General features: G+C 43.3%; 1 protein-coding gene and 2 long non-coding RNA genes across 4 annotated transcripts; 2 read left to right on the top strand and 1 right to left on the bottom strand.

Annotated features, from left to right (window-relative positions):
- Positions 1 to 65,506: 65,506 nt before the first annotated feature.
- Papolg (poly(A) polymerase gamma) lies at positions 65,507 to 98,641 on the top strand. Of its 2 annotated transcripts, NM_001107244.1 has the most exon segments (22): positions 65,507 to 65,756; positions 68,904 to 69,065; positions 73,257 to 73,323; positions 76,584 to 76,665; positions 76,891 to 77,000; positions 78,165 to 78,218; positions 79,987 to 80,098; positions 82,477 to 82,566; positions 84,963 to 85,101; positions 86,946 to 87,018; positions 87,578 to 87,698; positions 88,026 to 88,110; positions 88,956 to 89,009; positions 90,940 to 91,059; positions 91,462 to 91,571; positions 93,396 to 93,517; positions 93,739 to 93,908; positions 94,281 to 94,369; positions 94,446 to 94,666; positions 95,176 to 95,241; positions 95,403 to 95,459; positions 97,272 to 98,641. In NM_001107244.1, coding segments are annotated over 22 exon segments (2,220 nt in total). In that variant the 5' UTR covers positions 65,507 to 65,739; the 3' UTR covers positions 97,371 to 98,641.
- LOC148001491 (uncharacterized) lies at positions 97,936 to 100,024 on the bottom strand. The gene is made up of 2 exons (XR_015637203.1): positions 99,851 to 100,024; positions 97,936 to 99,616 (listed from the first exon to the last, which is right to left on the bottom strand). It is a non-coding gene; the product is annotated as an uncharacterized LOC148001491 (long non-coding RNA).
- Positions 100,025 to 114,049: 14,025 nt separating this feature from the next.
- LOC148001490 (uncharacterized) lies at positions 114,050 to 119,232 on the top strand. Its single transcript, XR_015637648.1, has 3 exons — positions 114,050 to 114,321; positions 114,851 to 115,034; positions 118,499 to 119,232. It is a non-coding gene; the product is annotated as an uncharacterized LOC148001490 (long non-coding RNA).
- Positions 119,233 to 125,477: the final 6,245 nt, after the last annotated feature.

Here is a 125,477-nt window from a genome sequence, read left to right as displayed (position 1 = left end):
GTCTCCATAAGATCACACCTGAGAGCAGAGGTACTCTAAGCAACCCGCCTGGAGGCCTCAGGACACACAAACCCAGGAGCAGTCTGGGAGAGGACCCTTCCGTTTCCTGCCTGCTCCCAAAGTTGACCCAGTCCCACAGCTCTCTGTACCCGGATCTGACTATAAGAAAACAGGTCTACAGGAGAGCTGACCCACAGGCTGACAGGAGGGTCAAGCCACAGTCAGAAACAGCAAGAAAAGCTAACACCAGAGAGGCAATTGCAGGAACCTAAGCAACAGAAACCAAGACTACATGGCATCATCAGAGTCCAGTTCTCCCACCAATGAAAATACTGGATATCCTAACACACCAGAAAAGCAATATTTGGATTTAAAATCACATCTCATGATGATGATAGAGGACTTTAAGAAGGACATAAATAACTCTCTTAAAGAAATACAGGACAGCACAGGTAAACAAGTAGAAACCCTTAAAGAGGAAGCACAAAAAATCCCTTAAAGAATTACAGGAAACCATAATCAAACAGGTGAAAGAATTGATCAAATTCCAGGATTTAAAAGAAATCACTAAGGGAGACAACCCTGGAGATAGAAAACCTAGGAAAGAGATCAGGAGTCATAGATGCAAACATCACCAACAGAACACAAGAGATAGAAGAGAGAATCTCAGGGGCAGAAGATAACATAGAAAATATTGACACAACCATCAAAGATATTGTAAAACACAAAAAGTTCTTAACCCAAAACATCCAGGGAATCCAGGACACAATGAGACGAACAAACCTAAGGATAATAGGTAAAGAAGAGAGCAAAGATTCCCAACTGTAGATATCTTCAACAAAGTCTTAGAAGAAAACTTCCCTAACCTAAAGAAAGAGATGCCTATAAACATACAAGAAGCATACAGAATTCCAAATTGATTGGACCAGAAAAGAAATTCCTCCCGTCATATAATAGTCAAAACACAAAATGCACAAAACAAAGAAAGCATATTAAAAGCAGTAAGGGAAAAGGGTCAAGTGACATATAAAGGCAGACCTATCAGAATTACACCAGACTTCGCACCAAAGACTATGAAAGTCAGAAGATCCTAGGCAGATGTCATATAGACCCTAAGAGAACACAGAATAGCCAGCCCAGGATACTATATCCGGCAAAACTCTTAATTAACAGAGATGGAGAAACCAAGATATTCTATGACAAAACCAAATTTACACAATATTTTTCCACAAAACCAGTCCTACAAAGGATAGTAGATGGAAAACTCCAACACAAGGAGGGAAACTACACCCCAGAAAAAGCAAGAAATCTTCTTGCAACAAACCCAAAAGAAGAGAGACACACAAACATAATTCTACCTCTAACAATAAAAATAACAGGAAACAACAATCACTATTCCTTAATATCTGTTAACATCAATGGACTCAATTCCCCGATAAAAAAAGTCACAGACTAACAGACTGGATATGTAAAGAGGACCCAGCATTTTGCTGCATATAGGAAACACACCTCAGTGGCAAAGACAGACACTAACTCAGAGTAAAAGACTGGAAAATAATTTTCCAAGCAAATGGTCCTAAGAAACGAGCTGGACTAGCCATTCTAATGTCGAATAAATTGACTTTCATCCAAGAGTTATCAAAAAAAGATAAGGAAGGACACTTTATATTCATCAAAAGAAAAATCCACCAAGATAAACTCTCAATCCTGAACATCTATGATCCAAATGCAAGGACACCTCGTTCATAAAAGAAACCTTACTAAAACTCAAAGCATACATAGCACCTCACACAATAATATTGGGAGATTTCAACACCCCACTCTCATCAATGGGCAGATCATGGAAACAGAAACTAAACAGAGACAGACAAACTAACAGAAGTTATGAACCAAGGATTTAACAGATATTTATAGAACATTCCATCCTAAAACAAAAGATTATACCTTCATCTCAGCACCTCATGATACCTTCTCCAAAATTGACCATATAATTGGTCACAAAACAGGCCTCAACAGATACAAGAAGACTGAAATAATCCCATGTGTCCTATCAGATCACCATGGACTAAGGCTGGTCTTCAATAACAACAAAAATGACAGAAAGCCGACATATACATGGAAGTTGAACAAGGCTCTCCTCAATGATAACTTGGTCAAGGAAGAAATAAAGAAAGAAATTAAAGACTTTTTTAGAATTTATTGTCAATGAAGACACAACATACCCAAACTTATGGGACACAATGCTAAGAGAAAAAGAGCTCTGAGTGCTTCCAAAAAGAAACAGGAGAGAACATACATTAGCAGCTTGACAGCACACCTAAAAGGTCAAGAACAAAAAGAAGCAAATACACCCAAGAGGAGTAGAAGGCAGGAAATAATCAAACTCAGGGCTGAAATCAACCAAGTAGAAACAAAAAGGACTATACAAAGAATCAACAAGACCAGGAACTGATTCTCTGAGAAAATCAACAAGATAGATGAACCCTTAGCCAGACTAACCAGAGGGCACAGAAAGTGTATCCAAATTAACAAAATCAGAAATGAAATGAGAGACATAACAACAGAATCTGAGGAAATTTTAAAAAAATCATCAGATCGTACTACAAAAACCTATATTCAACAAAACTGGAAAATCTGGATGAAATGGACAATTTTCTAGACAGGTACCAGTTCCAAAGTGAAATCAGGATCAGATAAACCATCTAAACAATCCCATAACTCCTAAAGAAATTGGAGCAGTCATTAAAAGTCTCCCAACCAAAAGAAAAAAAAAAGCCCAGGACCAGATGGGTTTAGTGCAGAATTCTATCAGACCTTCATAGAAGACTCATACCAATACTGTCCAAACTATTCCACAAAATTGAAACAGATGGAGCACTACCGAATACCTTCTATGAAGCCACAATTACTCTTATACCTAAACCACACAAAGACCCAACAAAGAAAGAGAACTTCAGACCAATTTCCCTTATGAATATCGATGCAAAAATACTCAATAAGATTCTTGCAAATGGGATCCAAGAACACATCAAAACAATCATTCATCATGATCAAGTAGGCTTCATCCCAGGCATGCAGGGATGGTTCAATATACAGAAATCCATCACCGTAATCCACTATATAAACAAACTCAAAGGAAAAAAAAAAACCCCACATGATCAACTCATTAGATGCTGAGAAAGCATTTGACAAAATTTAACACCCCTTCATGTTAAAAGTCTTGGAAACAGCAGGAATTCAAGGCCCATACCTAAACATAATAAAAGCCATATACAGCAAACCAGTAGCCAACATCAAACTAAATGGAAACAAACTTGAAGCAATCCCACTAAAATCAGGGACTAGACAAGGCTGCCCACTTTCTTCCTACTTATTCAATATAGTACTCGAAGTCCTAGCTATAGCAATCAGACAACCAAAGAAGGTCAAAGGGATACAAATTATAAAGGAAGAAGTCAAAGTATCACTATTTGAGATGATATGATAGTGACCCCATACATTCCACCAGAGAACTACTAAGCCTGATAAACAAGTTGAGCAAAAAGACTGGATATAAAATCAACTCAAACAAAAAAAATTAACTCAAACAAATCAGTAACCTTCCTCTACTCAAAGAATAAACAGGCTGAGAAAGAAATTAGGGAAATGACACCCTTCACAATAGTCACAAGTAACATAAAATACCTTGGTGACTCTAACCAAGCAAGTGAAAGACCTGTATGACAAGAATTTCAAGTCTCTTAAGAAAGAAATTGAAGAAGATTACAGAAGATGGGAAGATCTCCCATGCTCATGGATTGACAGGATTCATATAGTAAAAATGACCATTTCGCCAAAAGCAATCTACAGATTCAATGCAATCCCCATCAAAATTCCAGCTCAATTCTTCATAGAGTTAGAAAAGGCAATTTGCAAATTCATCTGGAATAACAAACAAAACAAAACAAAACAAACAAACAAACAAAAAACCCAGGAGAGTGAAAACTATCCTCAACAATAAAAGAACTTCTGAGGGACTCACCATCCTGACCTCAAGCTGTATTACAGAGCAATAGTCATAAAAACTGCATGGTATTTGTACAGAGATAGGCAGGTAGATCAATGGAATAGAATTGAAGACTCAGAAATGAACCCACACACCTATGGTCACTTGATTTTTGACAAAGGAGCTAAAACCATCCAATGGAAAAATGACAGCATTTTCAACAAACGGTGCTCATTCAACTGGAGGTCAGCATGTAGAAGAATGCAGATCAATCCATTCTTATCACCCTGTATAAAGCTTAAGTCCAAGTGGATCTAGGACCTCCACATAAAGCCACTTAAACTAAAAGAAGAAAAAGTGGGGAAGAGTCTTGAACACATGGGCCCTGGGGAAATTTTCCTGAACAGAACACCAATAGTTTATGCTCTAAGATCAAGAATTGACAAATGGGACCTCATAAAATTGCAAGGCTTCTGTAAGGCAAAGGACACTGTCAGGACAAAATGGCAACCAACAGATTGGCAAAATGTCTTCATCAATCCCACATCCAATAGAGAACTAATATCCAATATATACAAAGAACTCAAGAAGTTAGACTCCACGGTGCCAAATAACCCTATTAAAAATGGGGTACAGAGCAAAACAAAGAATTCTCAGCTGAGGAATATCGAATGGCTAAGAACTAACTAAAGAAATGTTCAACATCCTTAGTCATCAGGGAAATGCAAACCAAAACAACCCTGAGATTCCACCTCACACCAGTCAGAATGGCTAAGATCAAAAATTCAGGTGACAACAGATGCTGGTGAGGATGCAGAGAAAGAGGAACACTACTCCATTGTTTGTGGGATTGCAGACTGGTACAACCACTCTGGAAATCAGTCTGGAGGTTCCTCAGAAAACTGGACATAGAACTACCTGAGGACCCAGCTATACCACTCCTGGGCATATACCCAAATGATGCTTCAATGTATAACAAGGATACATGCTCCACTATGTTCATAGCAGCCTTATTTATAATAGCGAGAATCTGGAAAGAACCCAGATGTCCTTCAACAAAGGAATGGATACAGAAAATGTGGTACATCTACACAATGGAGTACTATTCAGCTACCAAAAACAATGACTTCATGAAATTCATAGGCAAATGGATGGAACTAGAAAATGTCATCCTGAGTGAGACAACCAAATCACAAAAGACCACACATGGTACGCACTCACTTTTAAGTGGATATTAGCCTAAAAGCTCGAATTACCCAAGATACAATCAACAGACCACATGAAGTTCAAGAAGAAGGACGACCAAAGTGCAGATGCTTCAGCCCTTCCCAAAAGGAGAAATAAAAATATTCATAGGAGGAGATATGGAAACAAAGTTTGGAGCAGAGACTGAAGGAATGGCCACTCAGAGCCTGCCCCACATGAGTTTCCAGCCCATATATATACAGCCACCAAAACTAGGTAAGATTGATGAAGTCAAGAAGTGAATGCTGACAGGAGCCTGATATAGCTGTCTCCTGAGAGGCTCAGCCAGAGCCTGACAAATACAGAGACAAATGCTAGCAGCCAACCACTGAACTGAGAATGGGGTCCTCATTGGAGGAGTTAGAGAAAGGTTTGAAGGAGCTGAAGGAGCTTGCAACCCCATAAAAACAGAGCTCCCAGGGACTAAACCACTACACAAAGAGTACACATGGAGGGACCCATGGCTCCAGCTGCATATGTAGCAGGGGATGGACTTGTTGGGCACCAATGGGAGGAGAAGCCCTTAGTCCTGCCAAGGTTGGACCCCCTCAGTGTAGCAGAATATCAGGGTGAAAAGGGGGGTTGGTGGGGGAGGGGGAACACCCTCATAGAAGAAGGGGGATGGGGATGGGATGGGGGGCTTATGGACAGGAAACCGGGAAAGGGAATAACATTTGAAATGTAAAATAAAAATATCAAATAAAAAGAGACATTTTTCTCAAGAAGTGATCAACAGGGAAGGGCCCAACGCATGGTGGGTGGAGCCATCTCTGGGCTCCAGGTCCTGGGTTCTGTAAGAAAGCAGAGTAAGCAAGCCATGAGCAAGTCAGCAACATCCCTCCATGGCCTCTGCATCAGCTCCTGCCTCAGAGTCCTGCTGTATTTGAGTTCCTGTCCTGAAGGGAATAAAGTCGAGCTATACCATGCTAAATGAAATAAAATGGACACACTATATGATTGTGCCTATATGAAGTATTGTCATCGTTTAGGGTTTTACTGTTATGAACAGACACCATGACCAAACCAAGACTTATAAAGGACAACATTTAATTGGGGCTGCCTTACAAGTCACAGGCTTAGTTCATTACCATCAAGACAGGAACAAGGCAGCTTCCAGCCAGACATGGTGCAGAAGGAGCTAAAAGATCTGAAGGCTGCTAGTGGAAGTCTGACTTCCAGGCAGCTAGGATGAGGGTCTTAAGCCCACACCCACAGTGACACACCCACTCCAACAAAGCCACACCTCCTAATAGTGCTAGTCTCTGGGCCAAGCATATACAAACCACCACAAGTACCCAGATTAGACAAAGGCATGGAGATAGAAAACAGAACAGATGTTAGCAGGAGCTGGGGGAGGAGCAGGAGGGAGGACGGAGAGCTGTACTTAATGAGAACTGAGTTTCTATTGGTGGTGAGGGGCACATTCTAGAGACAGGTGGTGGTTGTAGCTGCCCGACAGGGTGAGTGTATGCAATGCCATTCAGTGGCACGTTCAAACATGGCTAAAGTGGTGTGCTCTGGTCATACGTGCTTTACTACAATAAATGAATCACACAGCTATGCTAGCACACACCTGTAGTCCAAGTACTGGAAAGGCTGAGGCAGGAGGATGGAGAGTTTAAGGCAAGCCTAGGCTCCACAGAAACTTCAAAAACAGCCTGGACTACAGTGTGAGACTCAATTTCAAGCAAAACAAAAACATTAAGTTCATTTTCTACTGAATAGATTTCAAGTTGGAATTTTCTACCCTCTATTCTGCTTAAAACTCAGTGAGTCGGCGGCTCTCACCCTTCCTAATGCTGCAACCCTTCAGCAGATCCCCGTGCTGTGGTGACCCCCCCCTCCCCGACCATAAAATTATCTTTCTGCTACTTCACAGCTGTAATTCTGCTGCCATTATGAATCGTAAAGTAAATACCTGACATTCGGAATCTCTGATATGCGACCCCAAAGGGGTCACGGCCCCCTGGTTGAGGACTGCTGCCCTACGTAGAGCTCTAACTCATGGTGGAAGGTGCTTTGAACGTGGGTCGCTTATTGCTGGAGAGATGGTTCAGTGGTTAGGAGAGAATATTGCTGTTACAGAGGACCCAGTCAGTACCCACTGACTGAAGAGCCCCATGATTCCCTAAACCCTAAAGCCTTGGGAAACAGAAAGACTCTGAGAGGAGGGGAGGGAAACTGAGCCCTGTCCCACCTGGTGCTCATGAAGCAGAGTCTGACAGGCAGCGCACATCCACACAGGCGAGCAAGAGAGAGAGGTGCTCATTCCAGAAGTGCAAGAGGATCCTCCAAGTGAAGTTATCTTACCGCAAGATCATATCTGCCCAGGTGGGAAATAAATTGATGAGGGATGATGTAAGCCCAAAGACTGGCCAGACAGTATGGTCTGAACTTCACACAGAGGCTTATCCTGCCCAATCTCACTTTTGTTTCTTTGGACTCTTTGTTCCTGCTTAGCAATAACTCTTACTTGGTAACACCATCGTCACCTCCACCATCACTACCACCATCAACACCAGCACCATCATCACCATCACCACCATCAACACCACCATCACCATCACCACCAATCACCACCACCACCACCATCATCATCATTATCATAATCATCACCATCACTGTCTCAGTTAGGGTTTCGTTGCTGTGGACAGACACCATGATCAAGGCAACTCTGATAAGGACAACATTTAATTGGGGCTGGCTTACAGGTTCAGAGGTTTTATCCATTATCATCAAAGGCAGGAGCATGGCAGTGCCCAGGCAGGGATGACGCAGAAGAACCTGAGAGTTCAACATCTTGTTCCAAAGGCAAACAAGAGAAGTCTGGCTTACAGGCAGCTAGGATGAGGGTCTTAAAGCCCACCCCCACAGTGACACACCTACTCCAACAGGGCCACACCTTCTAATAGTGCCATTCCCTGGGCCAAGCATACACAAACCACCACAATCACCACCATCATCTAGCATGTAATAGAGTGCTTACTTTGCCAGACATTGCTGTTAGCATTTGACCTTTAGAATGCCACTTGAATCACACAAGATTCCTATGGGATATACATTATTATTTCCTTTCCACTGAAGAGGCCTAAAATAGTTTGGTTAGCTTATCTAAGGCTGAAAATAAAAAGCAACAGTGAGAACTCCATCCCAAACAGTCTGACCCCAGATCCCTCCTGCTCAGGTCCTGCTTTCTGCTGTTTATGGTCCCATGATAATGTTTTCTTCTAGTACTAACTCAGCCTCTGGTTGTTTTTAAACTCGAAAATGTTTAGCTGGTGCCCTCTCGACCAACACCACAGCTGTTGGTAGAGAAACACAACAATGTGTATATAATTAAACAAGAATGGCTGTCTACTTCAAAATTACGCTAATCTAAATAATGTTTTCTGCAGTTATGAACACAAACCAAGATCTCCTTTGTTGATCACGTAGATGATTAAAAGTACAAATTAAGTACTTTTAATCAGCCATGGTGACCTGATATCCACGCTCCCATCTGTGGCTCTGCCTTCTTTAGAAGTTAGAGCTCTTATATCAAGTACTACTGAATTAACCAGGAAAGAGAAAGACCGTGGTGGCCCTTGTCCCTTATTGTGAACCAGGCCTGAAAAGTTGCACATCACGACGCCTCATGTGTCACATGTCACAGGAGAGCTCAGTCACTTGGGCCACAGCCAGCGCCAAAGTTGCTGGTAAACATGGCCATTCGTGCGCCTGGAAACACGAGCAAATGGATTTTGGGTGACACGGGACAGTCTACCTAACTCAGAAATCCATCTGCTTTGACAAAGGCATCCTAGCTCTCCTAAGCCAAAGGTCTGAGCCATTGCCAAATGTCCTGAGTAGGCAGACTGGGCCACCAACAGACGGAGCTTCTCCCCAGGATTATTCTCAACGGCATCCATCGTTTCCTTCTACACAGCATTTGTAACCTTCTAGATCACAAACCCACATGCAACGTGAGGCAGTTCGAGACTTTGGTTAACTTTTGCCCAGGAGAGGTACCAGTGAAGCAATATCAAACAATTACCACGCTCAGGTCCCTGGCTCTCTCTACACCTTTGTAGATACAGTTCTGGACGAACGATGGTGGATGACAGATCTGAACAACAGCACAAGCAAAAGCAACAGGGAGTGGGGCCACTTTCAGCCAGCACCTTGTAATGCCTAGCTAGCGCTGTCCCCCGAACCGCACAGACACTGTGCGTGGTTTGTATTTTAATAGTGTAAGAGCTCTTAGCTAATCGACCGAGGGCTTACGTTCTATGCCAAAGAGGAGATGAGAATAGATCCTGATATTCTGTACCCGAACGAGGAATGACCCCAAAAGCCAGTGACCACAACCAAAGAAAGTGTATTTCTTCTGAGGAAGTAAGACGAAGGGTAAGCTTTCAGAAACGCACTGGCAATGTGTCGTGTTGCTACAGCGTCTTAAGAGAAACCATGCCCCTTAAAAGCCTACCATAGCATGAAACACTCATAAACAGCTGATCACTGCTACACCATGTCTAGCAAAAGGACGTTCTGATTTACATGCTGAAAAAGGAGAGTCGGTAAGGACCTGTCACCCAACACACAGGAGGCTGAGGCAGGAGAATTGCAAGTTTAAGGTCAGCCTGGGCAGCAGAGCGAGGCTCTGACTCCGTGGGGAAGTGGGAGGAAGAGTAACTGTTGTAGCCAGTCGCCGTGAGACGGTTTGGGGATAGCTTGTTTGCTGGTTCTTTTTCTTTTTTCGGTTCTTTTTTTTTTTTTTTTTTTTTTTTTTTCCGGAGCTGGGGACCGAACCCAGGGCCTTGCGCTTCCTAGGTAAGCGCTCTACCACTGAGCTAAATCCCCAGCCCCTTGTTTGCTGGTTCTAACGTGTGCCTTTAGTACTTTTGCATCATGAGGTCAGTCTCTTTCCTGATTTATTGCAAAGACAAAGAGAAGGGAGAACCTCGTCAGTCCTCCGTGTTGCTGTGGGAAGCCATCTTTTCTCCAGTACGAGCACTGCTGTCTCTGTGTAGACGCTGCAGTGGAGTGCGGGCTTTTAAAAATTACATTTCTGCGAGGAGATGAATTTTTAGTGGAGATCGAAGCACCTGGTCAGTGCTCCTCACCCTGAGACGCCAGGGCCCGCACTCTGACCACGATTTCCATTATTGAGAAGCCGGAAGTGAGCAGCCTTAGCGAAGAGAATGTTATTGGCAGAGGTTCCAAAGAGGTTCTTTCTTTAAATATTCACCGCGCTCAGCCCAGCTACCTTGGGATTTACTGAGAACTCTGAGAAAACCTGTTTTGCATCCTTAGGCAAAGGTTAGCCACTTCAGTGGGGTTGGTGTGTGTGATTCGGTTTCTTATGGACACCGAGACTCTGTCCCCAAAGATCTCTTTATTCACCAGGTTTTCAACCCACCTCTGCTTCAGGAAGGTTCTGAAGCTCGCGACTGAGCACTTTAACACACCTGCACTCAAGCCGGTGATTGCCCACGTTCGTTAGACTGCTTGCCTTCCTCACTGTCTCAGCCCAGGGCCCTCCTGTCTCACACGCTTGCCTGTTAACTGAAAAATCCAAGAATGCTCCGGGATATTTGAAGCTTCATCCTTGAAGGGCCAAGTCACGAATCCTGGGCTCTCCTTATTTTATTCTGATGACCTGACCTAAGATATATGCAAAGTTATTCTAGTTTTTCATACCCTATATTCATAAAGCAGTGTTATTTCCTTTCCATACAATCCTTTCTATACAAGAGGATCACCGACTAGCAGGATGTGATAAACAGGGTGCAGAGGTGAATCTTGGGTGCAGAAAATAGAGTGGAAGGAGAAACGGGAATTCAGACCTGACCATGAGTTCAAAAGATGCCCCTAGTGTTTATTAAAGGCAGCTGCTCACGTGTCCCCTGCATTTCTGTGTGTACTGCGACAGCTCTCACAGGTTCTGGCTGGCCGACTGAACAGCATTAGAGGGTGAAGTCTTCCCTGGGTAACTGTTTGCCATCCACGATAATATTATTTTCTACAGAGCAACGTTTAGCCAAGTGACACCTTCCTAACAGTGGTTGTTTCCTAAGCCCATGGTTCCCCAGGATTGCCACAAACCCACGATGCACACAATATTCACAGGGCTTTTCCCCCCTCCCCCCCAATACTGTCCCTTGGAACCTGGAGGAGAAATTGAAAAAAAAAAAAAAAAAAGTAAGAACACAAAATTTATGTTGTCTCTCCTACTGTTCCTGAAAAATTCCTCTGTCTGGTATCCAGGTAGCCTCGACAGGAACCCTTCATACTCCCTCCCTCTTCTTAGCTACTGTTACTTCTGCTGTGGTCAAGCACCATAACGCAAAGCAGGCTGGGGAGGAAAGGGTTTATTTGGCGTGCACTTCCTCCCTGCTGCTGACCAGCAAAGGAAGGCAGGAGCTGATGCAGAGGCCTTGGAGGAGTGCAGCTTACTGGCCTGCTTCCTATGGCGCCATCAGCCAGCTCTCTTACAGCACCTATGACCAGGGGTGGTACCACCCACGGTGGGCGGGGCCCTCACACGTCAATCACCGAGTAAAAGGATGCCTTCCTTGAGACCCCTGCAGCCTGATCTCTCGTGAGGTTTCGCCTCTCAGAAAACTCCATCTTAGGTCAAGCTGATATACTTGCGAAGCCAGAACACTTCTAATAAGAGGGAGCTTGCTAGAGGAACAAGGACAACTCCCACGACCTCGCAGACCTTACCTCAGAGAAGGGATTTTTGACTCCGGAAACACAGGTGCACACGTATAACAGCTAAGTGTGTCATTCCCATGCATTCGTCTCTGATCACCAACTGTAACAAAACATCCCTCTACTTGCCAAAGGATAAAAAAAAATCAATTTCACACTCACCTGTTAGCGGTGGCCCTGAATGACTTTACAGACGTAATACAAACACCAGCCACACAGCCAGTTTACACACATTGGACAAGAGCATCTCCAGGAACGTTCTGGTCAGTGAAATCTGAGATGATGAAAAACTCTCTCTGATTGAAATTATCCTCAACTAGAAACAGCGACCTACCTAAAATCCACGTGCAGCTGTCTCTATTAACACTGAAGCAGCCACACCTAATGGCATCTCATTTAAATCACTTCCCCCATTCATTTACATCCTGACCAAAGATTCACCTCCCTCCTCTCCTCCCAGTTCCTCCCTCTCACTTACCATACACCCATCCACCCCTTCTCCCCTTCTCAGAAGAGGAGAGGCCTCCCATGGATATGCTAGCCTTGGCATATCAAGCTACAGTAAGACTAAGCGCCATCTTCTACTGAGGCCAGACAACGCAGCCCAGGTAGAGGAAAGGGATCCAAAGGCAGGCATCAGAGTCAGAGACAGCCCTGCTCCTGCTTTAGGAGTCCCACGGGGAGACCCAGCTGCACAACTGTTACATGTGTGCAGAGGGCCTAGGTCCGTCCCATGATGCTCTCTGGTTGGCGGTTCAGTCACTGTGAGTTCCTATGGGCTCAGGGTTGTTTATTCTGTAGGTTTTCATGTGGTGTCTGTCCTTGAACCATCTGACTCCTTCAATCCTTCCTCCCTCGCCTCCACAGGATTCCCCAAGCTCCGCTTAATGTGTGGCTGTGGGTCTCTGTATCAGTTTCATCAGTCGCTGGGGGAAGCTTCTCTGATGACATTTACGCTAGGCTCCTATCCGCAAGTACAGATACAGTATCATCAACAGTGTCGGGGGTGGGCTCTCCCATGGCCTGGGTCTCCAGCTGGGCTAGCCACTGGTTAGCCTTTCCCTCAAATTCTGTTTCACTCCCCCCCCCCCCCCCCCCCCCGTGGACAAGACAAATTGTAAGTCTGAGATTTTGGGTCTGGGTCCCCATCTCTCCATTGGAAATCTTGCCTGGTTACAGGAGATAACTGGTTTAGGCTTAATATCCCCCCATTGCTAGGAGTCTTAGCTAAGGTGATCCTCATAGATCCCTGGGGATTTTCATCGTCCTATGTCTAGCTTGTCCCAGAGACAACCCTACAGAATCCAATTGTCTCTTCCAGTACTCCCTCCCTCTGCCCTCCCCACACCTCATCCCTCCTGTTCCCATCCCCACCCCTTCCCCAACTCAAATCTTCCCTCCATCTACCTCCCTCACTAATGTCTAATCTATTTCCCCTTCTCAGTGAGATTCAAATGTCCCCTCGCGGGCCCTCCTTGCTCCCTAGCTTCTCTGGGGTCTGGTTTTCTAGCATGGTTATGTAGACTAATATCTACTTATAGGTGAGTGCATACCATGTTTGTCTTTCTGGGCCTTTACCTTGCTCAGGATGATCTTTTCTAGTTCTATCCATTTGCCTGCAAATTTCATGGTGTCCTTGTTTTTAATGGCTGTGTAATACTCCATTGTGTAAACGTACCGTATTTCCGTTATCCATTCTTCAGTTGAGAGACACCTAGATTGTTTCCAGCTTCTGGCTACTAGGAAGAAAACTGCTATGAACATAGTGGAACAAGTGTCCTTGTGGTATGGTGCAGCGTCTTTTGGTTATATGCACAGGAGTGGTATAGCTGTGTCTTGTTTTCTGAGAAACTGCCAGACTGATTTCCAAAGCGGTTGTACAAGTTTGCACTCCCACCAGCAAATGAGGAGTGTTTCTCTTGCTCCACATCCTTGCCAGCATGAGCTGATTCTTGAGGTTTTCTTTTTTTAGCCATTCTGACAGATGTAAGATAGAATCTCAGAGTCATTTTGATTTGCATTTCCCTGATGACCAAGGATGTCGGACAGTCCTTTAGCTGCTTCTCAGCCACTACAGATTCCACTGTTGAGAATTCTCTTTAGACCTATTCTCCATTTTTAATTGGGTTATGCGGTTTGTGGGTGTCTAGTTTCTTGAGTGTATTATGTATTTTTGGATATCAACTCTCTGTCAGATGTAGGGTTGATGAAGATCTCCCAATCTAAAGGCTGCCATTTTGTCCTACTGACAATATCCTTCGCCTTATAGAAGCTTTTCGGTTTCATGAGGTCCCATTAGTTAATTGTTGATCTTAGTGCCTGAGTTATTGATGTTCTGTTCAGGGATTTGTCTCCTGTGCCAGTGAATTGATCCCCACTTTTGCTTCTGTTAGTTTCAGTGTATCTGATTTTGTGTTGAGGTCCTTGATCCACTTGGACTTGAGTTTTGTGCAGAGTGATGAATATGGATCTATTTGCATTCTTCTACATGAAGACATTCCATTACTGAAGATACTTTCTTTTTTCCATTGTACGGTTTTGGCTTCTTTGTCAAAAATCAAGTGCCCAGAGGTATGTGGATTTACTTCTGGGTAATTCCACTCCATTGATCAACCCATCTGTTTCTATGCCAGTACCGTGTGGTTTTCTTTATTACTATTGCTCTATAGTTCAGCTCAGAATCAGGGATGGTGATACCTCCAAATGTTCTTTTATTGTACAGGATCGTTTTAGCTATCCTGTTTGTTCGTTCTTCCATATGCAGTTGAGTATTGTTCTTTAAGGGTCTGTTGACTAAACCAGCTCAGTCAGTCAACAGGGTCTTGAGGGAGTGAGGATTAAAGAGAAGAAGACAATTAGGCAACACTATGACATGACTCCAGCCAATGCTGAAGCTAGAGCTGAAACAGGTTTGTTTTTCTCCAATCTGCTTTTATATCATTCTAGGTACACGAAGAATAGGGTCAGTTCTAGAACAAAGACAAAGTACTCAAGGTACAAACAAAGCATGAACAAAGGGCCCATGATTATTTTCAGGGTCTTAAAAAGACCCATCAAGACACGAAGAATGCATTCCTCTGCTGTGTTCATCTTGAGCCTACTTCCTTGTCCCAGCCCAACGACAAAGTCCTGCCAAATTCCTAGAAGGCAGCACCAGGAGCTCTTCAGTCTGTTAAGAATTGTGTTGAAATTTCGATGGGAATTGTGCTATATCTGTAGATTGCTTTCGGTAAGATGGCTGTGTTTACTATGGTAACCCTACCAACCCATGAGCATGGGAGACATTTCCATGTTCTGAGATCGTCCTCAGTCTCTTTCTTCAGAGACTTGAAGTTCTTGTCATACAGGTCTTCCACTTGCTTGGTTAGAGTTATGGCAAGGTATTTTAATTATCTGTGGCTATTGTGAAGGCTGTTGTTTCCCTGATTTCTTTCTCAGCCTATCATTTGTGTATAGGAGAGCAACTGTTCAACTGTTTTTTTTTTTGTTTGTTTGTTTTTTGTTTTTTTTTTTTGAGTTAATTTTTTGTGAAGTCACTTTGCTGAAGATGTTTATCAAGTGGAGGAGTTCTCTGGTAGAATGTTTGTAGTCTAGCCCTAATAGAATCTAAATGACTTAACTCCAAAAGTAACAGATTCATGCTACCAACTCATAAGTCCTTTATATAACTTGGATCTAAACAAAACACCTAGAATTATACATCTTTGCTGTTATGCTTGGAGGGCTCTCTAGTGGGCTCGAACATGGCAAACATAGAATCAGAAGGTCTGGCTCCCCCCTTCCCTCTCCCTTGCTAAACGACAAGAATACATTACTAAAGACAGCCTGCATTTGGTCACTGACGCATTCCTGAAACTAAACACACCAAGACCCAGCAACCGAAATTCATTATTTGGCTAACTGTCACATCAGGACTTACCAACATAACCTAGCATAGACGTCCCTGTTTCTCCTTAAAAACCCATTGCAAAAAAATACTTGCTGCTGCTGCCAGCTGTCTGCCTTTGTCTGATCCAGAGCAGCCCCACTTCCTGCTTGCCTTTCCAGAATAATAAATGTTTTTCATGCCGAGGATCTGCCGTCTGAGTGTGTCCTGTACTGACTCCAAGGGACTCCCCCAGCTCCCCAACCCCTTCAATGTACTAATGAAATAAGCTGGGAGGCAAATTTGATTTCACTATCTATGCCTTGTTTTTCTGACTAATACAAACTCAAATTGTTCTAAAGATATTGTCTTAGAGTTCTCTGGAGTCACACAGTTTATAGAATCTCTCTATATGTATTAAGGGAATTTATTGTAATGACTTACAGTCTGTAGTCCAACTGACCCAACAATGGGCAGCTGTGGATGGGAAGTCCAAGAATCTAGCAGTTGCTCAGTCCCACGAGGCTGGTTGTTTAAGCTGCTCTTCTGCAGAAGTGGATTCCAACAGATGTGCTGGCAAGTAAGTGCAAGCAGATGAAGAGGAGAGAATCTTCCTTCTCCCAGTGTTCTTATGAAGGTGTAGCTCAGGTTAAAGGTGTACACCACCACGCCTGAATCTAAAACTTGCTTTGTCACAGGCTGACCTTAAACTTGGAGATCTGCTTGCTTCGGTTTCCTGGGCCTAAGATTTTCATGGCCACTATGCCTCAAGATCTCCATGTCAAGATCCAGGTCAGGAACCCATCTTCCAGACTCAAGATCTGAATCTCAGACGTGCCCTCCATTTCTGGATTGCATTGAGCCGGGTGTTTGGAAGACATTATTTTCACTTCACGGAGGAGCAAGCTCGACAAGTTCTAGTGTGAACATCGTTGTTTTGTTTTGTTTTTTTAGTAGAATGATGGATCCTGTCAATTTCACCTGTCATAATTATTACCATCTGTTACTAGAGAGAGGCTCTCACAACATGAAATACGTTTTAGAAGCCAACGGAATGTTGAATTCAATCAAAGTCGAAAACTCCAAACTTCTTTCTTTCTTTTCTTTTCCCTGAAATATTTCCTAAGGATCAAACTTGTACACGATAATAAAAAACGCAAATTGCAGTCACACTGCCATGCTGAAATACATTGCTTCGCCTATAATGTTTACCGAGATAAACAAGTCTGTTATGTTACTAAGTTATAAGAATATGAGAAAACAGGCGTGTCATATTTTTATTAATAGGATAGAAAATTGATATAATATCTGTAAAGAGCAACTAGACAATAGATCAGAATTTTAACTCAGAGACCAGCTGAGGGAGTTAATAGACAGGTGTGTTTGCACATAAGAAAGGCAAATGGGAAGCATTCTTCCTGTAGCATTGTATGAAATAGCAAAGGTTGTAAGAACTCAAACACAGTGTGATATTGTGCTGTCATTAAAAAGAACACATGTGTACATAATGGTAGGACCGTCCCTAGATAGTATGACACTGGCTGTGTGACAACCATAGCAATGAACACAGTGGAGCGTGTGTCCTTGTGGGATAGTGGAGCATCTTTGGGTGTGCACCCAGGAGCTTATAGCTGGGACTTGAGGTAGAACTATTCCCAGTTTTCTGAGAAACCACCAGATTGATGTCAAAGTTGTAGTACTCCCACCAACGATGACGCGTGTTCCCTTTGTTCCACAGCCTTGGCACCATGAGCTGTCCCTTGAGTTTTTTTTATCATAGCCACTCTGATGGGTGTAAGGTAGAGTCTCAGAGTCATTTTGATTTGCATTTCCCTGATGACTAAGGACATTAAACATTTCCTTCAGTGCTTCCAAGCCACCGTTGAAGAATCCTCTGCTGAGAATTCTGTTTAGCTCTGTACCTCACTTTTAATTGGGTTATTTTGGTTTGTTGGTGTTTAATTTCTTGAGTTCTTTATTTATTTCCTAGCCTTCTGTCAGAGGTGAGGTTAGTGAAGATCTTTTCCCTTCCTTTAAACTGTTATTTAGTTGCCTGTAGGATATTTAGGGATAATGATGGAGCAGAGATTGAAGGAATGGCCAACCAATGACTGGTCCAATTTGAGACCCACGCCTTCAGAGAGAGTCAACCCCTGCCACTATTAATGATATTCTGCTATACTTACAGACAGGAGCCTAGCATAGCTGTCTCCTGAAAGGCTTTGCCCATCAGCTGTTGGAAACAGATGCAGAGACCCACAGCTAAACATCAGGCAGAGCTCAGGGAGTTCTGTGGAAGAGTCAGGGGAAGAATTAAGGGAACCAAGAGGAATCAAGGACACTACAAGAAGACCTAGAGAGTCAACTAACCTGGACCTGTGGGGGCTCACCGAGACTGAACCACCAACCAAAGAGCATGCATGGACTAGACCTAGACCCCCTACACATACGTGGCAGATGTGCAACTTGATCTTCATGCGGGTCCCCTAACAATTGGAGCAGGGGCAATCTCTGGCTCAGACATTGTTGCCTGACTTTGGATCCCTTTCCCCTAGCAGGGCTGCCTTGTCTGGTCTCAGTGGGAAAGGATGTGCTTCGTCCCGATGACTTGATGTGCTAGCGTGAGCAATGCAGCGTCTTCCTGGCTGCCTTCAGATCAAGATGTAGAACTCTCAGCTCCAGCACCATGTCTGTCTGGATGCTGCCATGCTTCCCGCCATGATGACGATGGACTGAACCTCTGAACCTGTAAGCCAGCCCCCAATTAAATGCTGTCCTTTATAAGAGTTGCCTCGGTCCTGGTGTCTGTTCACAGCGACGAAACCCTAACTATGACACGGCCTAAGAAAGAAGTGTACTGCTGCTGACAAAGCCAAGAGGAGTTAGAGATCTGGAGTGCTTTGATATAGACATGGAGATTTCAGAGTTTGGAGTTTCCCCAGATGGGTTACACAGCACCCCAAAGCAGTGCCACCAGATGGGAAACAACTGTTCAAATACGCTGTGCTCTGGTGGACATTCCACATTCAAATCACCACACACAAGTCAAGCAGGGAGGCCGAAGCCTGAACCCCAGCGTTTCAGACACTGAGGCCTGAGTACTGCTGTAAGTTCAAGACCAGTTTAGGGTATAAAGTGAGGTCCAGACCAGCCCGAGCTACAGGGTGAGAGTCTGTCTCCATCCACCCTCCCCCCCCCCCAAGGCAAATAAACTAAGATCACCACGTGTTTGAAGCTCAGTTTTATAAATTGACCTAACTGTCTCAGGGATACACGGATGGCTTGTAAAACATTATTTCGGGTGTGCCTGTAAGGGAGTTTAGGTCTGAATGGTCTAAATGATCAATTCCATCCACCTGCAGGGTATGATTGACCAGTTGCCACTGGAGGGACAAAGCGCATTTGGAGGAGCATAAGGAGTCCTGACTCTGTAACTCACTTTCTAGTTTGCTTAGATCCTGCTTATCCTGACGTGCAAACATGAATTCCAGAAGTAAACCTCAGCGCTTCCTAATCCCAAGTAACTCCTTCCTTCCTGTTTTGGGGTGCTGGTGTCGGGTTGGGGGTTGTTCATACATAATGCTGTTATGTCCTAGCATCTTGACAGGATTTGCGGAAGCAGGGAGATTACCAGAATCTTTCCTCAGTTTCCCTCCGAATGATCATTGTGGCAGTTCTCAGATCCGACCTCTCCTCCTTCAGGCCTTGCCTTCTGACAGTGTCTCATCGGAGACGGTCTCAGCCCGGAGAGGATGCTTCCGGCAGTCTGAGCACCCGGGAAAGAATACTTCCTTCCAGGCGTCCCTCTTAGTGCAGCTTCTGCATTCGTGTCCTTTTTTAATTAATTAATTAATTAATTAATTAATTTATTTATTCACTTTACATCCTAATATCAGCCCCCTCTCCTCTCAGTCGCCCCCCTCTCGCTGCTTCTCCCCTCGTTCCTCCCTCCCCACGTCCCCAACCCCCGCCTGCACTGCACGGAATCCCCTTCTCATCCCCTTCACACACACAAACTGCATTCCTAGCTTCAAAAAAGCGTGCGTGCATGCGTGCGTGCGTGCGTGCGTCTCTTGCCTTGCACCTGTTGAAGCAGGGTTACTCTCGTTCCCCCACTGTCCTTCAGGTTCCAGGTTACCTGGCCCAAACTCTCCCTCCTTCTCTGCGTTGTTTTCCTTGAGTATCTGTTATAGCAGCGAAAAAGTCTGATTAACATACACCGATAAAAAAACAAAGCTAGTGAGATAAATTCACATACTGAGGAATAAGAAACCTCTGATGGTTTTACTTATTTAATGAATGAGCTACAGACGGTCAAATTGAATAAGGTTGATTAAGATTCAAGAAATCATAACCAATCAAAAACCAGAGATTAAACCCAGTAAATTTTGCCGAAATTAAGAACTTGTTTTCATTGAAAGTCAGCCTAAGAAAGACTAGAGAGAAAGAGGAAAGGCTGGGAAAAGCTACCTGCGGTACACGCATCCAGAACATATAAAGAGAATTCATGCGCCCCCAACAGGAAGAGACGATCAAACTTCAAGACATTTGAGGACAGAACCAAGAATGGTGAGTTCGTATATGAAAAAGTTCTAACTCTGGGGACCCAGAAAACCATAGGTCCTACCTCACACTCCGTAATAGCGACTGATGGAGCAAAGATAAGTTACACCTCACGGCAGGGTAAAACGGCAAGGAGCTAACAGTGCAACAGGCAGCATGGTGTTAGCTGGACACCATCAGTGACAACATGTGCATATAAAATATACTTTAAGGAATATAATCCCATAAACAAATATACTCTTTTTTTAAAGATAGGGTCTCTACATGTAGCCTGAAACTTGCTGCGTAGACCAGGATGGCCCTGAATCTACAGAAACCCACCTGCCTCTGCTTTTAAAGTACATTAAAGGTGTGTGCCACCACAGCCTGCACACAAGCATTGTTTTTTATATATATTTATATATATTATATGTATTATATATAAATATAAATTTATATAAATATATGAACATATATTTATATATTATATATAAATGAATTAAAATCATGTGGTAAACTTCACTTACAAATGTGTCATGTAGATAAGCCTATTATGCCGAGCTGTGTTTGTTTACTTTTTTTCCTGGCCACTTGTTTGTTTGTTTGTTTGTTTAAGATTGCTCTCCTTCTGTAAACCATGCAGCCTTGGGCTTGAGGTGACTCTTCTGCTAACCCTGAGAGTACAGGTTCAAGCCACCACTACTGCTCTCTAAACCATATTTATACGATTACTCTAGAATATGAATTAGTTTCCAGCATAAAATGTTGGCTCCTGGGGAAACGTGAAGATTCACCTCTCCAGAGTTATCTCTACCCGTCAGCAGATACAGGTGGAATAGACTTGGACACCCCTTAGGAGCCCTCTGCCCCCACATTTGTGCCACAGTCTCACAGACACTCCTGCTCCTTCTCCCTCCTTCTCACCAAGCACCACTGATCTGTGAGTATCCTTCTCTTCTTCGATTTCTTAAAAATTGTGTGTGTGTGTGCGTGTCTGTATGTGTTTGTCTCTCTGTGGTGTGTGTGTGTGTGTGTGTGTGTGTGTGTGTGTGTGTGTGTGTGTGTCTGTGTGTCTGTGTGTCCAGAAAAGCTCACTGGATCCCCTGGAAGTGCAATTACAGGCAGTTATGATGAGGCATTGGGAATTAAACTGGGCTCTCTGCAAGATTACCATGTGCAGTGACAGCTGGGACACCTCCCCAGCCCACAGATGCACTTCATGTCATCTCCACTAGGGGGGACACATCCTTGACTCAGATGCCACCCCATCACCGCACAGGGCTACCAGCCGGATGCCTGCCATTGGCCAGCCATCAGGTTACACTATTTTTTGCCCCCGTGAGCCTAACAGTGTTGACTTCGGTAGTGCTTTCCGCCTTGTTTCTCACAGTGTTTCTTCTAGGTAAGGCGCATGTGGACAAACTCTCCGGGGAACTTTGCATTTGAGACTCCCGTCTAGAACTCCGGGACATAACAAAGCTGTGTATGCAGAAGAGCTGTCATACTTGGGGGTGCGGCTAAACCAAATATTTGCAGAAGATTCAGTTCAGTTTCAGAATCATCTTCCTTAGAAGCGAAAGCCATTTCCAGTTCCTCCTCGGGAAGATATCAGTCCCCCGATAAGACATTTGCTTCAAGAAGACAATGTCTTACATAAGGAGAAATGTTTGTAACATGAGCCTGCTGCTTCTGACTTGAATATCCTGCGTGGACTCCCTACACCAAATGCTGGCTGATCTGATGAGCCAACAGATTAAATTGAATTTGGGTTTTGAAATATTTCTTCCATTTGTTTAGAGGCAAAGCTGATCATTTCAAGAGAGTGGTCCTTAAATAAAATCTGTTAAGACAGGATGAAAATTGTGCATGAACTCCTATGGCTCTGGGGTTCCCCACACTGACAGTCCTGGTGGAGTCTGGCCCTCATGTGGCCTCTGCTCATGACTTACGTCACCTGCTCTCTCTCTTCCAGTCATGGCGGGTGCACCCTGTAAGCTCACAGAGCTCCTCCTTGAACATCTTCAGAGAAGCTGTCCTGGGCCACCTCGGTCCTTGCTCTCTGCTTTCGAGCTCTTGCTTTCTCCCTGAGATGTGCAAACCAGAGTATCCTCTTTCTTGTTTCTTGTTAGTTACCGATGGTCCATCCTCTGTGATAGAATATAAGCACCCACAGGACAGGATTCTAACCCATCAGCCCTATGGGCCTGGTTCAATGATCTCTCAGCCATCAAAAACTGATCCACCAGTGTAATTCACAAAGTAAATTCTGAGATACCCAGCTACGTCTCAGACCACAAACTAGACCTGGCTGCATATCAGAATCCAGGTCAGTCCCTCAACGCTGCGAACTCTAAATCTGAAAATTTGAATTCATTTCCGAAATATTTAGATTCTGGTTAATTCTACACAATGGCCACTAGAGGGGGCCATAGCCAAATATTAGAAAATCTAAATTCTGTTCTGTTTTTTTCCCCTCAGAACTAAAAATCTTAATCTTGCTACCCAATCCTCCTCTCGGCTACTTTAACAGATTAAAGCAAACGTGATAAATTGCAATGGACGGCAGGCTCTACACAGCAAGGCACCGCTGGCATTTAGAACGTCTCCTTGGTTGTCCCAGCTGTAGGGTTCCTCCCCTGGCCTTAAAGCCATCAAGAAGTTGACACAACCTTGGCTTCACATCTAAGCCTGTTGTCTTTAATATTGTCTGAAATCTTTCCACCAGCCTCACACCGCACTCACCCTTGGCCATTGTGGCCGACAGAAAGTCCCCGTGTCCACCCCGGGTGTAGAAGGCCGGGAGCCCTCTTGTTCCACTGTTCACACCGTGCTACTCTGGGTGACTTCAGCAACAGCACGAAAGCGGGTTCATTCCGCATGACCCGTAACTATACACACACCCAAGCCTCTGTCGATCCTCACACGTACCCTCATAAATGTCTGCCCATCTCCCATGGGACCCGCCTCCCCACTATTGCCCGCTCTTACGCTGTCTACCTCATTTGATTCCAAGCTTAGACTTGTCACCTATGTTTCCTGTCAAGTCTACAGTCCCACTTTTTTTCTAACATCCTTGCTTTTTGTCCATTAATAATATAACAATATGGGGTTGGGGATTTAGCTCAGTGGTAGAGCGCTTGCCTAGCAAGCGCAAGGCCCTGGGTTCAGTCCCCAGCTCCGGAAAAAAAAAAAAAAGGAAAGAAAAACAAAATAATATAACAATATAATATAACAAATAACATATAAAATCCATTTTATAGCTTCCTTAACTTAGGAGGACCAACATCCCCACCGTGGCTAAATCCAACCGTTGTCCTCCCCCACCCCCACACCAGTCCCCGCCCCAAACACTGACAGCAAAGATAGCAAACAGTATTTCTTGATACATAATACAGTTAAGATTAAGCCTAGGAAAAAGTCCAGGAGTCTTCAGTCTTCACAAAGAAGTAAACTAAAGGCTTCTTTAAAAGTGGGAGAAATAGTTTTCCCCAAGGAAAAGCACAGCAACTGGTTATCCCATACCAAGTGGCCAGCCTTGAAAACATGCATGCAAGAAACACTACCCAGATCAAGCAGTAGGAGATCGTCTCCCACTGAAGTTTCTAAGGGAAATTCTCTCTTGCTGATTCCAGAATCTTCTTGGCCGGATCAGTGCCTTCCTCTTCCCAAACCTTCTCCTCTGTGTCTGACTCAAATCTCCCTTTGCCTATCTTTGGAAATAACATCTGTCACTGGACGTAGGAATCACCCGCACTATCCTTGATGATCTTCTCGAGATTCCTAAAGGCTCTCAAAGACCCTTTCCACACGAGCTGACAGCCACAGATCCTAGGAGTCAGAATGTAGACTTCTTTTTTGGAAGGTTACCAGTCAGTCCATTTCCTTTCTATTATAGCTGAGATCTAAAATATTTCCCAAAATCGGATGCGTTGACTGCTTGGTACCCAGTGCCACAATGATCAGAGATGGGGCTTCCAGGAACCTGTAGAAGCTATTGATTACATATCAAAATAATGAAGTACTATTTCAATTGCTTTCTAAGTTAACTGTGGATGCTTCCCTCTGATCCCACACCAAAGTTCAACAATGTTTTAAAGTAAATGAAGTAAGTGAGCTTAGGATAGGCTGAATTCACCCAGCTTAGACTATACACACACTCCTTTTTCTAACAATGAACCCAGTACCAGAACCCTCTGCACCTCAATGTAAACGCTGAAATAAACACCTTAGTAACCTCAGTCAGCACTCCCTTTCTGTGGTCTCTGCTCTCAAAAGTATTCTAGAATACATTCATAACAAACTCACCGGTCTTGTAGTAAATTCTGTGGCAGGCCGCATTCGTTCACTTTCTCTAGAGCACTAGGAGGTGGTGAGGAACCTCCCACAGGACAAAGCTGCCCTGGAGCCTTCACCTGGGATGGAGCAGCCATGAGTGAGAAAGGGGGAGAGGTGATGAGCCCTACCGTAGCCTAGGTGTGGTACAGTAACCATCTGGTGTAGGAGTCTTAGCCACACCACTGGTGTGTTCCTGGTGTGTTCTGGGTTCCTGAGTGAGAGACGTATGTGCACACGCGCGCGCGCACACACACACACACACCAACTTAGTCTTAAAATGTCTTGGCTAGCTCAATGACTGGGCACTTCTAATCCTCCGCCTGTTACCCTAGGCCCAATAGGGGAAGTGGCCAGTGTCCACTCACCCCAAATCTCACCTGACTCATTAGTGTCGTCCCCTGCAGCGCCTACAGTCAGCCATCCCCGCTGCTCCATGGCGATTCTGCACCTCCCTCCTGCATCTTTGCCCTTGAACATCTAAGGGTCCCACCCTGTCTCCTTTTGCCCAGCCATTGGCCTCTGACATCTTTATTGACTGATCAAAAACCAATTAGGGACAAAGACTTTCAGCGTCTGAACACGAAGGACTGTCAAACATTTGAATATTCAAAACATTAGAACTAATCTCCCAACACCTCACCCTTTCTGTCCAAATTTTAAAAAACACCAAACAAACGGAAAACAAACAAAACCTCTCGTCTCAGACAAACTCTTGGAAACTGAACAACTCACTACTCAATGATCCGTGGGGTCAGGAAAGAAGGGAATCAAAGACTCTCGAATTCAGTGAAAATGAAGGCACAACATATCTAAACTTATGGGACACAATTAAAGCTGTACTAAAAGGAAAGTTCATAGCACTGAGTGCCTTTGTAAAGAAATTATGTAGGGAGTTATCATACTAGCAATGTAAACGTACCCTTGAAAGCTCTAGAACAAAAAGAAGCAAACGTACCCAAAAGGAGATGTCAGGAAATAATCAAACTCAACCAGTTAGAAACAAAGGAAACAATACAAACAATAAATGAAGCCAAGAGCTGGTTCTTTGAGAAAGATTTCCCATATAAACATTGGTGCAAAATTTACTGGCAAACCAAAACAAGAACATATTAAAAAAAACATTGTTCACGATGATCAATCAAGTAGGCTTTATCCATCACCATAATCCACCATATAAACAAAAGAAACTGAAAGAAAATAAACACATGATTATCTCATTAGATGCTGAAAAAGCCTTTGACAAAATCCAACACCCCTTTATGTTAAATGTCTTGGAGAGATCAGGGATACAAGGTGCATAGCTAAACATAATAAAAGCAATGGACAGCAAGCCAATAGTCACCATTAAATTAAATAGAAAGAAACTTTCAGCAATTCCACTAAAATCAGTGACACGACAAGGCTGTTCACTCTCTCCCTATCTAGTCAACATTGTATTTGAAGTTCTAGCTAGAGCAACAAGACAGCTAACAGAGATCAAGGGGATAGAAATTGGAAAGGAAGAAGACAAAGTATCACTATTCACAGATGATATGATAGTATACATAAGTGACCTCAAAGATTCTACCAGAGAACTCCTACAGCTGATAAACACTTTTAGAAAAGTGGACACAAAACTAACTCAAAGGAAAAAAAAAACCCAGCGGCCCTCTTTTTACACAAATGATATTATGGCTGAGAAAGAAATTAGGGAAGCAACACCCTTACATAAAACAGAGATGATAGAAAACATCTTGGTGTACCCGTTACCCAAGCAAGCGAAAGATCTGTATGACAAGAACTTCAAGTCCTGAAGAAAGAAATTGAGGAAGATCTCAGAAGATGGAAAGACCTCCCTTGCTCATGGACAGTAGGATCAACACAGTAAAAGTAGCCACTTTACCAAAGCCAAATCATAGATTAATACAGGTCCTATCAAAATCCCACCACTGTTCCTTACAGACCTTAAAAGAGCAATTCTCAGCTTTATATGGAAAATTAAAAAAACCCGGGATAGCCAAGATGATACTATACAATAAAGAACTTCTGGAGGTGTCATCGCCTCTAACATCAAGTGGTACTACGGAGGTGTAGTAATAAGAATTGGAGTATTAATATTTTAATAAATTCCATCTCGGGGTTGCTACCTGCTTCAATGGTTTATGTTCCTGAGTGAAAGACGCAGTCTTTATATTTTAATATGCCCTAAGCAGCAATTAGCTGCTTAGCCTCCATGCTGTTAGAATCTACCTCCCACCAATAACTCCAAGTTGCTACTTACTAATTTCTACGTTTCATCTTGGCTGCTATTGACCCAACTGAGCAGCCCTCTGGGCTGTGTTCTCCCAGCTCCTTTATATGAAGGCTTTGGTTCTCCCTCCTGCACTCTCCTATCCTTCCATGGGGACTACCTTCTCTGCTTTCCCCCTGCTCACCCTCCTAACGCATGGTAGCAACCTCAACTTTCTACTTCCCTGGGGTCGCAAGTCCGGGGTAACTTAAAACCCTGCCTGTGTCACTCTTCACCAGAGACGTTGGCTGCTGGCATCTTACGAGTGAAAATTAACTGGGAGTAGGTTCCATGCTGCTATAATCCGCAGACTGAAAGAAAGCGGGTAACAAGGAGGGCCCAAGAGAAGATGTGTGAATCTCACTCAGAGCAAGAAACGAAACAGTCATCAGAGGTGGATGGAGAGTGGGAACTGGGTGGGAGAGATGATAAGGAAGGGTTGAGGGATGGGGATCAGGTCAGGGTGGATGGAGCAGGAGAGGGCTGGGAGTGAGAATGAAAATAGGAGGGAGCACCTCTGGGACTAGATGGATACCTGGTGTGGTGGTTTGCATATGCTTGGCCCAGGGAGCTGCACTATTAGAGGGTGTGGCCTTGTGGGAGGAAGTGTGTCACTGTGGAGTGGGCTTGGAGACCCTCCAACTCGCTGCCTGAGGATGCTCAGTCTGCTCCTGGCTTCCTTCGGGTGAAGATGTAGAACTCAGCTCCTCCTGCACCATGCCTGCCTGGATGCTGCCATGTTCCTGCCTTGATGATAATGGACTGAACCTCTGAACCTGTAATTCTAGCCCCAATTAAATGTTGTTCTTTATAAAACTTACGTCAGTGTCTGTTCACAGCAATAAGAGCCTAAGACACCTGGGATGGGGGAGTCTACGCAGAGTCTATGAGTGGGACCTTCGCTGAGATTCCTACCAGCAGGGGGATGTACAGTCTGAAGTGCCCCCCCAATTTCAGATAACCCCAAGGGGCTGATTAATCTCTTTGAGACTGTTTTATTTACTCATCAGCCCACCTGGGATGATAGACAACAACTCATGAGAGTGCTTTTCACGACTGAAGAGTGAGAGAGGATAATGCAGGAAGCCAGAGAGAATGTCCCCTCAGACACGGGGGCACCATCGATTGGTCAATCTGTCATTGACAGAGGGTTTCCCCCGACTAGACCTGGCTGGGTCTTTAATACAGAAGGAAGTAAGGAGCACCTGAAGGTCTCCCACCAGGCTCTGTTAGTAGGTCTTAAGGAGGTCGCATGACAACTCACCAATTTGACCAAGGAATGTGAGGTTAAGCAGGGACCAGATGAGTGGCCCTCAGCCTTTATAGAGTGGCTCATGAAGGCATTCCACTAATGTACACCCTATAACTCCAGCAGCATGGAGCACAAAGCTACTGTGACTTTGGCTTTTGTAGACCAGGCCAGTAGAGACATCAGGAAAAAGCTTCTTCAGAGGTTAGAGGGACTACAGGATAAGTCATTGAGGGATTTGGTGCAGGTTGCTGAGAAGGTCTATTATAACAGCAAGACAGAGGAGAAGGAACAGAGAAAGAGAAAGGAAGAAGATGAAAGGGAGATGAAAAAAAGAAGTGACAGGAAAGGAATTTACAGAGAATTTTGGCTACAACAGTTAGGAAAAGCAGAGAAGAGAGACTCCAACCAAAGAAAGACAGAAAACCCCTTGAAAAGGACCAGTGTGCATATTGTGAGGAGAGGGGCCACTGGGCCCGAGAGCGCCCCAACAAATGGAATCCCAGGCCTTGGGAAAAGCACCCCCAAATGGTGAAAGTGTTAGCCCTGGGGGAAGACAGAGACTAGGAAGGATGGGGTTTGGACCCTGACACCAGGGTAACCTTGAAAGTGGAGGGGAAACCCACCCAATTCTTGGTGGATACTGGGGCCCAACACTTGGTCATCCTTCAAGCTGGTGTGCCATCTCTAGCAAAAAATCATGCATCCAAGGGGCCACTGGGACTAAATATTCATGGACTACCAAATAGTGGACCTTGGGATGGGCCAGGTACCCCATTCATTTATAGTCATCCCGGACTGTCCCTACCCTCTCTTGGGGTGAGACTTACTCTCCAACATGGAGGCCCAGATACACTTCCTGCCCAATGGGCCACAACTAACTGGCCCAAAAGTAGAACCCATACATATTCCGACTACCAGACTTGACTTGATGGTTGGAAACATTCCCATCAGCCTGGGCAGAAGTGGCAGAGATGAGCAAAGCAAAAATGTCATCTCCCTGTGGTGGTAGAACTCAAGGTATCCCTCAGACAATACCCTATGTCTCGGGAGGCACAACAAGGAGTTAAGCCACACATCTCCAGGCTCCTCAAGCTTGGGGTGTTGTCTAAGTGCCATTTGGCCTGGAACAAACTGCTTCTGCCATTTAAAAAGCCAGGGAACTAACGATTAACACCCAGCCCAGGACTTACAAGAGGTAAACTGTTGACATCCACCCTACTGTGCCTAACCCCTACACTCTGTTGAGTTCTTTGTCACCTTCCAGAATTTGATACACAGTCTTAGACTTGAAAGATTCTTTCTTCTGCCTACCCTTGGCATCCCAAAGTCAAGATTACTTCACTTTTGAATAGAAAGACCCAGAGGATGGAACCACCAGTCAGCTGACATAGATTAGATTCTTCACTGGTTGGGCTCAATCCGGCCACCTTGCTGCCCAACTCCGACCTTTGAGCCACCACAGCACCAGTGTCAAGAAATATTGGCAAAAGCCCATGGGTGGAGGAAAGACCTCTCCACCTCTGCTGGGAGCTGAGGCTCCCTAGTTTACAAATGGGAGCAGTTTTCTCCAGGTAGGTCAGAGATGAGCAGGTGTTGCCATGGTGGAAGGCACAAATGTCATCTGGGTGGAACCTCTACGCCCTCCACCACCGCCCTCCACACATCGGCGCAGAAAGTAGAACTAATGCCTTCACCAAAGCCTTGGAACTTGGGGCCCATAAGAAAGTTAACATCTACACATACAGCAGGTACGCCTTTGCCACAGCTCACATCCACACGGCTATGTACCAAGAGAAAGGACTGCTCATATCAGAGGGAAAAGAAATAAAAACCAACAGGAAATCTTGGATATCTTGGATGCCCTGATGAAGCCAGCAACTGTGAGTATTATTCATTGCCCAGGACATCAGATGGGAAGAGACTCAGTGACTGAGGGCAATAACCAGGCAGATCAAGTGGCTTGAAAAGTGGTTATGCAAGGGCCTACCGGTTATGGGCCTGCAGGAGACATCCACTGGGAACTGGGACTAAGGAATGGCCTCACTTAGAGTATACTGAAGAAGAAAGGACTCAGATTGCTAGCCACCCCACCAACTACAACCTAGAGAAGAAAGGGCAGTGGCGCACACAAGAAGGAAAACTATACTCCCCAGAAAACAAGCTGAGGACTCATTGTACCAAATTCCTAGATGGACTCATTTAGGGGATAAGAAGCTCATCCAAGCAGTCAAGGTTTATGTCATAGACCTTAGGTTTTTAGCCAGAGAGACAGTAGAACAGTGTAAGGTATGTTAGGAAGTAAATGCTTATGCAGCCAAGAGCAAACAGGGCAAGAGACCCAGGGAAAGGCAGCCTGGGGTTTATTGGGAGGTCGATTTTACAGAAGTTAAGCCAGGAAAATAGAGTTATAAATACCTTCTAGTGTTTGTAGATACTTTCTCTGGATGGGTTGAGGCTTTTCCCACCAAGCAGGAAACAGCTACCATGGTAGTCAAGAAAATATTAGAAGAAATCTTCACAAGGTTTGGGGTCCCCAAGGTAATTAGATTGGACAATGGTTTTGCTTTTGTTTCTAAGTCAAGTCATGGATTGGCAAAGATATTAGGGACTAATTGGAAGCTCCATTGTGCATACCATCCCCAGAACTCAGGGCAGGTGGAAAGAATGAGCAGAACCCTAAAAGAGACCTTAACTAAATTGACCTTGGAGACTGGTGGTGCTCCTTCTCCTGGTTCTGTTCCAAGCCCAGAAAACTCCCTACCATTTTAACCTGACTCCTTTTGAGATCCTGTTTGATATCCCTATTCCCTTGGTGTCTGCTGGGCCTTCCCTAGAAGTATCCCAACTCACTGATAGGAACCTCTTCTTGAGGTTCTAAGCCCTTCAATCAATACAACATAAGATTTGGCCCAAACTGTCTGCCTAATGCTCCAGGAACGCCAGAGACCCCCTCACCGTTTCCATACTGATGACTGGGTCTACATCCAGAGGCATCAGAAAATGAAGAAAACAAGATATTCCATGAAGATATCAATTTTTAAGATTTATTTATTTCATGTATGTGGGTATGCTGTTTTCAAATACACCAAAAGAGGGCATCAGATGCCCATTACAGATGGTTGTGAGCCACCATGTGGTTGCTGGGAATTGACAGCTGAGCCATCTCTCCATCCAACAAAATCGAATTTAAACAACATCTATCCATAAATCCAGTTCTAGAAAAGTACTAGAAGGAAAACTCCAACCCAAAGAGGTTACACCCATTAAAAACACAGGCAATAAATAAAACAATCTCACACCAGCATAATCTAAAGATCTAAAGAAGGAACACACACACACACACACACACACACACACTACAACCACCACCAACAATAGCAAAATGACAGGAATTAATAATCATTGGTCATTGATATCTTTCAATATTAATGGACTCAATTCTCCAACAAAAAGACACAGGCTAGCAGAATGGATGCAAAAACGGATCCATCTTTATGATGCATACAAGAAACACACCTCAATATCAAATATAGAAATTACATCAAAGTAAAGGGCTGGAAAAAAAGTTTTCTGAGCAAACAGACCAAAGAAGCAAACTGGAGTAGCCATTCTAATATTTAATAAAATAGATTTCAAATCAAAATTAATCAAAAAAGATATGGAAGGACACTTCATACCCATCAAAAGAAAAATCTACCAAGATGACATTTCAATTCTCAGTATCTATAACCCAAATGCAAGGGTTTATAAAAGGAAACATTGCTAAAGCTTAAATCACATATCAACCCATATATATATATATATATATATATATATATATATATATATATATATATATCCCACTCTCACCAATGGACAGGTCATCCAAAACTAAACTAAACAAAAATTAGAGAAATAATGAAAGTAAAAGAAGTTATGAACCAAAAGGACCTAACCTATCTACAGAGGAATATATCTTCTTCTCACTCCCTCATGAAACATTCACCAAAATTGACTACATACATACTACTCAAACTACCACATTCTATTCTCTGTTCCCCATAATGTAGAATTACATTCAATCCAACTTCAAAAATCCCTGTAGTCTGCAACAGTCTCAAACTTGTTTAAAAGTCCAAACAAAGTTCAAAGTCTCTTCTGAGATTTATACAATCTCTTAACTGTAATCCTCTGTAAAAATCAAGCTGAAAAAAGCAGATCACATACTTATAGCATATAATGGCACAGGATATACATAACTGTTCCAAAACGTAGAGAAGGGAGCATTGTGAGGAAATATTGAACCAAAGCAAGACTGAAAACCAGCTAGGGAAATTTGAAACTCTGCATCTTCATGTTTGATGTCAAAATGCTCTTCAGAACTCCAACTCCTTTCAGCTTTGTTGACTGCAACACAGCTCTTTCTCTTGGCCTGCTTCCACTCCCCGTTAGCAGCTTTTCTTGGCAGGTATCCCACAGCTCTGGCGTCTCCAACATCTTGGGGTCTCTAAGACAATCCAGGTTTCACATTCACACCTTTACACAATGGCCTCTCTAGGCCTCCATGCCGGGACACCGCTGACACATTCCTGGACTCAGCCACTTCCTTAGTTGTGAAGGGAAATTCCATAATCCCCCTTTTTTTTTCTATCCTTGATTCTTAAGCCAGAACTATGTGGCTGATGCTGCCAAGTTCTGTTGCTTGCTGGGGCTGGAATATGGCCTCCTCATTCAATTACACCTTCACCAGCTTTCTGCATTCCATGGTTTCCTTCACTGTCTAAACTTGGCCGACCTGAACTGTAGACCTAGCTAACTTTGAACTCGGAAATTTGCATGCCCTTGTCTTGTGAGTGTGGGACTAAAGGCACGAACCACCATGCCTGGGCCTAAACTGTTCCTTAATTCCTTTCCACAAGATGGAAGGTTAGCTGTGTGGAATTTGCCCTGAGGTCACCAATCCCTTTATTTCATTTAATGTCTTTAATATTAAATCTCCTTGAATGCAGATTTAGTTGCATTCCACTTCCTGGTGCCCCTTTAATACACTTTGTATTTTTTCTTGCTCAGCTTGTTCCTTTTCATCGAAACACTGTCCATAAGCATGAACTCTAGAAACCGCACAACAGAGTGTATCCTGGACAGGTTTGAGATTTTTTTCTTTGTCAATACGATGAAATCTAAATATTTTCACAGGCAGACTCTTTGGACACGGGCAAAAAGCAGTCACATTCTTTACCAAAACATCACAAGAATGATCTGTAGACAACATACTAAAATTCTTCTCCTCTGAAACCTCTTGAGCCAGGACCCCACAGTTCAAATCACCATCTACACCACTATCTTCCATGTTTCTACTACTATAACCCATTAAATACCCTTAAAGCATTCACTGCTTTCCTAAACGAAAGTCCCCAAATCCACATTTCTCCAAAGAAAAGCATGGTCATGTCTATCACCGTAATACCCAACTCCTGGTACCAACTTCTGTTTTGGTTCAGGTTTCCATTGCTATGAAGGGACACCATGATCAAAGCAACTTTTATAAAGAAAAACATTTAATAGGGGCTGGCTTATACTTTCAAAGGTTTTAGTCCATTATCATCATGGCAGTATGCAGGTAGGCATAGTGCTGGAGGAACCAAGAATTCTACATCTTTTTTTTTTTTTTCGGCGCTGGGGACCAAACCTTGCGCTTCCTAGGTAAGCGCTCTACCACTAAGCCAAATCCCCAACCCCAGAATTCAACATCTTGATCCAGAGGTATCAGAGTATCAGGAGACAGTGTGCCATATTGGGTGTGGCTTGATCATAGGAGACCTCAAAGACCATGCCCACAAGGACACACTTCCTTCAACAAGGCTAAACCACCTAAAAGTGTCATTCCCTATGGGCCAAGCATTCGAACACATGAGTCTAAGGAGCCAAACCTATTCAAATGACCACACAGAGCAACTCTTTACTGAATCATTACTGGGTAGAAAGAAATGAAAGACTTCTTAGAATTCAATGAAAATGAATGTACAACATACGAAGTTATGGGATGTGATGAGAGCTGTACTAAAAGTAAAATTCATAGGTCTAAGTGCCTTCATAAAGATCTCACACAAGAGACTTCACCTCACACCAGTGAGAATGGCTAAGATCAAAAACTCAGGTGACAGCAGATGCTGGCGAGGATGTGGAGAAAGAGGAACACTCCTCCATTGTTGGTGGGATTGCAGACTGGTAAAACCATTCTGGAAATCAGTCTGGAGGTTCCTCAGAAAATTGGACATTGAACTGCCTGAGGATCCAGCTATACCTCTCTTGGGCATATACCCAAAAGATGCCTCAACATATAAAAGAGACACGTGCTCCACTATGTTCATCGCAGCCTTATTTATAATAGCCAGAAACTGGAAAGAACCCAGATGCCCTTCAACAGAGGAATGGATACAGAAAATGTGGTACATCTACACAATGGAATATTACTCAGCTATCAAAAACAATGACTTTATGAAATTCGTAGGCAAATAGTTGGAACTGGAAAATATCATCCTGAGTGAGCTAACCCAATCACAGAAAGACATACATGGTATGCACTCATTGATAAGTGGCTATTAGCCCAAATGCTTGAATTACCCTAGATCCCTAGAACAAATGAAACTCAAGACGGATGATCAAAATGTGAATGCTTCACTCCTTCTTTAAATGAGGAAAAAGAATACCCTTGGCAGGGAAGGGAGAGGCAAAGATTAAAACAGAGACTGAAGGAACACCCATTCAGAGCCTGCCCCACATGTGGCCCATACATATACAGCCACCCAATTAGACAAGATGGATGAAGCAAAGAAGTGCAGACCGACAGGAGCCGGATGTAGATCGCTCCTGAGAGACACAGCCAGAATACAGCAAATACAGAGGCGAATGCCAGCAGCAAACCACTGAACTGAGAATAGGTCCCCTATTGAAGGAATCAGAGAAAGAACTGGAAGAGCTTGAAGGGGCTCGAGACCCCAAAAGTACAACAATGCCAAGCAACCAGAGCTTCCAGGGACTAAGCCACTACCTAAAGACTATACATGGACTGACCCTGGACTCTGACCCCATAGGTAGCAATGAATATCCTAGTAAGAGCACCAGTGGAAGGGGAAGCCCTGGGTCCTGCTAAGACTGAACCCCCAGTGAACTAGTCTATGGGGGGAGGGCGGCAATGGGGGGAGGGTTGGGAGGGGAACACCCATAAGGAAGGGGAGGGGGGAGGGGGATGTTTGCCCGGGAAAGGGAATAACACTCGAAATGTATATAAGAAATACTCAAGTTAATAATAATAATAAAAAAAAAAAGATCTCACACAAGCAACTTAACAGCACATCGGAAAGCTCTAAGACAAAAAGAAGCAAAGTCTTCTGTGAAGAGTACATGAGGAGCAGTAATCAAACAATAAAATGGAAACAAAGAGAAAAATACAAAGAATTAATGAAACAAAGAGTTCTTTGAGAAAGTCATTAAGATAGACAAACTCTTATCCAAACTAACTAAAAGACAGAGAGAGAACCCAAATTAACAATATCAGAAACAAAAAGGGAGACCTAACAACAGACACCAAGAAATCTAAGAAAATTATTAGGACATACTCTAAAAACCTGTAACCACAAAATTGGAAAACCTAAAAACTTGAATAATTTTCTTCAATATCTACCAAAGTTAAATCAAGATCAGTTAAACAATCTAAATTGTCTTTAAACCCTAAGAAAATAGAAGCAGTCATTAAAATCTCCCAACCAAAAAGAAAGCCTAGGGCCAGATGGTTTTACTGCAGAATTCTACGAGAATTTCCAAAAAGAGCTAACAGCAAAACTCAAATTACTCCACAAAATAGAAACAGAATGAACACAAATACAAATTCATTATATGAAACCAAAGCCTCACAAAGATTCAACAAAGAAAGAGGGGTTCAGACCAATTTCTCTCATGAACACTGATGCAAAAACACTCAATAAAATACTTGCAAACTGAATCTAAGAACACATCAAAAATATCATCTACCATGATCAAGTAGGCTTCATCCCTGAGATGCAGGGATGGTTTAACATACAAAAACCCATCGATGTAATCCAGCATATAAACAAATTGAAATGAAAAAAAAAAACCACATGATCATCTTATTTGATGCCTAAAAAAAGTCTTTTGACAAAATCTAACATCTTTTCATAATAAAAGACTTGGGGAGATCAAGGATACAAGAGGGATCCATAAGCATAATAGAAGTAATTTATAGCAAGCCTATAGCCAACATCAAACTAAACTGAAAGAAACTCAAAGCAACTCCAGTAAAATCAGGAACAAGTTCATGTGGTCCCTTTTATATCTATTCAATACAATCCTTGAAGTTCTATCTGGAATGAAGAAAAAGGATAAAGTATCACTATTAGTAGATGATATGATAGTATACATAAGCAACACAAAAAATTCTACCAGGGAACTCCTTTGGTAAAGTGACTAGATACAACATTAACTCAGAAAAATCAGTAGCCCTCTTATATGCAAATGACAAAGGGGCTGAGAAAAAATCAGGGAAACAACACCCTTCACAATTTCCACAAATAGTATAAGATATTGGGATAACTCTAACCAAGCAAGTGAAAGACCTGTTTGATAAAGATTCAAGTGTTTGAAGAAGGAAACTGAAGAAGATATCGGAAGATGGGAAGATCTTCCACGATCAAGGTTCAGTAGAGTCGATATAATAAAAATAGCCATCTTATCAAGAGCAATCTACAGATTCAATGCAATCTCCAACAAAATTTCAGCGCAATACTTTACAGACCTTGAAAGAACAATACTCAACTTCATATTGAAAAAAAAAAGCCCAGGATTGCTACAAAACAATCTTGTACAATAACAGAACTTCTTTTTTAAACCAAAAATGGATTAATTTTTATTTACATTTCAAAAGTTATTCCCTTTCCCCATTTCCCACCCATAAACCCCTATCATGCTTCTATGAGGGTGTTCCCCAACCCATCCACCCACCTCTTCCTGCCTCCCAGCCCTAGCATTCCCTCCCATTGACACCCAACAAGGCCATCTCTGCTACATATGCATCTTAAGCCATGGGACTGTCCATGTGTACTCTTTGGGTAGTGGTTTAGTCTCTGGGAGCTCTGGTTGGTTGGTATTGTCATTCTTATGGGGTTGCAAACCCCTTCAGCTCCTTCAATCCTTTCTGTAACTCCTCTATTGGGGACCCTATCCTCAGTTCAATGGTTGGCTGCTAGCCTCTGTATTTGTCATGCTCTGTCAGAGCCTCTCAGGAGACAGCTATATCAGGATCCTGTCATCTTGCACTTCTTGGCATTAGCAATATTGTCTGGGTTTAGTGGCTGTATGTATATGGGCTGGATCCCCAGGTCAGCAGTCTCTGGATGACCATTCCTTCAATCTCTGCTCCAAACTTTGTCTCTGTATTTGTTACTGTGAGTATTTTTGTTTCCCCTTCTAAGATACATCACCACTTTGGTGGTCCTTCTTGAGCTTCATGTGGTCTGTGAATTAATCCCAGCTTTTGAGCTAATATCCATTTATTAATGAGTGCATACCATTTGTGGATTTTTTGTGTTTAGGTTACCTCACTCAGGATATTTTCTAGTTCCATCCATTTGCCTATGAATTTCATGAAGTCATTGTTTTTAATAGCTGAGTAGTACTTCATTGTGTAAAAGTACCACTTCCTGGATCCGCTCCTCTGTTGAAGGGCATCTGGGTTCTTTCCAGCTTCTGACTATTATAAATAAGGCTGCTATGAACATAGTGGAGCATTTGTCCTTGTTATATGTTGGAGCATCTTTTGGGTATATACCCAGGAGAGGTATAGCTGGGTTCTCAGGTAGTACTGTGTCCTATTGTCTGAGAAACCTCCAGACTGATTTCCAGAGTGGTTGTACCAGCTTGCAATCCAGAGAGATGGTTCACCCACTAAAGGCAAGACTCACAACCAAAAATATAATAGAATTTCTTGGAGGTACAACCACTCCTGATTTCAAGTTATACTACAGAGAAATAGTATAAAAACAACAACAATAACCCTGCCTGGTACTGGCATAAAAGCAGACACAGCACATTGATCAATGGGACCGATTTGAAGACCCAGAAGTAAATTCACACACCTTTGAACATCTCGTTTTTCATACAGAAGCTAGAAATATACAGTGGGGGGAGGGAAGCACTTTCAACAAATGGTTCTGTGGAATTGGATGTCTGCATGTAACAGAATGCAAGTGGATCCATATCTTATTACCCTGCACAAAACTCAAATCCAAGGGAATCAAAGGTCACAACAAAAAACCAGATACACTGAATCTGAGAGAAGAGAAGGTGGGGAATAGCTTTGGTCACATTGGCACAGGAGAAGACTTTCTGACTGAACAGAACACCAATAGTGCAGGCAGTAAGGCCAAGGATTGATAAGTGGAACCTTGTGAAATTGAAAAGCTTCTTTAAGACCAAGGGCACTGCCAATGGGACAAAACAGGAGCCTAGAAAATGGGAGATTTCCCCAATTCTACGTCTGACATCCATATCCAAAATATATAAAGAACTCAAGAAACTAGACATCAATAACCTAAGTAATCCAATTTAAAAATGGGGTACATATTTAAACAGAATTCTCAAGAGAGAAATCTCGAATGACTGAGAAACATTAAAAAAAAAATGTTCAACATCCTTAACCATCAGGATAATGCAAATCACAACAACTTTGACATTCTATGTTACACCAGTCAGAATGGCTGTGCTCAAAGCACAAGGAATGGCTTACGATGGCCAGAATGTGGAACAAGGGGACCACCCTCCATTGTTGGTGGAAGTGCAAACTTGTACAGCCATTTTTGAAATCAATATGGCAGATTCTCAGAAAACTGGGAATCAATCTATCTTTTTTTTTTTTTTTTTGGTTCTTTTTTCCGGAGCTGGGGACCGAACCCAGGGCCTTGCGCTTCCTAGGCAAGCGCTCTACCACTGAGCTAAATCCCCAGCCCCGGGATCAATCTATCTTAAGACCAAGCTATACCAGTCCAGGGCATAAACCCAAAGGGCACTTCATCCTATCACAAGGACACTCGCTGGACTATGTTTAAAGCAGCTTTCTTCATAATAGCCAGAAACTGGAAACAACTTCAATGTCCCTCAACAGAAAAACGGGTTTTTAAAAATGTGACATATTTACCCAATGGAGTATTACTTGGCTGTTAAAAATGACATCATGAAATTTGCTGGCAAATAGACAGAACTAAAAAAAAAAAAAATCATCCCAAGTGAGGTAACTTAGACCCAGAAAGACAAACATGGCATTCATTCCGTTATAAGTGGACTGTATCCGTGAAGTAAAGAATAACCATTCTACGATCACAGACCCTGAGAGGCTGAGCAACAAGAAGGGCTTAAGGGAAGACACAAGGATATTCCTGAGAAGGGAAAATAGAATACATTTCCAGGGCGGACTGGGGGCAGGTAGGGATGAGAACAGGAGGGATCTGTTAGAAGACGAGTGGAGGAAGAGAATGCAGAGAGAGATGATGGGAATAGGGGGGTATTTCAGAAGGAGGTAGAAGCCTAGGGCAATGGAGACTCCATGGAATCTACCAGGGTGACACCAACAAAGACTCCTCCTAGTAATGGAGGACATGGAGCCTGAACTGGTCATCCTCTGTAACCAGGCAAGGCCTCAAGTGGAGGGACTGGGACACCAACCCTAGTCACCGAACCTCCCACCTGCAGTTTGCCATGCCTGCATGATGTGCTCCTACCAGAGCATAGCATAACTGTCATCCGAGAGATGTCATCCAGCAACTGGTTGAACCAGATGAGGAGACCCACAGTCAAACGTTTGGTGGAGTTGAGGAGTCCCACAGAGCAAGGGGAGGACAGATTAGAGTGTCCCTCAGAGGACCCACAGGATCAGATGAGTGGGACCTGTAGAAAGTATTTTAATCTCAACCAGGGATTTCTAGCTCCTTGCCTTTGGTTATTGAGTTCCAGAATTTAAACACACACACACACACACACACACACACACACACACACACACACACACACCCTTTATATTTTTAATAAGCCTTAAGCAGCACAAGAGCTGAGCAGATATCTATGTTATCCATGTTATTTGAATCTGTTTTCCTAATGATAACCCCACATTATTACTTATTATTTACTGTTTTATTTGGACTGCTCTTAACTCTTCATCAACCAACCCTTGGGGTCAAATTTTTATGGCTCAGCTAACCCATGGCGGCTTCTCCTTCTCCCTCCTGCATGTTCTTCTCCTAAGGGTCCTTCTCCAACCCTAAGCCCTTGAAACCTAAAGCCCACCTATGTCTTTTCTGCCCACTAATCGGATGTCGGAATGTTTATTTACCGTTTAGAAATAATTTGGGGTCAGGGTCACTTAGTCTCTTATGTTATACTCTCTCATCTTTGGGACAACCAGTCTTAGGGGCCCCAAGTTAACATTAAAATACAAACAACATTAGACCAACTCACTATAGGAACTCATCTGGCTTGAAGAGAGCTGGGAGCCTGTATGGGCCTGACCTGGTCCTCTACATGTGTGTTATGATTGTGTGGACTGGAGTTCTTTTGGGATTCCTAAGAGTGGGAGCTAGGGCTGTCTCTGACTCTTTGGGACCCCCTTTCCTCCTACTGGGTTACCTCATCCAGCCTTGACGTAGGAATATGTGACTGGCCTTATTGTAGCTTGCCATGCCATATTTGGTTGAAGTTCCTGGAAGGCCTGCTCTCTTCTGAGGGGAAGTAAAGATGGTGCAGATTGGGGGAAATAGGAAGGGGAGAGGCTGGGGGGAGGACACTGAGGGGAAACTTCAATCAAGATGTAATACATCAAAGAAGAATAAATATAAAGGAAAGGTCAGTTGAGTGACACTCCCGATGTCTGTAAATACAGTACAACGCCACAGACCTCTAGAACTTGCCTACTCTACTTAGTGTGATTTCCCATATGCCCCTTCCCTCTGTCTTTGGGAATCTTCCTCTATTCTTTGATTCTTTGAATTTGACAATTGTAGACACCTCGAATAACGTCACTGCATTAGCTTGCTTGTTGTTGCTGAGATAAACACCAAAAGCAACTTGAAGGGAAAAGCGTTCATTTGGCTTACATGTCCCAACACGCTCCATCAAGAGAAGTCAGGAACAGAGGTAGGAACCATGGAGGATTGCTGCTTATTGGCTTGCTCCTCATGGCTTGCTCAGCCTGCTTTCTTATAACACCTGCCCAGGGATGGCACCTCTCACAGTAGGCTGGGTCCTCCTGTATCATTCATAAAACAAGACCCATGGCATGGCCCACATATGCCAACAAGCCAATCTGCTGGAATAAATTCCTCAGTTGAGGTTCTTCCTCCCTGAGGTATGCTAGTTTTCATCTAGTTCCCTCCCCGCAAAAAAACCCCTAACCATCAGAAAAAAATCATAAATGGTTGTGATTTATCTCACTTAGTATAATGAGCCCAAAACTCCTTCGTGCTGCTTTGTATATTGGGCTGCTTTTTGTTTTTGTTTTGTTTTGTCTTGGTTGGTTGGTTGTTTCTATTCTGTACTAAAAGAATTCTCTTGTGAAACATGTGTTTTCTTTATCCATTTGGCTGTTGATAGGCTTCCATATTTTTTCTGTGCCTTGACTACTGTGAATTGTGTGACATTGAACATCTCTTCAGGTCCTGTTTTTAAATCTTCAGAATAAATTCCAGTAAGTGATATTTCCTGGATCCAACAGAAAGTCCATTTGTAAAATCTGAAGACCTTCTAATGGTTTTCTATAAAGTCTGCCCACTTTACATTCTTACTAGAAGCTTGCAGACAGTCCGACTTCTCCATGTCCTCCCCTTTGTCTTTTACGTCTTAAAAACAAACAAACAAACAAACAAACAAACAAAAGCAGCCATCCTAACAGATGTGACTTCTTTGTCTCCCTCCCTCCTTCCCCTCTGCTGCTCCCCATCCTGTGGTTTTACCTCTCCATAGGACTATCGGTCACCGAGAAATGTCCACTATAGTCCACTTTAAAGCCAGGGTGTTTGTTATTGGGTTGCTAGAATTTCCTATGTGTTTTAGATATTAATTTCAGGATATTGTTTCTTCTGTTCCATAAGTTACGTGTTGTTTGTTGAAGTTTATATCTTTTTGATTGGCGAAATTCACCTACTTTTGGTGTTTTGCCTTTGTGTCATATCCATGAAATCATTGCCAAGATCAATGTCAACAAGTCTTCCCTCTATATTTTTTGTCTTGGAGTTCTGCAGTTTAATGCCTCACATTTAAGCCTTTAATCCAATCTCAGTTGATTTTTGTGTTGGTATGATGAGGGTTCGGTTCTCTCTTTTCTTTGTGGTTATCCTGTTTCTCTTAAACTGTTGGAAAGATGATCCCGTCTCCATTGTATGTTCTTGGTATTCCAACTCTAGATTATTGCAGGACATTTGATCACACCATGAACACTGAGATTGTGTTATGTACTGGAAAACCCTGTTTTTTAGTTGTGGTGTAGCTCAGCCCTGGCACACACCTTTAAACCAAGAGCTCTCTGCTTGAATATTGTGTGAACAGGATTAATTAAGATGATCCACAAGTCCAGAGGCAGAGCAAGCAACAGTTGACAAGAAGTGGAAAGGATTATTTAAAAAAAAAACATGGAGAGTAAGAGGGAGTCAGGAGGACGGATAGACAAACAGGAAGTAGGAAGGCGGGACATTCAATTTTGGAGATGGCGTGAGAAAGAGAATTCCTTCTGGGATGTCAGTTGAGGAGGAAGGTCAGCTGCGTGCTTTCTTTGCTTCTCTGAGCTAGCAGGCTTTTACCCTAGTATACAGCTCCTGAGTCTTCATTAGTAAAATCCAATGACTACGATTATTTTAAAAATCAAAAGTAGATGAATTGATCACTGTACTGGCTGGTTTTGTGTGTCAACTTGATACAAGCTGGAATTACCACAGAAAAGGAGCTTCAGTTGTGGAAATACTTTCATGAGACACAGCTGCAAGGCATTTTCTCAACTAGTGGTCAAGGTGGGAGGACTCAGCCCATTGTGGGTGGTGCCATCCCTGGACTGGTAGTCCTGGGTTCTATAAGATAGCAAGCTGAGCAAGCCAGGGGAAGCAAGCCAGTAAGTAACATCCCTCCATGGACTCTGCATCAGCTCCTGCTTCTGACCTGCTTGAGTTCCAGTCCTGACTTCCTTTGGTGATGAACAGCAATGTGGAAGTGTAAGCTGAATAAACCCTTTCCTCCCCAGCTTGCTTCTTGGTCATGATGTTTGTGCAGGAATAAAAACTCTGACTAAGACAATCACACAGGTGTGGATTTATATCTTGGTTTTCTATTCTGTTCCACAGGTCAGTATGTCTGTCTTCATAGGTCAGTTGTCCGTCTTCATGTTTATACATGTTGTTCTGACTATTTTAACTTTGTAACACAATTTTCAAAATCTGAAGATATGAAGTCTCCATGACTTTTTCCTTTACTACTTATATAGTTATTTGAAGTCTTTTGTGATGCCTTATGCATTACAAAATTGTTTTTCCTTCCTAGCATAGGATATGAACTTCTGTACAGAACCCTATTATTTCATTGTAAAAAGCTGTGGAAAATAAAAGTGAACTGAAAAAAGTTTCAGGATACAAAATCGACATCAGAAACTAGTTATGGGCGGGACAGATGTCTCTGTGGTTGGAGGAGCTCTTTTCTCCTGCACTGAAGCAGAGGTCAGGGGCATTCAAGGTTTGACCAAGGTTTGACTTGTAATCCACTGCTTTGGCCCAGGAAGACACTGCAACTAAAGATGTGACGAACATTAACACTGCTTTACAAGAGGTGCAGAAAACCTCCCTCATCCCAACATGGGGTTTTCTCAAAGCCTCCGAAGCCTTAGACAAGACCAAGCCCACCTCTGTGTGCTTGCATCCAGCTGTGATGAGCTAGGGTTTGTCAAGCTGGTGGAGACACCTTGTGCCCAGTACTAAATCGTCAAGGCTGATGACAACAAAAAACCAGGGGGAGAGGTAGGCCTCAGATTGAGAGGGGGAAGACACAGAAAGTGTAGGTTGAGGTCGTGTAGTGAGTGGTTAAGGACTATGTATGGCAAAGAATCTCAGGTCAAGTTGCCATTGAAAAATACTCCAAATACCAGAAATGAACAAATGAAAATATTGGCTCATTTAAATAAACAATGAGAAAGCATTTAATGGAGGGCTTGTTTACAGCATGACAGCATACATGGTATTGGAACAGTAAGAGAGCTATCCATCCTGATCCAGAAGCCAGGAGAGCGAGCGAGAGGCTGGGGGGTAGGAGGCGTGTCTGGCTGCTAGGTAGAGGCTTTGAAACCAAGCCTTCCCAGAGTGATACATTCCTTCCAACAAGGCCACACCTCCTAATCCTCCTAATCCTTTCAAAGAGTTCCACTCCCTGGTGACTAAGCATTAAAATACATGAACTATGGAGGCCATTCTCATACAAACCACCACACTCCACTTCATGACCTCCATAGGTCGTATTATAATACAAAAATGCATCCAGCCCAATTTAAAAAGTCCCCATAGACTATAATAGTCTCAACCTTTAAAATCCAAAGTCTCTTCTGAGACTCATGACAATCTCTTAACTGTAGTCCTCGGTAAAAATCAAAATCAAAAAGCAGATCCCATACTTCCAATATACGATGACACAGAATATATATCTTGGAATCTCCAACCCAATCTGGGTTCCACCTTCACAGCTTCACATAGTGACCTCTCTGGGCCTCCATGACACAAATCTTGGCTTCAGTGGCGTCCCTTAACCACACAGGAGAACCCACAACCCCTTTCTCTAATCTCTTACTCTAAAGCAACTTGGCTGAGGCTGCCAAATTCTGCTGCTTGATGGGGCTGGAGGTTGGCTCTTTCAATAACTCTGCATCAGCTCCCTATTGTCAATGGTTTCCCTTTACTGCCTAAGCTTTTCTTTAGTCCCTTTTCACAAGTTGGAAGCTTAGATGGGTGGGTTCTTGCCCTGAGGTCACCTCTCCCTTTATTCCACTTAGCATCGGTCTTTTCTTTACCTTTTTAATCTCCTTGAGCACAGGACTTGGCTCCATTACTTCCTGGTGTTTCTCTCCCCCTCAAACTTTTTATTATTTTCCTTGCCTAGTTTGTTCTTTCTCATTATAGCTTTGAATAAGACTGGCCGCTGATAATCACACCACAGAGACAACACTAGGCTGTCTTGAAGACTCCTCTGCCAACACCATCAATCCTAAACTCTACAATTTAGCCTCAGGCAGATATTTTAGATAGGGGCAGAGAGCAGCCTGCCAAAATATTACAAGAACAGTCTCGAGGCCACTTACTAATATTCTTTCCCTCTGAACTCACTTGAACCATGTACCCAAGTTGCCCCTAACAGCACTCTTTATGCTCCAACTAGGATGCCCACTAAGCCCCACTTACAGTACTTTTCTAGTCCAAAGTCCCAAAGTCTCTCATGGTTAGGCCTGTCATAGCAATACACCAGTCCCTGGAACCCACTTAGTCACTGTTCCACTGTGTGAAGAGACATCATAAGCTGGACAAGTCTTATAAAGGGAAGCACTGAGGTCATTGGGGCCGGCTTACAGTTTCAGAGGTTCAGTCCATTATCATCATGGCAGGAAGCATGGCAGCATGCATGGCACTGGGGCAGTATTTCCTATTACCAATCACTCTGATTCCTAATGGCCTGGGGATAGAAACAGAGCCTACAGTCACAGCCTTGGGTGATGCACGATCCCTTGTGGCTTTTTCTACTTTTTAATAAGCCAGCTTGCCCTGGTTCTCCAGGAGATGGGCAGAAACATAAGCTAAATGACAGGATGCCACCTTGAGAGTAAAAATAGTAAGTGCAAGAGTAGAACAATATACTAGGACTTGAGAGCCAAGAGAAAAGATACCCAAAAAAGTCTCAAAAAGGAAGTATATAGCAGGGAATACTGGAGAATATGATGTCCAAGATGAAGCAGAAGGGAAGACTGAAGTTAACAAGACAAAGAAAGAAAATAGGATGCTAGTCACAGGCAATACCTTAATCAAAGACCTGGGTGCAGAAGACTATAAACAATTTAGTAATGTTGGAAGAAGGCTCAAAGAGAAGAGGCAGATAAAACCGCAACCTGGCCTTAAAGTCTGTATTACACCAGGCAAAGGCTGTGTTACACCAAGAAAAGGCTGTGTTACACCAGGCAAAGGCTGTGTTACACCAAGAAAAGGTTGTGTTACACCAGGCAAAGGCTGTGTTATGCCAAGAAAAGGCTATGTACACCAGGCAAAGGCTGTGTTATACTAGGCAAAGGCTGTGTTACACAAGGCAAAAGCTGTGTTACACCAGGCAAAAGCTGTGTTACACCAGCAAAGGCTGTGTTACACCAGGCAAAGACTGTGTACACCGGGTAAAGGCTGTGTTACATCAGGTAAAGGCTGTGTATACCAGGCAAAATCTATGTTACACAAGGCAAGCACTGTGTATACCAGGCAAAGGCTGTGTACACCAGGTAAAGGCTGTGTACACCAGGTAAAGACAATGCTACACAAGGTAAAGGTTATGTTACACCAGGCAAAGGCTGTGTATATGAGACAAAGGCTTTGTATGCCAGGTAAAGGCTGTGTACACCAGGTAAAGGTTGTGTTTCACCAGGCAAAGGCTGTGTACACCAGGTAAAGGCTGTGTTACATCAGGTGAAGGCTGTGTTACATCAGGTAAAGGCTGTGTTACACCAGGCAAAGGCTGTGTTACACCAGGCAAAGTCTGTGTACACCAGGTAAAGGCTGTGTACACCAGGTAAAGGCTGTGTTACACCAGGTAAAGTCTGTGTTATACCAGGTAAAGGCTGTGTACACCAGGCAAAGGCTCTGTACAGCAAGCAAAGGTTGTGTTACACCAGGCAAAGGCTACGTTATACAGGTGAAGGCTGTGTTAAACCAGGTAAAGGCTACGTTATACAGGTGAAGGCTATATTCTGCCAAGTAAAGCACGTTCTTTTCCTTTAATCTTATAGCACCCATTAGAGGGTAAGCATACCTCAGGCTGGATGTGTTCACTAGATGTATGCAAGAAAGTCCACTGGAATACAGAAAGTCAAGGTTGCAACTTCTATCTAAGACTAATTCTTATTTTAAAAATTTGTGTTTTACAGTGTATATCATATGTGATTTTAGTATGACATGTTATATACTAACTAAATATTAGGCACACACTGAAGTTTGGGTTTAACTGCAGTGCTCAGTCACCCCTGGTCCCTTTGCCTACTGTCCTCTGTACTATCTCAAGAAGTCTTTGAGCGGAGATCACAGGAACCAAGAAACCGAGGGGTCTGGAGCATGAGTCTAGTGTACATTTTAGTATTCCCACATGGTTACAGGTCCCTTGTCTCTTTTTCACTGTGTCTATCACTCTAGGAAAAGCTGTAGGGCCTAGAGACCTTATAAATAGAATAAGCCAGGATACATACACAAACCACTGTGTAACTAAGCACAGTGATTCCTCTTGTAGGGCATTCTCCAGAGAAGATGGGCTCAAGCCAATAGAAAGTCATTACTAGCTGACTAGTGACTACACTAGATGTTTGGGATCCCAACGTAGCACTGAGCCTTTCTTAGGTTGAGCTTTTAAACGCAAAGCCATGTTCTTGGTTAACTTACTTCAATTAATAAGACCAGTTAGCCAGAAGAGGAACTACAGAGTCTAGAGTGCAAAGTTAGTACATTTTGAGACTTTACCAAAACAATGAACTCTAATAGATTACATCTTTGTTTTAGTTTTGACAGGTAGGGCTGTCTACGTGCTGAGTTCTACAGACTGAATAGTATTTCCATCACAGAGTGAGAGGTGCTAAGACCTGGGGCCCTGTTACATTTGCCATTGGTCTTAGTGAATGAGCCAAATCTTGGACTCATCCTGTTTTAGTTTAAGATGCAGAATGAGAATTAGAGGCCCAGCCAGTACTGATACAAAATCACTAGCCAATCATTGTCTGTCATACAACTCTCCACTCCTTCAGCCAAACTGCCATATTTCTCTCCCAGGTTAGGAAAATGTTTTCAAAATGGCTTAGTATTTTTCAGACCTTTATGCTAAACTATTTATATAAAGGAGACATTGCAATTTTATGCTGTACTTTAATTTTTAATTTTCATATATATTATAATGTGTATGATATATTATTACATTAGGACACATCATATAATAAATATAATATTAGGCATGCACTCAATCAGAATCTGCCAATAGCCTGGCTTTAAACGACTACCTGCTTTAACATTACTAAAGTTAATTATTTAAGTCAGTTTTGGCTGTGAGGTTCTTAAGAAAAGAGCAATTTCTTGAGCATTTTTTTTAGATCCTGTGACAATAATACCACTGTTCTGATCCACCTTTTGTCACCATGACAAATACCTATTTAAAGGAGGAAGGATTTTTTGTTGGTTTTTGTTTCAAAGGTTTAGCCACAGTTGATTGGCTCCATTGTGTCTCGGGCTATAGTGAAGCAAAGATCATGACTGGAAGACATGTCAGGGTTCATAGTCATACAGAAGAGAGACAGAAAAACTAGGAATTGCTCTCAGAAACACATCCTGCCCTCAGTGCACCAGGTCCTCCAACTAGATCCCACCCTCCACATTCCATTATAGCTCAACAACCTATTTACATTTTAAATCCGTCAATGGACAGAGCCCCCATGACCTAATTATCTCTGGCCCTTCATTAACTGCCTAGGTTGCCTTCAGTCCAATCAAGCTAACACTCCTGCTGGGCATGTGGCACTCCCAGCACTCTGGAGGCAGAGGCAGGCAGATCTCTGTAAATTCAAGGTCAACCTGCTCTACAAAGAGTTCCAGGACAGCCATAGAAAGACCTTAACTCAAACAAAACAAAACTACTATATTCACAAATACCACAAGATTCACAAAATTAGTCTTTAACCTAAACATAGGAAGTAATCCAACTAGCAATTAAAGAGAAGAACTTTTATCTGAACCTAGATACAAAGTGTTTTATAGAGCACAGGGTGCTGAAGAGTCTTTTTCTGAATTTCACTTCCTGTGTGCAGAAAAGCAGTGCTTTTACTGCTGGGTGTACAGTTACACGTTTGAGCATGTCGAGAAAATATGACACCTTCAAGTTTACAGCTTTCGTATTGCAAAATCATGTGCTGTCCTTGGTGTGTCTGAGAGGGTTGGACCTTCCTAAAATTAGTATCACAAGAATCTTTTTAATAAAATAGTAATAGGAAAGAAAGTAATTAGGTGTCATGTAATTGTCACGACATTGCATGGAACAAGCATGACAAAGAGTGGTGCAGGAATTAAGGGCAATTGATGTTTTGTGGTCCAACCAAGTAATTAAGGCATAGAACAGTATAATGGGATTATTGGCGCTGAGTTAAAGGACGGGACACATGAGAGATTTTAAAGCCCCCTTATTATCTTTTACTTATTAGGAAAGATACTCAGATAAAATGAGACAAGACTTACATGCTTTCAAGCTACTTGAACAAAAGAAAGCTGTAATAATTTGCCCACAGCAAACAACAGCAAGGTAGAAAAGTCTGAGTGGCAGGCAGGTCAATAGATACAGAGAATCGCCATAACCTAGGGAAGGAATAACTAAGTTGGCAGAGTTTGCAAATCTGAGTATTGACATTCCTACATGACACCTGCTGTTGAGAGCTACCTGTCACTCTACTTCAGGGACTGCACTGAAGTGACAGACATGGCCTACTAACTGAGACATGAGTGGAAACCACTCTTCATTTGTGTCATTTCAAACTATTCGATCGTTGTTAAATTTTAATTACATTCCATCTCTGCCCCATTCTTGAGTTAAAGTTTCTCAAATATTTTTTTTCAAGTGATTACGTAAAGTGGATGCTAAAACATTAGAAGCAAGAATGTAAAGACAAAAATCTTTAGTCTCTCTGAAAATATTCAGAAGGCACCCTTTTGAGAGCTACACGAAGCTTCAGGTCATTAGATTGCTTCTGTGAAATGCCATTATTACAAGTATTCAAATGTCCAATCCACAAGGAAAAGAGTTGTGTTCCTAGCAGCCAGTTGACAACATAGAAAGTTTAATATTTAAATAATGATAGATTAGGATAACTATGCAAGAATGTTGAGATATCTAGGTAACTGTGAAGAAAATTATACAAAAACATATCCTAAAACGCCATGAACCAACAAAAATGAATTATTTAAAATATTGAAGTAAGAGAGAATTAGATGAAATATAAATAGAGAAAACATAGAAAATAATTCATAAAAGTCAAAGCATAGTATCCTAGTTAGGGTTACTGTTGCTTTGATGAAACACCATGACCAAAAGAAAATTTAGGAAGAAAGGATTTATTTGGCTTATATTTCTACATTGTAATCCGTTACTGAAGAAAAGTCACAACAGAAACTCAAGCGCAGTAGGAACCTGAAGGCAGGAGCTGACGCAGAGGCATTCCCTGGCTTGCTCAGCCTCTCGCTGACTTCACCAGCCCAGGGATGGCACCACCCACAATGGGCTGGGCCACGTACATCAATCACTAATTGAGAAAATGTCTTACAGCTGGGTCTTATAGAGGCATCTTCTCAGTTGAGACTTTCTCCTTTCTGATGACTCTAGCTTGGGCCAAGTTGACGTAAAAGTATCCAGCAAACGTTTCAATATTGACTTTAATGTAGATGGTCTAAGCATGCTGGAGAGACAGACTGCCAGAGTGAATTTAAAACCGTTAAGCACATAAAGTACATCATTCACAAAATGCATGAAGCAAACTCTGACCCCACTGCAAGGATAAATACACAAATGTGTCATTATAGTTGGGAAATTCAGCACTCAATTCTCAACAACTGCAAGAGTTGCGCAAATCCAATCTCAACGGAGATGTAGAACTCAGTCACCAACACAAGCAAACTGACAGAAAAGCCAACAGTGTATACATTTCTGGCAAGCACTCAAAGGAGATATTCACCATGGTAAACTGAGTCCTGGGCCATCAAATAAAACTCAACAAATGTAAGAGTGTGAACCAGGACTAGGGTATAAATCAGTGGCAGAACATATGGCTAGCATGTTCCCTGGGTTCAATTCTCAGCACTGGAGAGAAAAATAGGGGTTTGGGGGTAGGTTGGGAGGGGTGGGGTTAACCATTATGAAATTAAACTGAAGCTGAGTAACAAAGGCAACAGGAAAATATTCATATACTTAGAAACTAAATGATGCGCTTCTAAGAATAAAATAGGAAATCTCAAGAAAAATTAAAAATATATATAATGAATGAAAATAAAGGCACAATGTATCTAGATATATGTGATTTAGTGAAGCCACTGCTTAGACAAGAAAGTCTATAATGCTAAATGCTATATTAGAAAAAATAAATCTCAAGTCAGTAGTCCTATCTTAAAATATAGAAAAACAAAATATTCTGTGGGTCTTTTGGGGAGAAAAGACAGCAATGGATCCTTCAGCCAACTCTGAATACTGCCAGACTGGCCTTCCTGGCAAATGTGCCCACCTCTGCAACAGTGTCACGAAGGCTGCTTACTGTGCTTGTATTGGATTTGAAGCCTGCCCCACAGGAAGTGATTCAGGCCTGGCATAGGAACCTGGTGTAAAGCCCATGGCTCGGGAGGTCACAGGCCCTAGGGAGAAACCAAGTTCTGGTCAAGAACATGTTGTCAATTTGCCATCCAAACAACTCTGCTTCTCCCTCTAGGCTGGTGCTCCCCTCAGCTTGACCAGAGAAGTTCTCTGCAGTCAATACAGAGACCCTTAACTGAGAATGAATGTAGTTGATAGCTCAGCCTTAATTGGGGCATCTCCATTAGCACCCTGTAACCTGCTCAATTGCTCAAGGAACATCATACAAGAAGAGAGGGGAGAATGGAGACATCATGGGATGGGGGTGGGGGAGGAGGGCTGTCCTGGAAGAGGAAATATGGCCACTGCACCCCTGAGCTCACTGCATCTATGATTACCTACACAGGATCAAGTACACACAGCAGGCAGCATTCCAAAAGGCAGCACCAGGTTAACTCAGTAGGGAGCACAGAGCAGGAGAGCTGCTGGGGTGCCCTAGGAAAGTGGGCAGAAGGAGTTTGGGATTCTTTCGAGGAGTAAGGGGGAGCAGTTAGGGAGCATAGAATTAAGTTGTGCTGTTAGCATGTATCATCAAAGAATACATAAAATATAATCTATTTTAAAAATTAACCGAAAGCATAAAGAGGTAGGGGGGAAAATGAAGAACAGAAATAAATGGAGTTTAGTAGGGAAAAAATCCCAGAAAATCAATTAACTAAATCAAGCTTTGAAAACAATCAATCAGCCTAATTGAAGGCAGTAACAAGAATCCCAAGGATTGTGAAGAGCAGGCACAATTTATCTTAGAAACAGGACCGCCATTACAGAGTCTGTAGTTGACAACGTTGAAAAGGCAGAAGCATTCCTTGACAACTTGGCAGGGTACGTTGGCTTTTGCCTTTGCTCCCATCACTCCAGAGGCAGTAGTGGGTAGATCTCTGTGAGTTTGAGGCCAGCCTGCTCTACATAGAGAGTTCCAGGACAGCAAGAACTATTTAAAGAACCTGCCCTTAGAAAAAAAGAGAGAAGGGAGAAAGAGAGAGAAAGAGAGAGAGAGAGAGAGAGAGAGAGAGAGAGAGAGAGAGAGAGGAAGAAGGAGGAGGAGGAGAGAGGGGAAGGGAGAGGGAGGGAAGAATGGAGGGAGGGAGGGAAGGAGGGAGGGAGGAGAGAGAGAGAGAGAGAGAGAGAGAGAGAGAGAGAGAGAGGAATAGAAAAGAAAAAAGATGAGAGAGAAGAAAAAAATGAAACTCACAAACTACTAAAACCCAGTCAAGAAAAACTAAACAACTGAAGACATCTTGGAGCCTGTAGTGGCTATTCCTGGTTGTCAACTTGACTCTATCTGGAATAAACTACAATCCAGAACTGAAAGGCACACGTGTGGAGTCTGGGAGATACAAATTTCTGACCTAGATCTTGGCATGGAGATCTTGAGGCATAGTGACTATGAATCCCAGAAGACTAAAGCAGGGAGATGTCTGAGTTGAAGGTCAGCCACACCTTCTGCTGAACACCTATTTAAGGACATTGTAAGAAGGAAGATCGGCTCTTCTTTGCCTGCTTGCACTTACTTGCCAGCACATCTGTTGGAATCCACTAGCCTTGCGGGACTGAGCAACTACTAGATCCTTGGGGTTCCCATTCACTGCTAACCATTGGACTGCAGACTGTAAGTCATCAAACAAATTCCCTTTCCATATAGAAACTGCCCATAAGTTCTGTGACTCTAGAGAGCCCTAACTAATACAGAGCCCTTAAAGTATTTATCATTATAAAAACTCCTGAGAAAGGAAATCACCCATTCCAGAGGGTCCCACTGGAGAATTCAACCACATGTTTAAGGCGTTAATACCAAATATACTCAAACTTTTCTACCACATAAAGCAAGATGGAATATTCCCCAACTTGCTTCAGGAGGGTAACATTGTTTTGATACAAACCCAAAAACAACATAAAAAGAAACACAAAGCTTCCCCAAAAGGGGGTGGAGCTGTGGCTCCTGGGTACCAGTTGTCCTTCCAGAGGATCCAGCTAATGCACCAGTTTGGTGTGATACTTGGGATCAAACTCAGGTCTCTCTTCTGTGTCTAAAGTTTCTGTTGGAGAGGCCTTTCTCCTCATCGGGTAGGTTCATCCCTAGGTGTTTTGAAGGTAATATAAATGGAATTTCCTTGTCTGCCTGAAGAACTCATTGTTGGTCTATAGAAATGCTAGAGCTTTGGTTCTGTGGCCTGCTGCTTTCCTGAAAGTTTTAGTTAGCTCTGAGAACTTTCTGGAGTCTTTGAAACTTAAGATCATACCATTTACAAATAGGATAATTTGGCCTCTTCCTTTCTTATTTCTCTTACCTTTATTTTATTTCTTAGCTTAGGTAACTGAAGACTGAAATGTGTTTTCATCCCTTAGCTTAAATATATCAAATTATTTCATTAAATGTGAAAGATGATTGAATATTAATAATGTGTATTAGCTAATTTAGGTTATCTTGAAATTTTTAAAAATTTGTGGCTGGATTCTGAAAGTTGCCTGTGGTCTATGGTTTGGTGCAACAACAGGAACCAAAAATTTCTGGCTCTAATTTCACTGAGTTCTTAATTCTTTTCAACAATTGCTTTTTCATTTATAAAGTGTTGCTGATAATTTTAGTCTCTCAAGGGAGTGTCATGATTTGAGCACAACGAATTCATTCTAAATTTTCAAACATAAACTTCGATTTTATGTTCACTAGAGTTTACAGTATTGAAGTTAGTTATTTCCTGAAAGTAATTAGGTTTTAGAGTTATCAATTCATTTAGTAACTTTATCAAACAGAGATTATACTGAAACTAACTCAGATAAAGAGCTGAAGAGATAAAGGCTGTCAGGATGGCTTACCTGGTAAAAGTGTTGCAGCCAAGCTAGAGAACCTGAATTCAATTCCTGAAATCCACAAGAAGGAAGAACAGAACAATCTCCCAAAAGTTGTCTTTTGCACACACACACCAATAAATAAGCTAATAAAAATTTTAAAAATATTTCTTAAAATTAGTCATCACAATAAGTCAACATCATTTTTAAATTTTTTATTACGTGTGTGTGTGTGTGTGTGTGTGTGTGTGTGTGTGTGTGTGTGTGTGTGTATCTGCCATGGCCCACGTGTGGAGGAGGCTGGTGGACAACTTGTAGGAGTCAGTTTTCTCTTCCTACCATAAGGGTCACAGGGCTCTCAAACTCAGGTCATAGGTTTAATGAGCAATTTCACTAGCCCTTAACACTATCATAATATTATACATCATGAGGAAGTAGGATAAGGGAGGACATTAAAACACTGAAAAGTCCATTCTTACATAAAACTACAATTTAAATAATTATTGGTATTCATTTCTTCTGTAAGTTTCTTCAGAAAGCAACTGACATACAGAGTCCAATATAAAACCCATCAAGTACACACTATATATAGATACCATTAGATGTAAGAAGAGATTCTGCACCAGGGTATTGCTGGTAATATATACAATACATATACAATACAATACAATACAATACAATACAATACAATACAATACAATACAATACAATACAATACAATACATGCAATACATACAATAATACTGGGTATTATTGCAATCTAAATGGGACTAAATGGGACTGACAGGAGAGAGTGTTCAGGAAGACCTTGGTTTCAAACAAGATGTATTTGTTTACCTCTGGTAAGCCTCCTCCTCACCTCTTCAGAGTGTGTTTTAGAGTGTTCTAGTGAGGGCTCTCTAAAGCAGCAGAATACATTTAATTTACACACACACAGACACACACACACACACACACACACTATAAATTAATGTGATAATATATGTAAGTGACCCAAAAATTTTATCAGAGAATTCCTACAGCTGTTAAACACCTTCATCAAAGTGGCTGAGCACAAAATTAACTTAAAAAAAAGAAGTAGACCCCCTTTATACAACCTATAAATGGGCTAAAAAAGAAATTGGGGAAACAAGACCCTTCACAATAGCCACAAATAATATAAAATATTTTGGTATAACTCCAATCAAGCAAGTGAAAGATCTGTATGACAAGAACTTCAAGTCTTCAAAGAAAGAAATTGAAGATATCAGAAGATGGAAAGATCTCCCATGCTCATGGATTAGTGGGATTAATACAGTAAAAATGGCCATTTTATCAAAATCACTCTACAAATGCAACACAGCTCTCATCAAAATTACAACACAATACTTTACAAACTGTGAAAGAACAATGATCAATTTCATATGGAAAAGCAAAAAACCCAGAATAGCCAACACAATCCTGTCTAAAAAAAGATTTCTGGGGGTTGGGGATTTAGCTCAGTGGTAGAGCGCTTGCCTAGCAAGCACAAGGCCATGGGTTCGGTCCCCAGCTTCGAAAAAAAAGAAAAAGAAAAAAAAAAAAAAAGACTTCTGGAGGACTCACCAGTCCTGACTTCGAGCTGTACCTCAGGGCAATAGTAATACAAAGCAGCATGGTATTAGCATGAAAACAGACAGGTTGATCGATTGAATCAAATTGAATACCCAGAAATAAGCCCATACACCAGTGGATACTTGGTTTTTGACAAAGAAGCCAAAACTACACAATGGAAAAAAAGAAAGTATCTTCAACAAATGGTGCTGGTCTAACTGGATGTGTGCATGTAGAAGAATCCAAATAGATCCATACCTATCACCCTGCACAAAACTCAAGTCCAAGTGGATCAAAGATCTCGACATAAAACTGGATATGCTAAATCTGATAAAAGAGAAAGTAGGGAATAGGAGTGCTTGAAACACACTGCAATGGCCATTCTCGGCTGTCAGCTTGACTATATCTGGGATGAACTGCGATTCAGAAATGGAGGGCACACCTGGGACGGGGATCTTGAGGCTGGAAGACACAAGCTTTTGATCCAGATCTTGAGTGGGGTGACACATGCTCTTAATCCAGACCGACACACACCTTTAACCCAAATCTTGAGGCACACCTTTAATCTGGACCGGACCTTCTGCTGGAGGCCTGTGTAAGGACAATAGATGAAGGAAGCCCATCCGTCGAAACCTACGTTTTCAGGATTCCCGTTCATACAGAAGACCAGCTAAAATACCTCGTAGGACTGAGCAACAACTAGATCCTTAAACTTTCCATTCTCAGCTGGTAGAGTTGGACTGCAGCCTGTAAGTCATTCTAATAAATTCCATATACATATATATATATGGAATATATATGTGGAAAAAATATATATGGAAAAATATATATATATTTGGGAAATTCAACTGTGTTTTTTACTACAGTCAATATATATATACATATATATATAATGAAATGTATACACACACACACACACACACACACACACACACACATTCATTCCATAAATTCCATGACTCTCTACAGTTACTATAAAGAATTGAAGCATATAACAACTCAGGCAGTCTACGGTTTTATAAAATTCTTTTTCTGGGTTTTAAAGTTATAATCTAGGAGAGGGACAAATCTGTTGAGACAGTCAACTAGTTCCACATTTTACCTGAGAGGGAGAAGTCCATAAGTAACATTCTGAACATTTAAGATTCCTGCCTTTTTGTTCTACTCGTCATGATCCGATTGAGGCCATCTTTCAGTGGATGAGAGTTCTGGAAGCTCTTGCAGAGGGCCCAGGATTGAATCTCAGTTTCCCACACGATGGCTCACAGCCACCTATAATTCCAATTCCAGGGGATCTGAAACTGTCATTCAGGTGATACACACACATATATGCAGGCCAAACGGGCGTATGCATAAAAAAGTGTTTGTTTGTTCACTTACCTGTTTGTTTTTCAAGACAGTTTCTCTGAATAGCCCTGGTTGTCCTGGAACTCATTCTGTAGACTGCATTGGCCCCAGAATTCAGAAATCCACTCCTCCCTCCCTCCCAAGTGCTGGGATTAAAGATGTACCCCTCTACCTCCTGGCTTACATATTTTTTTTAAAATGAGCAAATGTTTTCTGGCTTTGAACTATATGCAAATGTATGCAACACATTTTCTTTCCTTTGTATCTTGCTCAATGCTATTTGGGAAATTCAACTGTGCTTTTGACTACAGTTAAAAAATAATTAATTTTTTTTATTGCTACTAATGTTCAATTATATGACTATGTCCCAGGATTTGTGTGTGTGTGTGTGTGTGTGTGTGTGTGTGTGTGTGTGTGTGTGTGTGTTTTAAAAAGTAATTTTATCCATCCTATTTTGGACTTGTATCTAGTCTGGGGAGATTGTGGAGAATACCACTGTGTGACTTTTGGCATTTATGAGCGTCCAGTCTTTAGACCACATCGGTGGTGGTGGTGGTAAAGTGGCTGGCTTGAGGGTGTGTTTAATTGGGTGTCGACAGTTCCCATTCCCTAATCCGTTATGGATGAAGTTAACACTCACATGATTCAATCATTTCTTAGTATTACCACTAGCTGAGAACCCAGTTAACAAGACATAAACCCTACTGAGGGAAATACTTCATAACCAAACTGTAACTACAGGTTTCCCGAAATGTCTGGGAAAAATCAACTTGAAGAAACAAACATGTCCTTTCAATGTGTGGTTACTTGGTTTTCTTGTTTCTGGACCTGTGGAAGGAGGTTATGAGAGAGGAAAAGTGTTCACCTCAGCTAGAGCACAGAGAAAGCAAGAGGCAACAAAGTGAGGTCAGGGCAAAGATGAATTTTTTTTCCAGGCATGCCTACAGGAACTTACTTTCTCCAATGAGGTCTCAGCTCGCAGTTTCTACCATCTCTCAATTATCAGTCCAATTTTGAGACCCTTATTGGGTTAATCCACTGATGGGATTAAAGCCCTCTCTGGGCCTGCTGCTCTCCCAGCACCCTCCTATGTTTAATGAACCAGAAGCTCATCAAATCTGAAGAGTTTTTATAATGCATGGTCTCCTATCCTAGCCCCTTTCCAGAGGTTGTTAGATGTGGCTGAGATATCCAACACCCCACCCTCTAATCACCTGGTCTACCCAGTAAGGATGCCTGATAGCACCCCAAGTCACCTATTTAGCATAAAATCATGTATTATATCTGAAATGAGGCATCGCTACTAACAAAAGATAAGCCTACCACTCAGGAAAGTTTGGAATATTTTAGGAGTTCTACGGTAGAAACGATAGAAAAGTCAAATACATTTTGTATTATTCCAGATCATGTCCATTTGGCTTTCTTCAATCTAGAATAGTTGTCTTGTCTTGATATTTATTAAAAATTGAGTCAGTTATGAAAAAGAACATCCTTGATGTACTAGTCTTATATTCTCTTACACTTAAATCTAGGTTGTGCATTTTCAGAATGAAGAAACATTATGTTTTTCTTGGTGCATGATATCATAAGACACATATGTCAGCTTTTCCCTTTACACTTGAGGCCAAATATTTTTTCCAGACCTTGCTATCCTAGCTTCCGACTCTCAATGCCCCTGTCTCAGCTTCTCAAGTGGCAGGATTATAAGGTATATGTCACTATACTTGGCTAGTAAGATTAATTTTAATGATTTAGTTAAGGCGGCAGGATCATTCAGGAGTCTCAGCTACAAAGATATTTGTCTTGGATATGTTCTGAGGTTGGTTTTACCTTTTAGGCAAGGTCTAATTCTATGTGCCAGGCTAGCTCTGAAACTGTTGTGATCTCCTGTGGGGATTACAGGCATGAGGTGCTGTCGTGACTCATCTTGTTTGTCCACCTGACTATATGCACTAAACAGTAAAACACAAACGAGTAGGCGCTCCTGTGAGGGAATTTCTTATCCAATCATTTGAAGACTGAAGACCCATTCTAAATGTGGGCAGTGCTTCCTACAGCAATGCAGATAAAAGGAGAAGCAAACTTCACACTTTGCCTCCTTGCTCTCTTGCTACCGACTTCCCTCACAGATATTAGAAGCAAGCTCTCTGAGATTCCAATGGAGTCTGGAGACTGACTCTCCAAGCATCCTGGGTCTTGAGCACCAAATCTGGATGGCCAATACACCCAGCCCTGTGGCCTCTCCAGTGTGAGACAGACGTCATTGGACCGCCCAGACTGCATCCTGTAAGCCAATATAGTAAATCTCCATTTATTACCCTTCCATTTATTCTACGTTTCTGTTTCTTTAGAGCCCTCTGACTAACACAGAGGCACTACGCCTAGTGAAGGCCCTTTAATGCCACATTAATGATAGTTTTCCTTACCAAACTTAGTAGTATGCTTTAAGTTTCATTTTTTATTATTAATCCCATGTAGATTGGTTATAATATACAAACATAGGATAGATGTCTTAATTATTATTTTAGTTATTGTTTAAGCATTTTGATTATTTTAAAATATTTGCATTCTTTTTATTCCTTTCTGTTTCAAGGCTTAGACGTTTTATTTTGTTTTCTGGTCTCTTGTACTTGCTGGGTCGCTATTAAATACTCATGACAACAGTAGATGTCCTTGTCTCATTCCCAGCTTTACAGAGGAAGGTTTTGATAATTTACCACTTAATATATTCTCTACAGATTTATTTTTTAGAACCGATTTTAGTGGAAAATATTTTTGTGCCTGGATATTGGCTATTTTCAGTATCATGCCTGCATGTCAATCATCCTGAACACTTCCTCTTCTGAGTCCACTTTTATTACTATAGATACTAATTATATTTACAAACTCTTCAATATTGATCCAATCTTGGACTTCTGGGGTGAGCGTTGTTCAGTCATGTATAACTGCTAGAGGAGTTGTCTTACCTTAAGAATAAGTCCTAATAACTCTCAATGACAAATGTTTTTCAATTCTATGGCCCAGGTAGCAGCCAGTTTTGCTCTCCAGATCCTTTTTTCTTTTCCAAATACAATGATTACATAACAGATTGCTCCAACAGTGAGTAGTCTGGAAAATAAGAATTCCTCCATCTCTCTTTTTCCTGTGAGAGCCATTAATTCCATAGCTTTCCCTGTAAATGCTGCTTTCATTTCCTCAGAAGAAGGGGTGAGAGGAGAGCCATACCCAATCTGTGCATATACAGCTTGAGCAGAGCCCTCAGTGTTTCTTTCTCTATTTTAACTATCCCTAGGTCTTGGCTTGGAAACTTCTAGGCTCTGTACAAGCTGGTCTTCTGCAAGGCCAAATCTTGAAGGCTTCAGCTTCCAGACTCTGTCTGCTAACCCGTGCCTAGAATTTTTCAACCTTCTAGATTAACTCTTGAATAAACTTCATTTTTCTAGCTCTTTCTGAACTAAGGCTGGCTGATTCAGCTCAGCTGTTCTGGCTCAAACTCCTCTCCAAGCTGACTGATTCAAATTGGCTTCTCTTGGCTTCTGACTGGATTGTCCTGCTTGGGAAAAACTGCCTCTGAAATCCACAAACTGAACTGCACTGACTGCACAATCTGAACAGAACTGTACAAACCCGGCTGAACTCAACTCACTTCTCTCTCTGCACTGTTCTTAAGTAGCCTCTCTTTCCCGTGTGTTCTCATGAGAGCTGGGTATATCCTATCTCTGACTCATTCTGTCAAATCTTTCTCTGATTTGTCACTTTGTCTGCCCCTCAGTTAGATGTCAATGTTTGGGATTAAAGGTGTGTGTTTGCTAAAAGTGTGCCAGGGATTAAGGCTGTGTGCTGGGGGTGGTGGTGGGGTGGTGGTGTCAATATTCCAGCCAGAGTATTAAAGGTATGTACTAAGGTTGTGTCTGTATTTCATCCAGTTCACACAGACCAAGGTGTGGCCTTTGTCAGAGTTGGTATGGCCTTGTCGGACTTAGTGGTTACTGAGAACAGAGTTTGAGGTCACAGATGCTTAAGCCTCACCCAAGTGGGCAGAGCAGTAGTCTTTGTAAAACCCTTTAGAAATGTCTGATTTGTTCAAAATGTAAAGTCTGACAAAGGTGTATTTTCACAATAGCTTTTGTTGGATCCAGTGTGGCAACTGAAGCTCTCTGGCGGCTTGTCTTCCTAATATAGATTATATTAGAAAAAGCAACTGTACACCTGATCGGCTCAGGAAATCAGAGTGCTGGAACTGCCAGAGACAATGCCGCCAAGCGCTCAGAAGGAGGCTGGTTGACATTTTAAATCCCCTTTTAATCGCCAACTAAAGACAAACAAAAAGCGAAATCAACATGACTGTAAACCAAGTACTATGTCCTGCCCTGGCCTGCTGAGATCAGAGTAAGTTGATCAGAGCTGGTGAGTTTGCTTAGAACCATGGGCCAAGGCCGCCTCAGGAAGCACAGCCAGGGTCTATTAGGCTACCTGTTTCAGGAACAGGTGAATCCCATAATTAACCTCGGCTTCTATTTGACAAGAAGCAAGACTTCTACCTCCCTACCCTTTGGGTTTATATGTTAATCCCCTGAGCTCTGGAGGGGATCTGTTTTTTAATTGATGGAAAGCCGTTTTCAGTTTTTCCAAACACACGGAGGGGAAAACAAACGGCTGAGAGGGGATGCTGAGTTCCCTAACTGAAGCCTGCTTAGATGAGTGGAAAGCTGATGATTGCTACCTTGCTTGGTTTGGTGCCTCTCACATCTCAACACACAGAGCAAAGCCTCTGCTAATGAAACGAGGTTTTGTTTTAGATTTTGGGTTTTGGTTTTTGTTTCTTTTAAATGGTGTCATGTATTCAGCTCTGGCCTTAAATACAACGGAAATAAGGAAGACATAGAACTCCTGGCCCTCCTTACTCTTTTTCCCAAGTATTAGAATTACAGGCATGTACCATTATGACTAATGCTAGCAAGATTTTTTTAAATCAAGAAATATTACTCAGAGATGCCTGGAACCTACCTCACAAGCACAGACCAGGAAAACCCAGAGATTTGACATTGGAAATCTTTTAAACAGCAAACTTTTGAGGGCTGCCAAGATGACAGAGCAGGCGAGTGTTTGACCTGATTTCTATTCCTGGGACCCACACAAAGGTGGCAGGAGAGGTTCCACTCCACAAAGTTATCCTCTGACCCCCACACACGGACACACACAAATAATAAAGATTTTTCCTTTTAATTTTTTCATATTTGCATTATTTTCTATAAATGTATTATTTTTTTTAAATCAATGTAGGCTAGAGGAGTGTTTTAAAGCACGGAGGGGTCAGAAAGGAATTCCTAGCTGTGACATCCGGCAGCTCTCAACCACCTGAAACTCCAGGGTGCCCTTTGTTCTCTTCTGACCTCCATGGGCTCCTGCACACAGGTGTATATCCATCCTCACACAGACACACATGGATACACATAAACCGAGCAAAACACAATAGGCTCGTCAGTTGTTCCAACTGTGTGTCTCGTTTTACATATTCTAGGAACAGGAAAGTAAATGGACTCCTGTCCTCCTTCCTCTGTACCAGCTTGACTTTTTAAAAAGTGGCAAGTTGTGTGAACACAGTCATCCCTTGGTATTAAGGAGCTAGTTTGAGGACCTCTTACTGGTTCCAACACTAACACAAAGAGGTGTTCAAGTCCCCTCTATAAAACGGCACCATATTTGCATATAACCTACAAACATCGTCCCACATACTTTAAACTACCTATAGATTAATTATAAAGCTAAATGCAATGTACAATGCTATGTAAATAGGGAATAATGCCAAAAAAACTAACATATTACATATAACCTATGAATATTCTCCTCCTGTACATTTCGAATAATGTCTAGATTATTTATAATACCCCGAACAATAGAAATGGCTCAGGGAAACAACACAGTTGCACACACTTTTAGTCCCAGCACTTATAAGGGAAAACCCGGCAAATCTCTGTGAGTTTGAGACCAATCTGGTCTACGTAGTGAGCTCCGGGCTACAGAGTGAGACATGTCTTTTGAAAAAACTACTTTCGAGAATGACAAGAAAAAGGTGTGTACATGTTCAGTGTGGATGGAATTTTTATCTTGAATAATCAAAATACAACGTTGGTTGAATCTGAGGTATGGTTTGCGGATCTGGAAAATCGACTAGCACTCTACCAGCAATGGGGACTTTGCATTAGAAACCAGAGATACACACTAAAATTCAGTGCTGAATGGACTGGGTAGTAAAATAAAACTAAACCCCAGAAGGTGATCTTTCCTCTTGGAGGAGACGGCGTGCCGGGTGAAGGCCGAAGACGCTGGAAGGCATCCTCCAAAATTCACAGTGAAGGGGAAGGGTGAAAGTGAGACAAGGGGCTTCTGAGAATTGCAAGGCTTGTGTGTCCCTCCTCCTCCTGATACTGGCAATGGCGCCGGAGCATAGTAATATTATGGTTGCATTGCAAAGCGTTCTTGTTAGGTATGCATATTAACATATTCTAAAAGATTAAAATTGGGTCTATGAATAAGGCCCTGCAGATAAAGATGTTTGCTGCCAAACCCGAGGAACTGATTTTGATCCCTGAGACTCAAATGGTGAAAAGGGAGAGCAGACTCCCAGAAGTTATCCTCTGACTTCCCCTGCAGGCTGAATGTAAATGTAATGTAGAACTTTTCTTAAAAGAAAAAGTTCAAGGTTAACCTAAGAATTTATTCGAACATTCTAGAGGTCACAACACTGGCAAATAACAAACGTGGGTCTACTTTGAATGAAATCCCGTCCTAGCTCCTACTCTATACCTCTTGGACTTGATTTTTTTTCCTTCTCCTACCAAAATCTCTGCTCCCAAATCCTGCTAACATACAGAATCCCCTATTTTAGGAAGCTATTAGTGGCATTCCATCATGTTGAGATGGTCCTCTTTTGGTCCCCCAATGACAACTGGACCCCATCCATGTTTAAATAGTCCGTATATGTATGTTCTCATTCACTAGACAATAAACTCTTGAGGGTACGAATCTAGTTCTACAGTGTATGATACATACTTCTGCAGCAGACCATCACTCATATCTGAAGTTTTTCTCCACCTTTCGATGGGGAAACTCTGAACTTACTGGGCTCAAACAACAGACCTGCTTTTATGCATCAGAAAGAACATGCAGCAGAAACAAACTGATGGACCAGATTTTCAATAAATACTTTGAGTGAATAAATGAATAATTCAGTAAGTAACCTCCTTTCCTGTGACCGAGTTACATTCCCTAAACAAGTGTGCTTGACTCCGTCGGGGGCAGGGAAAGACATGATTTGAAATTACTTTTATCCTTTAACCTTTAAATATTGGTCACTTTCTCTCTCATTTTCACCGTCATAATTGCACAGGACATGATTTTCACTATTAGAAAATGCTTGATTTGGGGAGGGAGAAGGGATAAACCTACGACTAACTGGTAGCAGTTATGTTCAGCTAAACGCCACAAAGTCACAAATCGGGGCTTGGAGATGGCACTGCGAGGAAGAAGGATTCGAGTTAGACTGATTTATTTATAAGTTTTCTTCCCTGGAATGGTTGTGTTAAAGTCGCACCTTCCTGGGTGTGACGCTAAGCGAGGAAAACCTTCTCAATGTGTACTGATTACGTCTATGACTTTAAGATGTGGGATAACGGGAAGAGTTAAAAACGGTGTTAGGGAAAGCGGTGGTCTTTTCTAGATGCTTTTATTGCAGACACAAGGGGAAATTGACAAATTACCTTCCCAGAGGTTTGCCTGAATTGACAATCCCACAGACGGCGGGCGACCTGACACACTCTGACAGATGCGTTTGCTGCAAGCATGCCACTTGGGGTGGGCGGGCCCCAGGAGCTCAAGGCTGGGGGTGTGGCCGAGGGCGGGCCCAGGGTTCCAGGGGCGGGGCCGCGGAGGGCGAGAGGCAGCCTGGGAAGCAGCGCCATATTGGCGGCGGCCGCGCTGTATTGTCATAAATAGAGCCGGTTTTTGTGGTGTTTTCACTACTCGGTTGAATGCCTCGGCTGTAGAGAGTGGGGAAGTGAGCGAGCAAGCGAGCTATAAGCGAGCGAAAGGAAGTGGACAGAGGAAGGAAGAGAGGGCAAGAACAGGACCCCAAAGCGAAAGACACTGGCTGGAGAGAGACGCAGGAAGCGATGAAAGAGATGTCTGCGTAAGTGGGGGCGGCGGTTGAGGGCGAGGTGGAGAGAGGTGTGCTGAGGTGGGCAGCCCCGCGGCTTCCAGCCCCTGCGCCTCGCACCCTGCGCAGCCGGCGGGGACCTCTGCTTTCCGCTGCCCGCCACTCCGCAAGGGCACCTCCCCTACCCGCGGCTCACCTGGCCGCCCTGCGGGGTTCGGGAGTCGCCGTCAGCTCCCCGCCGCCCGCCTTTGAGGACGCCCCCAGACTAGGATGAGGGGGAAAGGCGCGTGTGGCTGAAGAGAAAAACGGTCGGTCACTCTCCTGCCTCCGCCGTGTCTGAGCCGGTCTGCTCCTGTCTGCATTGGCGCAAATACCATCCCCCTGCCTCCCCTCCTCCCGGCCGGACCCGCTGTCTTTCAGGTCTTTCGGAGAGGGACTGACCTAGCGGAGCCCGTGGTTTGCGGTTGCTCTATGAGAAAGGCTGATCCCCCTACCCTATTCCTTCCCACCGACCCCACAGTATCTACCGGGCTGTATCTATCCCCTGCTCACACTTTCCTAAGTCAGAAGCAGTTTCTGTACTTGCCAAGAATTTATTAGATTTCTTACCTTTCACGTTATCCGGAAATAATTTAAACGTACAAAAAGATGCACAGAAAAACAAAAACACTATGTAGTCACCACCCATTTTTTTTTTTTTACAAAGACTAACATGGGGTGTGTTCTTACCATTTTAATCTTTCTTCTTTCTTTAAAAGAAGTCAAGCATTCCAATACATCTGAAGCCTCGCCTATCCCTTCTCCAGTTCCATTCACGGGGCTCTTCCAAGGCCCCAGAGTACTGAATTTGGTGTTTCTTGTTGCTTTATTTTTAATGTTGATACTGCATATTCCTGTGTTCATAACCCATTGTACCTGTTTTAAACTTTATAGGCTATTATCAACTGCTACTCTCCAGACTGGTTCTTTAGAACATGTTCTTTCTCACCTTTCTCTATGTTAATATTTTCATTTCTAATTATTTTCTATTAACTAATGTATTCCATTTATAAACACAGCCCAGTGTAGTACTTTTAATGACTATTTTGGGTTATTTAAAAGTATTTTTTAATAGAATGCTAGTGAACATTCTACTTAACTATCTTTGTACCTGCAGTACATTTCTGTAAGGTATTTTTCCTTGTAAGTGGAATTCATAGCACTTTTTGAAACCTACTTCTCAAGAGTTCCTGTTAGGATTGATTATGGGAAAATCTGTCTATGCCATGTATTTATCCCACACAGACCTGCCAGACAACCTTATCTCTTTAAGATAGATGGATGGATGGATGGGTGGGTGGATGGATGGATGGAAGGAAGGAAGGATGGGTGGATGGATAGATGGATGGATGGAGAAATACAACTTGAAATAATTGAAGTTTTGTTTGTTCTGCAGCGAGATAAAAATGGGAGAGAAATTAAAGTTGTTTTTTAATACTCCCCTATATTTCATTAAGTCATTTCGAAGGTATATAGGCTGTTTGTTGAGATGAGGGTTCACATGGCCCAGACTGACCATGAGCTTGCTTCTGCCTCCTACCTCCAGACTTCCAGGGTTAGACCTTGGGCCACCAAACCTGTCTTAGCTATCTTATCTTCTGTGTTATCATTTCTTTCTCCCCATCCCATAAAACCTCCAGCTGAAAAACACGTTTTAGTTTGTGGACTGACTAGTAGTAAGCTGCTGTTGTTTTGTTAGTTCTGTTTGGTTCAGAGGTGGAACTCAGGACCTTACACATGAAACAGTCTGTCACTGAGGAATGTCTCCAACCCCAAGCCAATTTTTAAGCAGTTAAAATGCAAAAAGAATTAACCATTGTTGTATTTTTGTGATGTTTAAAATTTAAATTGATACATTGTACATAATGTATACAATGATTAGTTTAAAGTAACTGGCTTGTCAGTTGAATTTACTGATTACTTATATAAATATATACACTGTAATTATTTATCACAGTTGCCTTACTGTGCTATAGAACATTTGAATTAATCATAAAGCCAGGCTCAGTGATAACACAAGGCCAGCCTGGTAAGTTCTAGGACAGAGTTACATAGTGAGACCCTGTCTCAAGAAGAAAGAAGGAAATCCTAGTGTCCAGTTACCCCTTTCTCTGGAGAGAGGGTGTGGCTGTGTAGCCCAGGCTTGGAGCTCAGATCCATCTACTTTACCTCCTGAATGAAGGAATAGAGAGGCACGGGCCACTATGCCAGTCCCATTTAACCTCTCTCTTTTCTTCCTCTGTTACTATTTTCAAGAGCTAATTTACTCATTAAAAGACTGCTTTTTTATTTTGAGATTTACTCTTACTGTTTTGAACAGTTCTTTATGCAAATATGAAGAGAGGTGGTTAGGTTGAGAGTATATATTATTTTTACTTTTGCAACGAAATTTACCCCACATCCTTTAGACATAGATGTAGTTAGAAATTCTGTGGTGCTTTATTCAAGATTGTAATTTTATACTGGCTAAGGGCAATTAAGGGTCACTTATCTCCTTCAAAATTTGGTATTGAATGTAAGGAATGTGACAGTTACTCAGTGTGAAAGTGGTATGAGTACCAGGCTAAAATGAAGAGAATACTAAGTACAGTCACAACAGGCTACAGCTGTAAACTCTGGTTCCAGGAAAAGATGCCTGTGAGTGTAGGTTTCCCAAGGACGAATTGAGGTTTCTTTTTAAGGCTAGATTATCTCCTAAGGACCTTGTGATGGGATGTTTTGTTCCCTTACTTGTAGGAAGACCATTGTCTGACTAATAGTGTCTTTCAAGTGTTTGACTGCTTTTCAAAGATTCCCTAGCCTAGATGGTACTTGACTCAGCCTGGGGGAGGAAGGTGGCTAGTAGGAGGAGCCCTGGCTTAGAGCCCATTCAAGCTTTTCGCATTTGAACTGCGTGGTCTTGATGCCAACACATACTGCTTTGGGCTTGAAAAGATGTCCTGACCATGGAAGCTGGAAGCTGTATGAAAAACACTTCATAAAGACAGAATACCCACCTTTCCTCTTTTCCTTTCTTTTTTAATGACTTCTTTGGTAATGTCCCACAAACTTTTAATGTGGCTTAAATAACTTAAGAGGTTCAGTGTGTCCATATGACATGATACTTTACATTTTTTTCTCTGTTTCTTTTTTCTTGAATAGAAACACTATGCTGGACAGCCAGCGTCAACAAAAGCATTATGGAATTACCTCTCCAATTAGTTTGGCATGTCCTAAAGAAATTGATCATATTTATACACAGAAATTAATTGATGCCATGAAACCATTTGGAGTATTTGAAGATGAGGAAGAATTGAACCACAGGTATGTCATGGAAACTATAAAATATTTTTACAGTATACTATTTAATCATTAACTCATACGTATTGAATGCCCAGTGATCACTGCTTAGGTAAATAAAAATGCTCTCCCAAAAGAAAAATCTTAGCTCTCTTGGAACATAAATTTTTAATAGGCATTAGAAAAGGAGACTAACAGTCAAATGCCTACAATGTTAACCCTGACCAAGTACTGGTGGGAAACATAAACTTGAGGATAGAAGTCTTTAGAGAAGACCTCACTGAAAGGAAGGGAGCCACACGGATTTTTGAAAGGAGTGTGTTCTGGGCAGAAAGTCTTGGGTATGCATTGGTACGTTTGATGGGTAGGAAGGAGGGCACCTCGTAAGGCACTATAAAACTTTTGGAACTTGAACTCGTTAGGGTTTTGAGAAGGAGATTGGCACCATCTGACCCATGTTTTAGTGGGTACTCTGGCCATTGTGTTGGGAATAGTGTAAAGGAAGAGGGGTCAGAGGACAGAATAGTGTAAAGGAGAGGGGTCAGAGGACAGAATAGTGTAAAGGAGAGGGGTCAGAGGACAGAATAGTGTAAAGGAGAGGGGTCAGAGGACAGAATAGTGTAAAGGAGAGGGGTCAGAGGACAGAATAGTGTAAAGGAGAGGGGTCAGAGGACAGAATAGTGTAAAGGAGAGGGATCAGAGGACAGAATAGTGTAAAGGAGAGGGGTCAGAGGACAGAATAGTGTAAAGGAGAGGGGTCAGAGGACAGAATAGTGTAAAGGAAGAGGGGTCAGAGGACAGAATAGTGTAAAGGAAGAGGGGTCAGAGGACAGAATAGTGTAAAGGAGAGGGGTCAGAGGACAGAATAGTGTAAAGGAGAGGGGTCAGAGGACAGAATAGTGTAAAGGAGAGGGGTCAGAGGACAGAATAGTGTAAAGGAAGAGGGGTCAGAGGACAGAATAGTGTAAAGGATGAGGGGTCAGAGGACAGAATAGTGTAAAGGAGAGGGGTCAGAGGACAGAATAGTGTAAAGGAAGAGGGGTCAGAGGACAGAATAGTGTAAAGGAGAGGGGTCAGAGGACAGAATAGTGTAAAGGAGAGGGGTCAGAGGACAGAATAGTGTAAAGGAGAGGGGTCAGAGGACAGAATAGTGTAAAGGAAGAGGGGTCAGAGGACAGAATAGTGTAAAGGAAGAGGGGTCAGAGGACAGAATAGTGTAAAGGAGAGGGGTCAGAGGACAGAATAGTGTAAAGGAGAGGGGTCAGAGGACAGAATAGTGTAAAGGAGAGGGGTCAGAGGACAGAATAGTGTAAAGGAGAGGGGTCAGAGGACAGAATAGTGTAAAGGAGAGGGGTCAGAGGACAGAATAGTGTAAAGGAGAGGGGTCAGAGGACAGAATAGTGTAAAGGAGAGGGGTCAGAGGACAGAATAGTGTAAAGGAAGAGGGGTCAGAGGACAGAAAAGTGTAAAGGAAGAGGAGTCAGAGGACAGAATAGTGTAAAGGAAGAGGGGTCAGAGGACAGAATAGTGTAAAGGAAGAGGGGTCAGAGGACAGAAAAGTGTAAAGGAAGAGGAGTCAGAGGACAGAATAGTGTAAAGGAGAGGGGTCAGAGGACAGAATAGTGTAAAGGAGAGGGGTCAGAGGACAGAATAGTGTAAAGGAAGAGGAGTCAGAGGACAGAATAGTGTAAAGGAGAGGGGTCAGAGGACAGAATAGTGTAAAGGAAGAGGGGTCAGAGGACAGAATAGTGTAAAGGAGAGGGGTCAGAGGACAGAATAGTGTAAAGGAAGAGGAGTCAGAGGACAGAATAGTGTAAAGGAGAGGGGTCAGAGGACAGAATAGTGTAAAGGAGAGGGGTCAGAGGACAGAATAGTGTAAAGGAGAGGGGTCAGAGGACAGAATAGTGTAAAGGAGAGGGGTCAGAGGACAGAATAGTGTAAAGGAGAGGGGTCAGAGGACAGAATAGTGTAAAGGAAGAGGGGTCAGAGGACAGAAAAGTGTAAAGGAAGAGGAGTCAGAGGACAGAATAGTGTAAAGGAGAGGGGTCAGAGGACAGAATAGTGTAAAGGAAGAGGGGTCAGAGGACAGAATAGTGTAAAGGAAGAGGGGTCAGAGGACAGAATAGTGTAAAGGAAGAGGGGTCAGAGGACAGAATAGTGTAAAGGAGAGGGGTCAGAGGACAGAATAGTGTAAAGGAAGAGGAGTCAGAGGACAGAATAGTGTAAAGGAAGAGGAGTCAGAGGACAGAATAGTGTAAAGGAGAGGGGTCAGAGGACAGAATAGTGTAAAGGAAGAGGGGTCAGAGGACAGAATAGTGTAAAGGAGAGGGGTCAGAGGACAGAATAGTGTAAAGGAAGAGGGGTCAGAGGACAGAATAGTGTAAAGGAAGAGGGGTCAGAGGACAGAATAGTGTAAAGGAAGAGGGGTCAGAGGACAGAATAGTGTAAAGGAAGAGGGGTCAGAGGACAGAATAGTGTAAAGGAGAGGGGTCAGAGGACAGAATAGTGTAAAGGAAGAGGGGTCAGAGGACAGAATAGTGTAAAGGAAGAGGGGTCAGAGGACAGAATAGTGTAAAGGAGAGGGGTCAGAGGACAGAATAGTGTAAAGGAAGAGGAGTCAGAGGACAGAATAGTGTAAAGGAAGAGGAGTCAGAGGACAGAATAGTGTAAAGGAGAGGGGTCAGAGGACAGAATAGTGTAAAGGAAGAGGGGTCAGAGGACAGAATAGTGTAAAGGAGAGGGGTCAGAGGACAGAATAGTGTAAAGGAAGAGGGGTCAGAGGACAGAATAGTGTAAAGGAAGAGGGGTCAGAGGACAGAATAGTGTAAAGGAAGAGGGGTCAGAGGACAGAATAGTGTAAAGGAAGAGGGGTCAGAGGACAGAATAGTGTAAAGGAGAGGGGTCAGAGGACAGAATAGTGTAAAGGAAGAGGGGTCAGAGGACAGAATAGTGTAAAGGAAGAGGGGTCAGAGGACAGAATAGTGTAAAGGAAGAGGGGTCAGAGGACAGAATAGTGTAAAGGAAGAGGGGTCAGAGGACAGAATAGTGTAAAGGAAGAGGGGTCAGAGGACAGAATAGTGTAAAGGAAGAGGGGTCAGAGGACAGAATAGTGTAAAGGAGAGGGGTCAGAGGACAGAATAGTGTAAAGGAGAGGGGTCAGAGGACAGAATAGTGTAAAGGAAGAGGGGTCAGAGGACAGAATAGTGTAAAGGAAGAGGGGTCAGAGGACAGAATAGTGTAAAGGAGAGGGGTCAGAGGACAGAATAGTGTAAAGGAAGAGGGGTCAGAGGACAGAATAGTGTAAAGGAAGAGGGGTCAGAGGACAGAATAGTGTAAAGGAAGAGGGGTCAGAGGACAGAATAGTGTAAAGGAGAGGGGTCAGAGGACAGAATAGTGTAAAGGAAGAGGGGTCAGAGGACAGAATAGTGTAAAGGAAGAGGGGTCAGAGGACAGAATAGTGTAAAGGAAGAGGGGTCAGAGGACAGAATAGTGTCCAAGGATGGCAGTAGGAATAAGTCATGTGGTCTAGATGTGTTAAAGGGAGAGTTCTTTTATGACAGCTAGAGGCAGTTTCCAAAGATGAGTCCAAGGTTTTCAGTGCCTGCATCTCACTGGATGGAATGTCACTTTCTGAGGAAGGCTGAGATGGAAGCAAGTTTGGAAGAGTCAGGAGATAGTTGTCCATTTATAGGATGCCTAAACTCATCTCTTTTTTATTGTCATTTTTTTAATGTGAGTGTTTATGCCATTGGTTTTAAGTTTAATAACTTAATAAGTTTAATAATTTTAAACTGCATTAGTCAAGTACTATTTCATAAAAATTAGCCAGTTATTAACTTACCTACTTTAATTTACAAAACACCATGAGTGTCAGAGAGATTGCTAGTCTCTAGTATCACAGTGAATTGATGTAATTCTGTTGTAAAGCAGAGCTGACAATTCAGTTTGCCTCTGTAGCCTGATTGAAGGTAACTTGGAGGTTTATATTAGGTTTTTAGTTTTTGAAGACAATTCAAAAACCAAACTATTATCAAATGTGATCATGTCTGGCACTCTTAGGTCTCTCAGATGTGCTGTGTATCAACAGATGTGATTACATGAGCATAAATATAATACAGATTTAACATAGCGTCAACGTTAGGTTTCTACATTATTTCTTTAATGTTTAGTTTTTGTTTTGTCTTAAAAGTTTAAAGTTCTCATCTTTTATTATAGGCTGGTTGTTCTTGGTAAATTGAACAATTTAGTAAAAGAATGGATTTCTGACATCAGTGAAAGTAAGGTAAGATTGAAACTGCAGATTTAAATTACTGTTTCATATTTCAGCCATTCACCCTAGGAATGACGTGTAAGAGTCAAATTATCTGAAATACTTTAAAATAGACTCTGCATTTCTGAATAATATAACTTACACAGTATATAACTGTCTACTTTCGTATCTTTGGAAGGGTGCTTTTTGCTTTGCTTGCAAAGGGCAATTTTCTTTTCCTTCGTTGTGATTGTCTTTTGCAGAATAGTATCATGTCCCAGGTTGTGAGTGAATGGAATACAAGTTCAATCTAGTAGTTTTGACTTTCATATCTTATAGTTATATCAGAATCTTTACAGAAATATGTCATTTTAAGTAGGTATTATAATTTTGTAGCTCTCCATTTTGGTTTACAAGAAGTTAGCCACTGACTTCCAAACTGAATCAACACCAGTAACAACCAAAAACAGGCTCCCTGACACATTAGAAATAAAGCGATCTAGACAACTAGACTTGTAAGTAAATGGGGCTTTAACCCATAGATAGCCAATTGTAGCAGCAAGTCTATAAAATGTTTAGTTTGAGTCATACATACCAGCCAGGGTTCTCAGTCTAAGGAGATTTTACTTAAAAGCCAGACATTAGATTACAGTGTACCCCATCTGACACTGAACTTGCTTTTGAGCACAGCACAGAGAGGCTAAAGTGAGGTCAGGATCCTGTTCTCCAGGGCCTCACAGCCCCCAGGACCTCTGTTTTCTGTGACACAGTGACTGCCTTTTATTTGTGTTTCCCATGTGGAAATCTCTTAATTGCACTTGCTTGGCCCCTCAGACAAAGCAGTTTTCAGGTCCTATTTCATATTTAGGCAGGATTTTCCTCATGAACTTACCTAGCTTTCTGCTCTTTTGAGTTTTGGATTGTGAGTTTCTTTATTGTTGCTTGAGTATTTTACTCACTGTACTAAGATGAGATTGGGCGTGTTCAACTAGGTGGTAAAGGTCAGTACTCAGCTTCTTACCCCAGACTAACTCCCGAGATAGAGTAGGAAGAAAAGACCTAGCTAGCATATAGCATTGCCGGTTCAGGTCCACGTTCAGACAGCTCTGAAGTTTCGAGCTAGGGTGGTAGTGAGAGGCAGGGGCAGCAGAGGGCTAGGCAGGCATGGAGGAGGGCCAGAGCAAGTGTTGTACTCCATCTAGGAAATAACCAGTTGAATCCGACAGCAGCCCTTTGAGGACCTCCCCTGTGACCTAAGATCCTCCCACCTCCTAGTCCTAGTCACCTAGCCTCTTAAGGTCCATACTGCCATCCTGGGACCAAGCTTGTTACCATGGGACCTTGAGGAAACACGACTCATATTAAACCATTTGTCCATCCTCCAAGTGTTCCTAACTCTTGCAGTTTACATGGTTTTGTTTGTTCATACAGTATTCGTATCTCTCCCCGTAACAGCGCTCAGTTTAAAGTATCTCAGTGTTTTCTATGAGAATTTTCAGTTAGATTTCTCTTTTTAGTTACGATGAGTTTGTAAGATTGCTTCTTTTGACTTAGAATAAGATAATGAGCCACTAAAGACTTAGACTTTAGTCATTAAATTTAATCCAATCTTTATGTTATTTCCTCTTGTTGCCAAAAGGGTATCTGGCTCATTTCTGATCTGTCAAGAAGGGCTTTATCAGTAGCTAAGGTTGTTGGATACAGTAGATTTTGGAGGCAAAATGCTAGTTGTGAGTAATCAAAACTTCAGTTATAACAGCTGTCAATATGTCACTATTATACTATCATTCATGAATATATTCTACTTTGGGGAATAGATAACTAAAGGATTTAAGATAAGTCAAAGATCATTTGATAACTGTTGAGATACTCTAGTATTTTTCACAGATAAAATAATAATTAAATTCCGTAGCTGTATAAAAAATACTGTGTCCTATAATATCACTTCTCATAAAAAATGCAAGGTCATACTTTTTCTTTTTCTTTTTCTTTTTTTTTTTTTTAAGGCAGGGTCTCACGCTGTCAGTCCAGCTGTTACAGAACTCTATTGTAGACTATGCTGGCTATAAACTCAGACATCTGCATGCGACTTACACCCTTCCAAGTGCTAAGATTAAACACATTCACCACCACCACACCCAGCAAGGATTTTTTTTCAACATAGAAAGTAAAATGATATTTATCTTTTTTATTAATACGAGTCTTAATAATTTCATTGGCTCCTTCCTAACTAAAATTGTGAGACTCTTGAAACATTACTATGCATTAAACAGAGGAAATAACTGTGTCTTGTTGTACAGGCCATTTTATTCAGGCTAGTCACCAGGAATCTGGAACTGTGGAGGGGAGATGAAGAGTAGTAGGTAGTCTCACCTCTGACAAGTTTAAGTATAGTTGAAGAGCCGAGAGGTACACATTCGAAAGATATCTCTGGAAAGAGAGCTCAGTTGATAGAATGCTTGCCACACGAGCATGAGGACCTGGGTTCAAATCCGCAGACCCTGATCAAAAACAAGTAGGGAAGGCTGGGACCATGGGGGCGCATGTGGTTAATCCCGGGACTGGGGAGGCAGAGGCAAGTGAAGCTCTGTAACTCAAGGCTGGCCTGATCTACAGAGCCACAGAGGACAGCCAGAGCGCAGAAACCTTACCTCAAGTAAAAACAGACAAGCCAGGTAGACAGGTAGACAGACAGAATAGATAGGTAGGTGGAAAGGAAGAAAGAAGGAAAGAGAGAAGCAGAGACAAACAGACAGACATCTGAGTATGACACCATACTCCTTAACCTCAGCAGCAGTGTCAGTGAGAGACCCTGGTCTATGATCCCAGCACTTGGGAAATGGAGACTGGAATGTCAGACGTTTGTTTAAAGCCAGTCCGGGCTATAGGGAACCCTGTCTCAGACACAGGAAACTTCACCTGTGGAAGAGTAGTGATGATTGGAACAAAAACAACAAATTAGAAGGACTGTCTCGCTTTTACCATAGAAGAATGTTTAAAGCATGGGTATTAAGTAAATCAGAACACAAGAAGGCTGAAAAGCTAAGATCAAACAATTAAACATGCATGTGACAAAACTAAAAAGAAGACTGGGATTGGCTGAGACTTGTACTGGAAGAGCTGCAGTTTATTAATTTGATTTCCCTAAAGGAGACTTAAAGTGCTTTTACCCATCTCTTAAACAGGATTGACAAATGTACAGTGTATCAGTTGTGCAGTGAAAGACTGCAAACTTTTAGACGCTCTTTATGCAAAATAACTTTAGTGATTGAATGCCTTTTGCTTTATTCTAGAATCTCCCACCTTCTGTTGTGGCTACTGTTGGTGGTAAAATTTTCACATTTGGATCTTACAGGCTTGGAGTACACACCAAAGGTAAGTGCTTTTTAGTTATGTTCTAGTGATGAGAATTTTTAGGAAATTGTTTTACTTGTTCACAGTTAGCAAGTACTCAACAGAACAGTTCCTGTATCTTATCACCATTGATAAGTATTGTTAGCGTTATCTTATACTCATCTTCCATACCTGGTTCTGTGTTTATGTTTATGTGAACTTAATGAAATACAATATATCATTCTTAACAAGAAATTATTTTTGTAGGAGCTGATATTGATGCACTTTGTGTAGCCCCAAGACATGTGGAGAGATCAGATTTTTTTCAGTCCTTTTTTGAAAAATTGAAACATCAAGATGGTGTTAGAAACTTAAGAGTAAGTATCCTTTGGTATCTAATACTTTGAACTTAGAAACAACTATAAAGACAAGGACTTAGAATCACTGACATATCTCTTAAATTGCTGTATCTTGTTAATAACATGCATGGAAATCGGAGCATGGGTTTATAGCTCTGCAGACACACCTGTAGCTCTGAGGCCTCAGTCAGGCAGCCATCTGTCTGAGCTTGGTTCCCATCAGTAAACGAGAGAATTGGTGAGAATGTTCATAAGATATCACTTACTGTAATATCTGATATGTGTGATATATAGCCAGTTGTGGGTGATATGTGTGAGGTTCCCTTAATACTACGTGTATATCTAGCCTTTCATTTCACAAGTAACATTTCCATTCTAGCAAATAATAAAACACTGGCCTCAGTTCTAACAGCATAATTTTGTGTGTACATATTTGTAAGTGTGTGGGGGTTATCATACGCTTGGGGGTATCACAGGACAATTCTAGGTATCATCCTCCAAACATTGTCTGTCTTCTGTCAGACAGGGCCTGACATGGCCTAGTATCACCAACAGGGTACACTTACTGGTCAGTAAGTCCCCAGATCCTCCTGCTTCCTCCCTCATGCACCATTTTCCCCAGCATTAGGATCTGTGGATTGAACTCTGGTCTCATGTCTGCAGGCCAAGTACTGAGCTAGCCCCTACCACTTGTTTGATAAATATTTTTCAAAAATTTTACACTAATGCTTTTTGTAAAAACTGTTCAGAAGCCTCATGCATCCCAGGCTCAGACTCAGTGGATCGTCAACAATGGCCTTGACCCTTTGAGCCATCCCTGAGCACCAGGGCTACAGGAGGGGCTCACCATACACTTTTATACTTAATACTTTTTGTAAATAATCAGTTTTCAATTTAGACCTCAGGGGTTGGGGATTTAGCTCAGTGGTAGAGTGCTTGCCTAGCAACCAGTTCAGTCCCCAGCTCTGGAAAAAAGAAAAAAAAAAAAAAAAGACTAAGATTCTTAGATCTCAATTTAGACTCCAGAAATAATATTAAGATAACAATAGATCTTCTTTCCAGTTTCTGACAGATATTCTTAACAGGATAAGTTAAATAGCAGGCAACGAGACTTTTGTATGAGACCTAAATAAAAGTAAATAAGTAACCTCTGTGTTACTTTTTTGTTTTCCTCTTTTATAGGCTGTAGAAGATGCTTTTGTACCTGTCATAAAATTTGAATTTGATGGTATTGAAGTAAGTGTTTTTGCAATTGACATTTTTAACCTGTAAGTTTTGTTTCAAAATCTGACTTAGCACGGGCATGTTTTATTTGGTTTGGTTTTGGTTTTGGGCTTGGGTTTTGAAATAATCTCACTATGTGACTATAGCCGGCCTCCTGAATGCTTGCCTGGTACTCACCACAGTTTAAGGAATAGTAGTCTTTCACCTACTTCTTGTTTCTCTTGACCACTCGTCGTGGAAAATTTAGGAACCTTCATTTCTTTCCTCATGCTTTTTGTACACAAACTTTCTCATTTCTCTAATCATCTAAAATAGTTGCACTGTTATAATTTTGTTTAGAGCAGTGTTCCATTTACATTACTATCTCAGAAACAGTTTTCAGAGCTCAGGACTGAGTATACTGACCTACTGCAATTCCTTGCTCTGTAACAGGTTTGCCCTCGGGAGTTAATGACTATTCAGTTCTGTCGGTCATTATACTTAGTCTGATTTCAACCCAGTCTTCTATGGCTGTCATAATCTTTAAGCTAAAAGCCATTAGCATCTTGAGGAAGAGTCAGTCCACTGGGTCTTGGCCCTGTTCTCAGCTGAGTGTGGCCCATGGCCTGTGCACAGCTGTCATCCTGTCCATTTCACTATGATCTTCATGGAGCTTTCTCTCTGTACTCTAGAATTTCCATCTTTCTAAATATACTACTGTTTTACTGGAGCTCAACCATTGGATGCCTAAATAAGAATTTGTTTTCTTTTTATCTTGCATGCTTAAAAAACAGAATTCATAATTTTGCTGAGTACATCATTCTAGGTAGGAAACGATTTTTTATGTCCTCTAAGGCCTGCATTGTCTTGTGGCCTCTGTGCTGTAGAAAAGCATATTACTATTTTCACTCTCTTTGTATGTATGGTCAGTTTGTCCCTTGTTTTATTTAGTTGTTTTGTTTTTATTTTGTCTTCATACTCGTAGAATTCATGATGATAATATGCTTTGGTTTGTGTTTCTAACTGATGTGCTTGGCGTGCAGTAGTCTTTAGAGTGGAAAGGCCTTCAGTTCTTGGACCTCTTATTGTGGGGGGTTTTGGGGTTTTTTTGGATTTCTTGCCTTTGTTTACACACAGGTCTTTTCCCATAAAGCCCTAACATTTGTGAGTTGAGTCTCCAGAGAACAGCTTTCTTTAAAAATAAATAAATAGCACACACAATTCTCATTTCTTAATTAACCACATCTTAATATTTTTATTATTCTTGGTTTTTTCTTGTCTTTCAAGTTTTGTGATAATATCCACTTCCCTGTTTTTAATTTCTAAAAATACTAATTATATTTTCTAAATGTTCTTTTAAATTTATGTATTTATTCATAGCTACCTGTTTTTATTTTCCAAATAAAATGCTTAAATCTGTTTTCTTAGGTCACTGGGTGTGTTAGCATCTGCCCCCCAGCTCTCCAGCCTCTATGACTTTTGCTGATGTTTCTCTGGTCTCAGTTTCCTAGTGGGTTAAGCCATAAACTCCGAAAACTAAACCAAAACCGAAACCAAAACACTTCTCAGTGCCTCAGTGGAGTTTCACGAGGGAGTAAAAGTAAATGTGTGTTGGATCTTCCCATGTTTCTCTCAAGATGTGCAGTGATTGTCCCACATAAGGCCACCCACATAGGCCTCCTATGCTTTAGCAGACTGTCCAGACCGATAACTATGACTCCTCATGGTTGGAGTTGGGGTTGGGGAGAATGGACCAGGAGAAGTAAAATCAGTCTCTTTTCTGTTTTATCTCTTTCCAAAGATTGATCTAGTCTTTGCAAGACTGGCAATACAAACCATATCAGATAATTTAGATCTAAGAGATGACTCTCGCCTGAGAAGCCTCGATATACGGTGCATTCGAAGTTTAAATGGTAAGTTTCTATAAAGAAATCTTAGATACCTGCTTGAAAACAATTTGGTAAATAGAGCCTATAGTTGTAGACGATTAATTAATTAATGTACTCTAAAGATTGCCCTGGCAGTGGCAGCTTCAGGGGTTCCTCATTACCCACCCCAGTGTTCTGGATTCCCGAATGAGACACAGACACAGACACACACACACACACACACACACACACACACACACACACACACACACACACACACACACACACACACAGCTCTATATTGTAATATGCCCTGAGCAGCAAAATGGTCAGACCACTCCCAAAGCTCCACGCCACTAACACACTCTCCCCTCTGATATTCCTGAATTATTACATACTAAACCCTGCATTCCATCCTGGCCTGCAGCCCTCCAGGGCCACGATCTATGAGTCTTACATGTTGGCTGTCTCTCTGTCCTGCACTTCTCAGGCCTGATCTTTCTGCTTTCCTGGCAATGACAGTTCTATCCTTTCTTCTCTCTCTATCCTAAAGTCCCACCTCTGTCTCCTTGCCTAGCCATTGGCCACCTGTAATTTTATTTACCAATCAGAACCAACTGGGGGCAGAGACCCTCAGTGCCTTACCTGCGCACAATTCCCATGCAATTTTGGGAACTCAATAAACGTAATACAAGCATTAAACCAAGTCCACAGCAAGAGGCCTTTTGTAGAATTGTCAGTGGACTACTTTAAGACTTGAGCAAACTAAAATCTGAGAACATCATGGAACACAGGCTTAGTGTGAGAGACTTTACATTCTATCACCAACACCAGGAATTTGAAAGTCACGGTTTTCTTTATAGAATAGTGTTAATTAATTATTTTTTAAATATTCTAAAAAGCATAATTTATTTGAAAGATTGTGTTTAGAATTGTGGTTCATAAACATATTAGTCTCAGAAGTCCTGTAAACCTTAAGATTCGTGGAGAACTCCAAAATATTTTTTATCTGCATCGTATGTCAATATTTACCATAATATAAATAAAAATGTTTAGAATATTTATAGTTCACTAGAAATAAAAAGCAATTATAAATTAATAATTTTATATATAAAATGGGCTTTTTTCCAGATTACCATATCTGCTTCTACAGTTAATGTATTATCTGATATCTTGGTTTTGTTAAAATATAAAGAGAAACAGAATTACTCTGTCACATTAATGCCTAGTGGCCTCTCTTGTCCTTTGAATGTCCCTCTGCCTAGTTTGTTGTTGTTGTTGTTTTGGGTTTTAGGGTAGTTGTTTGTTTGTTTTAACTATCATACTCTGGCTATTTGGAAAATGTTAGTTTACAAAGTTATTTTTATCCTCCAGCTGTTAACACATATTTCATTGTAAAGTGGTTTTAAATTACATTGATTAATATTAGCACCAGTTCTGTCATGAGAGTCTTTAAAGTATTTCAAGCTGTCAGGTTCACAATAGTAGATAAAAGTGATTTATAACTAATTTAACGTGAAAACTTACCTCTTCTCCATAGTAAATAGTATCATTGTTTTTCTTGAGGCAAGGAATTTGGTTTATTTTTCAGACTGCCTACTGATCGCCCACTTGTGTAACCTTTTATATCTTTAGTCATAATTTCAAGCAGCCTGGTATTCCTTGAAAATAAGGCTGTTTTAGCATATAGCTGAAATGCTGGCACACCGCTTTCCTTTTGGTTGCTTTTGTTTAACTGGGAGCTTATGAGAGTAGTGAATTATACTGAACACTTGTGGACTCTGTGGCCACCACCTTGTGTGACCCCTGAACACTGTGGTTGCCAGTACTCCATCAGTGCAAATGTCAGCACACATGAAAATGGTAAGGGAAGATGGAGGCTTCTTAGAAAAGGAGGTTCAACCTCACAGGTGCTTCACGTTTTAAAGCCACTGATTATATTCTCCTTCCTTTTACACGTACGTTTGTTTGTTTGTAACATGGTTTTTCTGTGTACTCTTGGCTGTTCTGGAACTCACTCTTAAACCAAGCTGACCTCAAACTCAGAGACCTACCTGCCTCTCCCTGGAGAGTTCGAGATTAAAGTCAAGCACCACCATGCCCAGTCTCTTTTGTTTGATTTAATGTGATGGTAAATTACACTTCTTTGTGGAAGGGCTTCTAATAAGAAAGTTTTATAACTTGGAGACACCGTGATTAAGTCAGATGTAGGAACTCAGACCGGTCTGTTCTTCAGCATTGGATTTTACCCACATTCTTTCAATTCCTCAAAAGTAAAAATATTTTCACATGTGTTTCGAAATTTTAAATTTATCCTGACGTAGCATTCAAATTTTAACATTTGAGAGTCTGAAGGTTAGGAGACCATTTGAGCTAACTGAGTTTTACTCCTTAGTGAAAAATTAATGTTTTGTCTTTTTCAGGATGTAGAGTTACTGATGAAATTTTGCACTTAGTGCCAAATAAAGAAACTTTTAGACTTACTCTAAGAGCAGTCAAATTATGGGCAAAGCGTAAGTATCCCAAGGCTTTGTATGTATTTATAAAGTTCTACTTTTCTGTTGCCAGCAGTTGGAACACATAGGAGAGCTCTGACCTCATTGATGTTGTTGAGGGTTGATGGTCATCTTAGCAAAGCTGTTCCTCAGTTTCTAAGGTGTGGTGTCTGTGTCTCTGAGTGTGAGTGTGTGTGTACGTAGACAGAGTGCGAGTGTGCTTGTATATAACTCATCAAATGCCCTCCGCTTGCTCTGGTGTGATAGAGGACGTTCTGTATTATGTATAGCTGTAGTCAGACACTGCTTAAGAATGGGGACAGAGGACTGAGGGGAGGTGACACTGAAGCAGTGGCTCAGTGGTATCTTCCATACAGAAGATACCTCGACAGCATACAGCAGAAACACACAGTGTGCTCTAGGTGACATACGTGCGGTAAGTGCAAACTGCTGCACCCAGAGTTAATCGAGCGAGTCAGCGAGAGATTGCAGATGCCTGGGACATTAACATCCACTATCACAAACTTGGTGACTTGCTGGCTTATACGAAGTTTTTTCTTTCTTCAGTAATATATTTAACTTACTGTAAATAAGTTTTTTAAACTTAAGTTTTTTAATTCCTTTGTAATAACACAAATTGGGCATGGTGGCATGCTAGTAATTCCAGTGTCCAGGAGGCTGAAGTTGGAGGGTTACATATTCAAGGCCAGGAAACTTTGTCTTAAAGAACAAAAGCCATTATGCAGGCAGGAACGATGGCTCCCACCATTGTTCAGGGACTGAAATGCTGGGGATGATCACCAGAATAGCTCATGGGTTAGAGGCCAGCTCCCTTCCCAGTCCACATTGCTCTCAGTTTTCTTGATTTTTTTTTTTTTTTCTGGAGTTTGCTTTTCTCTTCCCTCTCTTCAGCTATACATTTTTTTCATCTCATTATCATTAGTGTTAAGTGACTGCCATTATGTATATGGTTGTTCCTTGGCTGACAGCATTCAGTACCAGGTTTCACATACCTTAAACAGACCTCTCCATAAAAGTCTGATTATGGAAATGTTTTATGTTATCGTCCACTCCAGTTAACTCTGTGAGTAATTAGATACTTGAAATGTCCAACTAAGGAACTGGATTTTTAAATGTGTGCTTTGTGTCATTGACAGTAAAATTAAATGATTCCCAAGAAAGGTAAAATAATGTTCATTTAAAAATCTTGTCACGTTATATCTTATCATTCCTAACAGCCAAAGAGCAACACAAGTCACATATTCATACTCTGATGAATGAATATAAAAACATGGTATATCCTTACTGTCAGATAGTATTTTGCAATAAAATGGAACACGGTACTGGTAAATGATGCAACAGAAATGAATGTTGACACCACTTTAAGTGTGACAGAAGTTACTCAAAAGCTAACATATATATGCTTTGATTTATAGGAAAATGATGCTCAGGTCTCCAGGTCCAGAGGAGGGAGTAGTGTGACTGGTTAGGTTTCTTTGGAGTTGATAAACTGTCCTAGACACAATTGTGGGGTTGCCCAATTCTGACTATACCAAAAGGTGTTGAATTGTATAGTTTAAATGAGTCAGTCTTACGGCATGGGAAGTTTGCAGGCAAGGAGAGCCATGTTGCTAGTGGTCACCATATTAGGGGCACTTACATGAGTTTAAGCAGGTGAGTTCTGTCCTTGGCCTTAAATAGGCAGGACAGTGTGATTGATATGGAAGGGTAACATGAACAGTTTGTCTCTCCTCACAAACCAGACGAAACGCTGTATTTTTCAATGTTTATATGCATACTTTTTATATTTAACATGTCTAAACTGATATTTTTGTAGGATTTTTCCCCCTGTCTGTGTGGGACATAGAATAGTAGCACTTGTATAATAAGAGCATATTAATATTAGGCTTAGTGAGATATGGTAACAGTTTTCCATGGGTTTCCATAAAAATATCATTTCACAGGTGAGTCTGATATCATTGGTATATTCTTCACAATGGAGACTTACCCAGATTCTATGAAATACTGACGTTTATTGCCAATTTTATGCTTGGCCTTTAAAGACTCCACATGTGTATGACTCTTAGTGAAATGTTCTTAACTGCTTACCTCCAGATATCTTTCCTTCTGTTGATCTCTCTAACTGAAGATCTCTGGGGTGGGGAAGAGGACTGGGGATAATCTCAGGAGAACTGTTGAGAGGTGGCAGTGGAGCAGTAAAGGAACTGAGGTCCTCGGACCTGGGCAGCAAAGCAGAGAGCCTGAGGTAGAGACCGAGGTTTGCCGGCTGACTCTGAGTCTAGTGTTGGGTTGTGCTTATCATCTTGGTTCCTGTTGAGTCCCATGAGTGAAGTTATCCTGTTGGTATTTCGAGCAAATAGATCTGAATAATAACTACCACTTCATTTTCCTAGGCCGTGGTATTTATTCCAATATGCTGGGGTTCCTTGGTGGTGTCTCCTGGGCAATGCTGGTAGCCAGAACTTGCCAACTGTACCCAAACGCAGCAGCTTCAACCTTAGTCCACAAGTTCTTCTTAGTTTTCTCCAAATGGTAAGCATATGTACTTTGACAAATTGTTAACATCTATGAATGTGTAAACAATTATTTGAACTTTTAAGAAGTATATCCAGGCATAGTGTTTTCTGCCTGTGATCCTAGAACTTGAGAGTTTGGGTGGGACTGTTGCCATGAGTTTGAGGATAGCCTAGGCTCCGTGGTCTGCTTTAGCCCTGGCTGTAGAGCGACTGTAAGGAGAACAAACCTATACATGGATATTTGTGTTTTACATTCGTTAAAAGCTTTAAAATGTGTTTATCTGAGAATGGGACATCCAGATGACACTCTATCCTGTTATAACCGACACATAAAATCGTATATACTTACTGTGTGCCCACAGTATTTTGGTAGTGTACATTATACAGTCAGATCAAGGTTGCCATGTGTGTGTCTTCAGACCTTTATCATTTTTTATGGTGAACACAGTCTCTTAGCTTGTTGAAGCGCATCACTAACATCGCTTGTAGTCCTCCTCCTGAGCAGCAGAACTTACCTAACGTAACGTCCATTGCCTGGCACTGTCCTGTCCTTCTCTCTGCCCTGCTCTCCTGGTCTCTGATAGCCACTATTTTCCTTCCACCTTCTGAGGCCAACATTTCAGAATCCCCTAATGAGTGGAGGAGAATCCTGTGCCTTGTTTATTTCAGTTAGTGCAATGGCCTCTAATACCATCCATGTTGTCACAAAGGAGATAATTTGTTGTGGCTTCCTTGGCTGCCCGTCTCCTTCCTCCCCCTCCACTCTGCACCATTGTTTTGGGAAAAAAAGCTTAACTTTGTAACCCATGCTTATATACAACTTGAACTCCTCCTGCTTCAACCTTCCAAGGATTGGGATCACAGATGTGTATCACAACACCTAGTTTTGCCTCTTTTTCCCCTTTTTGATTTCATTTTCTGTAAATGGGTGTATTGTTTTGTCTAAGTGTGTGTCTGTTCACCACGTGTGTGCCTGGTCCCTGTAGAGGTCAGAAGAGGACATTAACCCCTGGGGCAGGAGGTACAGTTGTGAGCCTTCCATATGGGTGCTGAAATTGAGTCTGGGACAAGCAGTCAGTGCTCCGGCTTGTTTTGTTGTTGTTGTTTTGTTTTGAGTTTTATTTTTTGTTATTTATTTACAGCCTGATCTCAGCCTCCCTCTCCTCCTAATTCCTCCCTCTTACCACCCATCTATCCCATTCACCCCTCCTTCCTCTCTCCTCAGAAAAGGGGAGGCCTCCCATGGATACAGGCGGCCTTGGCAATGTCAGGTTGCAGCAGGTCTAGGCACATCTCCTCCTAGTGTGGCCAGACAAGGCAGCCCAGTTAGGGAAAAGGGATCCAAAGGCAGGCAACAGGGTCAGAGACAGCCCTGCTCCTGCTGTTGTGAGTCCTACACGGAGACCCAGCTGCACATCTGCTACATCGATGCAGAGAGCCTAGATCTGTCCCATGATGCTCTCTGGCAATCAATGCTCATAACCCCTGTACCTCTCCTAAGTTACTCAGTAAGGTGGCAGGTAGGTTTGTGAATGTGAGCCTTATCTTAAGAGAGTAGCATCCCCATGTATTTGAGCTCTGAATGGCGGTGATGACCATAGCTGCCTCATTCATCGTAGTATCCTCCGTACGTGTCAGTTACTGCTGTCACTGCACCCTCAGAGTCAGATCTGCGAGAGCAGATGAGAAGGGAGGTGCAGACCGCTCTAACAGAGGAATTGGAGTTTCTGAGGAAGCACAAACAGACTCTTCCTCGTACATTGTACGTTGTCATGGAAGATGGGGAAGTTCAGACTTGTAGTTTTTATATGGCATCTGAAGGGAGAGTGTACATGAATTAATGTCCTTCATTCATGTTAGGGAATGGCCAAATCCTGTGCTGCTGAAGCAACCAGAAGAAAGCAACTTGAATTTGCCTGTCTGGGACCCGCGGGTATGGAATTTATTACGGAATTTTATCCAGTCATTTGGGAGTAGGGACTTTCTCTAAATGACAGTTCAAATGTAATATTATTAAAAAATGTCCATATATGACCAGATAAGTGGTTGTATCAAAACAGTATCATAACCTATTGTAAAAATCTAACAAGTAGTTGCTTATAATAAAGTATTGAAATATATAAAAGTAATTCTTTGTAGTACAGCTTAAAGCAGACTCATAATTCTCACATAGCTGCTAATTTAATAAGAGTAGGCAATCATTTCTATATAATGTCTCTGTGGTTATTATACTTCAACATTTCTGAAAAACTATTGCTTCTAAGATGCATCGTTTTATAGCCTTATTGAGGAGAAATTAACTTCTGCAGAATTCTGACAAACAAATATGTCTGACTCCAGAAAAAAAATGCACTTCAGAAGACAGATATACTTCCTAGAATTGAGAGAGTTTAGTATTAAATGTATTTTTCATATTTTTCATAATTTGGGGAAGATAAAGTGAGGACTACTGAGTAGTAGTATAGGTAATTATTCTGCTTCTCATTTCACAGGTAAATCCATCAGACAGGTATCATCTTATGCCAATAATTACCCCTGCCTACCCACAACAGAATTCTACGTATAATGTGTCTACATCAACTCGAACAGTAATGGTAGAAGAATTTAAACAAGGTAAATATGCTTGGCCCTGTTGCCCCTTACATGTTCCCAACATTTTAGCAGACAGCTTTATTCTATATTGGTAGCTATTGACTGTCAGTTAAATTCTTTGTAAAACATCAAATGCTTCCTAAAGTATATAATATTAAGGCCAAAATTTGAACCAGTCCAATATGGTGGAATTTAACCTTATGTTCTCAGAAACTACATAGTGTATTTACATTCCCTAAGTCAGGCATTTGTTACGTTAGATGGTTTGGGTAAAAAGACACAAAAGCTGGGCACTTTTCGAAATTAGACCTAGTTTCTAAAAACCCTTTGGTTTTTGTTTTTGTTTAGGTCTTGCAGTTACAGATGAAATTCTTCAAGGGAAATCAGATTGGTCCAAACTATTAGAACCACCAAATTTCTTTCAAAAATACAGGTATTTAAACTTTCGTAATCTTTGTGTATACGTATGGGGGCGGGGGATCTTAACTTCTTGTCGTGTTTATGGTTTTTTGTTTGTGTGTTTTATATCCTTTATTTTTAAGGGGGTTAGGTTGTATATACCTGTGGGCGTGTATGCCGTAGTACTCATGTGGAGGACTGAGGACAGCTTGCAAGAGTTAGATCTGCCTTCCATAGCCTGTGTGGGTCTTAGGGAACAAACTCGGGTCATCAGGCCTGGTAACAAGTGTCTTTCTTTACCTACTAACCCATTTTGCCGGACCCTTGCTTTGTTTTGAGACAGAGCCTCACTCTACTCCAGGCTGACCTCAAACTTACTTTATAACCTAGGTTGGCCTGGAACTTAGGATGATTCTCCTGCCTCAGCCTCATGAGTGTAGGATTTGAGGTGTTAGCCAGCGCTTGTACAATAGGACTTCAAATGTAGAAAATGAATTATGACAGATGACAGTGTAACTCACATTTCTTAAGCCAGGCAGTGGAAATCCTCAGGGCTCGGGGCTCTCATTCTAGCATCAGTGACAGTTGCTAAACGGAACTGCTTTTAAATTGTGGAGTCTGTAGTGTTGTAAAAGTAATCTGTGGGGGTTGGGGATTTAGCTCAGTGGTAGAGTGCTTGCCTAGCAAGCGCAAGGCCCTGGGTTCAGTCCCCAGCTCTGAAAAAAAGAAAAAAAAAAAAAGTAATCTGTGACTTTCAGAAACTGTGTAGTTGTATTGTTTAGTTCTTTGTGAAGAAGAAAGAAAATGGATAAAAAACCTCAGACTAACAGATGTTTCTGGCCGTTCTCTTCCTTGATCATTGCTGCCAATGCTGCGTAGACATTATATAGTGCTGACTGCCAGTGCATCGACAGAGGAGAATCATCTGGAATGGTAAGACTTACATCTCACGTTCTCCTTCCTATGTCTGATGGAACATGGTCACATGGTGCCACACCAACTGTAAAACTGTATTTTAGTGACTGAGGTCCATGATGGAGCACTGGGGATAAGAAATGCCAGTAAGTTAGTTCAGTGTCGGCAGGATAGGAGTCAGATTTAAGCAAACCTTTGCAGTAGCCTGCAGCTTACTATTACTGTCCCCCATCCAACGCAGAAGGGAAGAAGACACTTTTTGTACCTTCTTAACCGAGGTGGTGCTGGTACACGTGTCTGAATTTTAAATCTCCTGACAATAGACAGTAGAACGGCCAAGCTACACTACAGCTTTGAGTGCATGCAAATTCATGCTCTCTGCCATCCGTGTATTCCTGTTCCTGGGCCCAGTGGGCAGGAGGTGTGCTGCCATAATTTCTTCCAGTCTGACCTGCTGTTTTGTTTCAAGGGTCTTTATTTCTCTGGTAATTTAATTTTTTTATTGATGAAGTTTTTGTCTAGGTGAGGAGTCAGGAAACTACAGCCTGTGACAGATTCCAGCTGCCACTTGTAGTGAGCTGTTGTAGTGAGCTGTTGTAGTGAGCTGTTGTAGTGAGCTGTGTAGTGAGCTGTTGTAGTGAGCTGTTGTAGTGAGCTGTTGTAGTGAGCTGTGTAGTGAGCTGTTGTAGTGAGCTGTTGTAGTGAGCTGTTGTAGTGAGCTGTTGTAGTGAGCTGTGTAGTGAGCTGTTGTAGTGAGCTGTTGTAGTGAGCTGTGTAGTGAGCTGTGTAGTGAGCTGTTGTAGTGAGCTGTTGTAGTGAGCTGTTGTAGTGAGCTGTGTAGTGAGCTGTTGTAGTGAGCTGTTGTAGTGAGCTGTTGTAGTGAGCTGTGTAGTGAGCTGTGTAGTGAGCTGTTGTAGTGAGCTGTTGTAGTGAGCTGTTGTAGTACAGGGCAATCCTCATGACTGTGTGACTGACTGTTACTCTGCTGTGCAGACACAGAGACTACCACTCAACCCACTGCACATCATAGAAAAGCTAACTCATTGACGTAGCAACACTGCACTAACTCAGTTTCCATGCATCTCCTCTTGGAACAGTTATATCAGCTTTCATAAGTGGAAATATTTAAAAGTATTCTTGAAAATTTTCTGACTCATGGTTACTAATACATAGCTCACAGTACATATTTTTACACTCGATCTTAGCCAAAAGGCTGAGAAGCCATGACAGTTTAATGAGAGAAAATTAAGTTGTAGAAATCTTGCTGAACCTGTATGTTTTTGTAAAAGCTGGTTTAAGTTTAGTGACTTTTTGAAATGCAAAATCCAGTATTTTGTGAAAGTCAGTCTGCTTCTTTCAGGAATTATGTGCCTACATTAGCTGTTCCTGTTCATATTATTTAAAGGTAGCTTAGCCTTAGTGTAAAGATATGAAAGTAGAAAAGATTGAAGACCACATAACTAAGTCCTGACTATTAGAACCTTAACCAAGACTGGGTATTGTTAGAGTCAGAAATGCATAAAGTTAGATCAGTCTTTTGTAAGCAGAAAGTCACTGAAGTTTGACATTTGCCTGCTTGAGGTCTTACTTTGTTGTTGTTGTCGTCGTCGTCGTCGTCGTCGTCGTCGTCGTCGTCGTCGTCACTGTCGCTCTTACTGTGTGTGCTCATGCCCCAGCGTGCATATGGGTATCACGAGTCGGCCTTTAGAAGTGGCTCTTCCCTTCCTCTGTGACTGCAGGGCTCAAACCCGGGTTGTCAGGCTGTGCTGCGTCAGATGCTCTGACCTTAGGAGTGCACTGCTGCCCCTTGTTATGTTAAAGACCCCTGCTTTAATTAGACCCTCCTTAAGAGAGTGTACAAGCTCCACAGTTCACGTCTCACTTGGTTTACTTCAGTATAGTTGTCAAACTTCCTATGACTTCATTGAAATCCTGCTGTTTATCTCAGGGTTGGATTAGTAGAATCTAAAATCCGTGTACTTGTTGGAAACTTGGAACGGAATGAATTTATTACTCTCGCCCATGTGAATCCCCAGTCATTCCCAGGAAATAAGGAACATCATAAAGCGTAAGTTGTCCCTAAATAACATTTTTAAATATTATTTGACATATGCATTGCTTCAAATGAGTTTTAAGACTGTCCTTAACAGCCATTGGTGGGAGAATGATGTATGTTTTAGATATGTGTGATCATGTATTCATTATTATATAAGTATACACTGCAGTACTCAGCAAAACTCCATGTTAGTCTTCAGAACCTTCTAACTGTTCAACAAGTCATTCTTCAATGCAACTTAGTCTTTTAATACAGTATTAAGCAGCTACGCCAGTGCTCCGGGTGTAGCTTAAGAATTTGGTCACATCTCTGAAATCTGTTAATAAAGTAGAAAAATAAAAACCAAATTTGATTGTCCAGTAGCATTTGTTAGATTGAAAAAATTAATGGAAATTTTTAAATTTTACTTTATAGCAACAATTACGTATCAATGTGGTTCCTCGGGATAATTTTTCGGAGAGTAGAAAATGCAGAAAGTGTTAACATAGACTTGACATATGATATACAGTCATTTACTGACACAGGTAAGACTTTGTAATCATGGGGCTATGATTGTCAACCATGACTGTAACTCAGTTCCATCTGTTTAGGGTCTAGCTGGAGATGCTCTCTCATTCCCGATCTGCTTAAATTAAATTGGTCCCTGCTGGAGGAATGGATGTGCTGTTTAGGGGAAGGGCAGAAATGATGGAGCAGTCTTCAGCACAGAGTGCAGAGTAATGGTCTGACAGAGGAGTCCTACAGAAGAGTCATACTTCACAAACTCACAAATGCAGAGCAGGGCTCTGGCAGGAGTTCTCTTTTTATTTTAAAACACTGTGGGATGCTTAGTGTAGGAGCCAGCCAGTGTGCGTAGGGGACAGGAGTGGGAAGACCCTAGGCACTCCTAAATCAGATGCTTGTTGTACCATCTTCATGTGTTTTCTATTTTAAAATAGAACTAAACTCCTCAGGTGACTTTCTTATTTGTTCAGCCAAAGTTTATCATTGCAGTCCGTAAAAATGAATTTTGGATTTTTTTAAAAGATTTTATTTATTTTATTTATATGTGAGTACACTGTAGGTGTCTTCAGACACACCAGAAGAGGGCATCAGATCCCATTACAGATGGTTGTGAGCCACCATGTGGTTGCTGGGACTCGAACTCAGGATCTCTGGAAGAGCAGTCAGTGCTCTTATCCGCTGAGCCATCTCTCCAGCCCTTCGTTTTTTACCTTAAATAATCATCAGGAGAAACAGATTTGCTGAAAATGTTTCAAGGTTAATTGGAAAAAAGTTGCCCTTTATAACTAGCCCCAGCCTCAGTCTCTGGAATATGCGTTATAATTGGGCTGGTATTGATCTGAGGTGTATGATGTTCATGTGATCTCTTCTTGGCAGAGATGAGTTTTCTGAGTTCTTTGCAGCTAGTCAACATGGTAATGTGGATTTCTCTGCTTCACCTTCAAATTAACTAATTAACTAATTAACATTCTCAGGAAGGGACGGAGAATCTGCAGTTTGATATCATGAATATAAACTAGGGATCAGATGTCTTAAAAAGGAGAAAGCAGAGATACTCTGTTAATAAGATTTTTCAAATATTCTTTTCCACGTGTGCACACTCATGCCACATGTCATAGTATTTGCATGGAGAAACAGCCCTTCTCTCCCTGTCTTCAGTGGACTAAAAAGTCCAACTGGTCTTTACCAATAATGAAAAGCACTAGAACAGAAATCTAGAGCCATATGTCTTGGATGCAGTCAGGTGGTTCTAGGCTTTCTAAGACAAACGTTCCTCCACCTGTACACGGGGTAGAGTTGCAGGTGGCGCTGAGCCCCCGTGTTCTATATCTCTGTGCGCTCCAGTGAACAAACAGATTCAGGATAGCGGGAGACCTTGAATTGCATTGTATTTTTGGTAGAGAATTATCATAAGTAGTTGGCTGCAGAGACAGTGCAGAGATTCAGAGTTCTGGCTGTTCTCCCAAGAGCCTAAGGCTTGGTTCCCCAGCACCCATGTGTGTGTATGTGCTTGTGTGTGTGTAAAAGAAAATTATCTTAGACTCAGACAAGTAATTATATAGAAAGATTACCATTTTGAAAATAGCAAAGATTTGGGGGGAAATATGCCTGCATATTTATTTTGTTAATAAGGATTGTCTATAAGAAAGCTTTTAGACTGTATGTACATAGAACCAATCCACTCTTAAATAGTATTGTGGCACAATGGAAGTATTTTAGAAAGATTTGTTCCCATAAGAGGGTGTGGTTTTATTGGGGCATAGGTATTCTAGACATTTCAGAAAAGGGAAACAGCTTGTGGTTCATAGAGAGATTTCTCATTTATCGTGTTAACATGTTTACAGTGTACAGGCAGGCGAACAACATCAATATGCTGAAGGACGGGATGAAGATTGAGGCCACTCACGTAAAGAAAAAACAGCTTCACCATTACCTACCCGCGGAGATTCTTCAGAAGAAGAAAAAGGTGGGTCTGCTAGCCTACCTCCAGGATGCTGCAATGGCAGTTGATCCTGAGACCAAACTGGAACTTTCCATCTCTTCTAAACCTCTTTGGAAAGAAGATGTAGACAGCAGGTCTGAAATCTCATTGATCACAGATATTTGCATTTGTGTGCTTCGGAACTAAAGGTAGTCTCTGTGTTCTCATTTGTTTTGAAACCCTGAACAGCCTTTTTCTCTTGGCAGAGTCTTTCTGATGTGAGTCGGAGTTCAGGGGGCCTTCAGTCCAAAAGATCGTCTCTGGATAGCAATTGTCTGGACAGCTCCCGAGACACTGACAGTGGAACTCCCTTTAATTCTCCCGGGTCTGCACATAAACCTTCCAACCCAGACAGCCCCACAGGAGACGCAGAGAGGTATGGGTCAGAACGGTCCTTTCCGCCTGTGTACTGAAGGATGAGGAGAATGTTCTGTGCCTCTCCTAAAAGGCCTGTTCCGTCGCCCAGAGGTTTCTTGCTAGCGACCAGCTTCTTGCTTAGGAATGCGGACAGTTTGTAGCTGCAGGAGTTGCTCCACAGTTAAGGACTTAGTGGAATCACGCTGTGTAGGTGGATGTACAGATTTTCTGCTTAGACTTTTCTCTTGATTTTCACCATCTCTAACTTTCTCTGTTCTTCTAGTGAGTAAGGTTGAAATACTAAAAGGAAGTGATGTTAAAATGTTAAATGAGAGAGCTTGAAGTCCATAATAGGAAATAAACTAATACTTACACTTTACACTTGTACTAGGAGTAACGCGGAGCCCATGGCTGTGATTGTGGAGAAGCTGCCAAGTGTTCCCCCCGCGCAGGGGCTGTCCATTCCAGTCATTGGTGCAAGTAGGTACCTCAGTCCCTGGCGCCGACAGCCCCACCACATACGTGCTCCATTACTAGGCTGTGTCTTTCTTTCTAGAGGGTGACGCTGCAGTCAAAGCCGTGTCCTCCCCAGCCGTGTGCACCATTCCTACTGTAGTAGGACGGAGCGTCATTCCTAGAGTCACTACACCCCACAACCCTGTCCAGGGACAACCACATCTAAATGGGATATCAAATATTACTAAGAATGTTACACCCAAAAGATCCCACTCACCACCTACAGATGGGACTGCTAAGAGGTTGAAAGACATAGAAAAGGTAACATTATGCCCTCAGTGGTGGCCGTGCCTTTTGTTTTGTTTTGTTTTTTTTCTAAGTTAAAATAATAGTAAAGAAGCCGACAACTTGTTGTGTTTAAAAGAATATTTTAAACCCTTAGGAAACAATAATTGTTGTTCATCTCAAATTCTAGTCACTGAGGTCTGAAAGTTGCTTGATTGGTTTACATTTCTTGATTACACAAACGCTGAGGAGATGAGTGGTGGCCGTACTGTTCATACGCTTTCTTCTGTTCTGTGATCTTCTCTGCTTGCTCCCAGTAGGTGGTAATAAAGTGTATTCTGTTAGAATCTGTTTGAAAGATCACTTCAGCTGCAAAATTAAGGGTAGCAGCTGAACTCGGTCTCAATTTAGTTGTAATTAATTGAAGGCTTTAATTGTAATTATTGTAGTTTCAGAGGGTAGACTAGTGAGTTTCCTGATTTATATAGATTTTATGATCTTTGCAGATACATAATAGCAACTCATCTTTATTGTTTCTATTTTAGTTCATTCGACTTGAGTCAGCATTTAAGGAGTCCCGTGCTGCCGAGGACAGGAAAAGAAAGCCAATGGTAAATGAGTTGGTGTTGTCTCAGAGCGTGGTCTTAAAGAGCTGTAGTATGAGAAGTACCAGACGAAGTATTTCAGTTTCAGGCGCTGGGTGTTAAGTAGGAAGAATTGTTGTACACAGAAAGAAAATTTAAACTGGTGTGTTTAACTCTTCTGTTTTTAGGATGCGATTGGTGGAGAATCTATGCCCATTCCAACTATTGATACATCACGCAAAAAGGTAATAGATGATAGATAGTATCTCCATAGGAAACACGAGTACAAAAATTATTAAGAAACTAAAACTAAATCCAAGCATTTAGAGGTCTGAGGCATGAGGAGTGCTTCGTTTAAGTCTAGCCTGAGCTACAGAGTAAAACCCTATCTCACAGAAGCAAAAACCTAAGATCAGAAAGGCAGTGGTTATGTCCTTGTTCTCAGAAACAGGCAAGTGGTTAGTTAGGACTGCAGATGACAGAAAGCTTACAGTTCTCAGTGGGCATTCCTCAAAGTCAAGAAAAGATGTCCTTAGATCTAAATCTGTCTTATTTATCCATGAATAGTTGTTCGCTCAGCACAGGAGTTTCTTACTAATACCAGAGATAGCTTTTGTTATATACATGGATGGCTTTCAAAATTTAAGTTATTAAAAATCAAATATTTTGGGGCTGGAGAGATGGCTCAGTGGTTAAGAACACTGACTGCTCTTCCAGAGGTCCTGAGTTCAAATCCCAACAACCACATGGTGGCTCACAACCATCTGTAATGGAACCCAATGCCCTCTTTTTGACAGTGTACTCATATACATAAAACAAATAAATCTTTTAAAAAAAGAAATTAAACATATTTGTGTTTTAAAGGAGCCAAATATAGCACTGTATGTGGAGAACACCTTTAGAACACGAGCTAAATAGATTCTAACATTGAATTTCAGAATTTACTCTGAAGAATTACCCTTAAACTAATAAATAGAATATTGAGCATGGAAAGCTGAGAAAGGAGCTTTGTACAGAACACGGAACCTTCTCTGAGATTGTATTTTCACGCCTCCAGAGAGGGGAGTGCATTTCCTTATAATCAACTTTTACCCTGTCAGACCCTTTGAAAACACAGCAATATCTCTACAGGCAGTTTCAATTATGCAACTCACGCTGTAAGACTGTTACAGAAATATATACTAAACATGATAATCCAAGAAAGTAGTGGAGTGGATGCTAAAATACAGAACAGTGAATGGTGCAGTTGTGCTCTAAAATGTTTCAAGCCCAGCCAGAGGTGGTGCATGCTTTTACCCCAGCCTCTGAGTTCCAGCCAGCCCGAGCTAGCTACATAGACCAACCTGTTTCAAACAAAACAAAAAGAAATTCAAGGATGAAGTTTAAGTGAGAAGAATTATAGGTTTTGGTTATGTTATAGTTTATCGCCCTGCTCTTATTTTTTTTATACGCCAGAACTTTTTACCGTTTGTTTGTTTGTTTGTTTGTTTGTTTGTTTGTTTGTTTGTTTATTGTGCTGGGGATTAACCCCAGAACTTCATGCATGCCACACGAGTGGTCTACCACCGACTACATCCTCTGCAAATTAACTATAGACAAGGTTTACATTGTTTCTGTTATCCAATCCAAAAGCTAACTGAGGGCAAAGCTCTCAGGGAGCAGCCCTTCCTGCTAATCCTCACTTTTACTTCAGGTGCTCAAGGCTCTCCTTGGCAGTCACCGTCACTTGCCCAGCTGTGAGAGGGGCTGAGTAGGCTATGCATTTCTCACTGGAGCTCGAGCTAGCAGAGCCCTCCTCTCCAGGGTCCTCACACTGCTGCACTTCCACACTTCCCTACCCCTCTGCGTCTCAGTTCCAACTGTCTAAAAAGTGCCCAAGAGCAAACCTACTTAGAATGAATAGGGGAAGGAGGAGAGGTCAAGCACACATGGGAGTGGTGGATGGTAGGAGCCATTATGGGAAGGAGGGTGTATGTGTGCCTGTGTGTGCATGTGTGTGCTCTCGCGCTCTGGAGTGCACGGGCATGCACACACTTTTGTCTCTTTCTTCCTAACAGCGACTACCCAGTAAAGAACTGCCAGACTCATCATCTCCAGTTCCAGCAAGCAACATCCGAGTCATCAAGAACTCCATCCGCCTGACCCTTAATCGGTAATAGCAGTGCCACTTCCCTGAGGTGAGCATGCGGTCATGAGGTGCACCGAGGGCAGCCAGTCTTCAACGGAGAGCCAGCTGCCGTGCAGATAGGTGGCGGGGACAGTCGTCAGCCTACTCACCTCGGAGTGAGGTGACGGAGCTGCTCTCACTGATTGCTGGGCACACTGAGGACACCTGCTAGTGAACGTCACCTACAATATTATGGCTTTGCATTTTGAGGTTTTACTGCCTTAACTTTTGATGTTTGTTTCTGTTATGGGAACCAGTTCTTGGCCACTTGGACTCTGATAAAAACAAGTCCTGAACTGTTTGGTTTTTTTTTTTCTTTTTTTTTTTTTTAAGTCTTGTGTTGTAATCATTGTATAGAACTGAAAAAGTTAAAAACAAAAAAAAAAAAAAAAAAAAAAAAACCCGTCTTGTAATTTTCTAAATGTTTGTGTGTTTACTTTAGCATTGAAGCCACTTTGTGAAGCTCGAGGTTGGTGAATGTGAGGTGTCTCTTCTGCTCCTTTGTTTGTGTAGATGTCTATTTTGTTTATTTAAATTATTTTTTCCAAACTGGCACATCAATATTTAAACTATTTTTTGTGCTTTTGTCCAGATGTTGCATAGTTACCGGGAGGCTTAGTCCAGTGACGACACAGGAACTGGGCACCGTAAATGTTTTGCCTCCCATGGAGGCCTTCAAAATGCATCTTTATTAAAAATCAAACCAACCAGGATACTGAAAGTCAGTATATGAATGGTGAAATTGTTACATATCGTACTATCTCATGACATTCTTGTTAGTTGATTGTCTTTTCTACAGAGGAAGAATTCATTCCACCATCAATGATAAGATCCCTTCAAGTATAGCAGACTTGTATTTTTGAAGTATAAAAGTAACTCAGCATGACAGCCCCTCACCATAATTCCCACAGTTGCCAACAGTTTCTTCATGGATTAGGCATGCAGAAATAAGCAGTGGATTTCATGGAAACCTCAAGGCATTTTTTGGATGACATTGTTACCAACCGTTAATTGGCTCAGGACCTTTGTAGTTTTTATTTAACTATATGAGTTGTCTTTTTTTACACTGCTTTTTTCAGTGCATTTCTTAATATTTTTTTAAGTTTCATGAATGCATGCTCAGTTTATTAAAAATCCACAACCATGTAATCTTGTAATCTGTTGACTCCGTGTTTTGTAAATGAAGTCGTATGTATTTTCAGAGTATTTTTGTATGTACTGTAAGATATCATCTTTTCAAAGAGAAACTTTAAAACCTTTACTGTGTCTTTAATTTTTTAAACACACCTAATTAATATATTTAAAATGGATCGAAGAAGATAGCCAGGAATGCTGTGCACCACCATTGGCTCTCATCAGTGCTCAGCAGGTGCGAGGCAGAGACGGGAGCAGGGTGTCACCGAGTATGCAGGAGAAATAGCCCGGCTGTGTGTTCCTTAGGACACATGGGAGCCACAGTCAGTGGAGAAATAGCCCATGTTCACTTGCAAACCTTGACCACCATTTTAAATTCTTAAGTTTAGATTGTCAAGAGTGCTATATCCTCCCTCTCCTGATCTGTGGCTGCCCGAAAGGCAGATACTAGTGTTTAATGTACACAAAAGAAAAGTGGAAAAAACTTACTGAAAGTAAACGGCAAGAGCTGAAAAAGAAGGGCTGTTCTACTACTCACATTCTCTACCAACCACCGCTCACACTCACTGCCAACCACTGCGCACATTCACTACCAACCACTGCTCACACTCACTACCAACCACTACTCACATTCACCACCAACCACTGCTCACACTCACTACCAACCACCGCTCACACTCACTGCCAACCACTGCTCACACTCACTGCCAACCACTGTGCACACTCACTGCCAACCACTGCTCACACTCACTACCAACCACAGCTTACACTCACTACCAACCACTCCTCACACTCAACTACCAACCACTCCTCACATTCACTACCAACCACAGCTCACATTCACTACCAACCACTGCTCACACTACCAACCACTGCTCACACTCACTACCAACCACTCCTCACACTCACCACTGCTCACACTCACTACCAACCACTACTCTCACTACCAACCACCGGTCACATTCACTACCAACCCCTGCTCACACTCACTACCAACCACTCCTCACACTCAACTACCAACCACTGCTCACACTCTCTCCCAACCACTGCTCACATTCACTACCAACCATTGTGCACAATACCAACCCCTGCTCACATTCACTACCAACCACTCCTCACACTCAACTACCAACCACTGCTCACACTCAACTACCAACCACTCCTCACACTCACTACCAACCACTGCTCACACTCAACTACCAACCACTCCTCACACTCACTACCAACCACTACTCACACTCACTACCAACCACCGGTCACATTCACTACCAACCCCTGATCACACTCACTACCAACCACAGCTCACACTCTCTCCCAACCACTGCTCACATTCACTACCAACCACTGTGCACACTACCAACCACTGCTCACACTCAACTACCAACCATTCCTCACACTACCAACCACAGCTCACACTCACTCCCAACCACTCCTCACATTCACCACCAACCACTCCTCACATTCACTACCAACCACTGCTCACACTACCAACCACTGCTCACACTCTCTCCCAACCACTGCTCACATTCACTACCAACCACTGCACACTACCAACCACTACTCACACTCACTACCAACCCCTGCTCACACTCACTACCAACCACTCCTCACACTCAACTACCAACCACTGCTCACACTCTCTCCCAACTACTGCTCACATTCACTACCAACCACTGTGCACACTACCAACCACTCCTCACACTCAACTACCAACCACTCCTCACATTCACTACCAACCACTGTGTACACTCACTACCAACCACTCCTCACACTCACTACCAACCCCTGCTCACACTCACTACCAACCACTCCTCACACTCAACTACCAACCACTCCTCACACTCTCTCCCAACCACTGCTCACATTCACTACCAACCACTGTGCACACTCACTACCAACCACTCCTCACACTCAACTACCAACCACTGCTCACACTCTCTCCCAACCACTGTGCACACTCACTACCAACCACTGTGCACACTCACTACCAACCACTCCTCACACTCTACCAACCACTGCCCACACTCTCCCAACCACTGCTCACATTCACTACCAACCACTGTGCACACTCACTACCAACCACTCCTCACACTCTACCAACCACTGCCCACACTCTCCCAACCACTGCTCACATTCACTACCAACCACTGCACACTCACTACCAACCACTACTCACACTCACTACCAACCACTCCTCACACTCAACTACCAACCACTGCTCACACTCTCTCCCAACCACTGCTCACATTCACTACCAACCACTGTGCACACTCACTATCAACCACTCCTCACACTCAACTACCAACCACTCCTCACATTCACTACCAACCCCTGCTCACACTCACTACCAACCACTCCTCACACTCAACTACCAACCACTCCTCACATTCACTACCAACCCCTGCTCACACTCACTACCAACCACTCCTCACACTCAACTACCAACCACTGCTCACATTCACTACCAACCACTGCTCACACTCACTACCAACCACTACTCACACTCTCTACCAACCACTGCTCACACTCTACCAACCACTGCTCACACTCATTACCAACAACTTCTCACACTCTCTCCCAACCACTACTCACACTCACTACCAACCACTGCTTACACTCTCTCCCAACCACTGCTCACATTCACTACCAACCACTACTCACACTCACTATCAACCACCACTCACATTCTCTACCAACCACTGCTCACACTCACTAGCAACCACTGTGCACACTCACTACCAACCACCGCTCACATTCTCTGCCAACCACTACTCAGATTCACTACCAGCCACCGCTCACACTCACTACCAACAACTGCTCACACTCACTACCAACCACCGCTCACACTCACTACCAACCACTGCTCACATACACTATCAAAGACCCATGGGGAGCTGCAGCTTCCTTAGCAAAGCCATTTTCAAAGGTAAACTTTCCTTGGATCTAAATGTTTGTGATTTTCCTTCACATACTTTTGAGTGTGAAACTGGGTGATGATGAGAGGACTGTTACCTGACCATGAACCTGCGAAGATGACCTGGTGGGGAACCTAGTTAAATCTTAGGTCCGAGAAAGGAGCCTCGCCCAGGACTATAGTCGCTTTGTTCTAAGGCCAAGAGTCCATTCAGCATGGTCAGTAGCTTAGCACCAGCATCCATCAACTGGCCTGGCAGCTGAGGAAATGGATGGGTTTGACACAGTGTGCTGTCAAAATGAGAGCTTCCTGCCCTGACTGGAAGGGGAGGCTTCATACATTTCATTACCATTGTAGGAGTGCTTGGACCGGTCCCAAGTAAGTAAAAAGGTGTGGGACTCTGTTCTGTTTGCTGGCTGTTTTCAAGTGTGTAACTATAGCTAGAAATGTATTCTACAACGCCATGTAACCTGCAGCATTTAGACAAATGTTCGTTTTCCTAAGGTCCTGGGCTTCAATCTGCTCACGTCTCCGTGACTGTGCTCTGGAGACTAACAAAGGGAAGTATACCTGGAAACTTCCGCTTTGAGAGCTTAACCAATGTGAGGCAGGAAGTCCTGTTTTAACAGCTTGGAAAACTGGGAGGAGAATTCAGTTTAAGTTTACTGATGCTTAAAATAAGACTAATTTAGTCTGAAATTCAGTAGTGTTAGTAAAATGCTTACTAATTTAGCAATTAAGTGAAAACGGGCACTGTCGAACGAGCCAACGTTTTTTCCCACTGCATCCCCCAAGTTTTCACTTTGAAGCCCTGGCTGGCCTGAAACTCGCTGTGTAGATCAGGCTGGCTTACAGCTTTGGGTGATATTCCTTCCTCAGCTCCTGGCTTGACTCTTAGTTTTTTGGGTGTTTGTTTGTTTGTTTGTTTGTTTGTTTGTTTGTTTTTTGAGTTTTGGGTTTTTTTGCGGTTTGGTTGGGTTTTTTTTGTTTGTTGTTTTTGTTTTATTTTGTTTTACTCTATCTGCATTTATTTTGTGCTGAATTTATTCCCATGCCATGAGTTTTTGTTTCTTCAGTTTCTTCTGGGATATCTTTTTCTTCTGTGTAACCTCCTCTTCCGGCTTTGGAATAATCTGTTCCTTCTCAGTGAGGATCATCTCAGTGTGGCAGGGGGAGCTCATGGATGGGTTAATCCGGCCATGAGCTCTGTAGGTTCGTTGGCGTGTCTTAGGTGCCATGTTCACCTGGATGTGTTCAATGACAGAGAATCTACATCCAAACCCTTCAGTTCGGCATCACTCTCTGCATTTTTAAGCATGTGCAGCAGAAATTCAGCACTCTTTTTTGGCCACTGTCCCTGTGTCCAGCCCCACTGTTTGGCCTGGTCTCACCTACCGACTCCACCATTATACCACCGGAATGGCACACACTGCTTCTTTAAAGTGACATCCTTCGGATACTTGGTGGCTTTGCGGGTATGAATACCTTTGATTGCCTGGGCAGTTTCCCTGGTATTCTTAAAGCACACACGAAGGTTTGAACCTCTTGATTTGCATGATTTTGTGAGGTTTTCTGAGTCAAGGGAGTAGCGAACCATCTTCACAGGTCACCTCTGGCCGTTTACAGAAAGGGCGTCTCTTAGTTTTAAAATGGGAATTTCTAGCTTGAGGGTCATGAGGAGCAGAGAATCCTTTGTAATTGTGTATAAGGTAGGCTTTGTGCATTTTTCCAGTCACAGGAAGTTAGCTTTGATCCGTTTCTCAAACTCATCCATGCTCCCAAAAAGGAGGCTGAGGATGGAAACCAACAGGATCCTAGAATATCCATGATTCACTTGATTTGATTTTGCTGCAGCAGATTTCTAAATGCGATGTGGCTCTTTAACAAGGTGGGCCATGAGGGGCGTCCAATACTGTATCCATTAGGTACTTTATATACTCTGGGCGAAACTTAATGTGGCTGATATTTAGAAAACTTTACCATCAACTTTCCTATGCTAACAGACTCATTATCAAGGTCCCTCAGAATAGAGTAGCTTAGAATAATCCTAAAAGATGAGAGAAGAATGAAGATCTGAACCCTTGAGGTCCTTACGCTAAAGTTCTCACTTGCTCGTCCAACTTTGTTGTTCAGGCCAGAACAGACTACACATACGGATAACATACATGCTTTAGTTCTTTAAATGTTTTCTATAAACAAATGTATGTTTAAATCAATAACTATCTAGTAAGTCATACAAAGCTTGGGATTTGTGCAGTTGACTGGAGGAAATCAGCCCCAATAATGACAGCTTCTCCTTAGGACTTTCTAGGGGAATTATATGAGGTCCTTTCCAAGTTTTCTATTTCTGGAAATAATCTAATGATTTTGTACTTGAAGCCAATTGAGCACAAGATTATCAAATTTGTTGGACTTACTTTTCATTCTGATTGTGTGTGTGTGTGTGTGTGTGTGTGTGTGTGTGTAGTGTGAGTGCGGTGCCCACAGAGGCCAGAAGAGGACACATGTCAAACCCCTGAAGCTGAAGTTGAAGTCATGGGCTGTTGTAAGCTGCCCAACACAGGTGCTGGGGACCAAACTTAGGTCTTCTGGAAGATCAGAACTCTCCACTGCTGAGTCGCCTCGCCAGCCTTCACATTTCTTACAGTTTTAAACTAGCACTGAATTTTCGAAAAGGCCCATAGAATATCTTTGATGTATATCGTGCCACAGTGATCTGTAGAATGACTGCAGCTGCTGCTCTCGTTTCTCCACAGTTGTGTTGTACAGGTTAGTTTTGGCTTATTTCATAATAGCACACGTGAGCTTCATTTGTCTGGAACACGTAATCCAATCAGCTTCCTCTGATAAATAGGTGATGTCTGGGTGCTATTGTTCGGGAATATTTCAGACCTGCCAGAAGACCTTACCCTTACTTCTCAAACTGACCTCAATCGAGTCATTTACGACTCAGGTTGTTTATGGTAGAAAATGGTATCTCCTAATTACTTAAGAGAAAAGCAGAGCTCAGACTCAATTTGTTTCACACAGTCACTTAGTAGCAAGATTTAGTAGCAAGCTGTAACAATTTGCAAATATGATCTAAATTTAAAGAAGTGCCAGCCTCCTGTCCTTTTGGGTGGCCTTGTGCATACTTTGATCAAGGGGGTCCTTGAGGTGTCTGTCAAGTTTTGAAGATGCTGTCACTCTGAGAATCATACGCCTCCAGTTGGAAACAGAAGAGTCAGTAATCAGCCTCGGGTACCAGACCTAGAATCACAAGTTGCATAAGGACTTCCTACGTTCTTACATCTCCCTTGGTAAAAACTCACGGCATGCCTATCTCTGTTGTACCTCTTAACACTTCACATGATTCAAAATACGTAACCTCAGTTCACGTGTTTGTTTACCCTGACCCGATGGTTATGGCGTTCAACACTGCATAGAAAGCGAACTCACACAAGGCCTTTATTCACGAATCTTTCTACAGAGGTTGGCTGGGAGTGTGCCCAGTTGATGACGTGCGTGCGTATGCAGGAAGCCTTGTGCTTGTTCCTCGGCACATAAAGCAGGCAGGCCTTGTCTCATGGGAAAAACAATAGCCCTCCCTTAGAGGACACTTAGAGGACAGTGAGAAGAAAGCACATGTATCTTTGGTGTTGCAGGGAAGCGGAGTTTGCCTAAGAAAGACTTAATGGACTAGGATACAAAAAAAAAGTAAACAAAACAGAGGCCATTAGAATGTGATTCCCTAAGAGTAAAAACCCTCAGAAGTACGTTTCGTATTGTAAGTTAGTGGCCGCGTACACACATAGGTCTGCATTTAAAATGTCTGTACATACATAAGAACGCCTTAGGTTGGAGAAGGTTTCCCACTATTGAGACAGCAGTTATTTTTATTTCCTATATTTTGAAAAGTCCTAGTGTGCCAGTGGTGGCACACACCTGCGGGTCTGCAGAGTGACTTCCGGGACAGCCAAGGCTGCACAGAGAAACTGTGCCAACAAACAAAAGCCAACACACAACTAATATTGGTCACAGTGCATCAGTGCTCAGAGTGGGTGGTTGTTAAGCCGAAGAACCGTGATGTGTTAAGATTTGGTCTGGAGAGGTGGCTCAGTGGGTAAGGGGCACTTGCTGCTTTCCCAGAGGACCCTGGTTCAATCCCCAGCACCCACGTGGCAGTTCACAACTCCCTGTAACTCCAGAGGATCTAACATTCTCACGCAGACAACAGAACAGGCAAAGCACAAATGTACATCAATATTAAAGATTTGCTTATGGGAGAGGCGCAGTCCAGCAGTAAGAATTATTATGTAGTATTAGTTCTAGGCTTTGATTATAACTGTCATTGACTAAGCATTTACCATGGGCCCTTTATAACAATGACACATTGTTTACAACAGTGATATTTACAACGAAGACATAAGATCCTATGGGGCAACAAGCAGGACTGCGACTGCATTACAAATGAGGAGACCTAGGCCCAGCGGGATAGTTTGTATCTCCAAAGGTCTAAGTGTTCTGATACACACGCCAGAAGTGTCTCCAAGTTAGGAAGGAAGCTACAAGCGTCTGTCCAATCCCAATGACACTGCCCTGCCCCACGGGGCCCTGGTCAGGACCAACAATGGCATGCTGTGCCTGCTCTGCCATTAAAAGCTGTGTGACTTTGATGCTCGACCCTCCTATCCTTCCAGATAGACATGCATCTGTGTTTGTGTGGAGCCCCGGGATAGAACTTCTGTCTTCAGGCTTACCAGCTTGGCCATGTTGACAATCTTAATGTAAATAAAATACTGAGCTCACACCCCCGCCAGCACCCACCCCCCCAAAAAATGAGGGAAGACACCATGTGAGTGAACGCCTCATCTGTGGTAATACGTAGGAGATCAGAACATACCTAAAACCACAGTCATTTAGAAGGGTCCATCTGTGCTCACACTCAGAGGGCAACCACAAAGGCTACAGAGCAAGACCCTGTGTCATATTTATGAAAGCCTATAAAGTAAGGACACAAGTAGAGTATTTACTGATAATCACAAATGTATTTTTAAACAGCTCTTGATACACACATATAATTTTACCATTTACTAAAGATGAAGACAAATTTGCATGCTACTGGGATAGATATGCTTGTATATGTTCTCCATGGTGAACTAGGTTCTGAAGCTGGTAGGAGGCTCAGTGGGTGAAGCACTTGCTGCACGAGCGTGAGGGCCTGAGTTCGAATCCCAAGGCCTGCCTCACACCAGTTGCGGCAGCATCACGCGTCTGTAATACCAGCACATGGGTACATTCGAGATGGCTGTAGTTTACTAAACTGTACAGAGGGAACGCCAGTACCTTACTTGACAGGAGAGCGGTATAAAGACTCTAGGAGGCCTTTGTAGCCACCCTGCCTTGGCCCAGATCCAGCCCCGGGTCTCAGATCCAGATGCACGTGTTTACCGTGAATGACTGTGCAAGCTACTTCATCTCTGTGCCTGTCGTTTCTTCTAAAAATGGTGGTTATAATAAAAGACCCTACTTCAAAAAGTAGCTCAATCAAAAGAATCAAAAGAAGAAAACCACAGTTCCTGGCATAGAGCACAACTCAAGAATCACTCCAGAGACACCTGAAATGACATAACACTTGACTGACAGTGGACAGCTCCTCTCCAAGAAATCCAGCCCAAAAATCAAGAACCAAGGCCAACGTCGGTCTCCTTGGCCAGCCAGATAGAGTGCCACCTCCCACTGCCACCTCCCACGAGAACCTCTTGCCTTGGGAGAATTTTCCCTGGGAAGTCAGAGGTGGGGAACTGGCCAACATCTATTTTCTCCCCTCCTCACAAGGTCCCAATGATTCACTGCCAAGATTCACTCTGGGGGAACTGACCATGTATTAGGCTTACAGAGTAAGGCATTACAGCAGGAGAGTAGGTGACTTTAAGATAGCCATACTGGAATCCTTGCAGGAAGTGTGCACGGCTCTCATGCCCTGCTGCAGACTCGAAGCCCCTCTCTCTAGTCCTTCCCAGCACCTCCCTGAGGCCACATGTAATTGGGGAGTAATTGCAAACAGTTGGTTAGTTAAGGACACACACACACACACACACACACACACACACACACACACGCACGCATGCACACACGCACACCACCTCCCAATCTTCTTCGTAGGAATGACAATCAACAAGCCCAGCTGTGAGGATCTTTGGCCAAGTGGGCAGAGCCAGGCAGATACCAGCATTCAGCCTGGAGGATACTCCTGAATGCCTTGTCACCAAGCCTTCCAAAAATCAGCTGCTGTATTTGCAGGGGGGAAAGGTAGAACTCATGAGTTATTATGAGGGTCACATATATATTATTACCGCAGGTTAGAGAACTTAGCAAGCCCACCTGTGCCAGCCAACAGCACCAGAGCTTACGTCTGCCTGAGCCAACGCTCCCCCAGAGTTTAACATTCTACAGCGTAAACATCTGTATGTTGACACTGTCACTTCTGATCCAACTAGATCTGTAAGCAGAGCTCCCCATGGGGCAGGTGTCACAGCAGAAAGCTACACCCATACCAGTTGCACCTGTCTTTCCCTCCTCCCACCTCTCCTGGGCATGGGGCAAGACTGTCTAACCCTGTTTCCAACTCACTTCCTGCCAGAGCTTCATAGCAGTTCAAAGAACTAAGGGCAGGTTCTTTCCAAATAGGTTGGTTTCTTGAAACTCACCAAGTCAAACATCAGAAAAGTGGGGATTTCTGAACGCCACCCACTTGGATGGCGACTGGTATTTGGTAGTTTCAAATATTAAGAAAAGAAAAAAAAATCGACCTTGATTAGGCAGTATCTAATCTCCCAGAGCACAGGAAACGAAGGAGATCAAGTCTGATTTGCAGGAGGCCCTGAGCTTGCACAAAGCAAAGGCTCCCCCAGCAAGGCCCACTCACGGCCTGCCTCCGGCCTGCCGCTGGCTGAATCCCCAGAGGGAAAGCACCATTAAACTCCCTATCAATTCAACAACCAATCAGTTGCACCAGGGTCAGCAGGTGAGGGGGTGGGGAGAGGGAAGAAGGGAAGAGAGGGTATCATAGGTTTGAGAAGGCTGCGCTGTTGGGGCCAGCGGGATTCAGTAGTCCACCAAGCACACTCATTCTACATATATATTTAGGATGAACGTTCTGGAAACTAGATGGTATCGGAAGGACCAGTTGAGAAAGTACCGGATGTGTTTGGCTGGAAAAGTAATCAGAGCTCCACTTTCCATGGATGCTGTGGGTAAAGAGAGGCCCAGAGATGTTATGATCCACCCAAGAGATGGAAGAGAAAACCAAGCTGGCAAAACGAGTTTTAAGAGGTTTTTGAGGGCGGAAAAGGACGGGCTCGGCCAACAAAATACATGAGGGAAGAGTGGAAGATGATGCGCGCTTTCCCAGGGCATGTACTGGTATCACTAGGCAACTCTGGGAACACCAGAGGAGGCTGGGGAGAGAGGCTCCTGACTTCAGATGGGTGGTGCTTTATCTGCGCTGCCTGGCGCCCCCTTGTGGTAATACGTGACAGATCAGGAGGAACGCTTGTTCGGAGCCTCTAGATCTCACCGCCATCCCTACAGATCACTGTGGGGGTTGGGCGGATGGTTTTCCAGCTCCAGGAAAAGGGTTCTGCTGAAGAAAAAACCTTTTGGCTGGTTGACCCCTCACTGCAACGCACAACCAAAGTGGGTTTTAGCTGATGGAACAGTCTGGGGATGAAAGTGGAGCATGCGCAGACCTGACCCTGGCCTTTCTCTTTGGGTCCTTCTGGCCATGCCCTCAGTACCTTCTCCGGACTGTGGAGCAAGCCCATTTGAAGTTGACCCAAGATCATGTCTTGTCTGCGATCAAGTCGTGTCAGTAACTGAATGTGAATCTTTGCCTCCTGAAACTGAGGGGCAGAAAAGAAAAAGTTAATGTATTGATCCCCCGATCGCTAGCCCCCCACACTAGCATATATTAATTTGCTGTACTTTCTCCCTCCTCTGCATTCTGAGCAGGTGGCTAGGCCTGTGCTGTCCTCTCTGAGGTGGTTATAACACAAGGTCAAAGCGGTGGCTACGATTCCTGGGGTGGGTGCTGTGAGGGGAAAATGAGAGACTTGACCCTGGGGCTGAGAGAGAAAATATCAGCATGTCCCCAGGGGCTGGGATCTGCTACTATGTCACTGCAGCCTTAAAGGGCACAGCAGTAGATGCAGTTAGGAGGGATGACCCAGGGTCAAGAACACACGCTCTGCAGAAAATTCCTTTGCTCTAATCATCAAGGTTATTGACCGGTGAACCTGGACTCAGTTGGACCAGGGACGGTCTCCACAGCTGATAGTGAGAACCAAAGCTCAGTGGATTTGATACCTAGCAGGGATCCCAGGGGAAGCTAGCCTTGGCACGCTTCTGGCCAAAGTAGGAAAATGGCTAATATTTGTGGGCTAGCCTTGGCACACTTCTGGCTGAAGTAGGAAAATGGCTAATATTTGTGGGCTAGCCTTGGCACACTTCTGACCGAAGTAAGAAAATGGCTAATACTTATGGGCTAGCCTTGGCACGCTTCTGGCCTAAGTAGGAAAATGGCTAATATTTGTGGGCTAGCCTTGGCACACTTCTGGCCAAAGTAGGAAAATGGCTAATATTTGTGATCAGCTCGATGGGATTTAGCATCACCATGGAAACACACCCCCGAGTGTGACTGTGAACATGCTTCCACAAAGTTTAACTGAAAAGGGAAGACCCGCCCTGAATATGGGTAGCATTAACCCCAGGGATTGAGTGAGGAGAGCCGTAGGTGAGCTTCAGGGTCATTGCTCTGCTTCCTGACCGACTGATGAGGCAACTGTACCAGCCGTCCCAAAATCCTGCTTGTCTGCTCAGAAGTCAAAATAAACGCGTCCTGAGGTGGTTTGGGTTTGGTTTGTTTGTTTGTTTGTTTGTCTTGTTTTTGGTCAGACATTTAATCTCAGCAACAAGAAAAGAAAATAATACGGGCAGATATTCAACAATTACTGAGATTAATTTCCTGCCAGCTCAGTGTCAGACTGAAGTTGCCTTTAGTCAAGAGGACCGTTATTTCCTTCACACCGGAGTTGCTGCAGTAACAATTATAAAACACAGACTTGCTGGGGTGGCGCAGGGGAGGGTATGGGCCAGCCAGCAGAGCCTGGGCAATCTCGGACTCGGGGTAGGTAAAGAAAGAACACGACCGTCCTGGTAGAGATAGAGACTCTGAGGAGACATTGTGCTCTGCTGTAGAATCCCTGTGGTCACCGATGGTCCCCAAACGACTAGAATTTCTCCCAGGAATCCCATCTGCCAAAGGAGGAAGACACTTCACTCAGCCCTCACAACTCACCACCTTCGGGAGAGACAGCCTGAAGTCCAGACAGCCATGGGCAGTACCGCCCTTCAGCAGGACAGTCTGTCTCAGGCTAAGCATAAATCCGTGCATCGGGACCCAGAAAACGGGTGCTGGGATTTCCTGGCCCTTGTTGTTTGCTCCTCTTCCCAATGTGTCTACATTGAAAAAAAAATCTCTTTTCTGTGCTTTTCCATCACCTGTCTGATTGGCCCTTTGCCAAGCCTAGCCCATTAGAGCTGCCAGAGACGCAGCTCTGACCCTACAACTCCAGTGACTGGGGAGATTGAAAACATGAAGCTAACACAGCCGAGACTAAAGCATCCGCTGCCCCTGCATGCTACTGAGCGGGGGCGGGGTGCAGTGAGCATTGGCTGCCCCTGCAGGCTGTAGAGAGGGCGGGGTGCGGTGAGCATCGGCTGCACCTGCATGCTGTACTGCGAAAAGAAGAAGGAAATGCTGCAGAGGTCAACTTGAAGAAAGCAGCAGCCCCATGACCTGGCATTTAGGAGGTCGCTGGTGACTGAAGCAGAACCCGCTGTGGAGGAGGAAGCCGCGCAAGGAATAAAGGTCACATTCTCAAGAAGAACAGGGAGGGAGGAAAAGAGAGATCAAAGGTCACACAGATCGAGGTGGAAGATGTATTTTTAAATTAGTAGGTTTTTGGACGTGCCTTGGAGCTGAGGCGGGGCCTCAAAGGCTGAGTAACGGCAGGCGCTTCGGGAACACACGTGTGGAGGGGCCAGGTCGGAAGAGGAGCAGCGATATGGGGAGAGAGAAAACGCGTGGACAGTTTCCAAGACTTGGGCAATGATCTCCTGGTGCTCGTGTTCTGTATAATCCCCTGGAAGTGTTACACTTGCTGACTCACTCCTAACAGCATCGCACAGGCAGCGGCACGCCACCGCTGATACTGGATTACAGGGAAGCAGCCTCCAGCCTTGGCCCTGCTCTTGCGCTCCGGTCACTCACCCTGAAGAAGCAGTCGCCCTGCTGAGAGACACTTAGAGAAACAGTGACTCCATGCGTCTTTCTATAAAGGAGGTGACTGCACTCTTACGGCCCCGAAGGCAAGGAAAGGCGCTCCTCTGGAAAGCAGGACCTGGGAGCCAGTCTTTTGTAGGAATCTGATCTTCCTGGCAAAAATAGCCGGTTTGTAACCCGTGTTCAGGACACGGCAAAGCCAAAAATGCTGAGATCGGGTGTGCTTTACAACGTGTAAAGAAGTCTGCGCGGAGATTCAGGAGGAGCGCTCTGCGTCTGCTGCTGCTGACAAACACTCCGTTGTGCAAGTTCCTTGGCTTGGAAACCCCGAGGTCCAAAGGGCCAGACCCTAGGCCCTAACTTGGATCTGTATTCTCAAGGTCTCATCCAGTCAGCCTCAAGACTAGACCGCGTGAATATGCCGGTGACCTCAGATTTCATCTCTAGCCACCCTGCTTTCTAGACAACTACCACTGGCCTAGGAGATTATCCGCAGGCCTCACAAGCGTCACTTATCAAAACAAGCCGTCAGCTTCAACTCCAAATGACTTACTCTCACAGTCTTCTCCGGCCTGGTAAATAGAGACTGTACCATTTAGTACCAAAAAATCAACCATCTGCCCCCACACACACACTGCATACCCTGCAGAACCCCCCAAAAATTATACACGTGCAATAACACTTAGTTTCAGCTTCCAGCACCTATGGGTGTCACCATGACCTTTCCCTAAGATTGCTACAGACTGCGCCCTGCTTGGCGCCTGCCCCTTTTCAAATGTAAACCCAGTCACTCCCTTTAAACCTTCAGGGAATTCAGGGAAGCATTCTGTCTCTTCTCCTAGACTCACACCTCCTCGCCTGGCCCACGGGCCCCACAGAGCCCTGTCACACAGACCTGTCCCCAGTCAGACGTTGGCTCTGATTTTAGATAGCTTTGTTAAGAGGTGCCTCGAGTGTCAAAAGGCTTCTGCACTCGCGTAAACAACCGTGCATTTGCAGGGCTGGGCAGCCACTGTCTCAGGGAACTGCGGAACTCTCCTCCCCAGGCTCACCCATTTACCCAATCCTGGGCAACCTTCTTTTCTGCCTGCAGATCCACCCGCTTTGGATTTCCTACATAAAATTCCATGTCTTTGTCTCCCCTGAGCACACTCTCCCCGTGGGCCAGGAAAACCTCCCAGCACACCTTCCACTCAGTCTGTGGCCCTTACTCTCAGGTCTCTGCTTGGCTATAGGCTCCCCCCTTCATGCTCACACGGCCTGGCTTCCACACAAAACACTTTCCTGCTGTGCTGGTCCCCCACACGAGGATGGCAGTACAGACGATGAGGTAGCATAGACCACCTTCTGCTGTGTCTGCCTTTTCTGCTGAGCCTGAACCCAGGCCTCCTACAAGCTACTGGGGCACTCTTGCTACTCGACTGCACTTCTTTTTTTTTTTCGGAGCTGGGGACCGAACCCAGGGCCTTGTGCTTGCTAGGCAAGCACTCTACCACTGAGCTAAATCCCCAGCCCCTCGACTGCACTTCTTAGCAGTACGGTTTTGTTGTTACTTGCCAGTGTCCCTTCCACTCGAGTCAACTCCTATGGCAGAAGTTTTGAGGATTTTTTTACCCTTACTGTACGGTCATACCTCTGTGCTTTGAACGGCACCTGAAACATGGGTTGCCAGCCTTCAAAGACAAACAGCAGACTGCTAAAACCCGGCACTGGTTTAGCCACAGGACCTTGGAGAATAAAAGAATACATAGAAGGAGGGAGAGGAAGAAGGGACCCAAAGCTCAGCTCCAGGGCGCTGGAGCTCACCCCCAGCTGCCAGACGGTGTGGCTGCTGCAGCTCAGTCACAGCCTCTGTAGAATTTGCCCCAACTTGAGAGCCACCGCCAGGGCAGGCACTATCTGGCAACGTGTACAGGAGTAGAGGTTGGCTCTGTGCTTTCTTCCTGGTGGTCATGAGCTCCAGGGCTTCTAGTACTGCCTTTGTGACGACCTAAGCTGGAGCTTGGCTTCTCCCGTCTATCCCAGGTCCTCCCTGCAAGGTCCTCACCCTGAGCAGCCCCCACTGAAGGTCTGATGCATGGAGAAAGACTGGGGACGGGGGGCGGGGGGAGATTCAGAATCACACACCCCATGGCTTTCCACAAAGATGGAAATGATCTTTAGGAAACTGGAAACAAGACAGAGTTAGCCAGGCCTCTGAAGGCCACACCTACAACCAGAAGAGCCAATGCCACCTGCATTTGTATGACCTGGGAACAGAAAGGGGACCATGGTTTCTGGGCCCCTGTCTGGCCCCAGGTGGAAATAGCTTCGTTCCATGGCCAAAAGACTCCAGTCTGGGCTCTCTGTCTAAGCATGAGCGGCTCCTGAGTCATCAGGGGCTCCATCGAATTGTCCTCTCCACCCCACCCTACCCCAAGGATAGTGCTCGCTTCCACTTCCTTTCAGGAGCATGACTGTGTGGAGGGGGAAAAAAAAAAAAACGGACAAGGAGACGCGCAAAGCAAGAAATCACAGCCCTGTGGGGGCAGTAATATTCTTGGTGGAGATTTGATATCAGCCTTTCACGTAAGTATTAAACGATAAGGTGGTGCCCTCCCGGCAGGAACAGCTTGAGGGGCAGGTGTCAGCTGCAGAAATCAAAACCAGCGTGCGCACGTAGGGAGACTTTGTCCCACGCTTTGTTCTGACTGTATTCTACATCCTCACTAACTTACACACCATTCTTAGCACTCCCGCTTCTCAGTGAAGCAGACCCGGGGCACAGGAAGCTAAGAAGGGATATGAGACTTGCTGGGGTCTCTCTGATTATAAGTTTGGCCAGAGCATCACATTGTGTGTAATTTAGCGCTGAAGGTAGTACCTGCCCTGTGGCCCTCCTCACAGATGACCGCTTAGGAGTCGAGAGGCCTGTCAGAAGCTCAGGCTACAGAGAATTTGGGTTAGCACTGCAGGGGCCCCTCAGGAAGCCCCGTTTTCCAGCCTGACCAGGGCTCAGTGCTCGTCTCTGGCTAGGCTCCTGGTATCTGCTCTCGCTTTGCTGCATTCATTCTTTCCAGATTTTTTTTTTTAAAGCCAGCTTTCCACTTGTCACAAGGGAATGTCTGCCGGGGCGGAAACATCGCACATGAGCTAAAGGAGAGAGAGCACGGGGTTGCGAGGCGCTTAGCGAGCCTCCAGTGTGGTGGCTGTCTTGTGGTTCCTGAGTTTCCTCCATGGGAGATCTGATCTGCCGTGGCAGGGGTGGCAGAGACATTCATCACTTCCTCCCTCAACAAAAGGTGAGAATAAGATACTCTTTTCCTCTTCGGAGCCATTGGGTCCCTGTGCTGACTCCAACAAGGGCTCCTTTGAGTCTTTCTGAGTACCCGTCCCAGTCCTTGCAGGCCACCCCGACCACCACATGCAGGGACGAAGCTGTCTTATTCCCCCTAACCTCTGCATAGTTACTCTTTAGGGTTCACAATTTACCACTGCTATGCTGGAAGTGGTCTGATCATACCCCAGACAGACCCATTCTGGAGACTAGGCACTAAGCATACGAATGTTAAGCGGTATTTCTAAGACATAAGGTGCCTAATGCTTGTTGGAAAGGAAGTGGTCCACTGAGGGCTCTGAACTATTTGGTAGCTTTCCGGAGAGTGCTACTACGTGACAGGGAGCCCCACCTTTGAAGTGTTCACTGGCTTTCATCTTGCCACGTGATTTCTCCTTCTCTCATGTGTTCATGACGTGCTGCCCTCCCTATCACGGGGTGGAGGTGTCCAGGGTGGAACAGGATGTTGTCAGAACCGGTGTCCTGCTATTTGTGCTTTCAGTCTCCCAAATCGTAAACCACAGAGTACCCAACCTCGGGCATTTTATCACCATCGACGAATTGGTTGTGAGAGTTGCAATGTCTTGATAAGGACTAGACACAGATCTTTAAGATAAACAGTTTTTTAATCACTGAACCCGTGCGTTCTAGCTCCAACCTTCCCAGATGCACTGTGAAATGGAAAGTAGAGAATCCTTCGTGGCCCCTCGAAGTGTTATCAGCTGTGCGACGCTCCTTAAGACACTTCGATAATGCGGCCTTCAGTTTCTCCCCTGTACAGTGATAGGGGAATGCAGAGCTGGAAGGGAAAGGGTTCAGTGGCAATACCTAGAGGAACAAGTCTTTTCCCTTCTACCTCTTAAGTTTTCCTGTCTAGATTGGCAAAAGACAGAACCACAAGAGCAGTCCATGCTGAGTGACTGAGGTGGAAGACAGCCTGGCTTCCCCAGCATCTTAACAGAGAGAGACACGGTAACTCAGCGGAGAAGCCATGGACCGCACTTCCTCGAACCACAAGCCAGAATAAACCCTTCCTTCTTGAAAATGCTTCTGTGGGATATTCGGTCCTAGCAACACCAAACGTTCAATTAATACTAGACCTAGGGGGGGAAGTTGTAGAAGACAGACGAGGCACTGGGGAAGCCAGGGCTCAAGAGAGAGAAAGTTGCATTATATATATGGGTATCTCTGCTCTCGCAGTTTGCCTCTGCGAACTGACTTCTCTCCTGCTTTGTAGGAGGATAAGGGAGCATCTTTAAAAGTTGCCTGCATTGAGGCAAAGATGGGGACAGAGAGCTTTCCTTAAGTCTGTCCCTCTTTAGTTTCCTGCTGCTGAAAATTATTACCTGTATGCCAATGTGCTGCACTTGGGGGTGAGGTCTGCAGCCCGTCACAGGGTCACCTAAGCAAGGAGCTCGTTAAGTGTGGCTTTCTCCAGTCTCTCGGAATTTATACTCTTTGTTCTAGCGTCACGCATTACATCTTAGGTAGGAACCTATCCTATGCCAAACACTGGACCAGGGACTGGGCTGACAGGCATCTACAGTGGGTAAGGTGAGCACAAGACCTTTGGAGAACAAAGAAAGTGCCACACCCTTCCAGTCTTGGGGCTTTGGGGAAAATTCTCCGTGCCCGAGCCAAGCGTATTAGGGTAAATAGGAAATTCCAGAAAGAAAAGCTACGAAGTAGAAACTGGAGTGAGGATGAGATCGAGCTGGGTAGACTTTCCGGGTTCTCTTTCATGGGTTCAATCAACTCAGAAGCCAACCTGCTCTGGAGAGAGAGAGACTGACTGTGAATTAGGTGCCAAGCCTGATTCTGCAAGCTGCAGAGATGACTACTGATTCTGCAAGCTGCAGAGATGACTAAAATAACTCTCTGAGGCACTGGAGTGCCTCAAGCAGGACGTGGGGAGCACGCGTGGCCTTAGGACCTGTCCTCTCTTGCCAACCAATTACAACTCAGGGGACAGGGCTGAGGTCCTGGGCGTCCAGAGGTTACCCATTACCCAGAACCTGGCAATAGGAGGTGATCGTGAAGGGGATCAGCTAGCAGCAATGACTGACCAACCCACCTTATACGCCCTCAACCCAGTCTCCAGGGAGCATTTCCTATGAGGGGGAGAGCAGAGGTGGGTCAGCAAAATCTCTTTTTGTGATTGCCTCAGGCAGGGTAATCATGGCACTCTGTCACACTGTCAAGCTTTTCAAGGGGACTTGTGCTGTTTGAAGATATAGAACATCTCTGTAAACAGCAGAGGTGGCCCATGCTCAGTGAGTGGCATGTTGGTAAACATTTAACCATGACACTCTCCTGGGAGAAATGTCCCAGCGTGATGGCATTGAGTTTTCAGCTGGTGAAGCGAGCTCTAGAGGGTCCTGCTCCAACACACAATGAGTTCTGTTCTACTTGGACTCTGAAATATAACTTTCTACAATGGTCTACATTGGGTGTCAGGTGAACAACAGTCTTTCTCTCCTTAGAGTCCCAAAAGCCTTGTTTGAAACACCTGTGGGAATAAGTTAGTTACACTTAGAGACCAGGACTCTATGACTCTTTGAGCAAGGCCAGATTCCAAAGGGTTTTAACCTTCTGTGACCTGTGACCACTGATCTTATACCCTCCCCTTATTGCCCACAGAGCAGAGTCAGTCTCTCTCTCACTCTCTCTCTCTCTCTCTCTCTCTCTCTCTCTCTCTCTCTCTCTCTCTCTCTCTCCAACTGTCTGTTTCTATCTGTCTCTCTCCTTCTTCTCCTCCTCCTCCTCTCTCACACACACATAGCACACTTGCACACACTTATGCATACACACATGCATACACACACATAAACACACACAGTCACATGCACACACGAATACACACATTCACACATACACACATACACACACTCATGCACATACATTATGCATGCACACACACTCACACATAGTCACACACACTCACACATGCACACACACTCACACACATATACACACACTCATGCACATACACACAACACTCACACACTCATGCACACACACTCACACATGCATACACACTCACACACATATACACACACTCACACACATATACACACACTCATCCACATACACACAACACTCACACACACATACACTCATGCACACACACACTGTCACACACACACTGTCACACACACTCACACAGTCACACACACTCACACATGCACACACACTCACACACATATACACACACTCGTGCACATACACACAACACTCACACACTCATGCACACAGAAACTCACACATACATACACACTCACACTAATACACACACACACACACACACACTGTCACACACACTCCTACTGCACTAAGAGTTCTCAGAACCCCATCCACCTCCCTTCCTGGCCCCGTCACTGTGTGACCATTTCATGCTAGGATGCTCATTGGATTTCCATCTTCCCCTAGGCCATCAACTCCCTGAATTCAGAATTTCCTCACAAGACAATGAAGTGCTTGGTGTCAAGAAGGAACTGAACCAAAAGAATCTGGGACAGGCAACGCCCAGAGTCATTCTACCTCAGTCAGATGTGCTGACTGGATTGACCTTTGCTTGAGTTAGCCACAGGCTCATGAGCCGCAGAGAAGAAACCTTTGCAGCTGAGAAGGAGGCTCTCTACCCTGGACCACCACTCACTTTCTGTGGTGCATGAAAATAGCTAAAGATGGCCCAAAAGTGCCATCCTTTGACCCTGCCACCTCTGGTGAAGAAACATGTGCTTCTTCTTTAAGGCCTGTGAAACAGAGGATGGCACTTTGAATTTCAGGCTCACCAACATGCAGCCCATGACCTTTACAGTACATAAACCGGAGACATGTCTATAGCAATCCTGCTGGCTTCATGGACAGCCTTACCGAGATCTGAGGAGATTGGGGCAGAAGAGAACAGTGGTATAAAGCCTCCGAGGCAGGGCTGCATTTAGGGTGGGAGAATAAGATGCTAATGTTATAGCCTGGGCTACAACATGAGCTCTAGATTAACCTGACTTATAGTGTAAGATCCTATCTCAAAAAAAGGAGGAGGGAGAGGGCGAGGAGGAGGAGGAGGGGGAGAGAGACAGAGAGACAAAAAGAAAAGAAACTGGTGAGAGGAACACACGTTGAGTCCAGATATGACCCAAATAAAAATGTAAAATTCCTGTAAAGATGGCTATGACAGAGGAGAGGCTTTGGGAGCCTATACGAGGGCTAATGAGCCCAGGAAACAGATCAGGGGAGAGGTGACTGGGATCCAGGCATTGGAAATGGTGTGTGGGAAGACTAAAGGGCAGGGGAAAACGCAGTTAAGTTTTAAGGGACAAGAGTCAGTAAGTAGAGAGTGAGATGCCCGTAGAGAGGCTGGTACCAGATACAGCTAGAAGATTGGAAGAGGCCATTCTCTCTGTCAGAAATTGTGATTAGCCAATAAGGACTTGCAAGGAAGAGTTAGTAGGATATATATTTTAAGTTCTCACCGAAAGTTATCTAGAGATAGACAAAGGCTTGCCTCCTCCTCTGCTGCTTTCACACTGGCTTCTTCTTTGGACTCTTTGCATAGTCTCAAGACGATCAGTGTCCACGTTCTAAACAGAAGGGAGAGCAAAGAGGCGAAGATGGGAAAACTCAGCCTGCATCAGCCTTTTTAAAAAGCCTTTCCCCAGGAGCCCAGCTTAGTTAAGGGAGGCTGGGAAACACAGGCCGATCTAGCGCCACACCTAACATGGGATCGACCATAAATACGTGATCAGCCTTGGTTACAGAGGAAAATTCTGGGCCATCTGGGCTACAGCATGAGATCCTGTCCAAAAGTGAGGTAGGGAGTGATAGCAAGAGTAGATTCCAGGTAGGCATTTCTAGAGGCTGAGAAGAGTCCGTATTGAAGAATTCGTTGGGAAACTCTGCAGACAGTTGTAAGGAGTGAAGCTGTAAACACGGGCAATTCTAAGTGAGGAAGCAGCTCCAAGGCAAACGCTCAAGAAGCTCTCACAACCGTTGTGTGGGTCGGGGACTGAGACTACAGCAGACACAGTAAGGGGAGAGAGAGGACGGGGTCTGTGTGTGTGAGGTGAGGACACCACCCGCCGTCCTAACAGAGAAAGCTTCTGTCAAGTCATTTTGACTCAGTCTCTTGGAGTTTTACTATACAACCATCCATCCACAGCTACGAAATTTACAACCACACATTCAACCAAGCTCAGATCAAACATGTTTGGCAAAATCTGCCCCTACTAGATATGTACAGACTTCTTTCTTGTCATTACTCTCTAAGTATACAGTATTGCAACCATTTGTATGACATTAGGCCCCGTGAGTCCAAAAGATCATATAGCATGGCTAAGAGGCTCTGCAGAGAGTGAATATTAATTACAGTGTTGTGCGTAAGAGCCTTGAACACCCATAGATGTTCAAGAGTGTGGGAAGTAATGTCATCGATTGTGCTTGTGAGGAGAGAAAACCGCCTCCTTGGTGTAGGGAAAGATCAGTGTTACAGTTGATGGGCCCACTTTTGAGGGAGTCTTAAACGGAATCTCTGAAAGGCAGACCTTGGTGTCTTCCTACTGGACGGTTCGTGACAGGTTCCATGTCCAAATGAACTTGTGGAGTGAGAACCACCAAGCAGGCCCATCATGTCACATGCCTGCCCGAGGCGGGTTCATCCAGTAGTGTCCACGCCATTCTTCTCACTCGGTGACCCCAGCCAGAGGCCAATCACGAGCTTTCTAGCTACTGTGATAAGTAGACAAGTAGCAACGGAGAGACAAACAAGAGTAAAGGATCAGTCCTAACTGCTCCATTTCTCACCACAATTTGTGCCTAAAGGGCAGAGACAACCTGTGTAAAAATGAAAAAGGATTCACCATTTTATAAAGTGACATTCCTGAATCTCCACGGTGCTGAGTCGACTGGAATATCAACACAGGAATTTAACGAGCTGGACGTATGCACCCAGCTCTCTGTCCGTTTGCCCGAGAGGAATCACATCCAGCAAAGCAGGAGTGCATTAGGGAAAGAGCTGATAGAACTACTGGCTAGTGTTTGGCGGCAGGGTGGGAACTCAAGCAAGGAGAGGTAGCTGATAAATAGAGTCTGATTTCCAGACAGCGTCAGACTTCCTAGCTTTAAGTATGAACAAGGATAAGAAACACAAGCTCTGGGATCTTAGCATCCAGGGGGATCCTGGGCTCAGCCTCCTGGACACAGGGATGATTGTATTTCAACATATCTTCAAATGGTTCATGGCATATAATAGAATGTCAGTGCATTGTGAAGTTATTATGTACTGTTCAGCCAATAATGCAGGCAAAATGTCTGCATATTCAGTACAACTATAATATCTGTCCAAATATTTTTGACCTAGAATGGGTTGAATCCATAGACAATGGGATTTTAAAAAAAAACATAAATTTATCCAATCTCTGTGTGTGTGTGTGTGTGTGTGTGTGTACACGTGCGTGCATGTGTGTGTTCTCTAAACAATCAACTGTACTAGTATTGGGCATAAACATGTTTCCATCCATGTTACCACAAGACGTTTAGAAATGGACATTTGAGTCTAGCCAGTCTTGGCATTTAAGATAGTATTTTTGTCCAACTGGAAAGACAGTGGAAAAGTGAGCATGTGATTCAGGAAGGGTAACACGTGGTCTTCCTCAAATTTAAATATTTTATTCTAGGAAAAAAAAAACCATTGTTTCTGATTGACTCAAGGTTTCTATTGCGGGAAATATTAAAAAGGCAATCTATGATTCCGCCGACGTGGCACCAGCGGATAGGCTGGCCTGGCAGACTCTCTGACTCCGAGCTCTGAATTCTCTCCACCTGGCTCGCTAAGTTCCCATGATGGGTCACTGCCAGGCCAGCCCCACGCTTCCAAATTCCCACGGCTAGTCGGGGTGCACTTCCCACAAACCCATGCTTTGTCGCTGTCCCTTTCTCTCTGGAATCCAGTTGAGTCGTTGCGTGAAGGACACCACCACACAATCTTAGTTTAGAATCAACAGGTAGCACAATCAGTCGCTGGGCGCAGCAACTAGCGTCCTAACCTGTAAGCCATTCTAAGTTATAAATCCTCCAGTAACGGATCCCAGCGGATCCGCCACCTGAACCGGGACCTCTGCTACCTACATTTTGGCTTCCATGCTCTCTCCCATCCCAAAGGTGCTTATCCTTCTCCGCCTCCCTCTTCCGCTCTCTGACCGGGAAGTCCCAGCTACTCGCCCAGTGATTGGTTCCTTGAAATCTTTATTCATTAGGGGAAGGTTCTGCCACGGGTTTCACTGAACCAGGGGGAATTACCCCTGAGAGAATGTCTAGTAATGAGAAGTCACCGGCATGTCTCATGCCTAAGCAAATTGTCCACACACTTCACCCACCTCTTAGAAGCCTTTGCTTGCAAATTTTATAGATCCAGCCCTGCCCCACAGCACACATACATGCGGGGGTCTCTCCTTTGCTCTAAGACAGTCTCTATCTCTCATCAGACTGAGTGCCTCTGAACAAGCTGTGGCTCCCTGAGTCGCCTTGAGTAATTTCTCTTACGTCATCAGTGACTGAAAGGAGGACCTTCTAATGCCTAGCTTGGAGCTAAGTCATTCCTGATATAAAATAAAGAGATTCCATAAATCTTTGCAGGCAAAAAAAAAAAAAAATGCCTGAGTATATGACTGGCTGGTCCATGTTATTCGTTGTTCTTGTTGGGACACAGTCTGGACCCTCCAAAAGTCTCCCTCTGTGTCACCTTGTCAGTCAGTACTCCTCAAAATTCTTTGAATGACTGTCCCTCTGGAAAGAGCAATTGTTTTATTTCAAAATCTGACAGAAGATAGCAGGTAGAGGAGAGAGGTATCCTGCCGTTGGCGTTTCCACCCAGACTTCCCAAGGAACATTAAAAAGGCGATGCTTTCATTTTGTTCCCAGGGGCTGCAGACCCTGGGGAAGGGAGCTTTTGAAATACTGACATACGTACTGACAGACAATATTCTGTCTGTTGTGGGTACAGGTTGAGATGAACCCTACTCCAGAGTACCTGAGTACTAATTAATCAACTGGTTATAATTTACTGTTCTAGCTACTATAAGTATGTCTACTAACATGGGAAATGGTAGTTCTGCGCCAATTATCTGTGACCGAACCTCTTGGCACTTCAGTTGCAATATCTATCTGTAAATGACGACAGTAATGGCCTCCCACACACACTCGGTGATGTAATTCAGTTGTAGAGCACTTGTGTGGCTTGCACAAAGCGCCGGGTTTGACATCCTGCAGGGAAGAAAATGACACTGAAGTGTTCGTGCGTTATGAGAACAATCCCTCTCTATCCTCTTCCTCCCTGCTTCCCCACCCCGAGACCTCGTCCTTCTCTGATGTGGAACAACCTCTCCCTGCACTTGAATTATGCCTTAAATGATATGTTTCTAGAACAATCTCTGTTCAGGTCCCAAGATAAAGGCCTGTCTTATCCAGCTTTATACCATAGAATTGTAGACATCAGCTTAAATAGCACTCCCTGAGCACAGAGTTTGTGTGTATTGTCCAATCTCAGGGCTCACAGTTTTGATAAGCATCGATCGAATTAAAGAATGAGCTGATGAATGAAAGACATAAGCTTACTGATGCCAACTGGTGGGAATTCCTTCAACCGTATCAGTGGGGAAGGTATGAGACTACACTTACCCTCGAAAGGCTATCTGCCTCTAGAAACATAGATATATAAAGGGCCCAGTTGTTAAGACTTCTCCTTTAAAAATAATGTCCTTTAATGACAACTGCTCAAGCCACTTGTTTCATTTCGCTTCGTCTCTATATACACAGTAGTAACTTGTGTGAAGATAATAATACCAAGAAGTTTCTTTAGGTGTCTTTTTTCTTCTTCTTCTTTTGCTTTAACTGAGAACAAACAGGAAGGGAAAACAGGAATCGAATCCCCCAGCACACAGTCATGTGCTTCTGTTTCTCAGAGCCTTGGTTACAGTGAAGAGGTAAATGACATTTAGATATAAAGTTAGTGACTTCAAGTCTCAGTCCCTGGTGAAATAGGGTATTTCCATGAGGTGATCACTGCTCTACATATGTCAATAATGCGTCGTCCTTCTGCTAAACAGAGAGTTCCAGCGCAAAGGACTTTCCCTAGGAGTCCTGGCTCAGCCATCTCCCGGCCCCTGGCTGGGGTTTAATGCCTGGTATTTGTGAGATGCCCACAATTACCTGTTCTCTGCAAGGCATCCTTCCAAGGCGTAATGTAAGAGTGCCGTGATATCCACCCAGAGGGACCAGGGCACCCAAGGCACACAGACAAATCCCACCAGAGGCAGAGTTACCTAAGGGAACTAACTAGAGCACAGTCACCAAAGAGACCAAACAGGCCAGGAATAAGCAGAGAATGGAACAGGTAGGCAGAGTGAAATCCTCTTCTTTGCAGCAGGGAAGCCAAGGAAAATGAGGCAGGAGAATGTCAGTGACTGAGGGTAGGGAGAAGACATTTGTAGGAAGGGAGAGAGGCAAAAGGACAGGAACAGGCAATGTGGGGGAGGGGCGCCAGGAGAAGAGACAAGTTAGGATGGAGGGATAAACTCTGGAAAGAAATAAGTCTTCCCTCCAAGAGTGTGACGGATTTCAGGAGAAACGTCGGGAGTTCCTCCTGGAGAAGGGCATGCTGAGACGATCGCCCACACTGAGGCTTAGAAGAAGTTAGAGGCTGTGTGGCGCTCTGGCTACAGCATCTGCAGAACCCAGTTGATGGCACTGGCCTAGAAAATGAAGCGTGTGTCACAGCAGCCTGGTCCTTAGGACTGCAGCAGCATCGACAGCAACGAGAACTACTATTGTCACTCAGAAAAGCAAAACCAAGGGATCTACGGGAAGGAAATGAGGAGAAGATGGTTTAGGGGTCTGGAGGATGCGGGCTACCAAAGGACTGTGAGGGAAAGCATCACAAGGTGACTAGAGGGACACTAAGAAGGCAATGAAAGAAGCACAAGGTCCTGGGTTCAGTCCCCAGCTCCGAAAAAAAGAACCAAAAAAAAAAAAAAAAAAGAAGAAGGCAATAAAAGACTATCGAGGGCCAGAGAGCAGGGAGTTAGGGCAGTGTTGCTGGTCACTCTGAACTGCACCCAGGGCTTAGCAACCTAGAGGTGGGACCAGAAGCCTGAGAGAGGGAGCCATTCCACCGCCATCCCATCAATACCCACACCTCTGAAGGGAATGGCCGATTGCTTTAATTCTAGAGACGCTGACCGAGGACTCTGTTATTCAAACACTGTTGCCAAGCATAGGGACATATGACTCATGAAGGAATAGCCAGCTCCATGACGACCGATGGTTTGTATGGGATTCTCCACGGCAGAATGCCTTGAGGCTGTCATCACGCCCTGCCTGCAGATCCTTTCACTTGATGACCTGGGTGGTCAGC

The sequence above is a fragment of the Rattus norvegicus genome, chromosome 14, assembly GCF_021556685.1.
Source record: "Rattus norvegicus strain SHRSP/BbbUtx chromosome 14, alternate assembly SHRSP_T2T, whole genome shotgun sequence".
Classification (NCBI taxonomy): Eukaryota; Metazoa; Chordata; class Mammalia; order Rodentia; family Muridae; genus Rattus; species Rattus norvegicus.
Note: the sequence above shows the minus strand (reverse complement) of the source record. Positions and strands in the feature narration are given on the sequence as shown.